We start from the raw sequence: 138,174 nt of genomic DNA, 5'->3' as shown, positions 1-138,174 counted from the left end.
ATGAACAGAGAAGGTCACCCTGGGCTTCAGCCTTCACAAACAGTGGTGGGTGAACCCCTTGGTGGTAGTCTAACAGGAAGTCTGTCTTCTCCTTCAGGATCTCATCTAATGCCTAATGACTGGGTTCATAGAAGGCCTGGGTCTAGCCATCCTCAGTTACCTCATGGTTACCCCACCAATACAGACAGGGTCAGGATGGGTGTTCACCGCAAGAGGTACCTAGCCTATAACACGGCACCCAATCTCAACAACACCCAAACAATGGTTAGAGGTCAAGGAGGGAGCTCAAAGACTAATGACCTGAGGGTGTTGGCTCCTGCTTCTACCTCTGGGTCACAACGTGGGAAGCGACGCATTAGGACGGACGCCGACAAACCGTATGCCTGCCCCACGTGTGGGAAGCGCTTCTCTGAGGCAAACTATGTGAAGCAACACCAGACCGTTCACACCAAGGAGAGGCCCTTCAAGTGTAAGCTATGTTACAAGAGCTTCTCCTTCCTGAGTAACCTTATCAGGCATAGGGGTGTCCACAATGGGGAGGAACCCTTCAGCTGTACACAGTGTCACATGCACTTTGCCCATGCTGGCAACCTGAAGAGGCACCAGAGAGTCCACACAAGGGAGAAATCCTCCAGCTGACCCTATTGTGAGAAGAGATTCTCCAGCCAGCACCAGCTGAAGATGCACCTGAAGGTCCACACGGGAGAGGCTGTTTGCCTGTACACACTGTGGGAAGAGATTCTCAGAGAGGAGCTACCTCAGGATACACCAATAGAAAACCATTGCACTCTATAACATAGAAAGTAACCATACCACTCAAACCCTGAATTAAAGACAAACATGAATTGTCATTTTTGTCAGCAGATGCATTTGGAATAATGAGAGTAACAGTGTTGAATATTCCTAGGTAGAATATTGCATCCAGACATTGTGTGATATTTAAGGCATTTATAAGCCTAGAAAGTCTGTTACATATTGTGTTTGTACTGCGTAGGCTATATGATGTTCACAAATGCCATTCAACTACTTAATTTCTTTCCAAAGACACTTAATGAGAAAATGAATGTAGTTTATCATACAGATTTGTAGTTGAGACAGGTGTATGTTGGTGTATTTAACACTTGTTTATGTTTAATAAACACAAAATGTGACTTTTCATTCTAAGACTTTCATTGAGAATAGTATACATCACATCTGATCTCATCACACCAGTGGAGGTTCCTCAGAGGAGGAAGGGGAGGACTTGAATTTCATTTTTTTTTTTATAGTGAAACATTAGATAAGATAAGACTGCTAAATATATTTACACCACCAAATCATTGATTAAAACACTGTTTTGTAATGGAATACAACGTGGCCGCTATGAAAGTGAACTGTGTTTATGCCCATTCTGTTGAAAAACGTTTCTTAAACGTAAGCAAATGGAACTAAACGGGGACAAACATACCTGAATTTGTCCAATGGAAACTCATTTGCAACTGTTGGACGAATGATTACACATTAGATCAGCTAGATGCAGGCAAGAGTGTGCAAGGCGGTATTGAATGTGTCACTGTTTGTCCATGTGTAACTGTCTTGTCACCTCAAATATTTCTGTCGACCTGTGTGCACCTACTTTGTAAATTTTCATTCATAGGCTAGGTGGTAGCAACCTCATAATTGGTATAGGGAAAATTTGAGTATCACGTAGTAGCCTAAACCTATCAATGTTACATTGAACTGGGTGAATGGAATATGAATGAAAGTCATCCAATATGCTGTAATAGAAATAAGGCCATGCTCATGAAAAAATAAATAAATTCTGAAGCCCACTCCCAACCGTAACCCTATAGTTCATATAGAAAATGCGCTATTGGCTACAGTCAAAGACTGCAGAACGATTTTTTGACAGGGGGTGCAGGGTTTTATTTTTTGTTGCCCTATATAGATATGTTTCAACTTATAACGTCCGACATTTTGGTATGCTATTAATCAACTTGTTTATAATTAGATACATTGTAGCTTCTCTTTTGTCATTATGTTGCCCTAGAAGACTAACTATACCCTAGCTCAGTAGAATAATGTAATAGATCAATAGAATGAATACTTCGATCTAGTTGACATTGGTAAAGACGTTTAGGTACTTGGGAAAAAATACAATAAAGAAAAAATAACTTTTTGTGCACATTTGTGGCCTGCTGGAGGTAATTTTGCAGGGCTCTGGCAGTGCTCCTCCTTGCACAAAGGCGGAGGTAGCGGTCCTGCTGCCGGGTTGTTGCCCTCCTACGGCCTCCTCCACGTCTCCTGATGTACTGGCCTGTCTCCTGGTAGAGCCTCCATGCTCTGGACACTACGCTGACAGACACAGCAAACCTTCTTGCCACAGCTCGCATTGATGTGCCATCCTGGATGAGCTACACTACCTGAGCCACTTGTGTGGGTTCTAGACTCCGTCTCATGCTACCACTAGAGTGAAAGCACCGCCAGCATTCAAAAGTGACCAAAACATCAGCCAGGAAGCATAGGAACTGAGAAGTGGTCTGTGGTCACCACCTGCAGAACCACTCCTTTATTGGGGGTGTCTTGCTAATTGCCTATAATTTCCACCTTTTGTCTATTCCATTTGCACAACAGCATGTGAAATTTATTGTCAATCAGTGTTGCTTCCTAAGTGGACAGTTTGATTTCACAGAAGTGTGATTGACTTGGAGTTACATTGTGTTGTTTAAGTGTTCCCTTTATTTTTTTGAGCAGTGTATATATATAATCACTGTAAAATCTGTTAAATCCCCTTGGATTGATGAGGAATTGAAAAATTGTATGGTTGAGAGGGATGAGGCAAAAGGTATGGCAAATAAGTCTGGCAGCCCAACTGATTGGCAAATGTACTGCAAATTAAGAAATCATGTGACTAAGCTAAATAACAACTAAAATAAACTATACTATGAAACAAAGATAAATTGTATAAAGAATGATAGTAAAAAGCTTTGGATCCCCTTAAATGAAATTTTGGTGAAAAAAGCCAACTCGGCTCCATCATTCATTGAATCAGATGGCTCATTTATCACAAAATCCACTAACATTGCCAACTACTTTAATGACTTTTTCATTGGCAAGATAAACAAACTTAGGGATGACATGCCAGCAACAAACGCTGACACTACACATCCAAGTATCTGACCAAATTATGAAAGACAAGAATTGTACTTTTGAATTCAGTAAAGTCAGTGTGCAAGAGGTTAAAAAATTATTGTTGTCTATCAACAATGACAAGCTGTAAGGCCTGGGTGTCGGAGTGCGAAGTCAAGCGCAGGAAACAGCAGGTGCAATAACAAATGTTCTTTAATGAACACGGAGAAACTAGGCCACCCTACTAACACACTGGGTGTACTCCTCAAACAACCCCAGACACGGGGGAAACGAACACAGTCCAGTAAACACGTAGAACGAAACAAACACCACTCTTACTAACAAACAATCCCGCACAAAGAAACGTGCGGGCCGGCTGACTAATAAGCCCAACTAATTACACCCTAATACAAAACAGGTGAAGCCAATAAACACATAGGAAGGGGGAGAAAAGGATCAGTGGCAGCTAATAGGCCGGTGACGACGACCGCCGAACGCCACCCGAACGGGAAGGAGAGCCTGCCTCGGTCGAAGTCGTGACACAAGCCACCGGGGTCTGACAATCTGGATGGAAAATTACTGAGGATAATAGCGGATGATATTGCCACATCTTAAATTTAAGCCTACTAGAATGTGTGTGCCCCCAGGCTTGGAGGGAAGCGAAAGTCATTCCCTCATTCTAAGAATAGTAAAGCCCCCTTTACTGGCTCAAATAGACGACCAATCAGTCTGTACCAACCATAAGTAAACTTTTGGGAAAATTTGTGTTTGACCAGATACAATGCTATTTTACAGTAAACAAATTTACAAAAGACTTTCAGTATGCTTATAGAGAAGGACATTCAATAAGCACAGCACTTACACAAATGACTGATGATTGGCTGAGAGAAACTGATGACAAAATGATTGTGGGGGCTGTCTTGTTAGACTTCAGTGCGGCTTTTGACATTATCGATCATAGTCTGCAGCTGGAAAACCGTATGTGTTATGGCTTTACACCCACTGCTATAATGTGGATAAAGAGTTACTTGTCTAACAGAACACAGATGCTGTTCTTTAATTGAAGCCTCTCAAACATAATCCAGGTAGAAGCAGGAATTCCCCAGCGTAGCTGTTTAGGCCCCTTGCTTTTTTCAATCTTTACTAACAACATGCCACTGGCTTTGGGTAAGGCCAGTGTGTCTATGTATGTGGATGACTCAACACTATACACGTCAGCTACTACAGCAACTGAAATGACTGCAACACTTAATAAAGAGTTGCAGTTAGTTTCAGAGTGGGTGGCAAGGAATAAGTTAGTCCTAAATATTTCTAAAACTAAAAGCATTGTATTTGGGACAAATCATTCACGAAACCCTAAACCTCAACTAAATCTTGTAATAAATGATATGGAAATTGAGCAAGTTGAGGTGACTAAACTGCTTGGCGTTACCCTGGATTGTAAACTGTCATGGTCAAGACATATTGATACAACAGTAGCTAAGATGGGGAGAAGTATGTCCATAATAAAGCGCTGCTCTGCCTTCTTAATAACACTATCAACAAGGCAGGCCCTACAGGCCCTGGTTTTGTCGCACCTGGACCACTGTACAGTCGTGTGGTCAGGTGCCACAAAGAGGGACTTGGGAAAATTGCAGTTGACTCAGAACAGGGCAGCACGGCTGGCCCTTAAAAGTACATGGAGAGCTAACATTAATGACATGCATGTCAATCTCTCAAGGCTCAAAGTGGAAGAGAGATTGACTTCCTTATTAATTATTTTTGTAAGAGGTGTTGACAAGCTGAAGGTACCGAGCTGTCTGTTTAAAATACTATCACACAGCTCGGACACCCATGCATACCCCACAAGACATACCTCCAGAACAGACTATGGGAGGTGCACAGTACAACAGAGAGCCATGACTACATGGAACTCTATTCCACGTCAGGTAACTGATGCAAGCAGTAGAATCAGATTAAAAAAACAGGTAAAAATAGACCTCATGGAACAGCGGGGACTGTGAAGTAACACAAGCATAGGCACAGACACATGCATACAAACACATGATAACATACGCACTATACACACACATACACATGGATTTTGCGTTGTAGATATGTGGTAGTGGAGTGTGGGCCTGAGGGCACACACTTAGTGTGTTGTGAATTCTGTAATGAATGTATTGTAATGTTTTTAAAATTGTATAACTGCCTTAATTTTGCCAAACCCCAGAAAGAGTAGCTGTTGCCTTGGCAGCAGCTAATGGGATCCATAATAAACACAAATACAAATACAGAGAGTAGTGGGAGACCCCCCTGGTGGTAGTGTGATGGAGATTTTATACATGTGCTTTTCTAATATCTAATTCATGTGTTCTATTCATGTGCTGTTCTAATAACCAATTTCTGTGTTCATGCAAGTGTCTGATTGAACAAATCCTCACCACAGTATCTGCAATTTGGCAGTCCGCCCATACCTTGTTTTGAGAACGAAATATATCTGTTTCAAGGTCTCAGCTTAGAGAGAAGAAGCCTTATGAGGTATTGGTCTGTAGCATGTTATGAACCAGTATTGGTCGGTCACATCAATGAAACAAAACGGTAATGATGAATTAATTATGCAAAATCATACAAATATAACTTTTGTGTATAGCCGTATATAAGACAACTGCTGTGACTGCCCCAACAGAGCTTCTGACAGACGTTCACTATTGTCCATTAAGTTTCTTGGAACCTATCCAGCGCTGACAATAAACAATGATTCATATTAGATTGACTTAGATCGTCCCTGTGTAAGAATTTCCACAACAGTAGTCTTTCAGGAAGTCTGTCTTCTCCATCAGGGTCTCGTCTAATGCCTGGTAACTGGGTTCATAAAAAGCTTGGACCTGGGTCTAGCCTTCCTCAGTTACCTTATAGTTACCCCACCAATACAGACAGGGTCAGGATGGGCGTTTACCACAAAAGATACCTAATAACTAATTAGAAAAGTTCATGCAGGTGACTGACTGATCGTGTATGGAGGAATCCTCATTATCACTGTTCCTCCACTTGCAGTATGCCCAGAATATTACTATGGGATCAACCGAGGTATCTCAGTTTCAAGGTCTCAAAATGGAGAGAGAGAAAGCCTCGTGAGGTATTGGTCAGTCACATGTGCGATCCACCGGTAGCGATTAATTAATTTATGCTAAATCATGCAAATATAACTTGTCTGTGTATAGCTGTTGTCACGCCCTGACCTTAGAGATCCTTTATTCTCTATTTTGGGTTAGGTCGGGGTGTGACTAGGGTGGGCATTCTAGTTTCTTTATTTCTAGGTTGGCCTGGTATGGATCCCAATCAAAGGCAGCTGTCTATCGTTGTCTCTGATTGGGGATCATACTTAGGCAGCTTTTTCCCACCAGTTGGTTGTGGGATCTTGTTTTTGTATTGTTGCCTTTGAGCACAACAAAGCTGCACGTTCGTTTCTTTGCTCTTTATTCTTTTTGTGCCGGTTCTCAAAATAAAAGATGATGAACCCAAACCACGCTGCATTTTGGTCCGATTCTTACAACAACGATCGTGACAGCCGTATATAAGACAACTGCTGGGACCGCACCAACAGAGCTTTTGATAGACCTGTACGGTGTGCAGAGTTTGTTGTGACCTCTCCAGCTTGCTAATAATAGGGCATTGTTGATTTTTTGGGCAGAAAATGGTCAAAGTTTCCCAGGGTAAAATGCAATTATGCCGGAGCTCCGTTAAATATTTGGGTCATGACATTACTTCTGGGGGTCGCGCCCTCTCCAAAGATAGATTAGAAGCAATTAAAGCTTTTCATAAACCTTTTACCAAGCAGCACATGATGTCTTTGTTGGGTGTGGCTGGTTACTGTCGACCATGGTTGAAAGACTATGCAGAGATAGTCCAACCGCTGCAGGATTGTATTTATGGGAGAAAGATGGATGCGAATGAAGTTATGGTCTGGACGGATGAGGCTGAGATGGCATTGGTAAAATTTAAACAAACATTAATGTCTACCCCTTGCTTGGGTTTGCCAGACCATAATAAATAGTGTGATCAGGGGAACGGTTTCCTGTTTGTGATCGGTAGTGGCTGCTACTGAGGCTGTTTAGGCATGTTCTGATATTGTGGCTACGTCTCCCTAACTGTCCATGTGCCCCATGCTGTGCACTCAATTATTACACAGGCAAGAACGGCTCATTTGACACCTGCGAGACTGCTAGGTTATCAGAACATTCTGTTGACAATGTCTCGTGTTACTCTGAAACGATGTACAATTCTTAACCCCTCAACTCTTCTCCCTACAGCAGATGCCGGTGAAGATCATGACCGTGACGTAGCTATTGAAATTGACTGTCACCCCTAGATTGGACTTGAGAGACACCCCGTTAGACAATCCAGACTTTGAGTTTTTTTGTAGATGGGTCTGCCCAGAGAAATTAAAAATGGGGTCAATTAGTTGGTTATGCTGTTGTGACGGTTTTGGAAACTATGGAGAGTGCTCGACTCCCTTCACACATCAGCCCAGGCAGGCGGCAGAACTTTTTGGCCTGACTAGAGCTTGTATTTTGGAAGAGGACAGCTCTGTTAACATTTACACTGATAGCAGGTATGCGTTCGGTGTTCTGCATGATTCTGTAACATTGTGGAAGAATAGAATTTTCCAGACCTCGTCTGGAAAAAAAGATTGCGCACAGTAACCTTGTTTCGTCTCTCTTACAGGCTGTCCAGCTGCCCTCCTCTGTTTCCATAATCAAGTGTCGAGCACATTCTTCCTCTAACAACAACATTCCTCTGGGGAACGCTAAAGCTGACCGTGCAGCTAAATTGGCTGCTTCCTCTTCTGTTTCCCCCTTCCTACAGATGGCAGCAGTTCCAGCTCCCACCAACCCTTTCTCTGTTGATGATGTGGTTGCTTTGCAGGAAACGGCTGATGAGTCAGAGAGACGCAAGTGGGCTGGGTGCTGTTGTAAAGACGCATCGGGTGCATGGCTGGATGAGAGGAGCAGACCAGCCATGCCCTGTTGTACTTTCCATTTCCTTGCAGTTATCACATGGTCAGGATCATGTGTCCAATGCAGGGATGGTGGATCTTGTAAATACATAATGGTGTACAGTAGGTTTTACTGTGTTTGCAGAACATGTTTGATTTGCATGACTAATAATATTGGATGTGGCATTTCAGTATCCCCGCGTCCCATCCAAGGCCTGAAGGACCTTTAGAGCACTTAATGTTGGACTTCATTGAGTTGTTTGGTGATTGTTGACATGTTTTCTAAATGGATTGAAGCTTTCCCTTGCAGGAAAGCCACAGCGGTTGCTGTGGAGAAAGCACTCGTGAGAGAGATCATACCTAGGTGTGGTCTGCCATCAAAGATGTCTTCCGACAATGGTAGAGAGGGCGAAACAATCTCTGAAAATTAAATTGTTTAAATTGATTGGTGAAACAAGCCTGACATGGGTGAAAGTGCTTCCATTGGCACTGATGAGTATGAGAGGCATATTCCATACAGACACTGGTCTCTCTCCACACGAGGTGCTGACTGGCCGTCCTATGCAAATTACGAATACACCTTTCGCCCAGAACAGGCTGTCCCTGCAAGGAATGGAGGAAGACATGGTTGAGTATTGTGTCACCCTTAACAGTGTTCTCAAAACTCTCTTTCCTCGAGTGAAGGCGTCTTTGCTGAACTTGGCAGGTGGAGCTGAGCACTGTTTGAGACCAGGTGATTTCGTGGTGACCACCCCCACTGCGGTGAAGGTTGCTGAGAGAGATACTTGGATCCACGTATTGCACTGCAGACGAGTTCCTGATCCAGGAGAAGATGGTGCTTCGCCAGTTCCGGTGGTGCAGTGTGGCCCTCCTCTGCATTAGCACAGGAGTGCTAATAAGAACAGTAGGTTGTCCTCTTGTTGGAAACCTGACAGAGGGTGAGATAAGTCCAGCGCCAAAGGGCAAATGCCGGTCCAGAGTAGTGGCCCAGAAGTTGATGATCATCGGAGAAGGAGAGCCCTGCTGGGCCCTCATAACCATGAGGAAAATATGTTCCTCTGTAGAGCAGAAATGGTTGCTAATCTTACATCTAGATAAAAAGAGTGTTTGATGTGTGGGTTGGGGCCAGTTAAGGTAGGAGCAGGTTTACCACTTGTGGGAGTTCCCTTAGGGGTAAATCTGACAATACAAATGGACTTACCATTCCTGGAAGAGATGCCACGTGACCCTGACCCCATGACGGTTTCTGCATTATATAAACACATTGGCCCACCATCTTTCACTAGGCCAGATAATACTTTACTCCCACACATCTCAGTAGCTGGAGTGATGACAGGCCCTTGGTGTATTAAAGGAGAAGGAAGCTATCATTTGGGTGAACTAGAATGTAATTGTACAATGTATTACAATGGGTCCAATACCTATAAGTTAACTGTTAACAATGGCGACACTGGGGAACCTGGAAATGTTACTTATGGTATTTGGGCTCCTGAGTGGCGCAGCGGTCTCAGTGCTAGAGGCGTCACTACAGACCCTGGTTCGATTCCAGGCTGTATCACAACCATTCGGGAATAATTGCAATCAATACATATATTTACGCTCAGTGTGTCGTTGTGGTCTCTGTTGGAAAGTTTGTTTCTGTTGGAGAGTTTGTCCGCCCTCTCTCTCTCTCTCTCTCTTTGCCGTGGTTAGAATGGATAGTTCAGAGTAACATTCAGCAATGTTGTTATAGAATAGAGGTTTCGGCGGTTGTCGGTCTTCGCGTTCACTGGTACCGAATTCCTAGCTGCAGACTAGTAATTAGTATTAAAGATTTGTTCTTATTCTGTCGGTTTGATAGTCTCAGAGTTTAACCACGTGGTATGGTTAAGAATTCAGCAATCGTCTGAAACCTTAGCCCTCTCGTGGTTATCGAGGTAAGCTGGTCTCTACTCAAACCTTAGCCATCTCGAAATTGAGAGAAGCATAGTCTGAAGATAAATTCCCAAGGTGGGGGTTATATTCGGGAAGAGCAGAAAGGGGCTGTCCCACGACGCCAGATCAATGTCTGTGCTCATGGGGCGGGCCTATGATTTAGTTAAACTCCAAAGGGAATTGGAGTTTCCTTCATTAAACAGTTTAAAATCACATTACATAATCTCACAAATAGTTTCATCTTTACTCATTCATTTTATACAACAATTAGATGCAAGCCTCACAACTGAGACTCTTGTATAAACAGGGTTATGGTAATGTGGCTGTATTGTCTCATGAGTTTCACAAAATTGTACCAAACGGACCAGTTTGTAGCTGGCTACTTCACCGACCGTTTATACATTCTCCAGAACATGAATATTGTTCAGTTCTCAAGTTCTGTGATGTGGAAGAAGTTCCTTAGTTCATTCTATGAAAACTCACTCTCTCTCTATACTGTCTGGCCATGAGGAAGAATCTCCTCCAGGAATTTATGACCTGCCTAACAGAGCCTGGTGTAGGGGGAAGAGAGAGAGAGGGGGATGGTGCTCGCTGTACCCAAAGAGGGCAACATCATGACAATCGTATAGAAAATTTGTGGGCAGAACTAAAAAAAGCAGTTGCAAGCAAGAAGGCCTACAAACCTGACTCAGTTACACCAGCTCTGTCAGGAGGAATGGGCCAAAATTCACCCAACGTATTGTGGGAAGCTTGTGGAAGGCTACCCTTGAACGTTTGACCCAAGTTAAACAATTTAAAGGCAATGCTACCAAATACTAATTGAGTGTATGTAAACTTCTGACCCACTGGGAATGTGATGAAAGAAATAAAAGCTGAAATAAATCATTCTCTACTATTATTCTGACATTTCGCATTCTTAAAATAAATTGGTGATCCTAACTGACCTAAGACATGGAATTTTTACTAGGATTAAATGTCAGGAATTGTGAAAAACTGAGTTTAAATGTATTTGGCTAAGGTAAACTATGTAAACTTCTGACTTCAACTGTAAGTCGTTTTTTTAGGTATCTGTACTTCACTTTACTATTTATATTTTTGCCTACATTCCTTCAGAAAAGATTGTACTTTTTACTCCATACATTTCCCTTGACAACCAAAAGTACTCGTTACATGTTGAATGCTTAGCAGGACAGGAAAACAGTCAAATTCACGCACTTATCAACAGAACATCCCTAGTCATCTCTACTGCCTCTGATCTGGCGGACTCACTAAACACATATGTTTTGTTTGTAAATTATGTCTGAATGTTGGAGTGTGCCCATAGCTATTCTTAAATTTAAAAAACAAGAAAATGGTGCTGTCTGGTTTAAGTAATATAAGACATTTGAAATGGTTTATACTTTTAATTTTGATTCTTAAGTATATTTTAGCAATTATATTTACTTTTGATTGGTATATTTTAAACCAAATACTTTTAGACTTTTACTCAGTAGTATTTTACTGGGTGACCTTCACTTTTACTTGAGTCATTTTCTATTAAGGTATCTTTACTTTTACTCAAGTATGACAATTAGGTACTTTTTCCATCACTGACAATGACGGCCTACCAACAGGCAAAAGGCCTCCTGTGGGGAAGGGGGCTGGGATTAAAAATAAAATATAGGGCAAAACACACATCACGACAAGAGAGACACCACAACACTACACAAAGAGAGACCTAAAGACAACAACATAGCATGGCAGCAACACATGACAACACAGCATGGTAGCAATACCACATGACAACGACATAGCAGCAGCACATGGTACAAACATTATTGGGCACAGACAACAGCACAAAGGCAAGAAGGTAGAGACAACAATACATCACACAAAGCAGCCACAACTGTCAGTAAGAGTGTCCATGATTGAGTCTGAATGAAGAGATGGAGATAAAACTGTCCAGTTTGAGTGTTTTTTGCAGCTCATTCCAGTCGCTAGCTGCAGGGATGTGTGTGCTTTGGGACCTTTGCTCTAATGAAGAATGTTCCCGGAAAACAATGCACAAAGGATGAATGATACTGGGTTGTGGGATGATTTTTGTAATGTTTTGTTTTTTTCATTAGTATTGTGTGTGGATTAATTACGTTTTTCCCTTATCCGTAATGGAATGTACTTTTTTGTATTTTTTCCCCCATCCAGTTGGTGGCGGCAATATTGCATTAGCTGTGGTATCCCATAAAACTTCAAAGAAGAAGAAGTAAACGGAAGCGCTCTAGGACTTCACGGCCAAATCGTTGCAGGGAATATTGAATGAAGATGTTCCTCCCTCCCAGTCTCCAGAGTCTGTGTAGGGATCTGAGAAGACATTTGAATCCGACTGAAGGAGTACGTTTATTTTGTTGTAAATCCCTGAGAACCACCGAATGTTTTTTTGTTTTTTTCTCCAACTGGTTATCCAATTAATAGTTTTTATTTGTATTTGTATTTTATTTGGGATCCCATTAGCTGCTGCCACTCTTCTGGTCTCATTGCTGCAACTCCCCAACTGGCTCAGGAGAGGCGAAGGTTGAGAAATGCATCCTTCGAAACATGATCCGCCAAGCCATGCTATTTAACCTGGAAGTCAGCAGTACCAATGTGTCGGAGCAAACATTGTTCAACTGACGACCGAAGTCAGCTTGCAGGTGCCTGGCCCGCCACAAGGAGTTGCTAGAGTGCGATGAGCCAAGGAAAACCCACCCGGCCAAACCATCTCCTAACCTGGACGGCACTGGGCCAATTGTGGGTCACCGGATGGGGCTCCCGGTAACGTATCGAACCCCAGGATGTAGTGGCGCCTCAGCTTAGGCCGCTGCGCCACTCAGGAGGACGTTGCAGCTTGCAGAGCAGCTTTGCTAACATCAGGTCGGCTGTTTCCACTCATGAAAACTGACGATGCTAATATGGCTGTAGCCATATATAGATTTAGCATGAACTATCCCTTTAAAGTCTCCCAGTTTTCACCTCACCCAGTAGATGGCGGCAATACATCTTTTGGTGTAGTCTGCCAATACAAACTCAAAGAAGAAGTAAACGGAATTCCCTGTCTCTATTGAATAGTTGTATCATCTGGCAAATGTAATAGGAGTGACCAACTATTGGAGACATTAATATTGCTATGGAAAATCAGGAGACTGGGTGTAGTAGTGTGATTTTGCTGGGTCTCTGCCTACTTTTAAATTTATTTAACCTTTATTTAACCAGGTAGGCCAGTTGAGAACAAGTTCTCATTTACAACGGTGACCTGGCCAAGATAAAGCAAAGCAGTGCGACAAAAAAACAACACAGAGTTACATGTGGGATAAACAAAAGTACAGTCAATAACACAATAGAAAAATCTATATACAGTGTGTGCAAATGGAGTAAGGAGGTAAGGCAAAAAATCATCCATAGCAGCGAAGTAATTACAATTTAGCAAATTAACACTGGCGTGATAGATGTGCAGATGATGATGTGCAAGTATAAATACTGGTGTGAAAAAGAGAAAAAAAAGTTTACAAAAACAATATGGGGATGAGGTAGGTAGTTGGATGGGCTATTTACAGATGGGCTGTGTACAGGTGCAGCGATCAGAAGCTGCTCAGATAGCTGATGCTTAAAATTAGTGAGGGAGACATAAGTCTCCAGCTTCAGCGATTTTTGCAATTCGTTCCAGTCATTGGCAGCAGAGAACTGGAAGGAAAGGCAGCCAAAGGAGGTGTTGGCATTGGGGATGACCAGTGAGATATACCTGCTGGAGCGCGTGCTACGGGTGGGTGTTGCTATGGTGACCAGTGAGCTGAGATAAGGCGGAGCTTACCTAGCAAAGACTTATAGATGACCTGGAGCCAGTGGGTTTGGCGACAAATATATGTAGCGAGGGCCAGCCAACGAGAGCATACAGGTCGCAGTGGTGGGTGGTATATGGGGCTTTGGTGACAAAACGGATGGCACTGTGATAGACTGCATCCAGTTTGCTGAGTAGAGTGTTGGACGCTATTTTGTAAATGACATCGAGGATCGGTAGGATAGTCAGTTTTACGAGGGTATGTTTGACAGCGTGAGTGGAGGAGGCTTTGTTGCGAAATAGGATGCCGATTCTAGATTTCATTTTGGATTGGAGATGCTTAATATGAGTCTGGAAGGAGAGTTTACAGTCTAGCCAGACACCTAGGTATTTGTAGTTGTCCACATATTCTAAGTCAGAACCGTCCAGAGTAGTGATGCTAGTCGGGCGGGTGGGTGCGGGCAGCGATCAGTTGAAGAGCATGCATTTAGCTTTAATAGCATTTAAGAGCAGTTGGAGGCCACAAAAGGAGTGTTGTATGGCATTTGAAGCTCGTTTGGAGGTTTCAGTGTCCAAAGAAGGAACAGATGTATACAGAATGGTGTCGTCTGCGTAGAGGTGGATCAAGGAATCACCGGCAGCAAGAGCGACATCGTTGATATATACAGAGAAAAGAGTCAACCCGAGAATTGAACCCTGTGGTACCCCCATAGACTGCCAGAGGTCCGGACAACAGGCCCTCTGATTTGAAAGACTGAACTCTATCTGAGAAGTAGTTGGTGAACCAAGCGAGGCAGTCATTTGAGAAACCAAGGCTGTTGAGTCTGCTGATAAGAATACGGTGATTGACAGAGTCAAAAGCCTTGGCCAGGTCGATGAAGACGGCTGCACAGTACTTTTATCGATGGCGGTTATGAAATTATTTAGTACCTTGAGCGTGGCTAAGGTGCACCCGTGACCAGCTCGGAAACCGGATTGCACAGTGGAGAAGGTACGGTGGGATTTGAAATGGTCAGTGATCTGTTTGTTAACTTGGCTTTTGAAGACTTTAGAAAGAAAGGGCAGAATGGATATAGGTCTGTAACAGTTTGGATCCAGAGTGTTACCCCCTTTGAAGAGGGGCATGACCGTGGCAGCTTTCCAATCTTTAGGAATCTCGGACGATATGTAAGAGAGGTTAAACCGACTAGTAATAGGGGTTACAACAATTTTGGCGGATAATTTTAGAAAGAGAGGGTCCAGATTGTCTAGCCCAGCTGATTTGTACTAGTCCAGGTTTTGCAGCTCTTTCAGAACATCTGCTATCTGGATTTGGGTGACGGAGAAGGGAGGGGAGGCTTGGGCAAGTAGCTGCGGGGGGTGCAGAGCTGTTGGCTGGGGTAGGGGTAGCCAGGAGGAAAGCATGGCCAGCCGTAGAGAAATGCTTATTGAAATTCTCGATTGTCGTGGATTTATCGGTGGTGACAGTGTTTCCTATCCTCAGTGCAGTGGGTAGCTGGGAGGAGGTGCTCTTATTCTCCATGGACTTTACAGTGTCCCAAAACCTTTTGGAGTTAGAGCTACAGGATGCAAATTTCTGTTTGAAAAAGCTAGCCTTTGCTTTCCTAACTGACTGTGTGTATTGGTTCCTGACTTCCCTGAAAAGTTGCATATCACGGGGACTTTTTAATACTAGTGCAGTATGCCACAGGATGTTTTTGTGCTGGTCGAGGGCAGTCAGGTCTGGAGTGAACCAAGGGCTATAGTTCTACATTTAGTTCTAAATTTTTTGAAAGGGGCATGCTTATTTAAGATGGTGAGGGAATTACTTTTAAAGAACTACCAGGCATCCTCTACTGACGGGATGAGGTCAATATCCTTCCAGGATACCCGGGCTAGGTCGATTAGAAAGGCCTGCTTGCAGAAGTGTTTTAGGGAGCGTTTGACAGTGATGAGGGGTGGTCGTTTGACCGCGGACCCATAACGGATGCAGGCAATGAGGCAGTGATCGCTGAGATCCTGATTGAAAACAGCGGAGGTGTATTTGGAGGGAAAGTTGGTCAGGATAATATCTATGAGGGTGCCCATGTTTACAGATTTAGGGTTGTACCTGGTGGGTTCCTTAATAATTTGTGTGAGATTGAGGGCATCTAGCTTAGAATGTAGGACGGCCGGGGTGTTAAGCATATCCCAGTTTAGGTCACCTAACAGAACGAACTCTGAAGATAGATGGGGGGCAATCAATTCACATATGGTGTCCAGGGCACAGCTGGGAGCTGAGGGGGGTCTATAACAGGCGGCAACAGTAAGAGACTTATTTCTGGAGAGATTCATTTTTAAATTAGAAGATCGAACTGTTTGGGCATAGACCTGGAAAGTATGACAGAACTTTGCAGGCTATCTATGTAGCCAAGTGATCATAGGGTCCAATGAACAGCAATAGATGAAACAGGGAAGTCGTTAGGTAGTCGTTACTACGCTAGGCGAGCGGGAGACACGGCATTCATAAAGTTAGCAGGCCGGGGCTAGCAGAAGCGTCTTCACCGATGTCCGGCTATGGCCGGTTGAGGGCACATCGGACAGAATTACGTCAGCAGACCAGACGTGATGGATTGGTGGGGCTCCGTGTCGACATAGGGTCCAGGCCAACTGGTAAAAGAGGTATTGTAGCTGGAGTAATTTCGTTTGCTAGAGATGCGCTTGGCTCGAGGCTAACTGGTGCTAGCTTCGGGACAAGGGCGTTAGCCACTATAGCCACTCGGTAGCAGCTAGCTAGCTGCGATGATCCGGTGCAAAGGTCCAGAGCTTACGGCAGGAATCCGTTGATATAGTGGCTTCTAGTCGTGTTAGTGAATAGTCCGGGAGGCATCAGCTGTGTAGCCGAGTGATCATAGGGTCCACTGAGCAGTCCGGGAGATGGGCCTGGCTCAAGGCTAGCTTCAGGGTTGGGTCACTCGGTAGCAGCTAGCTAGCTGCGATGATCCGGTGTAATGGTCCAGAGCTTACGGCAGGAATCTGATGATGTAGTGGAGAAAAGCAGTCCGATATGCTCATGGTTGATATTGCGCTGTGAAGACTGACAGGTATTATCCAGGCTAAAAGCGGCTGGTGTCTGAGCTAAAGCTAAAGGCCGCTAGCAGTGGCTAACAATGACTAAATAGCTAGTAGCTAATTAGCTGGTTAGCTTCTGTTGGCTAGCTTCTGATGGAGGTTCTAGCTATAAGGTCTAAAAATAGCGGATCCGTATCACATTGCGTGATGCAGGTTGGCTGAAGGTATATTTAATTTAAAAATGAAAAAAGTGATTGATATATATTGAAATAAATACAAAAAAGACGAAAAGAACATCAAATTTACACGGGACAACAACAAACACGTCCGCACTGCCACGCCATCTTGGAACATACGGGAATGGGCAGGAATGTAATAGTAGACCAGGTAGTCAAAAGAGCTTTAAAACTATATATAATTGATATTCCCACTCCACTGGGTAGAGGTGAATCCGAATGCAGTAGAGGCTGATGGGAGGAGCTATTGGAGATCAGGCTCATTGTAATTGCTGGAGTGGAATAAATGGAACGGAGTCAAACATGTGGTTTCCATATGTTTGATACCCTCAATTCATTACATTCCAGCCATTACAATGAGCCCATCCTCCTATAGCTCCCCACACCAGCCTCCACTGGCCAAATGTAAGATTAGAGGCATTATGATATATGTGTGGCAGCGAGTCCAAGGGCTGACATTTATACACCGTCTAAAGGTGGGTGGACCAAGACTCAAAGATCATGTATGGCTCTTTTTTATTTTCTTAGTAGTACAGGATAAGGTAGGAAGGTTTCGTTTTTTCTTAATGTTTGTTTATGTATTATTATAGTTTGTAAACTGTGATGACTACACACTCCAGTACAGTAGGTGGCGGCATGCACCTCTAACGGTTGTTCGTGGACCGCCATAACACCATAAGCGAAGAAACCGTAGTAAACGAAAGTGTACAGTCACCAAGAGCAATTTCCATGTTAGCTTTTTTAATTGTTGTTAGAACTCAAAATAAGATTAATTTAACCGCACAGCATCACACTTACTCCAGGTATTCTTTAAATTTCATTGGAGACAGGACTTGGATGTGAATTAGGTAGATGTGAACTAGGTAACGTTAACGCTAGCTAGCTGCTAACGTTAGCTAAAAATGGCTAACTGTATGGCTTTTCACACTCAAATGGCATCCATCATGGAGGTGCTAGCGAATGCAGCCGTGGCAGAGATCTGTAAACTCGTAGATGACGATTATGCAGTGTTTCGTTTGGAAATAACTCAAAGCCAGAAAGAAAACAAGGCATTGCGGAGGAAACTACAGCAACTGGAAATTAAGGTGACACGGGACAGAGCAGACAGGACAATGCGAGAGCGCGTCCTCGCCAGTCCCAGTGTCAAGATCCTCGACCGATACAGAGGAAAGGCAAAAGGTACATTTTGGCGGAGGTTGCGCGGGGTGTCTCATTTTATATAGAGCTCAGTGCCTGTCGCCCCGTTCCCCTCTTCATATGTGTTGGGTCTTGGTCAGTTTTTGGATATAATTCACCTGATTAATTGGCTATCTTGCACATAGACACAATATCATATTCTAACCAGATTATTGATTTACTGCATTTCCGGTTATTTACTAAATGAAAACAATGTGATGCATGGAACACAATACAAAGATCTATAAATAGTATATTAAGAGGTTGAGAAGTGTTACCTTACATCCTTGCCAATTCTAGACAGTGTCAATAGTATACAATATACCTAACCACCTCTTTTCCCCCAGTCACTCTCTCAGGTGAAGGACATCACACTGGAGGCCACAGAAACTTTGTGAAGCCAGCGGGACAAAATACATGGAGAGATGACCAACCAATCACTGTTGATGAGGGAATAGGAAACGCAACCCATCATGTTATAGAGGTTAGTATAATAGTGTTACATAAAAAAGTACAGTTACTGTAAATCAAATGTGGACAGTTTATTTCAGAAAGGCTCCTCTCAGTTATTCACTTGCTTACATGTACATCCTTATTTATCTGCCATAAGGGAGCTTGTGAGACTATCCAATTCAACCCATGTACCGGTAATATCCTCCTCTCTTCTTTTGTCAGTCTGCAGAGGCTGCAGGTCCTGGGGTCAAGCAGGAAGAGTCTGAAGGAGAGGTGGACACACGGCACAGTAGAGACATCCAGACTGGAGCGGCTGGAGCGCCCCCTGTTGCCACGGAGAACCCCACCACCGCCCAAGATCAATCAAGGACCCGACGCAGCATCATGGTCAGTGGAACGCTGAATGCCATCCTCAAGTCAGAGACAGACACCAAGACCTTAACGGGGCTGAACCGACTGGGCTGTCCTCCTGCTCCAAGCTCAGAGTATTTACTTTATGGCAACACAAGCCCGAGGACTGTTCTGTCCCATCGGGACTCAGTTGACACTTTACAGACTGTCAATGATCCATCCTGTTCATACACTACAGAGATGATACCTGGTGACATGCCTGTGGTATTAGATGCACAGACTAATCCAATGAAAGTGGACTGGAACCAGTACAGTAGTAGTGGATACTCTGAAGGGTGCCTAGATAAGAAAGGGGAGAGCCTGGTCGTAGATGAGGTGACTGTGAAAGTGGAGGGCGACGCTCCTCTGACATGGAATGCATACGAAACTCACTTAGGAGAAGGACACTCACAAGGCAACACCATTGACTTCTTAGACTACAGGGAAAGCTTAGAGACAAATCTAAATGTCATGACCCACTCCCCTTTACACACGTTTACACACGATCCATTATCCATGTCGATGGGGCCCTCCGATTCACACAGGGAACAAATGGCCAAGGCGCGTGGAGAGGGAGCCATATCAGGCAATGGTAAAGAGAAACGGTTCCTTTGCATGTTCTGTAACAAAGGCTTCAGCTGCCCCCAGAAGGTGGACATCCACCAGAGGGTCCACACAGGGGTGAAACCCTTCAGTTGTACCCAGTGTCACATGCGCTTCGCCCAGGCATGCACCCTGAAGAGGCACCAGAGGGTCCACACAGGGGAGAAACCCTTCAGCTGTACCCAGTGCCACATGCGCTTCGCCCAGGCTGGTGACCTGAAGAGGCACCAGAGAGTCCACACGGGAGAGAGGCCCTTCGCCTGTGCGCACTGTGGAAAGAGGTTCTCAGAGAAGAGCTACCTCAGGTTACACCAGCAGAAAAAACACTCCACTCTAACAAACACTTTTATATCAAAAGACAAAGAATCATTTTAGTTGTCATCAGAAAATATCCACAGATGCATTTGGATATTCCTGGGTAGAATATTATATCCAGATATTGTGTGATATATAAGGCATAGTGTATATACAGTGACTACAGTGCATTTGGAAGGTATTCAGGCCCCTTGACTTTCTCCACATTTTGTTACGTTACAGCCTTATTCTACAATTGATTAAATTGTTGTTTTCCATCAATCTACACACAATACCCCATAATGACAAAGCAAAAACAGGTTTATAAATGTTTGTATTTGTATTAAAAAGAAACTGAAATATCAAATTTACATAAGTATTCAGACCTTTTTACTCAGTACTTTTTTGAACACCTTTGGCAGAAATTACAGCCTCAAGTCTTCTTGGGTATGACTCCACAAACTTGGCACACCTGTATTTGGAGAGTTTCTCAGATTCTTCTCTGCAGATCCGCTCAAGCTCTGTCAGGTTGGATGGGGAGCGTCGCTGCACAGCTATGTTCAGGTCTCCAGAGATGTTCGATCAGGTTCACGTCCGGGCTCTGGCTGGACCACTCAATGACATTCAGAGACTTGTCCAGAAGCAACTCCTGCGTTGTCTTGGCTGTGTGCTTAGGGTCGTTGTACTTTTGGAAGGTGAACCTTCGCCCGCATCTGATGTCCTGAGCGCTCTGGAGCAGGTTTTCATCATCTCTGTACTTTGCTCTTTTCATCTTTCCCCCGATCCTGACTAGTCTCCCAGTTCCTGCTGCTGAAAAATGGTGCAAGGTTTCCTCCAGATGTGAGGCTTGGCATTCAGGACAAAGACAATCTTGGTTTCATCAGACCAGAAAATCTTGTTTCTCATGGTGTGAGAGTCCATTAGATGCTTTTTGGAAACTCCAAGTGGGCTGTCATGTGCCTTTTACTAAGGAGTAGCTTCCTTTTGGCCACTCTACCATAAAAGGCCTGATTGGTGGAGTTCTGCAGAGATGGTTGTCCTTCTGGAAGGTTATCCCATCTCCACAGAGGAACTCTGTCAGAGTGACCATCAGGATCTTGGTCACCTCCCTGATGAAGGACCTCCCCCCCCGATTGTTCAGTTTGGCCGGGCGGCCAGCTCTAGGAAGAGTCTTGGTGGTTCCAAACTTCTTCCATTTAAGAATGATGGAGGCCACTGTGTTCTTGGGGACCTTCAATGCTGCAGACATTTTTTTGGTACCCTTCCCCAGATCTGTGCCTCGACACAATCCTGTCTCGGAGCTCTACGGCCAATTCCTTCGACCTCATGGCTTGGTTTTTGCTCTGCCATGCACTGTCAACTGTGGGACCTTATATAGACAGGCGTGTGCCTTTCCAAATCATGCCCAATCAATTGAATTTACCACAGGTCGACTTCAATCAGGTTGTAGAAACATCTCAAGGATGATCAATGGAAACAGGATGCACCTGAGCTCAATTTCGAGTCTCATAGCAAAGGGTCTGAATACTTATGTAAATAAGGTATTTTCTTTTTAAAAATGTAATACATTTGCAAAATTTAAAAAAAGGTTTTCGCTTCATCATTATGGAGTATTGAGGATTTTCTTTTTTATATAATCCATTTTAGAATAAGGCTGTGACGTAACAATGTGTAAAGTCAAGGAGTCTGAATACTTTCCAAAGGCACTGTAGCTCCTTTGATATTTGTTTTGATCCTGACCAGTGGTGGAAAAAGTACAAGTCATACTTGAATAAAAGTAAAGATACTTTAATAGAAAACGACAAGTAAAATTGAGTCACCCAGTAAAATACTACTTGAGTAAAAGTGTTAATTTCTAATTCACACATTCTTGTTTTTTATTTATTTACAGGGAGCCAGGGGCTTACTACAAACAAAGCATTTGTGTTTAGTGAGTGTGCCAGATCAGAGGCAGTAGGGATGACCAGGGATGTTCTCTTGATAAGTGTGTGAATTGGACCATTTTCCTGTCAAAATGTAACAAGTACTTTTGGGTGTTAGGGAAAATGTATGGAGTAAAAAGTACATTATTTTCTTTACGAATGTAGTAAAAGTTGTCAAATATAAATAGTAAAGTACAGATACCCCCAAAAAACTACTTAAGTAGTACTTTAAAGTATTTTTACTTAAGTACTTTACACCACTGATCCTGACAAACTCCTCAGTCCCTACCGATGACAAGCATACCCATAACATGATGCTGCCACCACTATACTTAAATAGAGAGGGCTTCATTCTGTTGTATTGGATTTGAGACAACCCTTTTTTTTTATATTCAGGCCAAAAATGTAATGTAAGTGCAATGTTGTTGATCTCTTTGTATTTTCAAGTATTGTGATGGCAGCATCATGTTATGGTTATGTCACCGGCAGGGACTAGGGAATTTATGATCAAAATAAATATGAAACGAGCAAAGAAACTCACCTCAGTCTTCTGAAAACCCTGGGATAGGGTTTTATTTTTCTGTGGGACAATTACACAGAGGTGTTGAGAGTTCCTGAGTGATCTAGTCTCAGTAGTGACTTAAATCAGCTTTAAAAAAATCGGAGACAAGGTTTGAATATGGCTGTCCAATGATTCCCAATTTTGACAACAATGGATATAGTGTTGTGCGAAGTCGGTAGAATCTTATTCCAAATTATTCACAGCTGTAATGGCAGCCAAAATGTGCTTCCACTAAGTATTAACTGATGCGGGTGGAGACTTGTTCTATAATGTTCTATAACTTTCTTTTACTTGAAAATTTGGAGATGGTTGTGTAGATCTGCAGGAAAATGTAATTTAATCCCTTTTCATATTTAATTTTGAGGCAGCAAAATGTGAAAAAAAGTTAAAGGTGGTGTAGACTTTCTATATGCACTGTACGCCTAAAAAGTCTGTTACATATTGTGTTTGTACTGTGTAGGCTATAATGATCACAAATGACTTTTTTATTACTTCCATTCAACTACTTGTTTTTTTCCCCCAGGACACCTTTTATTGATAACATTTATGCAGTTTATCATGCAGATTTGTAGTAAAGACATATGTGTGTGTGGTTTTCATATGGTTTGTTTAAAACTTGTTTATGTTTAATAAACACAAAATGGGACTTAATTCAAATACTTTTCTCATTGAGACTCTTTAGTGTACATCACATCTGATCTCATGCTATTCTGCATAAGCATGACAGTTATAACCAATACATATTGAACAAAAATATTAACACAACATGTAAAGTGTTGGTTTCATGAGCTGAAATAAAAGACCCCAGAAATGTAACATATGCACAAAAAGCTTATTTCTCTAAAATGTTGTGCACACATTTCTTTACATCCCTGTTATTGAGCAGGGATGTTTACACAGGTGCACCTTGTGCTGGGACAAAAGGCCACTAAAATGTGTGGTTGTCGCACAACACAATGTCACAGATGTCTCAAGTTGAGGGAGCGTGCAATTGGCATGCTGACTGCAGGAATGTCCTCCAGTGCTGTTGCCAGTGAATTAAATGTTAATTTCTCTACCATAAGCTGTCTCCAATGTCATTTTTAGAGAATTTGGCAGTTCATCCAAACGGTTCACAACCGCAGACCACGTGTATGGCGTCGTGTTGGCGAACGGTTTGCTGATGTCAACGTTGTGAACAGAGTGCACCATGGTGGTGTTGGGGTTATGGTATTGCCAGTCATAAGTTACAAACACAATTGCATTTTATCGATGGCAATTTGAATGCACAGAGATACTTTGACAAGCTCTTGAGTCAAGCTCCTGAGACAAGCTCCATTGTCGTGCCATTCGTCAGCCACCATCATCTCATGTTTCAGCATGATAATGCACTGCCCCATGTCGCAAGGATCTGTACACAATTCCTGGAAGCTGAAAATGTCCCAGTTCTTCCATGGCCTGCATACGCACCAGACACGTCACCCATTGAGCAAGTTTGGGATGCTCTAGATTGATGTGTATGATAGCGTGTTCCAGTTCCAGCCAATATCTAGCAACTTCGCACAGTATTTGAAGAGGAGTGGAACAACCTTCCACAGGCCACAATAAACAGTCTGATCAACTCTATGCGAAGGAGATGTATAAACTGCATGAGGCAAATGGTGGTCACACCAGATACTGACTGGTTTTCTGATCTACACCCTTACCTTTTTTTTCCTTGCCCAATGAGAAGATTCTCCATAGCAGGGTGCTCATATCATATTTCTTGATCCAACATCCTCTCACTCTGTACCTCTTACAGTCAGTAGACTTGGAGGATGGGAAGCCTGATCTGCTGCTAGTCAAAGAGGAGACAACAGACAACGGACCAGAGAGCATTGATCTGCTGAGTGGACTAAAGATGGAGGAGCAAGGTAAGGGAGACATACATATACAGAACATAATAGATATACTTCAATGGGAATAGTGATGCAGCTGGCTATTTTTTTCCATAAAACTCCATATGTAGACTTTTCTCTGCCATGCTTATAAAGTCTATTTTGGAATCTCTTCCTGCAGGTGGTTGGCTAACAGAGGACACTGGGTGGCCATCTTGGATTCCAAGACAGGTTTAGCCAAGATCCCAGGGGACAACATTACTGAGCAGGCCAGGATCAGAGGCTAAATAGTAGAGGTCAGTGGATGGGACAGCGTCCTCACTTCTGGGCTGGGGAACAACACTGTTAACCACAAAACAACAACTGAACTTGGTTTCCATGACAACAGACTGGCTGTTTACCAGGGCAAGGCGAAGATTTGGTCTGCGGGGACGGGGATATGTCCGTATGCGGCTGGAGAGAACAGACACAGACTCGGCTAGCGATGCTTTGTTCTGCTCCTATAGCTGTGATTCAGAGAGACTGATGGCACCTCAGGTTAACCCCCTAACAGGTGCTGCCTTCAGCCTGCCTTCTATAGGATCTATCAACTGAAACATGGACCCTGCGACAACACAGACACTCCCTGGTCGTTGTCCTCCTCACAGTCTCCTAATGTTAAACCAGACCTCAGACAATGCCAGTGCCTCAACTCTAAATGGCTACACAAGACCATTGACAAATGTCAATAGTTGTAACGCTATCAGCAGATTCGGTGGTAAAGAGAAGCGCTTCCCATGTTCATTCTGTGGGGAAGCCTTCAGCTGCCCCCTAAAGGTGGAGATCCACCAGAGGATCCACACATGGGAGATACCCTTCATCTTTACCCAGTGTCACTTGTGCTTCGCCCAGGCTGGCCAACTGAAGAGGTACCAAATGGTCCACATAGGGGAGAAATCCTAAAGCTGTCCCCAGTGTGAGGATAGGTTCTCCCACCAGCTAAATATACACCTGAAGGTCCACACTGGAGAGAGGCCGTTCGTATGTATGCACTGCAGAAAAAGGTTCTGAGAGAGGAGCTACCTCAGGATACACCAGAAGAAAATGCACATGGCCCATGTATAGTGACATTTAATGCAGTACTAGTGTGTTTGTAGTTCATTCTGTTGGTTATGGATATATAGAGCCCCACAGTGGAGGTGTCATAATATCCATAAAACCTAGCGGTCAAACAGGGAAATGGTTGCAATCATTTTTCCACCATTCATTTTTCCCATAGAGGATTTTAGAAACACTTAAAATAAGGCCTGTGTTTCGTGTATGTCACGCTCTGACCTTATATATCTATGTTTACTTTATATTTTGGTTAGGTCAGGGTGTGACGAGGGTGGGTATGCTAGTTTTTGTATTGTCTAGGGGTTTTGTATTGTCTAGGGTTTTTGTAAGTCTAGGGTATGTAGGTCTAGGTGATGTGTAGGTTTATGGTGGCCTGATATGGTTCCCAATCAGAGGCAGCTGTTTATCGTTGTCTCTGATTGGGGATCATATTTAGGTAGCCATTTTCCCTTTTGTGTTCGTGGGTTCTTGTCTACGTGTAGTTGCCTGTCAGCACTCATTTGTATAGCTTCATGTTTTGTTGTTTTGTTCAGTGTTCATTCTTTTAATAAAGAAGAATGTACGCATACCACGCTGCGCCTTGGTCTGCTCCTTATGACGGCTGTGACAGTGTAGGCTTACCGTGGGGTGACGTTTTGATAACCATGTAAATCTCTCTCGGACAAGGTGAATTTTATCAATATATTCAGCTCTATTTACTCTCAGATTCTAAAATGCTAATTAGCATCAAAGTAGACATCATGCAAGACTACAAATCCCTGCAAAGCCATCTCTAGCTGACACCTTTGCTAATTGGTTTGTGTCCCTTTAAAACTTGCAGAAGACAGTGCACAGAATTGTACATTTAAAGAAATATAGCCAATTTATTCATGACAAAATTTAGCTAACATTAGATAGTTAATCAAGAGATTCTTACCTTTGCCTCAATTCAGCAGTCTCGTCCAGATCATCATGGCATTTGTAGTTCTTTATGATAGCCACATTAGCAGTAAATTAGCATTTTATTTTGGGGGGTTAAATACAGGCAAATATATTGATAAAAGTCACCTTGTCCTAGAGAGATTTACAGTTATCAAAACGTCACGTCAGGGTAAGCCTACACGAAACACAGCCCTTATTTGTAGTGGTTCTTAAATCCCCTATGGGGAAAATGAATGGTGGAAAAACTGGAAAAATGTACTTGTTTGACCGCTAGGTTATATGGGTATTATGACTCATACTGTGGTACTCTATAGGGAACTGGATGAGGTGAACTGAAGAAAGAATGAGTATGATGAGGCAGAGTAGATGATATGGTGATGGATGGTGTCTGTAAAAATGTTTCACTGATGAAAAGTGACAACCTTGTCCTGTTGTTTGATGCTGGTGTTTTATAATGAGGAAATGATAGTGCCTTAATTCATGTTTACTTGATATGAAGTACTGAAGATGTATGTCATGTTAAACCTTCTCCAAAGTATTCAAAAATAAATTTTATCAAAGTGAGGGTACCAGATTTACAGAAAATGTAGTGTTACCATAGTGACCTCTGGCCTGCTCGCCTCCCTACCTCTGAGGAAGTACAGTTCCCGCTCAGCCCAGTCAAAACTGTTCGCTGCTCTGGCACCCCAATGGTGGAACAAACTCCCTCACGACGCCAGGTCAGCGGAGTCAATCACCACCTTCCGGAGACACCTGAAACCCCACCTCTTTAAGGAATACCTAGGATAGGATAAAGTAATCCTTCTAACCCCCCCCTCCCCCTTAAAAGAGTTAGATGCACTACTGTAAAGTGGTTGTTCCACTGGATATCATAAGGTGAATGCACCAATTTGTAAGTCGCTCTGGATAAGAGCGTCTGCTAAATGACTTAAATGTAAATGTGAGAAAAGTTATTCTACTTGTCACAGGTATAGTTTTGTGCAGTAAAAGTACATTGTTGAAATTAAATACAAAATGTATTCTGTGCTGACTGACTTGGTTATTTTTGTGTCATTGCAGTGACTGAGTTCTGTATATCAGTTGAACCAAAACATTATACTTAATTCTTGAATCAACACATATGGATTTGTCCGGTTTTGCTGGCGGGAGAGCCCGGACCTCTGACATGGCTGGTCACAAACCCAGGATCAGGAGCCTTCGCGCTTCTGTCCCGAGTCGGAACCAAGATCTCATGTTAAATTCTGTTGCAGTAATATGGCTACAGGTTCATCTGCCTCACCTAAAGCCCATTCTGGTGGGAAGCTGCTATAGACCACCAAGTGCTAACAGCCAGTATCTGGATAACATGTGTGAAATGCATGTGGTAAACAGAGAGGTATATTTTCTGGGTGATTTAAATATTGACTGGCTTTCATCAAGCTGCCCACTCAAGAAAAAGCTTCAAACCGTAACCAGTGCCTGCAACCTGGTTCAGGTTATCAGTCAACTTACCGGTGTAGTTACAAACAGCACAGGAATTAAATCATCAACATGTATTGATCACATCTTTACAAATGCTGCAGAAATTTGCTTGAAAGCAGTATCCAGATCCATCGGATGTAGTGATCACAATATAGTAGCCATATCTAGGAAAACCAAAGTTCCAAAGGCTGGGCCTAATATAATGTATAAGGTCATACAAGAAGTTTTGTAGTGATTCCTATGTTACTGATGTAAAGAATATCTGTTGGTCCGTGGTGTGTAATGAGGAGCAAACAGACACTGCACTTGACACATTTATGGAATTGCTTATTCCAGTTGTTAATATGCATGTACCTATTAAGAAAATGACAACAAACTTAAATCCCCGTGGATTGATGAGGAATTGAAAAATGGTATGGTTGAGAGGGAGGAGGAAAAAGGAATGGCAAATAAGTCTGGCTCCACAACTGATTGGCAAACTTATTGCAAATTGACAAATCATGTGACTAAACTGAATAAAAGGAGTAACTACACTATGAAACAAAGATAAATTAAATAAAGAATGATAGGTAAAACCTTTGGAGCACCTTAAATGACATTTTTGGGAAAAAAGGCAAAGTCAACTCCATCATTCACTGAATCATTCATCACAAAACCAACTGATATTGCCAACTACTTTAATGATTTTTTTCATTGGCAAGATTAGCAAACTTAGGCATGATATGCCAGCAATAAATGCTGACACTACACATCCAAGTATATCTTACCAAATTATGAAAGATAAGCACCGTAATTTAAAATTCCGTAAAGTTAGTGTGGAAGAGGTACATTTTTTTATTGTTGTCTATCAACAATGACAAGCCACCGGGGTCTGACAACTTGGATGGAAAATTACTGAGGATAATAGCGGACGATATTGCCACTCCTATTTGCCATATTTTAAATTTAAGCCTACTAGAATGTGTGTACCCCCAGGCTTGGAGGGAAGCTAAAGTCATTCCCTCATTCTAAGAATAGTAAAGCCCCCTTTACTGGCTCAAATAGCCAACCAATCAGCCTGTTGCCAACCCTTAGTAAACTTTAGGGAAAAATGGTGTTTGACCAGATACAATGCTATTTTCTAGTAAACAAATTTACAACAGACTTTCAGCACACATATAGGGAAGAACACTCAACAAGCACGGCACTTACACAAATGACTGATGATTGGCGAGAGAAATTGATGATAAAAATATTGTGGGGGCTGTTTTGTTAGACTTCACTTCGGCTTTTGACATTATCGATCATAGTCTGCTGCTGGAAAAACTTGTGTTATGGTTTTACACCCCCTGCTATATTGTGAATAAAGAGTTACTTGTCTAACAGAACACAGAGGGTGCTCTTAAATGGAAGCCTCTTCAACATATTTCAGGTAGAATCAGGAATTCCCCAAGGCAGCTGTCTAGGCCCATTACCTTTTTCAATCTTTACTAATGAATTGCCACTGGCTTTGAGGAAAGCCAGAGTGTCTATGTATGCGGATGACTCAACACTATACACGTCAGCTCATACAGCGACTGATATTACTGCAACACTTAATAAAGAGTTGCAGTTAGTTTCAGAGTGGGTGGCAAGGAATAAGCTAGTCCTAAATATTTCTAAAACTAAAAGCATTGTATTTGGGACAAATCATTCACTTAACCCTAAACCTCAACTAAATCATGTGGAAATTGAGCAAGTTGAGGTGACTAAACTGCTTGGAGTTACCCTGGATTGTAAACTGTCATGGTCAAACATATTGATACAACAGTAGCTAAGATGGGGAGAAGTATGTCCATAATAAAGCGCTGCTCTACCTTCTTAACAGCACTATCAACAAGGAAGATCCTACAGGCCATAGTTGTAGCACCTGGACGGCTGTTCAGTCGTGCCACAAAAAAGGACTTAGGAAAATTGCAATTGGTTCAGGACAGGGCAGCACAGCTGGCCCTTGGATGTACACAGAGAGCTAATATTAGTAATATGGATGTCAATCTCTCCTGGCTCAAAGTGGAGGAAAGATATAGTTCATCACTACTTGCATTTATGAGAGGTATTGACATGTTGAATGCACCGCGCTGTCTGTTTGAACTACTGGCGCACAGCTCGGACATCCATGCATATGCCACAAAAGGTCTCTTCACAATCCCCATGTCCAGAACAGACTTTGGAAGGAGCACAGTACAACATAGAGCCATGACTACATGGAACTCTATTCCACATCAAGTAAATGATGCAAGCAGTAAAATTAGATTTAAAAAACAGATAAAAAATAAATAAATCACCTCATGGAACAGCGGGGACTGTGAAGCAACAAACATAGGCATAGACACATGCATACACACACATGATAATGTACGCACACATACACATGGATTTTGTACTGTAGCTATGTGGTAGTTGTGGAGTATGGGCCTGAGGGCACACAGTGTGTTGTCTGTAAATGTATTGTAATGTTTTTAAAATTGTATAAACCGCCTTAATTTTGCTGGACTCCAACTAATGGGGATCCATAATAAATAAAAATACAAACCATGAGGGATAAAGACTCCATCACCACCACACAGAACAATGGACAGGTGTACTGAACAACCTCAGTCCTGGTGGTCATCAGAGACAGAGGCTCCAGTCAGCGATCCAGTCTGCAGCCCAGACCCTTCTCTTCACAGTCTCAGTGCAAGGATGAAGCAGGGCCTGATAGAGATAGACCCTCCTGTTCCTATGATACAAACACCACAGTATCCATGATGAACAGAGCAGGTCACCCTGGGCTTCAGACTTCACAGAGAGTGGTGGGAGACCCTCTGGTGGTAGTCTTTCAGGAAGTGCCTAGTGTCTCAGTTCATAGAAAGCCTGGGCTTGGACCTGGGTCTAGCTTTCCTCAGCTACCTCATGGCTACCGCACCGATACAGACAGGGTCAGGATGGGTGTTCACCACGAGAGGTACCTAGCCTATAACACAACACACAATCCCAACAACATCCAAACAATGGCAAGAGGTCAAGGAGGGAGCTGAAAGATTAACCACCTGAGGGTGGTGACTCCTGCTTCTACCTCTGGTGTAATTGGGTCTCAACGTTGGAGTCGAGCATTAGGACGGACGCAGACAAGCCGTACAGCTGCCCCACGTGTGGGAAGAGCTTTACTTAGGCAACCTATGTGAAGAAGCAACAGACCGTTCACACCAAGGACATTCCCTTCAAGTGCAAACTATGTTACAAGAGCTTCTCCTTCCTGACTAAGCTTACCAGACATAAGTGTCCACAATGGGGAGAAATCGTAGCATTGTGGATTTAGCTGACATATTATAGTCATCATGTGAAGTGTTTTAGAGAGAGAGTTTTTTTTGGGATGACTAAATCCCTCAGTTGAGCATCTGGGCATGCTGTCTTTCTCACATTATACATACTTGTTGTTTGGTGTGCTGGCATAGCCAAAACACTGTCATTGAAGTGTAACACTATATTTCCCCTCTAAATCTGGTTTTGCCTATGTTCTATTCATAGCAAATATAATGTCCCTCTTTTTAAAATAATTTTTAGGTCATTTATGGTAATCTTTCTAAACAACTCTGCTCTGAGTTTAAAAGATACCAGAGAGGACGAGGCTAAATCTGTTCACGAAAATAAGCCCACAAAGTGAGACCTTTTTGTATGGAGGTAAATTATTTTTTCCCCTCTTGTTACTATTTTATTTTTAAACTCAGCATCGTTGGGAAGGGATCATAAGCAAGCATTTCACAGTAAAGTATACACCAGTTGTATTCGGCGAATGCCACAAATAAAATGTTATTTTTAGATTTTGATGGGTGTTGAATTCGGTCAACAAAAATGTAATTGCTAATTTGCTACATGAGGCTTATTTGACTGAATATCAGTTTCGTAATTATTAGGTTACAAATGCACTGATGGGTGGACCCACGTGGCATTTCGTCAACTTACCCAAAAACTATGTTAAATTAGAGTTGTGCCTGTTGTCAGAGATAGAGGACTCATCATGGATATAATCCGTTTTAGCATGGACATTGCCATTGAAGGCTTCCACCATTTTTAAAGAAGTCAACTGGGTAGGGATTCCTATGAGTTGGGAGCAATTAGCCAATTAAGAAGAAAATTTACTACTTTAAAATGGAGATAGCCTCAATGGCGCTGCCATAGACTAAAAACATACGCTATAATAGCACAGATACCAAGATGACGCCACGTTCAAAACAACTGGGAACTCGAAAATCTCAGACTGTACACTTCAGAGCGTTCAAGAAGACTGAGAACTCAGAATAAAATGAGCTCAGACTGGGAAAAATCGTTTTGAGCAGTCATCCAACTTGGAATTCCAAGTCTGGGAACTCGGGCCTCTTCTAGTGCTCTGACTTTTCAACCTTTAGATCACTAACGTCATGATTTGACAGTTTTTCCCCCAGTTATCTTGAAAGCACCATCAATCCTCTATTTTGTTTTTTATTCTATTATTTGTGTACTTGTTTGACATTTTACTGCATTGTTAGGAACTAATAACATAAGCATTTCGCTGTGCTCGCTATATCATTTGCTAAATTGTGGACACAAACCAATAAACTTTGATCTCTCTCTATGGCCTGTTGTTCGCACTTGCATCTGCCGTCACATTAGCTATAATGTTCCCACCTGATCTCGCCTCCTCCCTTCCATCTAAGGACAAGTCTTTCCATTTTTAGAAAGACTATCTTGAATAGCTTGTCAATATAATACACAATCGTTGAAGAGGTTGGATGTGTAATGTAATAAGCAGTACCCCATTTCCAGTGGTGTAAAACAGTTATTAAAATACTATAAAGTACTACTTGAGTAGTTTTTGGGGGTCTGTACTTTACAATTTATATTTGACAACTTTTACTCCACTACATTACTAAAGAAAATATGTACTTTTTACTCCCATACATTTTTCATGACGTCAAAAAGTACTCCTTAAATTTAGAATGCTCAGACAGGACAGCAATATCGTCCAATTCTTGCACCTATCAATACAAGGCGTTGTCATCCCTACTGCCTCTGATCTGGCAGAATCACTAAACACAAATACTGCATTTGTAAATTATATCTGAGTGTTGGAGTGTGCCCGTCTGCCCATAAATAAAAATAAGAAAGTCGTGCTGTCTGGTTTGCTTAATATAAGGAATTTGATGTATAGCATTTACTTTTACGAAAGTATGGCAATTGAGTACTTTTTCCATCACTGCATATTTTGAAGAACAGCGCAAATTCCGTTTTTATTTTGTCACACCCTTTGACCTATGACGCCTACCAATAACAATTTATATTCCGTGTAAACGGAAGTAAACAATGACCAAGAACAATTTCCACGTTAGCGTTTGTATTTAGACGTTTATGAACAGAATGGAAGTCAAAATATGACTCATTTAACTGCACATTTACCCCAGGTAGTGTTTAATTCGCACTGGAGACTGGACTTAGTTGATAGGTGTTATCTAGGTAGGGCTAGCTAGCTAGCTGCTATGGTTTTTCACACTCAAATAGCCTCCATCATGGAGGTGCTAGCGAATGCAGCCGTGGCAGAGGTCTGTAAACTCGTCGACGACGACTATGCAGTGTTTCGTTTGGAAATAACTCAAAGCCAGAAAGAAAACAGGGCATTGCGGAGGAAACTACAGCTACTGGAAATGAAGGTGGTACGGGAGCGCGTTCTCGTCAGCCGTCCCAGTAGTGTCAAGATCCTCGACCGATACAGAGGAATGGCAAGAGGTACATTTTGTAGAAGGTCGAGGCTGCGGGGCCTGTCGCCCCGTTCCCCTCTGCGCATGTGTGACTTTAGATGCATTAACCGAGCGAGGAAGAGGCGAAGTGATAATTTTTCTCAACCCAAAATCTGTCCACGAAAATAAGTCCAGGAAGGCTTATTTTTGTATGGAGGTAAATGAGTGTCGAATTTGGTCAACAAAAAATTTAATGGCTAATTTGCTACGTGAGGCATATTTGATCAATATAAGTTTCATAATGGTTAGGTTGTTACCAAAGCACTGATATAAGTGGTATTTCTGCAAATTTGGGGAAAAAACACCTTTATATCAGAGTTTTGCCTGTTGTCATTGAGATAGAGGACTCCTCATGGATATAACCTGTTTTTAGCATGGACATTGCCATTGAGGGCTTCCACCATTTTAAAGTAGTCAACAGGGTGGGGATTCCTATGAGTTGGGAGCAATCAGCTAAAGAGGGAGAAAAAAAATGGCCTACTTTCAAATAAATGGAAAGGAAAGGGGGATACCTAGTCAGTTGTACAACTGAATGCCTTCAACTGAAATGTGTCTCCGTATATAACTCAACCCCTCTGAATCAGAGATAGCCTCAATGGCCCTGCCCATGCTGTCACAGACTCTATAATGGCACAGATACAAAGATGAGTCGTCTATATATCTCTATTGACTAGAATGGTCCCACCTGATCTCGCCTCCTCCCGCCTGTCTTCCATCTTTGAGGACATTTATATTATCAGAGCTGTCACTCTAATATCTTGTCAACATAATAGACAATCTTTGATTAACCACATACAGTATGGTTGGGTCTTGGTCAGTTTTTGGATTGTATGCAATAATTCCCCTGATTACTTAGCTATCTTGCACAAAGACACAATATCATATTCTAACCAGATTCTTGATTTACTGCATTTCCTAGTATTTAATAATTGAAAACAATAAGATGCATGGAACATAATCAATCTATGAATAGTACACTGCTCAAAAAAATAAAGGGAACACTTAAACAACACAATGTAACTCCAAGTCAATCACACTTCTGTGAAATCAAACTGTCCACTTAGGAAGCAACACTGATTGACAATAAATTTCACATGCTGTTGTGCAAATGGAATAGACAACAGGTGGAAATTATAGGCAATTAGCAAGACACCCCCAATAAAGGAGTGGTTCTGCAGGTGGTGACCACAGACCACTTCTCAGTTCCTATGCTTCCTGGCTGATGTTTTGGTCACTTTTGAATGCTGGCGGTGCTTTCACTCTAGTGGTAGCATGAGACGGAGTCTACAACCCACACAAGTGGCTCAGGTAGTGCAGCTCATCCAGGATGGCACATCAATGCGAGCTGTGGCAAGAAGGTTTGCTGTGTCTGTCAGCGTCGTGTCCAGAGCATGGAGGCGCTACCAGGAGACAGGCCAGTACATCAGGAGACGTGGAGGAGGCCGTAGGAGGGCAACAACCCAGCAGCAGGACCGCTACCTCCGCCTTTGTGCAAGGAGGAGCACTGCCAGAGCCCTGCAAAATGACCTCCAGCAGGCCACAAATGTGCATGTGTCTGCTCAAACGGTCAGAAACAGACTCCATGAGGGCCCGACGTCCACAGGTGGGGGTTGTGCTTACAGCCCAACACCGTGCAGGACGTTTGGCATTTGCCAGAGAACACCAAGATTGGCAAATTCGCCACTGGCGCCCTGTGCTCTTCACAGATGAAAGCAGGTTCACACTGAGCACATGTGACAGACGTGACAGAGTCTGGAGACGCCGTGGAGAACGTTCTGCTGCCTGCAACATCCTCCAGCATGACCGGTTTGGCGGTGGGTCAGTCATGGTGTGGGGTGGCATTTCTTTGGGGGCCGCACAGCCCTCCATGTGCTCGCCAGAGGTAGCCTGACTGCCATTAGGTACCGAGATGAGATCCTCAGACCCCTTGTGAGACCATATGCTGGTGCGGTTGGCCCTGGGTTCCTCCTAATGCAAGACAATGCTAGACCTCATGTGGCTGGAGTGTGTCAGCAGTTCCTGCAAGATGAAGGCATTGATGCTATGGACTGGCCCGCCCGTTCCCCAGACCTGAATCCAATTGAGCACATCTGGGACATCATGTCTCGCTCCATCCACCAACGCCACAGACTGTCCAGGAGTTGGCGGATGCTTTAGGCCAGGTCTGGGAGGAGATCCCTCAGGAGACCATCCGCCACCTCATCAGGAGCATGTCCAGGCGTTATAGGGAGGTCATACAGGCACGTGGAGGCCACACACACTACTGAGCCTCATTTTGACTTGTTTTAAGGACATTACATCAAAGTTGGATCAGCCTGTAGTGTGGTTTTCCACTTTAATTTTGAGTGTGACTCCAAATCCAGACCTCCATGGGTTGATACATTTGATTTCCATTGATAATTTCTGTGTGATTTTGTTGTCAGCACATTCAACTATGTAAAGAGAAAACTATTTAATAAGAATATTTCATTCATTCAGATCTAGGATGTGTTATTTTAGTGTTCCCTTTATTTTTTTGAGCAGTGTATATCAGGCAGTTATGCGAAGTGTTACCTTATCTAGAATTCTAAAACTGTCAACAGTGTGTAGCGTTGGGCATTGACAGTAGCTAACCTAACCACCTCTTTTCCCCCAATCACTCTCTCAGGTGAAGGACATCTCACTGGAGGCCACAGGAGCTTTGTGAAGCCAGCGGGACACAATACATGGAGAGATGACCAACCAATCAGTTTTGATGAGGGGAGTGGAACCTCAACCCAGCACGTTATCGTGATAGAGGTTAGTGTAATAGTATTACATCAAATTTACAGTACATAAAATGTGGCCAGATTATTTCAGAAAGGCTCTGCCATTGGGGAGCTTGCAAGACTTCCCTATGACATTGTTATCCAATTCAACCCATGTACCAGTAATAACCTCTTCGCTTCTTGTGTCAGTCTGCAGATACAGAGGCTGCAGGTCCTGGTGTCAAGCAGGAGAAGTCTGAAGGAGAGGAGGACTCGCTGCACAGCAGAGACATCCAGACTGAAGTGGCTGGAGTGCCCCTTGTAGCCACGGAGGTCCCCACTGCCGCCCAAGCGCCGCCCAGGACCCGAGGTAACATCACGGAGGTCAGTGGAACGCCGAACGCCGTCCTCAAGCCAGAGACAGACACCGAGACTTTAACTGTAACACACAGGCTCTTACACACAGGATCTGACCACAGATCAGACCCAGAGAGACTGGGGCTGGGGAGACTTAGCTGTCTTCCTGCTCCCGGCTCAGAGTATTTACCAGTATTTCACCAGAGCCAGAGGATGGTTCATTCCCGTGGAGAAAGTGATGGTGACGCGTTAAACACTGGTGGTGAGGATCCGTCTTGTTCTTACGCTACAGAGATGGATCTTGGCAACATATCCTTGGGTTTAGAGACACAGACTGATCTGTCTAGAGGGGACTGGAACCGGTACAGTAGTAGGGTACCTGAAGGGTGCCTAGATAAGAAAGGGGAGGTTATAGTCATAGATGAGGTGACTGTGAAAGTGGAGGGCGACTCTCCTCCCACATGGAATGCAGATAACCACCTAGGAGACGGACACTCACAGGGCAGAGATTTCTTAGATAACAGGGAAAGCTTAGAGACAAATCTAAATGTCACAACCCAGTCCCCTTTACACGCGTTCAGGGAAAGCGACTTAGTGTCAACATCGATGGGGCCTTCTAATTCACACGGCCGCGTCCTTTTCGATCAGGTATTGAACTCAAACGACAGGGCTAGAGCCCAGGCTCGGGGAGAAGGAGCCACATCAGGCAATAGTAAAGAGAAGCGGTTCCTCTGCATGTTCTGTAACAAAAGCTTCAGCTGCTCCCAGAATGTGGAGATACACCAGAGGATCCACACAGGGGAGAAACCCTTCAGCTGTACCCAGTGTCATATGCGCTTTGCCCAGGCTGGTCACCTGAAGAGGCACCAAATGGTCCACACAGGGGAGAAACCCTACAGTTGTCCCCAGTGTGAGAAGAGGTTCTCCCGGCAGGACCAGCTGAAGAGCCACCTGAATGTCCACACGGGAGAACGGCTGTTTGCATACAAACGCATTGCGGGAGGAGGTTCTCAGAGAGGCTCTACCTCAGGATACACCAGCAGAAAAACCAATCCACTATATAACATAGAAAGTAACCATTCCACTCAATAGCTTCTGACCTTTAGATCAAACCCTGCATTAACAACAAAGAGGAATTTTCTGCAGAAAAAGATCCACAGATGCATTTGGAATAACAAGAGTAACAGATTTCAGTGTTGGATATTCCTGGGTAGAATATTGTGTGATATACAGTGGGGTCAGAAATTATTGACACACTTGAGAAAGATGAGCAATAGTGACTTTGTAAAATAAAAAATTCAAATACTGAGCTATATTGTATGCAATTTAAAAAAATTGAAATATAATTTATATATTATTTTATACTAATAAAATTGCTCAGAAAAGTATTTTGTTTAACAAGTAAGACTTTTATTTCAAAAAGGTAGGGTTCAAAATGATTATCACAGCTAAAGATTCTTATAGATAAAGTAGTCAAAAGTTTGATATTTGGTCCCATATTCCTAACACTCAATGTCTAAATCAAACTTGTGACTTTACGAACTTGTGGGATGCATTTGCAGTTTTGGTTGTGTTTCAGATTATATTGTGCCCACTAGAAATGAAAGGTAAATAACCTTTTATTGCAGTGGGCTAAATCAGGGTCACACAGAGTGTTTGTAGGTAGTCTTAAACAAATCTACTTTGAAACAAAAGTATACTCCTCACACACATGGTTATGGGCTTTAAAAAAAGAAGACACTTGTACCATGTCTGATATAGAGTTGAAATGTATAAATGTTTGGCTTTGCATCACAATATTACACTTTATATACATCAAACAAGACTGAAATATAACAAAACTGTTTGAAATAGAAACTCCGGATTTTACTTTTTTTTTTAAAGAATGTCTATTAATAACATTCCACCCATGAGGTCACTAGAGGGCGATTTGGTCAGTTGACTGCAGAAATTAAGTATTTTGTCCCATATTCATAGCATGTCGTGACTACATCAAGCTTGTGACTCTACAAATTTGTTGGATGCATTCGCTGTTTGCTTTGGTTGTGTTTCAGATTATTTTGTGCCCAATAGAAATTAATAGTAAATCATGTAGTGTGTCATTTTGGAGTCACTTTTATTGTAAATCACAATAGAATATGTTTCTAAACACTTATACATTCATCTGCATGCTACCATGATTACGGATATTCCTAAATGAATTGTGATTGATGATGAGTGAGAAAGATACAGAGGGTCAAAGATCATACCCCCAAGACATGCTCACCTCCTGTATTATTGTATTATTGGTAATGGTAAGAGGTTAGCATGAATGGGGGTATGATCTTTGACCCTCTGTATCATTCTCACTCATCATCATTCACAATTCATTTAGGATTATCCGTAATCATGGTAGCATCCACATTAATGTTGAAGTGTTTCGAAACATTCTATTGTTATTTACAATATAAGTGAATCCAAAATGACACAATACATTATTTACCATTCATTTCTATTGGGCACAAACAAAATGTTTTCCCCAAGACACTTTTAATGAGAAAATTAATGCAGTTTATTAAATTCATGCAGATTTTTAGTTGAGACGTGTATGTGGTTTTCATATGGTGTGTTGAGATTTTTTTAAAATGTTTAATAAACACAAAATGGGACTTTTCATTCTAAGATTTTAATTGAGACTCTCTTTTAATATACATCACATCTGGACCCCTATCCACAAAGCATCTCAGAGTAGAAAATTGGTCATAAGTGCTGAGAATAGAGACATTTTACTCCTACTCTAATGGGTAAAAATAAAAGCTATGCATGAAGCACTTTTAGTTATTAGAGTCCCACCTAGTCGATAGATATTTAGATAACCTGATTGTCCTAATCAGTTAACAGCAGGTGTCTTGATAATAGAAAAAGGTAAAGAATCCGTGGTTTCTTTGGCGTGGTTAAAATAATGTTTTGATATTTCTATATGATCAATTCATAAATATTCTAGACCTACAGTACCATTCAAAAGTTTGGACACACCTACTCATTCAAGGGTTTTTCTTTATTTGTACTATTTTCTACATTGTAGAATAATAATGAAGACAAACTATGAAATAACACATTTGTAGTAACCAAAAAAGTGTTACCTGGAATGCTTGAAGGAGTTCCCACATGCTGAACACTTGTTGGCTGACTTTCCTTCACTCTGCGGTCTAACTCATCCCAAACCATCTCAATTGGGTTGAGGTCTGGTGATTGTGGAGGTCAGGTCATCTGATGCAGCACTTCATCACTCTACTTCTTGGTCACACAGCTTGGAGGTGTGTTTTGGGTCATTGTCCTGTTGAAAAACTAATGATAGTCCCACAAGCGCAAACCAGATGGGATGGCGTATCACTGCAGAATGTTTTGATAGCCATGCTGGTTAAGTGTGCCTTGAATTCTAAATAAGTCACCATCACACCTCCTCCTCCATGCTTCATGGTGGGAACCACACATGCGGAGATCATCCTTCCACCTACTCTGCGTCTCACAAAGACACGGCGGTTGGAACCAAAAATCTGAAATTTGGACATCAGACCGGGCTGACGGCTTTGCTGTACCACAGCCGAAACCTGCCAGCAACCTACGTAAGAGAGGTTGTACCTACCTACCAAATGTTGCACAGTGTCCATTACAATGTAGAAAAACGCATATCAGCCATTGTTCAGTAGTTATCCATTAAACTGGAGCTTCATCTTATTCTTTAATTATTTATATGCGGATTCGTGGCCGCAATTGATGGAATCTTTGGAGATAACAATAGATAGTCCACTGGTTTCCATCTGTGTTGAAGGCTTCCCTAAATTAATGCTTATGACAAATCCATCTCCAGAACCAGCCATAGGCCCATCTTTTGAATACGGTGTTTTTTTGTGTTTTTTTTAACACACAGCAACAGATAATAATAGCTAGCTAGATAAGGTTAGCAATATACAGTGCCCTACTTAATTATTTGGACAGTGAAGCATTTTTTCATCTTTTGGCTCTATACTCCAAAAGTTTGGATTTGAAATCAAACAATGACTATGAGGTTGAAGTGCAGACTGTCAGCTATAATTTTAGGGTATTTTCATCCATATCGGTTTAACCGTTTAGAAATTACAGCACTTTATTTACATAGCCCCCTTTATTTTAGAGGACCAAAAGTATTGGGACAAATTTACTTATGTGTATTATAGTAGTAAAAAGTTAAGTATTTGGTTCCATATTCATAGCACGCCATGACTAGATCAAGCTTGTGACTCAAACATTTGTTGGAACTCAAACATTTGTTGGATGCATTCGCTGTTTGTTTAGGTTGTGTTTCAGATTATTTAGTGTCCAATAGAAATTAATGGTAAATAATGTATTGTGCCATTTTGGAATCACTTATATTGTAAATATGAATAGAATATGTTTCTAAACACTTCTACATTAATGTGATTACTACCATGATTATTGATTATCCTGAATAAATAGTGAATAATGATGAGTGAGAAAGTTAGATACACAAATATCATACCCCCAAGTTGGGCTGTGGCGGTTATGACATTTTGTCATGCAAAAGACTACCGGTCTTACGGTAATTGACCGTTAATCACATAAACACGTTTAGCATCTCCAGGCCTCCATACACACAAGCCGCATACAAGGCACTGATGGGTAAAAAATGCTTCACTGTCCCAATAATTACAAACGGCACTGTAGCTAGCTTGCTAAGGTTAGCATGCTAGCTAGCTACACTGACAGCTGTGTCCTATTTGTTGATGTTTATCAACCACGTGGAAATCCCCACACCCAATTCGTGAATATGTATAAATAGCCTTTATCATTCTTTGGAGGTGAAACCTATACATGCATTTCCTCTCCTCCGGAGGGGGGGGGTCCTTTGATGTACAGTCACATTCACCGTAACCTCTTCCCCAGGCTAATGCGCACAGCACATATGAGGAAGTGTCTGGGGACGAGATTACATCACGGTAGTTGTCTGAGTCAGAGAGGAAGAGGTGACATGAGAGGATTTACTCCACCTACACGTTTTGGGTTTGAACTGGTTCAGGGAACAGAACCGAAAACCGGAAAATGACAACATTTTTTGAGGAACAGAATAAGCATACACCCGACAGTGCTTTATAACCAATATACACTTTCTTAATAAATATACCTACACACTAATAAACATCTACTGTACACGTCAAAATAGTTTAGTCAGGCTTGTCTGATGATGACTTTTGACTTATAGCTGATTTATTTGTACCCACAACAACATGATGGGTTTAACAACAATGAAGTCATTCTGTAACTACAGTGTAGAACTTAAACATAGTGGGGATGGGTCAACACTCCATGTTTAAAGTCTGTTTATTGTCTGTGTGTACTTACCTGAGGGAGTGTATGTCTGTGTAATCTGTATCACATCTCTCTTCCAGGAGGAGGGTCCAGAAGTGCTGCTGGTGAAGGAGGAGGGGTGTGAGGAGGGTCTGGGGAACCCTGAGGGGACCATGGACATGGAGGACAACCAAACTACTCCTACTCCTGGACCGACAGAGGATTCAGCTGAGCAGCACAGGACCACACACAGTCTCACTGAGGTGAGCCCACTGTGAACTAGTGTCTGTATCCACAAAGTGTCTTAGTGAAGGAGTACTGATCTAGGATCAGTTTGGCCTTTTAGATCATAATGAACATTTTGAAAGTTCCTAGATCAACACTCCTTCTCTGAGACTCTTTGTGGATACGGGCCCAGGTCTTGATTAATTTTGTCTTAAGTGTGGGACCATGCCTTTGAATTTTGGCAATGAAGACTGAAACACTCCCATTCTTTGCGCTAAGCTAGTTAGCATTACTGGACACAGATACATAATAATGATATCCACGAGTTCATCGGACTCTGGGGAAGTATAAGAGTGTCTGCTAGATGACTAAAATGTAAATGTAGATAAAGGGCTTCATTGCCAAAATCCTGAACTATCCCTTTAAAGAGTGTCAAGTAATCAAATCAACTAACACTTTTGCGTAGTATGAAATCAACATGTTTGCATTGTACTCAAAGCAATGCCTCATTGCCCAATCAGAAGATGCTCCATAGCAGGGTGCTGATATCAGATTTCTTGATCCAACATCCTCTCACTCTGCATCTCTCACAGTCAGTAGACATGGAGGATGGGAAGCCTGATCTGCTGCTGGTCAAACAAGAGACAATAGAAGACGGACCAGAGAGCATTGATCTGCTGAGTGGACTACAGATGGGGGAGCAAGGTAAGGGAGACATGCATATACAGAACATAATATAGAGAGATGGCATTGACAGAGATGGTCGCCTCGCTTCACATTCTTAGGAAACTATGCAGTATTTAGTTTTTTTAATGTATTATTTCTTACATTGTTACCCTAGGAAATCTTAAGTCTTATTACATACAGCCGGGAAGAACTATTGGTATAAGAGCAACATCAACTTACCAACATTACGACCAGGAATACGACTTTCCCGAAGCGGATCCTCTGTTTGGACCACCACCCAGGACAATGGATTTAATCCCAGTAGCCGAACCAAAACAATGGTGCCGCAGAAGGGGCAGACGGAGCGGCCTCCTGGTCAGGCTCCGTAGATGTGCACATCGCTCACCGCTCCCGAGTATACTACTTGCCAATGTCCAGTCTCTTGACAACAAGGTAGACGAAATTTGAGCAAGGGTTGCCTTCCAGAGAGACATTAGAAATTGTAACAGTCTCTGTTTCACGGAAACGTGGCTCACTCGGGATATGTTATCAGAGTCGGTACAGCCATTCGGTTTCTTCACGCATCGCACCGACAGAAACAAACATCTCTCTGGTAAGAAGAAAGGCGGGGGTGTATGCCTTATGATTAACGATTTGTGGTGTAATCATAACATACAGGAACTCAAGTCCTTTTGTTCACCTGACCTAGAATTCCTTACAATCAAATGCCGACCGCATTATCTACCAAGAGAATTCTCTTCTATTATAATCACAGCCGTGTATATCCCCCCCTCAAGCAGACACCTCGACGGCCCTGAAAGAACTTCACTGGACTCTATGTAAACTGGAAACCATATATCCTGAGGCTGCATTTATTGTAGCTGGGGATTTTAACAAAGCTAATCTGAAAACAAGGCTCCCTAAATTTTATCAGCATATCGATTGCGCAACTTGAGCTGGCTGCATTCTGGATCATTGCTACTCTAACTTCCGCGACGCATACAAAGCCCTCCCCTGCCCTCCTTTCGGCAAATCTGACCACAACTCCATTTTGTTGCTCCCTGCCTATAGACAGAAACTAAAACAGGAAACGCACGTGCTCAGGTCTGTTCAACGCTGGTCCGACCAATCTGATTCCACCCTTCAAGATTGCTTCGATCACGTGGACGGGGATATTTTCCGGATAGCCTCAGACAACAACATTGATGTATACGCTGACTCGGTGAGCGAGTTTATTAGCAAGTGCATCTGTGATGTTGTACCCACTGTGACAATTAAAACCTTCCCTAACCAGAAACCGTGGATTGATGGCAGCATTCGCGCAAAACTGAAAGCGCGAACCACTGCTTTTAATCATGGCAAGGCGACCAGAAACATGACCGAATACAAACAGTGTAGCTATTCCCTCCGCAAGGCAGGCTGGTTGGTGTGTTTACGGACATATTCAATCAATCCCTATCCCAGTCTGCTGTGCCCACATGTTTCAAGAGGGCCACCATTGTTCCTGTTCCCAAGAAAGCTAAGGTAACTGACCTAAATGACTATTGCCTCGTAGCACTCACTTCTGTCATCATGAAAAGCTTTGAGAGGCTAGTCAAGGATCATATCACCTCCACCCTACCTGATACCCTAGACCCACTCCAATTTGCTCACCGCCCCAATAGGTCCACAGACGACGCAATCGCAATCACACTGCCATAACCCATCTGAACAAGATGAATACCTATGTAAGAATGCATTTAACCATAGTACCCTCCAAACTCGTCATTAAGCTCGACACCCTGGGTCTCGACCCCGCCCTGTGCAACTGCATCCTGGACTTTCTGACGGGCCGCCTCCAGGTGATGAGGGTAGGAAACAACATCTCCACCCCGCTGATCCTCAACACTGCGGCCCCACAAGGGTGCGTCCTCAGCCCTCTCCTGTACTCCCTGTTCACCCATGACTGCCTGGCCATGCACGCCTCCAACTCAATCATCAAGTTTGCAGACGACACTACAGTGGTAGGCTTGATTACCAACAACGACGAGACGGCCTACAGGGAGGAGGGGAGGGCCCTCGGAGTGTGGTGTCAGGAAAATAACCTCACACTCAACGTCAACAAAACAAAGGAGATGATCGTGGACTTCAGGAAACAGCAGAGGGAGCACTCCCCTATCCACATTGACGGGACAGTAGTGGAGAAGGTGGAAAGTTTTATGTTCCTCGGCGTGCACATCACGGACAAACTGAAATGGTCCACCCACACAGACAGTGTGGTGAAGAAGGCACAATAGCGCCTCTTCAACCTTAGGAGGCTGAAGAAATTTGGCTTGTCACCGAAAGCACTCACAAACTTTTACAGATGCACAATCGAGAGCATCCTGTCGGGCTGTATCACAGCCAGGTACGGCAACTGCACCGCCCACAACCGTAAGCCTCTCCAGAGGGTAGTGCGGTCTGCACAATGCATCACCGGGGGCTAACTACCTGCCCAATAATAAAGGTATATTCTTAAAAAAGTATGTATATCTATATAGGTATGTGTATGTATATGGATATGGATATATATATATATTTACCCCAAAAATATATGGGGGATTGGAAATGAGCAGACAATTACATTGATGGAAGCAGCAATCTTTCCGCAATATTAAGCTGATCCACCCCTTAAAAAGTCGCTAGAGCGCGCTGAGCCAATTGTGCGCTGCCTTGTGCGCCACCTACTGACCCGGGATTGAACCCGGGTCTGTAGTGATGCCACAAGCACTGCGATGCAATGCCTTACACCGCTGCACCACTAGGGAGGCCCCCGTTTTGCCCATTCTAACGTTCAGTCAAACAGTAACTGAATGCATCTATGCATGTCTGCCTGCTTAATATAGCAAGCCACGTCCATGTAAATCACTGTCTGTAGGAGCAAACCATTTTCGTGGGGGGGTGTACCTAATAAACACACATTATAATGTATGACCGTGACCAGGTAATTGACAAAAAAAAAGATAAGTAATAAAGTTCTCTCTGCCATGTTTGTAAAATCTATTTTGTAACCTCTTCCTGCAGGTGGTTGGCTGGAGGCTAACAAAGGAGACTGGGCGGCCATCTTGGATTCCCAGACCCAGACGGGTGCAGCCAAGGGCCCAGGGTACGACATCACCGAGCAGGCCAGGACCAGAGGCGACATAGTGAAGGTCAATGGATGGGACAGCGTCCTCAACTATGGGCTGGGGAACAACACTGTTAACCACAACCAGAAACAGAGAGTGGAACACAAAATAACATCCGAACTTAGTCTCCATAAAAGACTGGCTGAGACCAGGGCGAGATGTAGATTTGGTCTGCAGGGACAGGGCGGTGTCCATATGCAGCTGGAGAGAACAGACATAGACTCGGCTAGCGATGCTCCCTCCTGCTCCTATAGTTGTGATTCAGAGAGACGGATGGCACCTCAGGTTGACCCCCTAACAGATGCTGCCTTTAGCCTGCCTTCTATAGGATCTATCAACTGGAAGATGGACCCTGTGACAACACAAACACTCCCATGCCTTCATCCTCCTCACACTCTCCTAATGTTAAACCAGACCTCAGACAATGCCAGTGCATCAACCCTAAATGGCAACACAAGCCCATTGCCAAATGACAGTAGTAGTAACGCTATCAGCAGATCTGGTGGCAAAGAGAAGCGCATCCCATGTTCGTTTTGTGGGAAAGTCTTCCGTTTGCCGAAACAGGTGGAGATCCACCAGAGGATGCACACCGGGGAAAAACCGTTTGGCTGCCACCTGTGCCGGGCCAAATTCTCACACTCGTCCAGCCTGAAGAGGCACCAGAGGGTCCACACAGGGGTGAAACCCTTCAGCTGTACCCAGTGTCAGACGCGCTTTGCTCAGGCTGGTCACCTGAAGAGGCACCAGAGGGTCCACACGGGAGAGAGGCCGTTCACCTGTACGCACTGCGGGAAGAGGTTCTCAGAGAAGAGCTACCTCAGGATACACCAGCAGAAAATGCACAGGGCCCATGTATAGAGTATTGTGACATGTAGTTAGTTTGTTTGTAGTTAATTCTGTTGGTTTTGGATGTAGTAGGGAACTGGATGAGGTGAACTGAGGAAAGAATGAGTATGATTAAATAGATGATATGTCACGCCTGCTCCCGCTTCTCCTCTCTGGCGTTTGAGGGTGCCAGGCTGCCCATCATTACGCATACCTGTCACCATCATTACGCACATCAGCACTCGCTGGACTCTGTTACCTTGTTGATTCCCCCTCCTATATCTGTCTGTTCCTCTGTTAGATCCCTGTGTCAGCATTATTGTCGTTTTTGTTTTCCCCTGTCCAGACGCTGTCCGTATTCTGTTCCTGTCCGTGTTTCATTAAATGTTCACTCCTTGTACTTGCTTCTCATCTCCAGTGTCTGTCCTCACGATATGGTGATGGTTGGTGTGATGGTGTCTGTAAAAATGCTTCACTGATGAAGAGTGACAATCTTGTCCCTTTAGGTTGATACGGGTGTTTTATAGTGAGATACAGATGGTGCCTTAATTCATGTTTACTTAACATGAAGTAGTGAAGATGTGTGTAATGTAATGTTGAACCTTTTCCAAAGTATTTTTAAATAGATTTTATCAAAGCAGGGGTACAAGATTTACAGAAAATGTAAAGTGTTACCATAGTGAGAAAAGTTGTTATACATGTCACGTATCGTTTTGTGCAATAAAAGTACTGTACTTAAAAGTTATGAGTACATGACCATTTTGTTGAAATTAAATACAAAATTGACTCTGTGCTGACTGACCCGGTTATTTTTGTTTTAGAAGTTTTGTAGAGTATGCCCAGTATTACCATTACAAGGTTCCATCATACTTCTCTTTTTTGCTGTGAAGCCCTTTTTTATGAAAAAAAAAACAGAATCTATGGCATTATTTAGGATAGAAGCTTATACTCAACAAAGCTTATACTCAACAAAAAGAAGAAGAAACTGTATTCTGAAGCCAAGATCAATGATATAAAGAGTGATGGATTTGTAACATTTGTATGTTAACCAAAATGGCTTAAGTTTAAAGAATTGAGCCTTGGAAAGGTTGTGCCTTGGATTCTCAGACAGAAATCTTCTATGAAGATTTGCCATAGTGTCCGTTAAGGCTCTCTTACGGAATATCTGGCCCTTTTTCTGAATGTCTCCGGATTACCCATTTATTACAGTGGAGACTTCATCTGATGAAGGAAGCGGCAAACAAGTTTGCGCATTAGTCTTCTCTGGCTGTTATTGGGTAATGTTCTCTGATGACCTATCTTTGTAGTTTTATTCTGGACCTCTCTGCATTCCATGTTGACAATTACCTGCTTCCTCTTGGCCATCATCTCAAGTCTTTTCAGTCTTTTCTTTAGGTTGACCATCTCTTTGGTGCTCTCCAGCAACTTCTCTTCTGTGTAGCGCAACTTTGACCTCAATTTTGATAGTGTTTTCTTTCTTCTGTTCCTCTTTTGGGGTGATTCCTTTGGGGTAGATGTCTTCATTGGTCCTGGTGTCTGTAGAGATGTCGCTCTTCTTTTAGGAGTTGAGTTGATGGCAGGGACATTTACCTGCTGAGGTGAGAATGGCTGTTCTGCTGGGGAGGCTGCGTCTTCTTGACGATTTTGAATAACTTCTTCATTTTGCTTCTTGAACATGTTGAAGTGTATCGTCTTCCTGGCTTGCTGTTATGTCCAATACGGCTTTTAGCTGTTTCTTTCTTCTGTAATACCTTTTTGAGTTTTCCCGACACAGTTTTTTCTTCTTTTCATATTGCTTCTTTGTCAGATTGTCACGTTCCTGACCTTATTTCCTTTATTTTGTCTTTGTTTAGTATGGTCAGGACGTGAGCTGGGTGGGCATTCTATGTTATGTGTTTCTATGTTGGGTTCTTTTCAATTAGCCTGATATGGTTCTCAATCAGGGGCAGGTGTTTTACGTTTCCTCTGATTGAGAACCATATTAAGGTAGGCTGTTCACACTGTTTGTTTGTGGGTGATTGTTCCTGTGTCAGTGTTTGTGCCACACGGGACTGTTTCGTTTGTGAGTTTGTTCCTGTTCGTGCTTTCTTTGTTGTCTGTAAGTTCTCATGTTCAGGTCTGTTTACATCGGTTGTTATTTTGTAGTTGTTCAAGTGTGCTTTGTCTTTCTTTATTAAACGGATTATGTATTCAACCCACGCTGCATTTTGGTGCGATCCTTGTTCCTCCTCAGACGAGGAGGAAAACGAACGTTACACAGATCTTACAATTTTGCTTTTGTTTTTGATATCTGGAAATGGAAAGGAAGCATGCCATGAAATGAGCATGTCTCAAAACATGGGGAAAATCTTACTGTTATGGACACGTCATCCTATAGTAGAGACTGAATGGCTTACTGAGTGTGTGTGTGTGTGCGTGCTATAGAAGGGACTGAATGGCTTACAGACTGTGTGTGGACATCCTATAGTATAAACTAAATGTCTTACTGATTGTGTGTGTGTGGTGGATGTGTAGACTTCCTAACACTGTTGGGTATTGACTTCCTCTAGACACTGTATGAGGGCATAGGCTTCCTATAGACTATATATATATATATGCTAATTACTCTTGCTGTAACCTCTCCAACCCCTAACCTCTCTCTCTCCTTCCTTCTGTACACTTCAGGCAGTTCTGGGTTGGTGTAAAACTTTTCTCAGAATTTTTTCAGCCTTCGCTAAAGCTTTCTTTTTGTCACTTGCTGACTGTCTGCAATTAAACAGGACATAAAGCCAAATATCAACAGTTAGTAAATCATATTTAAATTAATAGTTCATTATATATATTTAAAAATATAGTCTGTATGATTCAATTCTAATTACCAAAACAGAAGTTATTTTATTTTATTTAACTAGGCAAGTCAGTTAAGAACAAATTCTTATTAACAATGACGGCCTACCAAAAGGCAAAAGACCTCTGCGGGGACGGGGGCTGGGATTAAAAATAAAAAAGAACAAAAATAAATAACATATAAATATAGGACAATTAAACAGGACATAAAGCCAAATATCAACAGTTAGTAAATCATATTTAAATTAATAGTTCATTATATATATTTAAAAATATAGTCTGTATGATTCAATTCTAATTACCAAAACAGAAGTTATTTTATTTTATTTAACTAGGCAAGTCAGTTAAGAACAAATTCTTATTAACAATGACGGCCTACCAAAAGGCAAAAGACCTCTGCGGGGACGGGGGCTGGGATTAAAAATAAAAAAGAACAAAAATAAATAACATATAAATATAGGACAAAACACACATCACGACAAGAGAGACAACACAACACTACATAAAGACAGACCTAAGACAACATAGCAAGGCAGCAACACATGACAACACAGCATGGTAGCAACACAACATGACAACATGGTAGCAACACAACATGGTAGAAGCACAAAACATGGTACAAACATTATTGGGCACAGACAACAGCACAACGGGCAAGAAGGTAGAGACAACAATACATCATGCAAAGCAGCCACAACTGTCAGTAAGAGTGTACATGATTGAGTCTTTGAATGAAGAGATTGAGATAAAACTGTCCAGTTTGAGTGTTTGTTGCAGCTCGTTCCAGTCGCTAGCTGCAGCGAACTGAAAAGATGAGCAACCCAGGGATGTGTGTGCTTTGGGGACCTTTAACAGTATGTGACTGACAAACGGGTGTTGTATGTGGAGGATGAGGGCTGCAGTAGATATCTCAGATAGGGGGGAGTGAGGCCTAAGAGGGTTTTATAAATAAGCATCAACCAGTGGGTCTTGCGACGGGTATACAGAGATGACCAGTTTACAGAGGAGTATAGAGTGCAGTGATGTGTCAGTGAGACAGCAGATGTTCTGACTTTATACACTGCACTCTTTGAGAGAGGTAGTTAGCAAACCAGGCCAAAGACCTCTGAGACACCAACACTCCTTAGCCGGCCCACAAGAATGGAATGGTCTACCATATCAAAAGCTTTGGCCAAGTCAATAAAAATAGCAGCACAACATTGCTTAGAATCAAGGGCAATGGTGACATCATTGAGGACCTTTAAGGTTGCAGTGACACATCCATAACCAGAGCGGAAACCAGATTCCATACTAGAGTGAACACTATAGACATCAAGAAAGCCAATCAAATTTTTTCAACACTTTTGATCAACAGGGCAAAATAGAAATTGGCCTATGACAGTTAGGATCAGATTGATCTTCCCCTTTAAATAAAGGACAAATCGTGGCTGCCTTCCAAGCAACTGGAACCTCGCCAGAGAGCAGAGACAGGTTAAAAAGGTCAGAGATAGGCTTGGCGATGATAGGGGCAGCAACCTTAAAGAAGAAAGGGTCTAGAGCAGGCCTGAGAAAAGGCCGTTCCGGGGACCGTATACGGCCGGCGACCTGATTCAATACGGCCCGCGGAATCATGCTCAGATTACACAAAGAATTTGCAATTGTAACGTTTTGAAAAACGTATTGTTATTCAAATTAAGAGCCCAGTGAATACTCGCCTTTGTGTAATGATTTAACTCCCACCGCTTGTGGGACATATATTTTGAAGGCACGTATAAATAACAATTTGCACTAGGACAGACAGTGACTGACAGGCTGACACACACGTCACAGTTACAAATAGTAGCTAGCTCGAAGTTGCGCAAAAATGCATCAAAAGAGTTGCTTTCTCAGTTGCAAAAGCAGCAAGGACTTTTCGCAAAACTGCATTCAGCAAATGACGGAATTGCAAGAGCTAGCTATGTACTGTCCCACAAAATTGCTAAACAATTTCGAGGGTGAATTCATTAAAGAATGTTTAATTGACTCTGCAGCAATACTTTGCACCAACAAGAAAGAGCTGTTTGTGAATGTTGACCTGTTTAAAGGTCTTACTCACGTCGGCTGCGGAGAGCCTGATCACACAGTCTTCCGGAACAGCTGGTCCTCTCATGCATGTTTCAGTGTTATTTGCCTCGAAGCGAGCATAGAAGTAGTTTAGCTCGTCTGGTAGGCTCGTGTCACTGGGCAGCTCTCGGCTGTGCTTCCCTTTGTAGTCTGTAATGGTTTACAAGCCCTACCACATCCAACGAGCGTCAGAGCCAGTGTAGTACGATTCGATCTTAGTCCTGTATTGACGCTTTGCCTGTTTGATGGTTCGTCGGAGGGCATAGCGGGATTTCTTATAAGCTTCCGGGTTAGAGTCCCGCTCCTTGAAAGTGGCAGCTCTAGCCTTTAGCTCAGTGCGGATGTTGCCTGTAATCCATGGTTTTTGGTTGGGGTATGTACGTACGGTCACTGTGGGGACGACGACATCGATGCACTTATTGACGAAGCCAATGACTGATGTGGTGTACTCCTCAATGCCGTCGGAGGAATCCCAGAACATATTCCGGTCTGTGCTAGCAAAAGAGTCCTGTAGCTTAGCATCTGCTTCACCTGACCACTTTTTTATTGGTTGAGTCACGAGTGCTTCCTGTTTTAATTTTTGCTTGTAAGCAGGAACAGGAGGATAGAAATATGGTCAGATTTGCCAAATGGAGGGCGAGGGAGAGCTTTGTATGCGTCTCTGTCTGTGGAGTAAAGGTGATTCAGAGTTTTTTTCCCTCTGTTTGCACATTTAACACGCTGATAAAAATTTGGTAAGATGGATTTAAGTTTCCATGCATTAAAGTCCTCGGCTAGTAGGAGCGCCGCCTCTGGGTGATCGTTTTCCTGTTTGCTTATGGCGGAATACAGCTCATTCAGTGCGGTCTTAGTGCCAGCATCAGTCTGTGGTGGTATGTAGACAGCTACGAAAAATACAGATGAAAACTCTCTAGGTAGATAGTGTGGTCTACAGCTTATCATGAGATGAGATCATGAGATAGCCTCCCTACACTGGCTCCCTGTTAAGGCAAGGGCTGATTTCAAGGTTTAACTGCTAACCTACAAAGCATTACATGGGCTTGCTCTTACACATCTTTCCGATTTGGTCCTGCCGTACATACCTACACGTACACTACGGTCACAAGACGCAGGCCTCCTAATTGTGCCTAGAATTTCTAAGCAAACAGCTAGAGGCAGGGCTTTCTCCTATAGAGCTCCATTTTTATGAAATGGTCTGCCTACCCATGTGAGAAACGCAGACTCGGTCTCAACCTTTAAGTCTTTACTGAAGACTCATCTCTTCAGTAGGTCATATGATTGAGTGTAGTCAGGCCCAGGAGTGTGAAGGTGAACGGAAAGGCTCTGGAGCAACGAACCGCCCTTGCTGTCTCTGCCTGGCCGGTTCCCCTCTCTCCACTGGGATTCTCTGCCTCTAACCCTATTACAGGGGCTGAGTCACTGGCTTACTGGTGCTCTTCCATGCCGTCCCTAGGAGGGGTGCGTCACTTGAATGGGTTGAGTCACTGACGTGGTTTTCCTGTCTGGGTTGGCGCCCCCCCCCCCCCCTCTCCTTTGGGTTGTGCCGTGGCGGAGATCTTTGTGGGCTATACTCGGCATTGTCTCAGGATGGTATGTTGGTGGTTGAAGATATTCCTCTAGTGGTGTGGGGGCTGTGCTTTGGCAAAGTGGGTGGGGTTATATCCTGCCTGTTTGGCCCTGTCTGGGGGTATCATCGGATGGGGCCACAGTGTCTCCTGACCCCTCCTGTCTCAGCCTCCAGTATTTATGCTGCAGTAGTTTATGTGTCGGGGAGCTAGGGTCAGTCTGTTATATCTGAAGTATTTCTCCTGTCTTATTTGGTGTCCTGTGTGAATTTAAGTATGCTCTCTCTAATTCTCTCTTTCTTTCTTTCTCTCTGAGGACCTGAGCCCTAGGACCATGCCTCAGGACTACCTGGCATGATGACTCCTTGCTGTCCCCAGTCCACTTGGCCGTGCTGCTGCTCCAGTTTCAACTGTTCTGCCTGCGGCTATGGAACCCTGACCTGTTCACCGGACGTGCTAACTGTCCCAGACCTGCTGTTTTCAACTCTCTAGAGACAGCAGGAGCGGTAGAGATACTCTCAATGATCGGCTATGAAAAGCCAACTGACATTTACTCCTGAGGTGCTGACCTGTTGCACCCTCGACAACTACTGTGATTATTATTATTTGACCATGCTGGTCATTTATGAACATTTGAACATCTTGGCCATGTTCTGTTATAACCTCCACCTGGCACAGCCAGAAGAGGACTGGCCACCTCTCATAGCCTGGTCCCTCTCTAGGTTTCTTCCTAGGTTTTGGCCTTTCTAGGGAGTTTTTCCTAGCCACCGTGCTTCTACACCTGCATTGCTTGCTGTTTGGGGTTTTAGGCTGGGTTTCTGTACAGCACTTTGATATATCAGCTGATGTAAGAAGGGCTTTATAAATAAATTTGATTTGATTTAATGGTTTTGCTCGCCTGAGGTAGAGTAAAACCTCGAGACTTGCAGTGATGCACGTGACACGGCGCAGTTGTTGATATTCTTACGAGGCATAACCCCAGCCTTTGAAATAACAGAGCTTTCTTTAGTGCAGTCAATGAAGAGCACAACCACAGGGAAATTTTTATTGGATGTTAATAAGTTTGTGGAGTTTTTAAAAGTTATCCAGTGTGACCACTGATGGGTGCCCAAACTTGACAGGAAAACATGTTGGCCTTTTGAAAAAGATACAAGATCAGGTAGCTACGCTGAACCCAGATCAACATTTTTTTTTCCTGCATTGCATTACTCATCAGGAGGTGCTCTGTAAATGTGTTCTGAAAATGAGCCATGTTGCGGATACAGTCACTAAAGTGGTAAACTTCATAAGAGCAAAATCTTTCTTAAATTTTCACCTAAAATGACATACCCAAATCTAACTGCCTGTAGCAAGGATATGCATATTCTTGGTACCATTTGAAAGGAAACACTTTGAAGTTTGTGGAAATGTGAAAGGAATGTAGGAGAATATAACACATTAGATCTGGTAACAGAATACTAAAAATAAATTACTAAAAAATTGAGTTTGGGGAAGGTGCTTAAAAGGGTGTGGGACCTGAATTCGGAGATTGCTGAGTTTTTGCAAATGAAAGGAAAATATGTGGATTTCCCTCAACTGCAAGATAAAGAATGGTTGGCTGATTTTGCCTTCACCGTGGGCATCATGGCCCTCATGAATTAACTGAATTCCAGACTACAAGGGAAGGGCCTTTTTGCACAACAGATGTACAGCCTTGTCAAAGCCTTTAAGGGAAAATGACTCCTCCTGACCCAACAAGTAGAAGCTAACAATCTCACCCACCTTCCGACACTAATAGTCTGTTCCCTATCAGATGACCAGTGGGGGAAGTATACATCGCTACTGCGTGCTTTGAACGGTGCGTTTTCTTGTTGTTTTGAGGATTTCAAAGTGTTGGAAAATGACATGCTGTTGGTTTCCTCTCCTTTCACCTTCAATGTGGATAACGCTCTCACTGACCTGCCACTTGAGCTTATCGATCTTCAGTCTGATGCAGTGATTGGAGAACTATTCAAAACAATGTCACTGACGAGGTTCTATGGATCTCTCGATGAACAAAACTTTCCAAAGATTGGGAGTCATGCTCAGAAGATGTTTGTACTGTTTGGGTCAACCTATGTATGTGAACAGACATTTTCAGTTATGAAATATAACAAGTCAAGGCACAGATAATCTCTTACTGACTCTCATTTCTCAGCAATCCTGCACATAGCGACGTCAGAAACTATACCTGACTTCACTGCTCTAGTCAATGCCCATCAGAGGCTTCACTCCTCACACTGATTGAGTAGTTTAAATGTAATGTTGACCTCTCTCTTTCTTGTGTTTTGTGCATACCCATTAACAAGAGTTCTGTCCGTGGTGCTGAATGCACAGTGTACTTTTCCCTCTGTGTAGTTCATTCCATACTTAATAATGAAAACACCTACCAAAAGGAAAACATGGATGTGGTTGATTTTTGTGCATTAAAAAAAAGTAAAATATGTAGCATATCTGGACGTGATTTACAGTAGATATCTGTCAACACAGTCATACACATGATGTATAATCCTGTAATATGATTCTGGCCCGCGATTGCAAAAAAAAAAAAAAAAAATCTAACTAGGTAGGTTTTCTGTGGGTCTCAGCTCATGTTGGGGTGGGGGGAAATGAGGCAGTGGATAAGGTAGCTCTGAAGAGGGAGGAGGTAGATATGGTGGACTCGTTAGAGGGGATGGAATGTAGGAGCATCATAGCAGAGGGGTAGACCCAGGAGGAAGATCAGTAAGTATCTGGGGAGTGAAAGGAGGGATGGGGTGCTGTTGACAAGGCTGAGATTGGATCATTATGGATTGGGAAGTGGGTTATTGTTAGTGGTGAAACACCCAGATGGGAAGTATAAGGAATGTGGGGAGGTAGAGACTGTAATGCATGTCCTGTTATATTGCAAGTGCTATTCTAAGGGTAGCAGGATATTTTTCTGTGAGCTGGCTGAATTGGGTGTAACCACATTTTTGCTTGTAACTACACTACATGACTAAAAGTATGTGGACGCCTGCTCGTCGAACATCTCATTCCAAAATCATGGACATAATATTAGTTTTGGTCCCCCCTATAACAGCCTCTTCTCTTCTGGGAAGACTTTCCACTAGATGTTGGCACATTGTTGCAGGGACTTGCTTCCATTCAGCCACAAGAGCATTAGTCAGGTTGGGCACTGATGTTGGGCGATTATGCCTGGCTTGCAGTCGGCGTTCCAAATCATCCCAAAGGTGTTCGATGGGGTTGAGTTCAGGGCTCAGTGCAAGCCAGTCAAGTTCTTCCACACCGATCTCGACAAACCATTTCTGTATGGACCTCGCTTTATGCACAGGGGGCATTGTCATGCTGAAACTGTTGCAACAAAGTTGGAAGCTCTGAATCATTTTGAATGTCATTCTATGCTGTAGCGTTAAGATTTCCCTTCACCGGAACTAAGGGACCTAGCCTGAACCTTGAAAAACAGCCCCAGACCATTATTCCTCTTCCACCAAACTTTACAGTTGGCACTACGCATTGGGGCAGGTAGCGTTCTCCTGGCATCCACCAAACCCAGATTTGTCCATCAGACTGCAAGATGGTGAAGCGTGATTCATCACTCCAGCTACGCGCTTCAGCACTCCAGCTACGCGCTTCAGCACTCGGCGGTCCCGTTCTGTGAGCTTGTGTGGCCTACTACTTCGCGGCTGAGCCGCTGTTGCTCCTAGATGTTTCCATTTCACAATAAAAGCACTTACAGTTGACTTGGGCAGCTCTAGTAGGGCAGAAATTTGATGAACTGACTTGTTGGAAAGGTAGAATCCCAGGATGGTGCCACATTGAAAGTTACTGAGCTCTTCAGTAAGGGCATTCTACTGCCAATGTTTGTCTATGGAGATTGCATGGCATTGTGCTCGATTTTATACACCTGTCAGCAATGGGTGTGGCTGAAATAGCAGAATCCACTCATTTGAAGGCGTGTCCACATACTTTTGTATATATTGGATTATCTAGTCCACCGGGCCTGCACCAATGGGTGTGAGGCTATTAGATATTTAACTGTGTGTTTCACACTCCAGCCAGAGAATGGCAATAATACGCAGTACAGCGTGTAGTCTGAAGGAAACGGACAAGAAGTAAACGGAAGAGAATCATGACGAAGAACAACTTCCACGTTAGCGTTTTTATTTAGACGTTTTAACGTCCTGGAACTCAAAATATGATTAATTTAACTGCACATCACCATCCCATGTTGTGTTTAGTTCGAGTTGGAGACAGGATTTGTTTGATAGCTAACTAGCTAGCTGCTAAAGTTAGCCAACAATGGCTAACTGTATGATTTTTCGCACTCAAATAGCCTCCATCATGGAGGTTCTAGCGAATGCAGCCGTGTCAGAGATCTGTAAACTCGTAGACGACGACTATGCAGTGTTTCGTTTGGAAATAACTCAAAGCCAGAAAGAAAACAGGGCATTGCGGAGAAAACTACTGGAATCGAAGGTGGTACGGGAGCGCGCAGAAAGGACAGCGCGAGAGCGCGTCCTCGCCAGTCGCCCCAGTAGTGTCAAGATCCTCGACCGATACAAAGGAATGGCAAGAGGTACATTTAGACGAAGGACGAGGATGCACGGCCTTTAGCCGTTCATAGCGTAACGTCAGTGCCTGTCAACCCTTTCACCAATGCACATATGTTCAGATGTGTTACCCAGAATTAGGTCTGTATATAGCGCTTTTAATTACAAGTAGAATCGCACAGTCGCTTTAAAAACAAAAAACAATTGAACAAAACAAATGTAGGGATCTGGCAGTTCTTGGGCGATGGTCTTCCACAGCTTTGAGTAGTGAAAACTGTTTTTTCATATTTTTTGCTAATGTGTAAAAATGAAACAGATACCTTATTTACATAAGTATTCAGACCCTTTGCTATGAGACTCGACATTGAGCTCAGGTGTTCCCTGTTTCCAATGGTCATCCTTGAGATGTTTCTACAATTTGATTGGAGTCTACCTGTGGTAAATTCAATGGATTTGGAAAGGCACACACTTGTATATAAGGTACCACATTTGACAGTGCATGTCAGAGCAAAAACCAAGCCATGAGGTTGAAGGAATTGTCCGTAGAGCCCCAAGACAGGATTGTGTCAAGACACAGATCTGAGGAAGGGTGCCCAAAAGAATTATGCAGCGTTGAAGGTCCCAGGAACACAGTGGCCTCCATCATTCTTAAATGGAAGAAGTTTGGAACCACCAAGACTCTTCCTAGAGCTCACCACCCGGCCAAACTGAGCAATCGGGGGAGAAAGGCCTTGGTCAGGGAGGTGAACAAGAACCCAATAGTCACTCTGACAAAGCTCCACAGTTCCTCTGTGGAGATGGGAGAACCTCCCAGAAGGACAACCATCTCTGCAGCACTCCACCAATCAGGCCTTTATGGTTACTGAGTGGCCAAATGGAAGCCACTCAGTAAAAGGCACATGACAGCCTGCTTGGCGTTTTCTAAAAGGCACCTAAAGTCTCTCAGATCATGAGAAACAAGATTCTCTGGTCTGATGAAACCAAGATTGAACTCTTTGGCCTGAATGCCAAGCGTCACTTCTGGAGGAAACCTGGCACCCTCCCTACGGTGAAGCATGGTGGTGGCAGCATCATGCAGTGGGGATGTTTTTCAGCGGCAGGCACTGGGAGACTCGTCAGGATCGAGGGAAAGATGGACGGAGTAAAGTACAGAGAGATCCTTGATGAAAACCTGCTCCAAAGCGTTCAGGACCTCAGACTGGGGGCGAAGGTTCACCTTCCAACAGGACAACGACCCTAAACACTCAGCCAAGACAACGCAGGAGTTGCTTCGGGACAAGTCTGAATGTCCTTGAGTGGCCCAGCCAGAGCCCGGACTTAAACCCGATCGAACAACTCTGGAGAGACCTGAAAATAGCTGTGCAGGGATGCTCCCCATCCAACCTGACAGATCTTGAGGATCTGCGGAGAAGAATGGGAGAAACTCCGCAAATACAGGTGTGCCAAGGTTGTAGTGTCATACCCAAGAAGACTCAAGGCTCTAATCACTGCCAAAGGTGCTTCAAAGTACTGAGTAAAGGGTCTGAATACTTATGTTGTAATATTTCAGTTATTTTTAATATATTTGCTAAAATTTCCCTAAACCTATTTTTGCTCTGTCATTATGGGGTATTGTGTGTAGATTGATGAGGAAAATACTATTCTAGAATGTCTGTAAAGTAACAAAATGTGGAAAAAGTCAAGGGGTCTGAATACTTTCCGGATTTACTGTACTGTAGGTAGTACAGCCAGGCTGGGCAGCGAGGTAGACATTGACAGACAGGCCACGGAGCTCTTCATCTGGCACCTCGTCTTCAATTGTCACAGCTCCTCCTTAGTAGGTAGGCTGGATCATCCACCACTGAAATGTAGCACCCACCTGGGTGATGGTTCGGTGACTGTAAAAGCGCCAGTAAGACCACCACACCCTCTACAAAAGGGAGCCTCTGCATCCCCTCACACGGAATTGGGGCAGGGGGCCAAAAAGCGATGCTGTTGATCTGGTGTTGCTGCATCATTCAAATCATATCAACGAGCTAGCAAGCCAAGACAAATATAAACTGACTTGCCAAATATAAACTGACTTGCCATAATCAGTTCTGCAATTCTGTGGGTTACCACCAGATATTTCAGTTCATTTATCAACACATTATCAAAACCAAAAGTTGATAAGAAATGCAATAAAAAAAAAAACACTTAAACAATACTATATTTAGAGAGATCTCTGCCTAGGATGGTCTCAGTTGGAATGGTTACCTACAGTGCCTTCAAAAAGTATTCAAACCCTTTGACTTATTCCACAATTTGTTGTGTTACAGGCTGGATTCAACATTGATTTTAATTACTCTCAACCATCTACACACAATACCCAGTAATGATAAAGTGAAAACATGTTCTTTGAAATGTTTTGCTAATTTATTGATAATGAAATAGACATTTCTAATTTACATAAGTATTCACACCTCTGAGTCACCTTTGGTCGCGATTACAGCTGTTGGTCTTTCTAGGTACACTACAGTTCAAAAGTTTGGGGTCACTTAGAAATGTCCTTGTTTTTGAAAGAAAAGCACATTTTTTGTCCATTAAAATAACATCAAATTGATCAGAAATACAGTGTAGACATTGTTAATGTTGTAAATGACTATTGTAGCTGGAAACGGCAGATTTTTTAAATGGAATATCTACATAGGCGTACAGAGGCCCATTATCAGCAACCATCACTCCTGTGTTCCAATGGCACGTTGTGTTAGCTAATCGAAGTTTATCATTTCAAAAGGCTAATTGATCAGTAGAAAACCCTTTAGCTATTATGTTAGCACAGCTGACAACTGTTGTTCTGATTAAAGAAGCAATACAACTGGCCTTCTTTAGACTAGTTGAGGATCTGGAGCATCAGCATTTGTGGGTTCGATTACAGGCTCAAAATGTCCAGAAACAAATAATTTTATTCTGAAACTTGTCAGTCTATTCTTGTTCTGAGAAATGAAGGCTATTCCATGTGAGAAATTGCCAAGAAACTGAAGATCTTGTAAAACGCTGTGTACTATTCCCTTCACAGAATAGCGCAAACTGGCTGTAACCAGAATAGAAAGAGGAGTGGGAGGCCCCGGTGCACAACTGAGCAAGAGATATTCAATGTCTGCTTTTTAAATGTTTTACCTATCTACCAATAGGTGCTCTTAGCGAGGCAATGGAAAACCCCTGGTCTTTGTGGTTGAATCTGTGTTTGAAATTCACTGTTCGACTGAGGGACCTTACAGATAATTTTATGGGTACAAAGATGAGGTAGTCATTCAAATATCATGTTAAATACTATTATGGCACACAAAGTGAGTCCTTGCAACTCATTGTGACTTGTTAAGCAAATATTTACTCCTGAACTTATTTAGGCTTGCCATAAAAGGGGTTGAATACATTGACTCAAGACATTTCAGCTTTTAATTTGAATTTAAAAACATAATTCCAATTTAACATTATGGGACACTGTGTGTAGGCTAGTGACCAAAAAAACTACATTTTATCAATTTTAAATACAGGTTGTAACAATGTGAAAAAAGTCAAGGGATGTGAATGCTTGCTTAAGGCACTTGTAGGTTACCCCATTGACTCACAGCAAAAATCTGACCTTTTTCAAACACAATTTTCTTGTCTGCTGTTTTAGTAAATTACATTTACATTTAAGTCATTTAGCAGACGCTCTTATCCAGAGCGACTTACAAGTTGGCAATAATCCTAGATCTGTGCCTAAGGGCCACTTTGACCCTGAGCTGCTGAAGAGGTGAAAGGTCAAGGGGTAAGACACTTACTCCCGAGCAAAAGACCTGGTGACAGGCGAGCGGACGGGCGCCGATGACTCCTCCCACTCAGGTAGGGGCTTGATCTCCAAAGGGGCGGGCTTGGCTGTAGAGGGGAGGGGCAAACTACAAAACTACATTAAAGAAAAGTGCATTTAAAAAAAATCATTTTCAGCATTGCCTGCTTCAGAGGGTTCTCACTACGTAATGTTGTAGGGATTCCCTCATGCCCCTTTTCATGGCGGCGCTTGCAGCCACGTGAGTGGAGTGAGTGCTAGCTAGTTACCGACCGGAACATTAAGCTAGCCAAGACCAACAACACAAAACAATGTACTATAAGGGATTTGCGTCAATTCAATCTGGTATCAGGACAAAATGTGATTCAGAGTCACTGAATATACTTTAAATATTTTTATTAAACTCAAGCGATAAATGGTAAATGGAATTTTCGTATATACGGGTTCACTGTAACACCTCGCAGGGTAGAACAGGGAACTGGCAGGATGTAAGTAAACAGCTGTTCTTATACGGTGATAACGTAGTTCCAACCCGTCTGTTGGCCTATCACAGTAGAGGCTGAGCGTGGTTTAAACTTTGCTCAGCCTATCGCCGGCGCTCAGACTGGTCCCAGCCTCTTGGCGCTCCTTGGTGTCCGGCGCTGTTGCTGTGTAGATTACGCTCCCACACCCTAGAGACTGAGGTCAGATAGCTCTGTAACATTGTTTGAGCCACTTGCACCTGCATAGAAAGCACACTGTTCTCGCTCAAGGCTAACCACAGCTTCCCAGCACACTTATCTGGGGCTAACTGTTACTTCCAGCACACACACCCAGACCATCAGTTGCTAATATTCAATCACGTGATGTAGTATTGGGTTATAGTGCAATAAACACAAATCCTAACAGTACTATACAGCTACAAGTAGTGAGTGAAGTTACAAATGGACTATACTAAACAAGTTAAATGCCTTACATGAGATGAAATGTTTTCCACACACATAGCTACTACGTGTAACCTACTTGAACACCGGGTCTCCACATTTCCGTAGGTCAGGATTTTTGACCTGTTTACATGTGCATTGAACAATACAGCAGCTTTTCGGCATGTTTTGTTATTTCTGTATAACAAAAAATCGACTACGAAGTTGTCTCTTTTACAGTAAAGGTGAATGGGAAAGAATGCTTGTTTTCTCAGATTTGTGGGCATGGTCGAGGGGAATTCCTTATTACGTGAATATCGACTTTGAGTATACCTCACAGCGCCATGGCAACCACGGAGCAGTATGCGTATGCAGTAACTCCCCTGATTAGATTATTCACTTAGCTAGCTAGCTATCTTGCAGCCTGGTTGCTGTCTCTGTTCAGCTACTTAATTCCACTCCTTGTGCTCCATAGATGTGACAAGGAGTGTAATGTTAGCTAAAACAACTGGTACGCAGACTAACTCTCTTGCACAAAGAAACAATATCATATTCTAACCAGATTCTTGATTTACTGCATTTTCTGTTATTTACTAAATGAAAACAATATGATACATGGAACATAATACAGAAATCAATAAATAGTATATCAAGAAGTTATGAGAAGTGTTACCTTACATCCTTGCTAATTGTAGACAGTGTCAATAGTGTACAATATACCGTTGACAGTGCTTGACTTAAATAGGTCCAGTACTCATTTTGGGTGCAGGTACTGTTTATATATATATATGTGTGTGTGTGTGTACAGGATTTCCACAACACTTTTGAGCTAATATTCTATAAGAGGAACAGGAGTTCAAGCAGTAGAACATTTGATGTGCCGGTTCTCAGCTCCAGTCAAGCACTGATGTTGAGCATTGACAGTAGCTAACCTAACCACCGCTTTCCCCCCAATCACTCTGTCAGGTGAAGGACATCTCACTGGAGGCTACAGGACCTTTGTGAAGCCAGCGGGACACAATGAATGGAGAGATGACCAACCAATCACTGTTGATGAGGGGAGTGGAACCTCAACCCAGCACGTTATCATGATAGAGGTTAGTGTAATAGTGTTGCATAAAAAATATGTTACCTTGTAAATCAAATGTGGCCCGTTTATTTCAGAACGCTCCCCTCACTTGCTTACATGTACAGTATATCCTAATTTATCTGCCATAGGTGAGCTTTGTGAGACTTCACATTGTTATCCAATTCAACTAATGTACCGGTAATAACCTCCTCTCTTCTTGTGTCAGTCTGCAGAGGCTGAAGGTCCTGCTGTCAAGCTAGAGAGGTCTGAAGGAGAGGACCCACGGCACAGCAGAGACATCCAGACTGGAACGGCTGACACGCCCTCTGTAGCCAGAGAGGACCCCACCACCGCCCAAGCACAGCCAAGGACCCGTCACAGCATCACGGAGGTCAGTGGAATGCCGAACACCATCCTCAAGTCAGAGACAAACACCAAGACTTTAACTGTAACACACAGTCTCTTACAAACAGGATCTGACCACAGATCAGACCCAAAGAGACTGGGGCCGGGGAGACTGGGCTGTCTTCCTGCTCCCGGCTCAGAGTACTTACCAGTATTTCACCAGAGCCAGAGAACAGTTAATTCCCGTGGGGATGGTGATGGTAACGCTTTAGACACTGGCGGTGATGATTCATCTTGTTCTTACGCTACAGAGATGGACCCTGGCTACATATCCTTGGGTTTCGAGACACAAACTGATCTGTCTAGAGGGGACTGGAACCAGTACAGTAGTGGTAGTGTATACTCTGAAGGGTGCCTAGATAAGAAAGGGGAGAGTCTGGTCGTAGATGAAGTGACTGTGAAAGTGGAGGGCGACGTTCCTCCCACATGGAATGGAAATAGTCACCTAGGAGACGGAAACTCACAGAGCAGAGATGTCTTAGATTACAGGGAAAGCTTAGAGACAAATCTAAATGTCACGAGCCACTCCCCTTTACACACGTTCAGGGATTGTGACCCAGTGTCCACATTGATGGGGCCTTCCGATTTACACAGCCGTGTCCTTTTCGATCAGGTATTGAACTCAAACGACAGGGCTAGAGCCCAGACTCAGGGAGGGGGAGCCACATCAGGCAATGGTAAAGAGAAACGGTTCCTCTGCATGTTCTGTAACAAAGGCTTCAGCTGCCTCCAGAATGTGGAGGTCCACCAAAGGATCCACACAGGGGTGAAACCCTTCAGCTGTACCCAGTGTCACATGCGCTTTGCCCAGGCTGGCACTCTGAAGAGGCACCAGAGCGTTCACACAGGGGTGAAACCCTTCAGCTGTACCCAGTGTCACATGCTCTTCGCCCAAGCTGGTGACCTGAAGAGGCACCATAGGGTCCACACGGGTGAGAAACCCTACAGTTGCCCCCAGTGTGAGAAGAAATTCACCCGCCAGCACCAGCTGAAGATGCACATGAAGGTCCACACGGGAGAGAGGCCATTTGCCTGTACGCACTGTGGGAAGAGATTCTCAGAGAGGAGCTACCTCAGGATACACCAGCAGAAAAAACATTCCATTCAATAGCTTCAGATGTTTAGATGTATTAAATATAAAGATTCATTGTCATTGTTGTCACCAGAAAAAGACTCACAGATGCATTTGGAATAATGAGAGTAACAGATTTCAGTGTTGAATATTTATGGGTAGAATACTGCATCCAGACATGAGTACACCCCTCCCATTTTTGTAAATATTTGAGTATATCTTTTCATGTGACAACACTGAAGAAATGACACTTTGCTACAATGTAAAGTAGTGAGTGTACAGCTTGTATAACAGTGTAAATTTGCTGTCCCCTCAAAATAACTCAACACAGCCATTAATGTCTAAACCGCTGGCAACAGAAGTGAGTACACCCCTAAGTGAAAATGTCCAAATTGGGCCCAGGGATAGCAAATTTACACTGTGATGTTTGGGCCCAGGGATAGCAAATTTACACTGTTATACAAGCTGTACACTCACTACTTTACATTGTAGCAAAGTGTCATGTCTTCAGTGTTGTCACATGAAAAGATATACTCAAATATTTACAAAAATGTGAGGGGTGTACTCACTTTTGTGATATACTGTATATATATATATAAGGCGTGTTTGTGCCTAAAAAGTTTGTTATATATTGTGTTTGTACTGTGCAGGCCAGGGATGGACAACTTTGATGGGGGTGGGGGCCCCAAAATATCAGAACTCAGTCAGAGCTGGCTCTAGTCTTTTGGGGGCCCTAAACTACATTTAGCAAGTAAAGCATTTTAGCAGCCCTCTTCTTGACAGCAAAGATACGTTTTTTTTAAGTTTAGAGTTAATTTCCTGCAGTTCTACACATTTTGCCATGGGTTGAAGAGAATTTTTTTCTCTACGGGGTTAATTCACAGACAAAAGGGGTGCTGTCAGTTGCCCATCCCTGGTGTAGGCTATATGTGGCGCGCTCTATCATAATCAGTCGGTAGTCGCAATGACTAATTTGCGTTTTTGTCAAAATGTAGATTTTTTGCTATTTGGGGGTTTCATCTGGTTTTAACAAAACAATGTCTTTGCTTTCATTATCTGTATGTATTATTGCCAAATTCAGTATATATATAGTTTTAATCTTATAAATGTAGGATGAAATGTAGCACTTCCCCACCCGTTTGGTGGATGCTAGCTTGTAACACACCAGGCTTTCGCGGCACTAGCTTATCTGCACTATCAAAACCCTCTATTCCGAAATCATGAATGAATTACAAGGTAGTTAGCTATATATTTTGAATCAACTACAATAGGCTATTCAATCGAATGATTTTCCTGTTTTCCCAATCAAAGCTAATGTATTGTATCATCCTCGGGAAAATAAAGTGTACCTCAGGCTACACTCTCTTGCACTTCAAAACCCATCATACATAGTTACACTGTCACTACTGCCTACACCTTAGCTAGCTAGCGTAGCTTTCTACTGCGTTGATGGATTCCCGGGAGAGAGAAATCGCTAGATTAATTTAAAAAAAAATAGTAACGATGTGCTGGGAGCTGGTTCAGACGATCCGTGGCATTAATTTATTGCCGACTACTTTTTGACCCTGCGCCACAGAGCAACGTCATAAGCGACTCTGACAAGCTCACTGAAGTCGAGGTCGAGCACCTTGAGGAGGCAACTGATTAATGGTGGATCCGTCAATTACGGTGCTTCAGTCGGTTGAGGGGAAATATGGTGCTGGGCAAGAGTTTGAAAAGGCTTGCGAGTTCAATAAAGGGAAGCCGTGATGTTTTATTTTTACCCCCGAGGAGATGGTCAAGAGACGTGACCAGATGAATTGGCTAACTCAACAATGGTAAGTGCTTGCCATTCAACTATTAGTCAAGTTTATATGATTGTGAGTGTGTAATGTGTGCGTGTTTTCTGTGTCTGTCTATTTGTCTGTGTCTGGGTGTGACGAGGCACACGTAGACTGACTAGCTAACTGTTGGTGTATAAAATCCAACTGTGTGAGTGAATGTGTGGCTTGGAAGGGAAAGCTGGAGTGGGGGATGTCTAGATAGTAATTTATGGGACCTGTGTGTGGTGTAGACGAGAGAGAGAATGTGTAACCCATAAAACATTTTCAGTAACTTATGGGACCTGTGTGTGGTGTTGTTATTTGTCCTAAAGACAGGTTACATAAATGCATGAAATGGCCATCTATAAAGTTATGACATTTCTTTATATCAAACCTGACCCATTTACACTACTAGTAAAGTGTGTGTGTGTGATTCACGCATGCATTTCAAGCTGTGCAGGTTGCGTAGTTTGTGTGTTTTATTGAACGTGTTTATATTACTTTAAAATGTATTGGCTAGAATAGATGACGACGATGACTGAATGTTAAAGAATTATATATTGTTGTCTTATTTTTCAGATGAAAAACCTCTAGTGCTCATTGGCGAGATCTTTGGTTCCGTGAACCTCTGCAAGGAAACGGTCACCTCGAACAGGAACTAACCAAAAGGAAACACCAGAGGACATATTTCTTTGATAGCCAGCAAATCAGCAGAGAAAACTTCAAGTTCCAACACGTAAGTTTCATTAGAGTAATACAACCTAATGTTTTCTGTTCTTATTGGGGCTGCAACAATATTAAGTTCCATGAGGTATTTAAGAAAAAAATTGTGGTAGGCTATATCATGAATAGAAATAAAACAGCGGAGAATACATTGTGCCTTTCAGCACATAAAGGCATGTTTAAAAATAATTTATTTTCTGATTTCAGAATTTCTACAAAAAGCTGACTGCAGTGATAACGTTCTACAAGGAACATGGTGAGGCTCCAAGGAAGAAGAGGTGTGGTGGTCGTCTCGCCAGAAAACAGGTGCTGTCCTACGAGGACACTCAGTGAATCGTCCACTATGTCAACAACTTCGCCGATGTCCATGTGATGCCGCTCCCAGGACAGAACCCTGGATTTAAGAGGGCAGACATCCTGGTGCTTCTCACATTTGAGACCAAGTCCTGTGTGTGTTGCTAGTACAAAAACGTTAATGTGTGTTCATGGTGAGTGTTTTCCTAAATCTTGATACTTATGTTTGTACCAAACGTTTGTCAGCTCAAGCCAGCGGCAAAGACTCTAACCAAAGCCCACATGAACCGGATCCAAAGAGACTGTCAGACCTTACTCTCTGGTGACGCGTGTATGTTGTCAGATTTTCTTTAACATTTCTCATTTTAGTTGCTTAGAGACCAGAGCTTACTTTGACCAATTTTAGCTCATTCTGTTGCTTGTATACTACATGAACAAAAGTATGTGGACACCTGCTTGTCGAACATCTCATTCCAAAACCATGGGCATTAATATGGATTTGGTCCTCCCCTTTTGCTGCTATAACTACATCCACTCTTCTGGGAAGGCTTTCCACTACATCAGTGGTCGCCAACCGGTCGATCTTCAAGGCATTCCTAGTCGATCACCATATATTTTTGTTGAAAAGCCAACGAACGATAAAGGCTTGCACTCCTTTAAAAAAAATCGTGTTGAGCTGTTGCCGGTAGGTGCACTTGATTCAAAAGTCCTGCGCACCGGGTAACAAAGTGTTCCCACGAGACAAACTCCGCCTACCCGGCTGACCAGCAAATCTGTGACTAAATCGGGTGCACCTACTGCGCTGCTCAATCGGATAGCTCAAATCACCGTGGCTACAGAGGTTCCATGACCCTGGCCACAGCCAAGTGTAATAGGCTCCTAGTCTGCGTAAGATTGAATGACTTTTAAAACCATGACCACAGAGAGACTGTCAACGAATACAGCAAAGAGCTGCTGTTTTTATGAGTGAGTTTAAGTTTATATTCAGCACTGGCACTGTTTTTATTCAACACTATTACAAAACGTGCTTCTCCGTACTTCCGCTCGGGCTGCAGCTGCAATGAATGTGTAGCCAAGTATCGATAGCCCTGCATTTTATTATTATTAGCAGCTCGTGTCGATTTTAGTATTAAGGAATATTTCACTTTCTCTGGTCATAGGAACAACATGAATTTGTGCATGAGGCAGATGCGGTTCAACTCCAGTTTCGCCATCAGGTGGAAGACGGTGTCCCCTCTCTCTGGTCATCAGTCTCACCGGAGGAAAGGAAGGAGAGAGCAGGGACCGTGAGAGGCGGTTGGGAAAAATCGTTGAACAGTCATTCAACTCGGAATTCCAAGTCGGAAACTCGGGCATCTTTCTAGAGCTCCCGACTTTTAGACCTGAAGATCCCTGACGTCGTGATTTGACCTCGTTGACCATCAGATGCAGGTACCATCAGTCCAGTAAAATAAAAAAACTAATTATTTCAGTTCATGCTCCACAGTGCCTCACAAGTGCTAAACCAACTGATCTATTTTGAAATATAATATGGTCTGATTAACAATATTGGCAGGCCAATCATATAGCCAATATTTTTATTGGCTATATGATTTATTATAATCATATAGCCAACAGTTTGTGTGAGGTTAATGTAAAAAAAAATCTGAGCAGTAGATCTCAGCTTGCTTTTTGACTGCGAAAGTGATCTTGACTCAAAGGTTGGTGACCACTGCACTAGATGTTGGAACATTGCTGTGGGGACTTGCTTCCATTCAGCCACAAGCATTAGTGAGGTCAGGCACCGATGTTAAACTATTAGGCCTGGCTCGCAGTTGGCGTTTTAATTCATCCCAAAGGTGTTTTAATGGGGTTGAGGTCAGGGCTCTGTGCAAGCCAGTCAAGTTCTTCCACACCAATCTCAAAAAAACATTTCTGTATGAACCTCGCTTTGTGCACGGGGGCATTGTCATGCTGAAACAGGAAAGGTTCTTCCCCGAACTGTTGCCACAAAGTTGGAAGCACAGAATCATCTAGAATGTCATTGTATGCTCCAGCGTTAAGATTTCCCTTCACTGGAACTAAGGGGCCTAGCCCGAACCATGAAATACAGCCCCAGACCATTATTCCTCCTCCACCAAACTTTACAGTTGGCACTATGTATTGGGGCAGGTAGCATTCTCCTGGCGTCCGCCAAACCTAGATTCGTCCGTCGGACTGCCAGATGGTGAAGTGTTTCACTGCTCCAGAGCCCAATGGCGCCGCGCTTTACACCACTCCAGACGACGTTTGGTGTTGTGCATGGTGATCTTAGGTTTGTGTGCGGCTGCTCGGCCATGGAAACCCATTTCATGAAGCTCCCAACGAACAGTTATTCTGCTGATGTTTTTTCCAGAGGCAATTTGGAACTTAGTAGTGAGTTCTGCAACTAAGGACAGACGATTTGAGCTTCTCGTTCTTTGAGCTTGTGTGGCCTACCGCTTTGCGGGTGAGCCGCTGTTGCTCCTCTACGTTTCCACTTCACAATAACAGCATTTACAGTTGACCCAGGCAGCTCTAGCAGGGCAGAAATTTGACGAACTGACTTGTTGGAAGTGTGACATCCTATGACTGTGCCGTATTAAAAGTCACTGAGCTCTTCAGTAAGGCCATTCTACTGCCAACGTTTGTCTATGGAGATTGCATGGCTGTGCTCTTTTATACACCTGTCAGTAACGGGTGTGGCTGAAATAGCCAAATCCATTCATTTGAAGGGGTGTTCACATACTTTTGTATATAAAGTTTGTGTACAATTGTATGTGCACGTGTATCCATACACGGGCACGACGACAACAATGTAGACAGACACTATATCTGTATAGTTGGAGCAAGATGTAATTTAAATGGTGTGTGTGAGCATAAGAGAAAAAGAACATGGGCACTCATGTCAATGGATTTCATGTATTGTTTGTATTAAGTAAATAGTTATTCATTATTTTAATAAATGTCTTTTAAAAGTAACAGCAAACTTTGACTGTGTCTCTCAACATGACTTGGTGATTCTCTGCATGTAATGGCACGTCATTTTCTTGCAATTTGGAGTAGAGTTGGTCATGATGGTCTCATTAGAAAGCTAACATTCTCCCTTTTCCAGCACTGTATAACACTCCAAATGTGTTTTGGGGTCATAGGACTGATTATGATAAAGCAAGTCACATATCATGTTCACAAATGCCTACTTCATTATTTCCGTTCAACTACTTAATTATTTTCCCAAAACACTTAATGAGAGAATTAATGCGGTTCATGACGATATATATTTTTTTCATATGGTGTATTTGTTTTAATAAAACAATTGGACGTTTCATTCTAAGACTTTCATTGAGACTCTCTTTAGTATACATGGCATCTGATCTCACCCTGTTCTACATACACCCAACAGCGCTTTATAACTAATATACACTTCCTAAATATACCCACACACCTACTGTACACGTCAAAATAGTTTAGTCAGGTTTGTCGGATGATGACTTGACTTATCATAGCTGACATATTTACCCACAACAACATATTTATGTCCACCATGATGGGTTTAACAACAATGAAGTCATTATGTAACTACAGTACAGGAGTCATGTAGTAGGGATGGGTAAACACTTCATGTTGAAAGTGTGTTAATCTGTGTGTATGTACCTGAGGGAGTGTATGTCTGTGTAATCTGTATCACTTGTCTCTTCCAGGAGGAGGGTCTGGAGGTGCTGCTGGTGAAGGAGGAGGGTCTGGGGAACCCTGAGGGGATCATGGTCATGGAGGACAACCAGACCACCTCCTCCTGAACCTACAGAGGAACCAGCTGAGCAGCACAGGACCACACACAGTCTCACTGAGGTGAGCCCATGGTATTAGGTCTCCCGAGTGGCGCGATGGTCCAAGACTGCATCTCAGTACAAGAGGCTTCACTGCAGTTCCGGGTTTGAATCCAGGCTGCATCACATCCGGCTGTGATTGGGAGTCCCATAAGGTGGCGCACAATTGGCCCAGCGTCGTCCGGGTTTGGCAGGGGTAGACCGTCATTGTAAATAAGAATTTGTTCTTAACTGACTTGTCTAGTTAAATAAAGGTTAAAAAATAATAATAATAATGTCAGAGCCTATATCCACAAAGTATCTTAGAGTAGGAGTGCTGATCAGTTTTGCCTTTTAAAGACTATGTAGGCTGGTGGGGACCTGATCCTAGATCAGCACTCTTACTATGTGGATACAGGCCCAGGTATTGATTCATTTTGTTTTAAGTGTCGGACCATGCCTTTTGAATGATCAAACCAATAAAGTGTGTCAAGTAATTAAATCGACTAACACGTTTGCATAATACTCATAGCAATCCCTCATTACCGAATCACAAGATGCTCCATAGGTGGGTGCTCATATCAGATGTCTTGATTCAACATCCTCTCACTCTGTATTTCTTACAGTCAGTAGACATGGAGAAAGGGAAGCCTGATCTGCTGTTAGTCAAAGAGGAGACAATAGAGGACAGACCAGAGAGCATTGATCTGCTGAGTGGACTAAAGATGGGGGAGCAACGTAAGGGATACATACATATAGCCTACATACAGTAATAGATCTTCAATGGGAATAGTGATACGCCTGGCTATTATTTTCCCATTAAACTCCATATGTAGATTTCTCTGACGTGTAACCTCTTCCCGCAGGTGGTTGGCTGGAGGCTAACAAAGGACACTGGGCGGCCATCTTGGATTCCAAGACTGGTGCAGCCAAGATCCCAGGGGACAACATCACTGAGCAGGCCAGAGACAACATAGTGGAGGTCAGTGGATGGAACAGCGTCCTCAACTCTGGGCTTGCGAACAACACTGTTAACCACAACCAGAAACAGACAGTGGAACACAAAACAACATCCGAATTTAGTCTCCGTGACAACAGACTGGCTGAGACCAGGGCGAAGTTTAGATTTGGTCTGCAGGGAGATGTCTGTATTCAGCTGGAGAGAACAGACAAAGACTCGGCTAGCGATGCTCCTTCCTGCTCCTATAGTTGTGATTCAGAGAGACTGCTGGTGCGTCAGGTTAACCCCCTAACAGGTGCTGCCTTCAGCCTGCCTTCTATAGGATCTATCAACTGGAACATGGACCCTGCGACAACACAGACACTCCCTGACCTTCATCCTTCTCACACTCTCCTCCTGTTAAACCAGACCTCAGACAATGCTTGTGCACTAAATGTCTACACAAGCCCATTGACAAATGACAGTAGTAGTAACGCTATCAGCAGATCTGATTGCAAAGAGAAACGCTTCCCGTGTTCGTTCTGTGGGAAAGCCTTCAGTTTCCCCAAACAGGTGGAGGTCCACCAGAGAATGCACACTGGGGAGAAACCATTCAGCTGCCATCTTTGCCGGGCCAGTTTCTCCCACTCATCCAGCCTGAAGAGGCACCAGATGGTCCACACAGGGCTGAAACCCTTCAGCTGTACCCAGTGTCACATGCGCTTTGCCCAGGCTGGTGACCTGAAGAGGCACCAGAGGGTCCACACAGGGGAGAAACCCTTCAGCTGCCCCCAGTGTGAGAAGAGGTTCACCCGTCAGAACCAGCTGAAGATGCACCTGAAGGTCCACACGGGAGAGAGGCCACTTACCAAAACGCACTGCAGGAAGAGGTTCTCAGAAAGGAGCTATCTCAGGATACACCAGCAGAAAAACCATTCCACTGGATAGCTTCTGATGTTTAGATCAAACCGTGCAATAAAGACAAATATACATTTTCATTGTCAGCAGAAAAGACCCACAGATGCATTTGGAATAACGACAGTAACAGATTTCATTGTTGAATATTGCATTCAGACATAAAACATCTGTTACATATTGTGTTTGTGATGTGAAGGCTGTATTATTTTCATTACATCCATTCAACTATCCGCCCCACCCAATACACTTTTAATGAGAAAGTGAATGCAGTTTCTCAAGTTCATGCAGAGTTTAGCTGAGACGTGTGATTTTCATATGGTGTATTTAAAACTTATGTTTAATAATGCAAAATGGGACTTTTCAGTCTGACTTTCATTGAGACTCCCTTAATAGACAGTGTACAAAACATTAGGAACATCTCTTTCCATGACAGACTGACCATAAGATATGATCCCTTATTGATTTCACCTGTTAAATCCACTTCAATCTGTACAGATGGAGAAGAGACAGATTAAAGAGAATTTTTAAGCCTTGAAATTCTTTGGACATGGATTGTGTATGTGTGCCATTCAGAGGGTGAATGTGCAAGACAAAAGATTTAAGTGTGTTTGAATGGGGTATGGTAGTAGATAGTGATGGGGAAACAGGTTTTTGAAGCACTGAGTATTTCCAGCCAATTATGTTCATTACTTGAGGCTTTGATCAACACAGTGTACACTAGTGGCACCTGCTGATCAAAAGAAATTGGAACAGCCAAATTATTATAGATGAAGTCACACACGCCGTAGCATAGGATAGCCTTTTTGTCTTCTACAGAAGCCAATACCAAACCAATCAGGTGGCTAATCGACAAAACAAAGTTTCGGAAGTCATTGATCATGTGCTTCTGAAAAAATTATACAAGCATCGGCACACTGCTTTGAAGTAAACTTAGAGATTTCAACGCATGCCTCGGAGCTCTGGTATCAGACGTAGCATCACTAGTAGTAGGTGCCTTCCAACCAACCTGACAACTGTTTGGAAGCATTGGAGCCAACATCCCTGTGGGACACTTCTGAGGCCTTGTAGAGTCCATGTCCCGATGAATTGAGGCTGTCCTGAGGGCAAAAGGGTGTGCAAACTCAATATTCATAATGTTTTGTACATTGTACATCACATCTTTCACCCTATTCTGCATACACACAACAGCGCTTTATAACCAATATACACTTACTAAATATACCTACACATACCCACACTAACAAACAACTACTCTATGTCAAGGGAGTCAGTATGCTGCTAACAGCTTAGCCTCCTCCACTGTTTGACTGCCCCATACTGGGCTTGAACCAGTGATCCTCTGAAACACTCATGACTGCCCTCCTTGACAACATGCAAATCTACTTCACCATACAACAGGTACCTCTTGAATGGCTTCATCTGCAACATTTCAAGGTAGCTGTGGAGTGAGCTTACGGTATGTTCTTAACTTGGTTACATGTACACTTCAAAATAGTTTAGTCAGGTTTGTCTGATGATGACTTGACTTATCATAGCTGACTCATATTTACCCACAACATATTTATGTCCACCATGATGGGTTTAACAACAATTAAGTCATTCTGTAACTACAGTATAGGACTCAAATGTAGTGGGGATGATTTAGAAACAACTAAATTCTTTGTTCATATAACTGCACTGTCCAATTTACAGTAGCTATTACTGTGAAAAAATGCCATGCTATTGTTTGAGAGCTCCTAACAAAACACTTTTTTCACCGCGATAGGTTTGATAAATTCACCTCTGAAGGCAAAATGTGTACTTACATTCTGAAATCTTGCTCTGATTTATCATCCAAAGGATCCCAGAGATAACATGAAGTGTCGTTTTGTTAGATAAAATCCTTTTTCATATCCTAAAAAGGTCCATATAGCATGCACGATCGATTTTGTATTTCCACTTGTTCAATTTGCAAAGAAAGGAATCTGTGAAAATCTAACCCTAAATGTTGTTTCAACCGGTCAAATCACGTTCGTATGTATTCCTCAGAGATCCTAGAACGTAACCAGACTTCACTATATCATTAGGGGTATAGTATATTCTATAGGACACCAAATTTGGTCAGAGGGCGACGCCTTCATGGCACGCCAATGACGCGGACGGTCTTCATTTGATTGACTGTATCTTTGTCAAATAAGCACTAATCGGGGTCAAACAAAGCTAGCTAAATAGCCAATGAGCTGGGCTTTACGGGAGTATCCGGAAACCCTGTATGTCGCAAAATGTAGGTGCTAACCTTTTGCGACAGCATGCCTTTTCCTTTCGGACAAAAATTATAAGAATAGTCAGAGTTATGAAGTTATGAAAACTGGTTGTTTTGCAAATGTTGGAAAAGCTAAATCAAAGTCCAAGTATACAGATTTGATGATATTCTTGCATAAAAAATGTAATATGAATGCAAATGTCTCCTTTACGATTTGCCCAAATGTACCTGGGTGACTTCACACTAAATGTCATGTAGTTAACTCATACTTCAAGTTATCCGTTTGCACATACACTGCTGCCATCTTGTGGACACCATCGGAATTACAACTAGAGTGATAGCATTTCAAAGATGGTGTTAGAAAAAAAAAACATTTGTTTTTTTTATTTGTATTTTCTTCTACCAGATCTATTATGTTATATTCTCCTACATTCAATTCACATTTCCACAAACTTCAAAGTGTTTCCTTTCAAATGGTACCAAGAATATGCATATCCTTGTTTCTTCAGGGCCTGAGCTACAGGCAGTTATTAAAACATTTATAAAAGGGATATCCCTAAGAAGTTCATGTTTACTTGACATGCAGTAGTGATGCTGTGTGTAATTTAATTTTGAACTTTTCCAGTGTATTTCTAACATTCATTTTATCAAAGTGAGTGTACCAGATTTACAAAAGATAGTGTTACCGTAGTGAGAAAATGTATACTTCTTGTCACATATCATTTTGTGAAATAAAGTACCGCACTTCAAGTCCCTTATGTTAGAGTATGACCATTTTGTTGAAATTAAATACAAAATTGTTTCTGTGCTGTTAATAAATAAAATAAAATAAATAAAAATAAAAATCTGAGGGACTGAGTTTCCCTTATCTCATGCAAACCAAAACATTATACTTCATTCATGAATCAACACATAAGGACATTTTTTATAATAAACTACAATGGCTCCATATTGTTAGGTACTTGAATCACAGTGTTAGCGATGGGCTTGACTGTGGTTAACATTTTATAATGTCATGTTTCTGTTTGTACAGCTGAGTTTCTTATATAAACCTTTATGCTTTTCTGTTCAATGTGTGTTTACAGTGTGCAGTCCATGAGGACCTGCTGATATCCGGTGTTGCTGGCGGGAGAGACTGGACCTCTGAGGTGGCTGATCGCAAACCCTTGCCCCAGATCAGGAGCCGTCACTCTTCCTTCCCGAGTCGGAACCAGGACCGAACCACGAGGGACAGAGACTCCACCACCACACAGAACACAACCAGTGCACAGGTGGACTGAACAACCTCAGTCCTGGTGGTCATCAGAGAGACAGAAACTCCAATCAGGGATCCAGTCTGCAGCCCAGACCCTTCTCTTCACAGTCTCAGTGCAGGGATGAAGCAGGGCATGGGGCTGATAGAGATAGACCCTCTTGTTCCTATGATACAAACACCACAGTATCCATGATGAACAGAGCAGGTCACCCTGGGCTTCAGCCTTCAGAGTGTGGTGGGAAACCCCCCTGGTGGTAGTCTTTCAGGTAGTCTGTCTTCTCCTTCAGGGTCTTGTCTAATGCCTGATGACTGGGTTCATAGAAAGCCTGGACCTGGGTCTAGCCTTTCTCAGCTACCTCAAAGTTACCCCACCAATACAGACAGGGTCAGGATGGGTGTCCACCACAAGATGTACCTAGCCTATAACACAGCACACAATCCCAACAACACCCAAACAATGGCTAGAGGTCAAGGAAGGAGCTCAAATACTACACCTGAGGGTGGTGGCTCCTGCTTCTACCTCCTCACGTAATCACTGGATCACAACGTGTGAGGCCGAGCATTAGGACGGAGACAAGCTGCTTCACTAGAGCAAACTATTTGAAAGAGCACCCAACCGTTCACCCCAAGGAGAGGCCCTTCTCGTGCCAACTATGTTACAAGAGCTTCTCCTTCCTGACTAACCTTACCAGACATAGTAGCGTCCACAGCGGTGAGAAATGATAGCAGTGTGGCTTGAGATGTACGCAGGGGATGTCTGGGCACTATTCATTAGCTGACATATTATAGTTATCATTTGAAGTTTCTTAAGGTAATAAGGTAATTAACCACATACCCCACATTAACCCTTTATTAACTTGTCATTTGAAACAGGATTGTGTAAATTACTTTTTAGAGAGACAGTAAATCTAGGCTAGAACAAGGACAGTTGAATATTTACTTTATTGAGGTGATGTAGATGGAATAAATTCATTCTAATATGTTATACTCTATTCTTGCTAACACACTGTTCTTTCTAAACAATTATGCTCTCAGCTTGAAAGATAGCAATCATAGGAGATTTTGTGTAAAAACACTCTGAATTTGGCATTCCAGATTGTGTTCGTAAATTCAATCTATTGTTTATATTTTAAATCCCCTTAAAAACCAAGTTAGGAATAGGCTATATCATTTCAAAATAGGCCTTCACTGTCAACCATGTATGATAATTGGTCACGTTATACCAAACGTCCAAACAGCATCTCCATGACAATAATTTAATTAATCTCAATCAGTTTAATGGGAATATGCATTTGCACTGAACAAAAATATAAACGCAACATGTAAAGTGTTGGTCCCATGTTTCATGAGTTGAAAAATATCCCAGAAATGTTCAATACGCACAAAAAGCTTATTTCTTTTAAATGTTTTGCACAAATTTGTTTACATCCCTGTTAGTGAGCATGTCTACTTAGCCAAGATAATCCACCCACCTGTCCAGTGTGGCATATCAAGAAGCTGATTAAACAGCATGATCATCACATATGTGATGAGTGGCCATACATGAGTTGCCGGTTGGATGTACAGCCAAATTCTCTAAAACAACGTTGGAGGCAGCTTATGGTAGAGAAATTAACATTCAATTCCCTGGCAGACATTCCTACAGTCAGCATGCCTATTGCACGCTCCCTCAATTTGGGGCATCTGTGGCATTGTGTTGTGTGACAAAACTGCACATTTTAGAGTGCCATTTTATTGTCTCCACAGACCATTTAAAATGGCACTCTAAAATGTGCAGTTTTGTCACACAACACAATGCCACATATGCCTCCAGTTAAGGGAGTTGTGTGGGCGGTTTGCTGATGTCAACGTTGTGAACAGAGTGCCCCATGGTGGCAGTTGGGGTTATGGTATGGGCAGGCATACCTATGGACAAGGAACACAATTGCATTTTATTGTGATTTGAATGCACAGAGATACCGTAGGATCTGTACACAATTCCTGGAAGCTGAAAATGTCCCAGTTCTTCCATCGCCTGCATATTCACCAGACATGTCACCCATTGAGCATGCTCTGGATCGACATGTATGACAGCGTGTTCCAGTTCCCGCCAATATCCAGAAACTTCGCACAGCCATTGAAGAGTGGGACAACATTCCATAGGCCCCAATCAACATTCTGATCAACTCTATGCAAAGGAGATGTCGTGCTGCAGTAGGCAAATGGTAGTCACACCAGATACCGACTGGTTTTCTGATCCACGCCCCTACCTATTTTTAATGTGACCAACAGATCTGTATTCCGAGTCATGTGAAATCCATAGATTAGGGCCTAATGAATTAATTTCAATTGACTGATGTCCTTATATGAACTGTATCATTAAAATCTTTGAAATTGTTTCATGTTGCGTTTATATTTTTGTTCAGTATATAAAGCAGTACCGTGTTTCAAAGAACGGTGCGCGCACCCTTTTCATTTAACCACACCCTTTGAGCCATGACACCAACCAATAAGAATTTAATTTCAAGTGTAAACGGAAGTGAACAGTGACCAAGAACAATTTCCCTGTTGGCGTTTTTATTTCGACGTTTATTAACACGCTGAACTCAAAATATGACAAATGTAACTGCACAGCATCAAACTTACCACAGGTAGTGTGTAATTCGCGTTGGAGACAGGACTTTGTTCATATGTTATCTTCGTAACGCTAGTTTGCTAGTTGCTGACGTTAACAATGGCAAACTGTGACGGTGTGGTTTTTCACACTCAAATAGCCTCCATTATGGAGGTGCTAGCGAATGCAGCCGTTGCAGAGATCTGTAAACTCGTAGACGACGAATATGCAGTGTTTCGTTTGGAAATAACTCAAAGCCAGAATGATAACAGGGCATTGCGGAGGAAACTACAGCTACTTGAACTAAAGGTGGCACGGGAGCGCGCAGAGAGGACAATTCGAGAGCGCGTCCTCGCCAGTCCCAGTAGTGTCAAGATCCTCGACCGATACAGAGGAATGGCAAGAGGTATATTTGCAATGCCTGTCGCCCCCTTCCTCTGCACGCATGTTCAGATGTGTTACCCTAGAATTGGGTCTTAGTTAGCCCATTCAAATAGACGATAAAGGTTATTTAAGCAATAAGGCCCGAAGAGGTGTGATATATGGCCAATATACAACGGAGTGCCAGGATACAGCCCTTAGCCGTGGTATATTGGCCATATATATCACAAACTCCCGAGGAGCCTTATTGCTATTATAAACTGGTTACCAACGTAATTAGAGCAGTAAAACGAAATATTTCATATAAGCAATACATTATTTTTCAAATATAGAATGTACACTTGCACAGTTGCACCCGGATGTATTTTGAGAAACACAGGAAATGTGGAATGGAATGGTCCAATGGAAATGCTAGCGCAAGGTGAGAGGATGTGTCGTAGCCGAGGCAGTGTTTGAAAACAGCAAGGTGCAACTTGCTAAACTGCACAGTAAGTGTATATTTTTTATTTGAAATATTATTTCTCGCTTATATGAAGGTTACGTTAAAGGTTTCCAAAACTATAGCAAGTGAGGCGCATTTGCGTTTAGAGAGTGTCTGGATTAAACAGCGTCGAGATTGTAGTTAACGAGGGAGCAAGCTGGGATCAGTACCATCAACTGAAAACCCGTAGGCAATAATTCACCTGATTAACTTACTTAGCTAACTTGCGCATATAGGTCGGGCTCTACTAAGCACCTCTTTTCCCACAATAACTCTCAGGTGAAGGAAATCTCCCTGGAGGCCACAGGAGCTTTGTGAAGCGAGCGGGACACAATACATGGAGAGATGACCAACCAATCACTGTTGATGAGGGGAGTGGAACTTCAACCCAGCACGTTATCTTGATAGAGGTTAGTGTGCCAGTTTATTTCAGAAAGGCTACCCTCAGCTAGAGATGGGCATGGTTATTTGAATATCCAAAACGGATGTTAGTATTCGATTACTAGGGAGAGTATTCATTTAAGATTTTTTTAAGGCAGTGTCTATAATTAAATAATGATCTATGTGACACTGCTACATAGCCTGCAAGGATAGATCATTACATTCAACGTTTTAATAAAACTGTTATGACAGAGTGCCTCATAAAAAAAGACTGCACCGTTAGCTTACACACGTTTCACACTGGTGTACATATTCTTCATCCCTTTACACTTGTGTGTATAAGGTAGTTGTTGTGAAATTGTTCGGTTAGATTACTCGTTGGTTATTACTGCATTGTCGGAACTAGAAGCACAAGCATTTCGCTACACTTGCATTAACATCTGCTAACCATGTGTATGTGACAAATAAAATTTGATTTGATTTGTAGCTTGTTATTGTATGTCAATCAAGAGGAACCATGTGTAGCAAGTGAAGTGGGAGCTTTCTACTCAATGCAAAAGGAAATTAAAGTTACGGAATTAAGCTGGCTAAATGAGGAGTAGGCTACAATGATCAACCAACAGATGCTGTTTCATATGAATGGAGTTGTAAACAAGGATGGGAAGCACAGTGAAATAGCCTCAATTAGCCTTGCTACTTTAGCTAGCTGGCTGGCTAATTTAGCTGGCTACTGTAGCTAGCTAGCTTTTTTACAACGATGCAGTCATTACATGCACTACAGGATGGCATGACAGATAAACTCTGGCAGCAACAAGTTTGTCTAACTAGCCCGAGTTGGTTTGGCTACTTTCTCTTTCTCCCTCAGTGCTACACACACCGGCCCCTGCTCCTCTCTCAACCCTCCCCCACCCTTAGCATAGCGCACCTTCTCTCAAATCTCCATTGAAGTAAACCAATAAAAATACATTCTTTAAAACGCATGAATCCGGATATCCTAAAAATATAATATTATTAAAATAGTGAAATCATTTCAAATGCCCATCACTACCCTAAGCTATTCACTTAAAAATATATATATTTAACCTTTATTTAACTAGGCAAGTTAGTTAAGAACAAATTCTTATTTACAATGACGGCCTACCAAAAGGCCTCCTGCGGGGATGGGGGCTGGGATATAAAATAAATATAGGACAAAATACACATCACGACAAGAGACAACACTACATAAAGAGAGACCTAAGATGACAACATAGCATGGCAGCAACACAACATGACAACAACATGGTAGCAACACAACATGGCAGCAGCACAAAACATGGTACAAACATTATTGGGCACAGACAACAGCACAGAAGGTACAGAAAACAATACATCACGCAAAGCAGCCACAACTGTCAGAGTGTCCATGATGGTGTCTTTGAATGAAGAATTGAGTTAAAACTGTCTAGTTTGAATATTTGTTGCAGCTCGTTCCAGTCAGTAGCTGCAGCGAACTGAAATGTACATCCACATTTATCTGCCATAGCCTCCAGAGATCCATAAAGTGTGGATGTAAAAAATAAAAATAAAATGCATTTGGGGTGCAAAAACAAAGAAAAAAGTTATATTAATATTTTTTTATTGTATGTGATCTGTAGTGGCCATTTATGACTCAATTGATAGTAAATATGAACAGACAACATTTATTAACAAGCTCTTATTTAGATCTTATTTCATGTGAAAATTATTCCACTGCTCTGAAAACTCACACTGTTCCTGAGATATTTACCTGTTTACCAATTTAAATATCATACTCAAAAATTATAATTACACACAAGAAAGAATTATGAAGGTGGCACCGCTACACGTGATATAATTGAAAATCCCAAAATGTCCTCTCATAGGTACAACAGGACCTAACACAGTGGCATGTATGGCCTTAGCGATACGATCAAAAACTAATGTCCATTAAAGAACATAAAAATTAATTGCTGGGTCTCAGGAGGATATGGGAGCTTGTGAGACTTTCCTACGACGTTGTTATCCAATTAGACTCCTGTACCACCTCTCTTCTTGTCAGTCTGTAGATGCAGAGGCTGGAGGATCGTCTCTGGTCAAGCAGGAGAAGACTGAAAGAGAGGACCCACCACACAGCAGAGAGACCCAGACTAGAGCGGCCCCTGTAGCCACGGAGGACCCAGCACTGCCCAGGATCCGATGCAGCATCGGGTCAGTGGAACACCGAACACCGTCAGAGATCAACACTGAGACTTTAACTGAAACACACAGGCTCTTACACACAGGATATGACCACAGATCAGACCCAGAGAGACTGGGCTGTCCTCCTGCTCCCGGCTCAGAGTACTTACCGGTATTTCACCAGAGCCAGAGGACAGTTTATTCCCATGGAGATGTTGGTGACGCGCTAGACACTGGCGGTGATGATCTGTCTTGTTCTTACACTACAGAGACGGACGCTAGCAACATATCCTTGGGCTTAGAGACACAGACTGATCTGTCTAGAGGGGACTGGAACCGGTACAGTAGTAGTGTATACTCTGAAGGGTGCCAGGACAAGAAAGTGGAGGTTATGGTGGTAGATGAGGTGACTGTGAAAGTGGAGGGCGACATTCCTCCCACATGGAATGCAGATAGTCACCTAGGAGACGGACAGTCCCAGGGTAGAGATTTCTTAGATTACAGGGAAAGCTTAGAGACCAATCCAAATGTCGCGATCCAATCCCCTTTACATTCGCTCAGGGATTGCGACCCAGTGTCCACTTCGATGGGACCTTCCGATTCACAAGGCCGCGTCCTTTTCGATCAGGTATTGAACTCAAACGACAGGGCTAGAGCCCAGGCTCAGGGAGGGGGAGCCACATCAGGCAATGGTAAAGAGAAACGGTTCCTCTGCATGTTCTGTAATAAAGGATTCAGCTGCCTCCAGAAGGTGGAGATCCACCAGAGGGTCCACACAGGGGTAAAACCCTACAGCTGTACCCAGTGTCATATGCGCTTCGCCCAGGCTCGTGACCTCAAGAGGCACCAGAGGGTCCACACAGGGGAGAAACCTTACAGCTGCCCCCAGTGTGAGAAGAGGTTCTCCCGCCAGGATAATCTGAAGATACATCTGAAGGTCCACACAGGAGAGAGGCAGTTCGCCTGTACGCAATGCGGGAAGAAGTTCACAGAGAGGAGCTACCTCAGGATACACCAGCAGAAAAACCATCCCACTCTATTAACATAGAAAGTAATCATTCCACTTGATAGCTTCTGAAGTTTAGATCAAAACCTGCATTAAAGGGTAGGTAGCATAAACATAACTGAATGTAACATGGATTTGCATTAGTATACGCTTCAAAAGTCCCAATGCAAAGTTACCTCACTTTTCAATTTTTCAAGTTATTACATAAAACCCATAAAAATGCCGAAGTCATCCTGGAAGATGTTTTCGCGGGGTGTGACGTAATATGTAAGCCCCAGGAAAGCCAGCCTATTCCCCATGAATGTAAACTCCAACAGAAATAACTTTATATTAAACAATATTGTTTACACTCATTACTACTGGTTTCAATTACATTTACTTTATGAATGTATTGTTACAAATCAGCTTGCAGGATTGCTAGCCTGCTAACGTCAGTGGTGTAAAGTACTACTTAGGTAGTTTTTGGGGTATCTGTACTTTACATTTTGGACAACTTATAATGTACGTTTTACTCCAAACATTTTCACTGACACCAAAAAGTATTTGTTACATTTTGAATGCTTAGCAGGAGAGGAAAATGGTCTAATTCACACACTTATCAAGAGAACATCCCTGGTCATCCCTACTGCCTCTGATCTGGTGGACTCACTAAACACCGAATGTTTTGTTTGTGAATTATGTCTTATGAAGAGTTCCCCTGGCTATCCGTAAGATTTTTTTTTATTTTTATATCCCGTCTGGTTTGCTTAATACTTTGATACTTAAGTATATTTCAGCAATTACATTTACTTTTGATACTTACGTATATTTAATACCAAATTCTTTAAAACTTTTACTCAGTAATATTTTACTGGGTGACTTACTTGAGTCATTTTCTATTAAGGTATCTTTACTTTTACTCAAATGTGACAATTGGTTACTTATTCCACTACTGGCTAATGTTAGCACTGCATGAGTCAGCCAGTTGCTATCAACACCTAACTTCCAGCTACATTAATGTAGACCAACGTTTTGGGAAAGCATAACACCATCTAACCAGTTATCAAATAATGTTACCAGTTTATGCAACAGTGGAGGCTCGTTTGAGGAGGAAGTGGAGGACCATCCTCAATGAAATTTCATAAAAATCCAAATTGTGAAACAATAAGTTATTTTTTTAGATAAAACTATACTAAATATATTGAATTAACTTGCACTAACTGGACAAAAATAAAGTTCTAAAACCAATAAAACTATTTGTAAATCTACCTCCTCCTCCTGTAATTTGAAGGTCAGCATCCCAGAGTCGCCTCTTCACTGTTGACGTTGAAACTGATGTTTTGCGGGTACTATTTAATGAAGCTGCCAGTTGAAGACTTGTGAGGCTTCTGTTGCTCGACACTCTAATGTACTTGTCCTCTTGCTCAGTTGTGCCCCGGGGCCTCCAACTCCTCTTTCTATTCTATTTAAAGCCAGTTTGTGCTGTTCTGTGAAGGGAGTAGTACACAGCGCTGTACGAGATCTTCCGTTTCTTGGCAATTTCTCGCATGGAATAGCCTTAATTTCTCAGAACAAGAATAGACTGATGAGTTTCAGAAGAAAGTTATTTGTTTCTGGCCCTTTTGAGCCTGTATTCGAACCCACAAATGCTGATGCTCCAGATACTCAACTAGTCTAAAGAAGGCCAGTTTTATTGCTTCTTTAATCAGAACAGTTTTCAGCTGTGCTAACATAATTGCAAAAGGGTTTTCTAATGATCAATTGCCTTTTAAAATGATAAACTTGGATTAGCTAACACAACGTGCCATTGGAACACAATGGGCCTGATAATGGGCCTCTGTACACCTATGTAGATATTCCATTAAAAATCATCTGTTTCCAGCAACAAAAGTCATTTACAACATTAACAGTGTCTACACTGTATTTCTGATCAATTTGATGTTATTTTAATGGACAAAAATGAGCTTTTCTTTCAAAAACAAGGACATTTCTAAGTGACCCCAAAATGGAACAGTAGTGTACTTTCTTCCTCCTACCCCCATAATGTCAAGCTTGATTAACAACCCCTCCTTCCACATATCATACGCTTTCTCCACATCAAAAAAGACAGCTACTACAGTCTCCTTGTTCACCTGAGCCTTCCTTACCTCTGCTTCTAAGCAGAGCACTGGGTCCATAGTTCCCCTTCCCTTCCTGAACCCACTCTGATGTGGCAATAGTAGCCCCCTGCTCTCCCGGAAGTAAGTTAGCCTCTCTGTAATCATACGTTCCATAATCTTACATACATGTGATGTTAAAGCTATTGGCCGATAGCTTGTTGTGTCCTTCCCTGGCTTCCGGATTGGTACCACTACTGCCTCCTTCCAACTGCCTGGTAGTTTCCCCTTCTCCCACACTGTGGAGAAGGCACGACAAAACCTATTCCCCCTCAGGAGACTGAAAAGATTTGGCATGGGTCCTCAGATCCTCAAAAGGTTTTACAGCTGCACCATCGAGAGCATCCTGACGGGTTGCATCACTGCCTGGTATGGCAACTGCTTAGCCTCCGACCACAAGGCACTACAGAGGTACTGGGCTGTACGCGCTACCATCACCGGGGCCAAGCTTCCGGCCAACCAGGACCTCTATACCAGGCGGTGTCAGATGAAGTCCCTAAAAATTGTCAGACTCCAGCCAACCTAGTCATACTGTCTCTGCTACCGCACGGCAAGCGGTACCGGAGCGTCAAGTCTATGTCCAAGAGGCTCCTCAATAGCTTCTACCCCCAAGCCATAAGACTCATGAACAGCTAATCAAATGGCTACCCAGACTATTGGCATTGCCCCCCCCCCCCCTGGAACGCTGCTCCTACTCTGTTATTCTCTATGCATAGTCACTTTAATAACTCTACCTACATGTACATGTTACCTCGACACATTGACTCTGTACCGGTACCCTCTGTATATAGCCCCGCTATTGTTATTTACTGCTGCTCTTTAATCATTTGTTATTCTCTTTTTGGGGGTTATTTTCTTAACTGCATTGTTGGTTAAGGGCTTGTAAGGTCTACACCTGTTGTATTCAGCGCATGTGACAAATAAAATTAGATTTTGTTGTACAACACCAAAACCTTACCCAGTGCCTCATCACTAAGATGGGACAACATAACATAGCACACCTCATCTTTCCCAGGTGAAGTTAACCCAGCCTTACCTATTGTTCTTTTCATCTCTGCCATGGTAAATGGTGCATTCAATGCATCCTTTACATCCTCCCTCATATCCAGCACTCCAGGATATTCCTCTCTTGTTCTCTCTCTCCCCCTCTGCCCATCCTCTGACAAATTTGCCAAGCTAAATGGAAACTCCTTTGGAAAGTTTATTAGGCTACAGATTAAATAAATTATTAACTTCACATGGTGGTGAATGTGCAAGATACTCCCTTCCAATAAATATCGAGGGTCTTATTCTGGTGACACGATTGATGATTGGCTGCCGTTTGACAAATAATATCGCTCTTATCCATAATAATCTCATAATGTAGATAGCCAACCTCCACTCTATGTGCGAGCTGTTAGCTAGAGCCCATGTGCCAAGACCAGAGTAGGCACATTTGTTATTTAACGCAACAGTTGTGACAAAACCATCAGTAGCGTTGAAAATGTGATGGAAACACATTTAACTTGTATTTATTTTTATTCGGTACATGGGAATTTAACAGCAAAAGTAATTTTTTATCTGCAAAAAGTCTGATGGAAACATATCGCCGGTGGGAAAATGCGCATATTGTTTTATGCAGATTTTATATTCGTAATGAAAATCTGTCTCAAATTGAATGGAAACCTACCTAATGTCTAGGAGTGCAGTGATGCGTAACATATTTTGGAATGCTGTTCCTTTCATTCAAGGTTTAAAAATGCTATCATCTAATTTCCCCATCAATCTTCCTATGCCGATCCACTATTTAAACTTACAGGCTGCAAGTAAATGAAGGACTTTCTGGTCTCATTGAAGCTGGTTCGGGAATGTCTTCCTGCCTAGCTGATAGACTGGCAGAAGTCTTAAAGCGATGTCACCTTGTGTATCTGGAGAGAAGAATGTTTAGTGAATAACTTGATTGTTTCAGGCAAAAAAAAATGAATGAGCATCTGACGCACCACCAGCTGGGTATTTTCAAACTAGACTTGCACTTCGAAGAGAAGATCTTGGGCCTGCTTGAAATAGCCTCAATTAGCCTTGCTACTTTAGCTAGCTAACTTAGGTGTGTACTGTAGCTAGATAGCTAGCTTATTTACAACGATGTAGTCAAGACATGCACTACAGGATGCCAAATCTTTCCTGCGGATGAGTTTTAGTTAGGTAAGATTTAATGTCAATTTTTTTTTTGCTGCTATGGTTATTAATTATACTGCACTGATGGAGCGTAAATCCCAGAAAACAGATTTGATAGTGGCAGCAGCAGAGATATTTTTGAGTGCAAGAGATTTTAGAGCATTAGATCTAAAGGGGGTTTTAAAAGAAGGGGTCTGTCCAGTTGGCCTGGAGTAAGATCTGGGAGGACTAGAGTACTGAGATAGGGGTGGTGAGTTTTTTGGGATATAGTGGTGTATAAAATGTGTGGGTTAGATGGTGCAATTTATTTTCTCCATTTCCCCTTATTTTTTTGTGACAAAATGTGCAATTCACACTCCGACCTGTGAAAGGAAACCATAACCAACACAGCGTCCAGTCTACCGGAAACTCACACGAAGTAAACAGAAAGTGAACAGTGACTAAGAACAATTTCCACTTTAGCATTCATTGTTATTTAGACGTTTATTAACACCCTGGAACTCAATATATGACTAATTCAACTGGACAGCATCACATACTTGCAGCGTGTAGTGTTTAATAAGCGCTGGAGACAGGACTTGATTGATAGACGTGATCTCGATAACGCTAGTGAACAATGGCTAACTGTATTGTTTTTCACACTCAAATAGCCTCCATCATGGAGGTGCTAGCGAATGCAGCTGTAGCTGAGATCTGTAAACTCGTAGACGACGACTATGCAGTGTTTCGTTTGGAAATAACGCAAAGCCAGAAAGAAAACAGGAGATTGCGAAGGAAACTACTGGAACTGAAGGTGGCAAGGGAGCGCGTCCTCGCCAGTCGTGTCAAGATCCCCGACCGAAACAGAGAAATGTCAAGAGGTACTGTTTGCATACCAGTGTGTGGTGCACAACAATAGTGGAATCGGCGGATCGCATTCAAATCAAAGTAACCCATTGAAACTGATTCAAACGGATAAAAATAGTGGAATCATGCCACAATAGATAATGCTATACCAGGTTGTAATGTTATGATAATTTGACAAAGTACAAATCTGTTGAAATCGCACTGTGGATGTATAGACTACAGAATTAAATTGGGGCGTTATTATATTGCAGTGTACATACAGCCTTACTTCTGGGTCCATGAAATGGGGTATCAGCCTACTCTGTGACTCCCACAGATTACAATTCTGAAGAGTTTGCAGAAATATTAGAGTTGTAGATCTTATTGTGGAACTGTGGAAAATCACCTCACTATTCAGCCTCTCCCAGAAGGTGGTGCACAATTGGCCCAGCGTCGTCCGGGTTAGGGTTTGGCTGTCATTGTTAATAAGAATTTGTTCTTAACTGACTTGCTTAGTTAAATAAATAAATATTGTGCATATTTAACATTAATATTGCAATGTACAATCAAATTTTCAATAATTTATTTATAAAGACCATACATCAGCTGATGTCAAAGTGCTGTACAGAAACCCAGCCTAAAACCCCAAACAGCAAGCAATGCAGGTGTAGAAGCACGGTGGTTAGGAAAAAGTCCCTAGAAAGGCCGGAACCCCGGAAGAAACATAGAGAGGAACCAGGCTATGTACACCCTTACCTCTGGATCTTGAGTCCATAAAATGGGGTATTAGCCTACTCAGTGACACACACAGAACACAACTGTAAATAGTTTAAACAAATATTAGCACTATAGCTCATATTGTGGAACTTTAACTGTGGGAAATCACCTCATTAAACAGCCTAGTCCTTCCCAAGATCATAGGCATAAGGGTGTACATTGCAAAATGAATGTTCAATACAATAGGCTGAATAGTGAGGTGATTTTCCACAGTTAAAGTAACACAATAAGAGCTACGCCGCTAATATGTGTAAACTCTTCAGAATTGTAATCTGTGGGTGTCACTGAATAGGCTGATAGTCCATTTCATGGACCCAAGATCCATAGGTAAGGCTGTACAGTGCATATAATTATGCCTCCAATGCAATTCTGAAGTCTACATCCCTGTGCGATTAACAGTTTTTTTTTTGTTGCTTTAAACTACATTTTTGTCTTTTGTTGAATTTGTATAACAACATTCCAACCTTGTTTAGAATTATCTTGTCCAATTGTGGCATGATTCCACAATTTTTATCCATTTGCATCAATGGGGGACTTTTAGTTTGAAGGCAAACCATTCAGCTATTGTTGTTCATGACACACACATATTTTACAGAAGGCTGAGCAGCCTGTCATATATAGCAGCACTGCCTCTCCCCTGTTCCCTTCTGCATGTGTTCAGATGTGTTACCTAGAATTGGGTCTTGCTGGTCACGTTTTGGATAGTATGCAATAATTCCCCTGATTACTTATCTGTCTTGCACAAGGACACAATATCATATTCTAACCAGATTGTTCATGTTCTGCATTTCCTATTATTTACTCAATGAAAACAATGTGATGCATGGAACATAATACATTGATCAATAAATAGTATATCAGGAAGTTATGAAAAGTGTTACCTTACATCCCTGCCAATTCTAGACAGTATCAATAGTGTACAAAATACCGTTGACAGTACCTAACCACTTCTTTTCCCCCAGTCACTGTCTCAGGTGAAGAACATCTCACTGGAGGCCACAGGAGCTTTGTGAAGCCAGCGAGACACAATACATGGAGAGATGATCAACCAATCACTGTTGAGGGGAGTGGAACCTCAACCCAGCACGTTATCGTAATAGAGGTTAGTGTAATAGTGTTGCATAAAAATTACAATCACTTTGTAAATCAAATGTGGCCCTTTACTCCCGGAAGGCTCCCCTCAGCTATTCACTTGCTTACATCCTTATTTATCTGCCATAGGGGAGCTTGTGAGACTTCCCTATGACATTGTTATTCAACTCATGTACCGGTAATAACCTCCTCTCTTCTTGTGTCAGTCTGCAGATGCAGAGGCTGCAGGTCCTGGGGTCAAGCAGCAGAGGTCTGAAGGAGAGAAGGACCCACAGCACAGCAGAGACATCCATACTGGAGCGCCCCCTGTAAGCATAGAGGACCCCACCACCGCCTCAACGCCTCCCAGGAACCAACCCAGCATCAGGGAGGTCAGTGGAACGCAGAACGCCGTCCTCAAGTCAGAGACCGACACCAAGACTTTAACTTTAACACACAGGCTCTTACACACAGGTTCTGACCATAGATCAGACCCATGGAGACTGGGCTGTCCTCCTACTCCCGGTTCAGAGTACTTACCGGTATTTCACCAGAGCCAGAGGATGGTTCATTGCCGTGGAGATGATGACGCGATAGACACTAGTGGTGATGATCCGTCTTGTTCTTACGCTACAGAGATGGACCCTGGTAACATGACCTTAGGTTTAGAGAGACAGACTGATCTGTCTAGAGGGGACTGGAACCGGTACAGTAGTAGTGTATACTCTGAAGGGTGCCTAGATAAGAAAGGGAAGGTTATAGTGATAGATGAGGTGACTGTGAAAGTGGAGGGTGTTGTTCCTCCCACATGGAATGCAGATAGTCACCTAGGAAACAGACACTCACAAGGCAGAGATTTCTTAGATTACAGGGAAAGCTTAGAGACAAATCCAAATGTTGAGACCCACTCCCCTACACACACATTCAGGGAATGCGACTCAGTGTCCACGTCGATGGGGCCATCCGATTCACACGGCCGTGTCCTTTTCGATCAGGTATTGAACTCAAAGGACCAAAGGGCCAAGGCTCGGGGAGCAACATCAGGCAATAGTAAAGAGAAACGGTTCCTCTGTATGTTCTGTAACAAAGGCTTCAGCTGCTCCCAGAATGTGGAGATCCACCAGAGGATCCACACAGGAGAGAAACCCTACAGCTGCCCCCAGTGTCACATGTGCTTCGCTCAGTCTGGCAGCCTGAAGAGGCACCAAAGGATCCACACAGGGGAGAAACCATACAGCTGCCCACAGTGCGAGAAGAGGTTTTCCCGCCAACACCTGCTAAAGACGCACCTGAAGATCCACACAGGAGAGAGTCCATAACGCCTTTACGCACTGCGGGAAGAGATTCTCAGAGAGGAGCTACCTCAGGATACACCAGCAGAAAAAACATTCCACTCTATAACATAGAAAGTTTGTTTAGATCAAACCCTGCAATAAAGGTAGACTCAGGGAGATGACTTAGATGCACAAAGTGAACAGCAGTAGTGGGTCAATTTCTACAACAACTAAGAGCGTTGAAGCACGAGGCTAAACTTCTGATGTTTTGGTCCTGCGGCTACCACGTTGTAGCAGCGTGAAGCGAACTCATGTACATGCGCAGATACTGTGTGACTGTGTGAGAGCAAAGTCTAGCATCACGCTCATCACAATATCTGGGGTTCTGCTCGTGGCAACCTCATAACGCTGAGTCTTCCTTTAAAGACAAAGATTGATTTTCATTGTTGTCAGAATAACATTTCAGTGTTGAATATTCCTGGGTAGAATATTGCATTTAGGCATTGTGTGATACACATAATTACAGTGCCTTCAGAAAGTATTCACACCAGCTGACGTTTTCCTCATGTTGTTGTGTTCCTGGCCTACACACAATATCCCATGATGTCAAAGTGGAATTATGTTTATAGACATTTTTACAAATTAATAAAAAATAAAAAGCGGGAATGTCTTGAGTCAATAAGTATTCAACCCCTTTGTTATGGCAAGCCTAAATAAGTTCAGGAGTACAAATGTCACTTAAGTTGCATAGTGTTTAACATGATTTTTGAATGATTACCTCATCTCTGTACCCCACACATACAGATAATTGTGAGGTCCCTCAGTCGAGCAGTGAATTTCAAACACAGATTCAAGACCAGGTAGGTTTTCCAATGCCTCTGAATGAAGGGCACCTATTGGTAGATGGGTCAAATAAAATAAAAAAGCAGGCATTGAATATCCCTTTGAGCATCAATCAAGTTTATTTTATATAGCCCTTCGTACATCAGCTAATATCTCGAAGTGCTGTACAGAAACCCAGCCTAAAACCCCAAACAGCTAGTAATGCAGGTGTAGAAGCACGGTGGCTAGGAAAAACTCCCTAGAAAGGCCAAAACCTAGGAAGAAACCTAGAGAGGAACCAGGCTATGAGGGGTGGCCAGTTCTCTTCTGGCTGTGCCGGGTGGAGATTATAACAGAACTATGCCAAGATGTTCAAAAATGTTCATAAGTGACAAGCATGGTCAAATAATAATCATTAATAATTTTCAGTTGGCTTTTCATAGCCGATCATCAAGAGTTGAAAAACAACAGGTCTGGGACAGGTGGCGGTTCCATAACCGCAGGTGAAGTTGGTGAAGTTATTAATTACACATTGGATGGTATATCAATACACCCAGTTACTACAAAGATACAGATGCCCTTCCTAACTCTGTTGCCGGAAAGGAAGGAAACCACTCAGGGATTTCACCATGAGGCCAATGGTGACTTTAAAACAGTTACAGAGTTTAATGGCTGTGATAGGAGAAAACTCAGGATGGATCAAGAACTTTGTAGTTACTCTACAACACTAACCTAATTGACAGAGTGAAAAGAAGGAAGCCTGTACAGAAGAAAAATATTCAAAAACATGCATCCTGTTTGCAAAAAGGCACTAAAGTAAAACTGCAAAAAATCTAGCAAAGAAATGAACTATGTCCTAAATACAAAGTGTTGTTTGGGGCAAAAACAACACATCAGTGAGTACCACTCTTCATATTTTCAAGCATGGTGGTGGCTGAATCAAGTTATGGGTGTGCTTGTCATCGGCAAGGACTAGGGAGTTTTTTTTTTTATCATAAAAATAAACGGAAGAGCTAAGCACAGGCAAAATCTAAGGAAAACCTGGGTCAGTCTGCTTTCCAATAGACACTGGGAGATGAATTCACCTTTCAGCAGGACAATTACCTAAAACACAAGGTCAAATATACACTGGCGTTGCATACCAAGACGACATTGAATGTTCCTGAGTTTCTTGGTATCAGTTTAGCCTTTTTTTTTAATGTAAGAATAATGTGCAAATATTGTATAATCCAGGTGTGCAAATCTCTTAAGGATTTACCCAGAAAGACTCACAGCTGTAAAAAAATAAATAAAAAAAATAAAGTATTATTTATTTTATTTTTACAAATGTAGAATGTTTCTTCCACTTTGACAGAGTATTTTGTGTAGATCGTTGACCAAAAAAATTACAATTAAATCAATTTTAATCCCACTTTGTAACACAACAAAATGTGGAAAAAGTAAAGGGGTGTGAGGGCCGCACTTAATTTTTATATTGTGCTTGCACTGTGTAGACTGATGTCAAATGCCATTGAAATACCCCAAAAATTACTGAGACACTTTTAATGAGAAAATTAATGCAGATTTGTTGTTGAGACGTGTGGTTTTCATATGGTGACCTAAGTAGCCCCTCTTTTTAGGTACGAGCTCCGTGTATCCATGCTCTGTGTCACGTTTACTCTCCTCCATGTTTGTGTTGCAAATTTCCTTCCACGCGCAAAGCGTCGTCCAATTGACGTAAAATATTGCCGTAAAAAGTGATTTGCGACACAACAAAATAAACAATAGACGTTTTTCTATTGTTTCATATTGCTCTATCGCCCAGCCCTATGGTGATGGTTGGAGTGATGGTGTCTGTAAAAATGCTTTACTTATGAAGAGTCTCCCGGGTGGCGCAGTGGTCTAGGGCACTGCATCGCAGTGCTAGCTGCGCCACCAGAGTCTCTGGGTTCACGCCCAGGCTGGGCTGGGTTCGCGCCCAGGCTCTGTCGCAGCCGGCCGCAACCGGGAGATCCGTGGGGCGACGCACAATTGGCATAGCGTCGTCCGGGTTAGGGAGGGTTTGGCCGGTAGGGAGGGTTTGGCCGGTAGGGATATCCTTGTCTCAGTATGTAAAAAATGTAATAAAATGTATGCACTCTACTGTAAGTCGCTCTGGATAAGAGCGTCTGCTAAATGACTAAAATGTAAATGTAAATGTAAGAGTGAAACTGGAGTTTTATAGTGAGGAAATGATAGTGCCTTAATTCATGTTTACTTACATTTTTGTCATTTAGAAGACACTCTTAACCCTAATTGCTCCTGTAAGTCGCTGAAATAACGCTAGGCTACCTGCCGCCAGCTACTTGACATAAAGTAGTGAAGATTTGTGTAATGTAATGTTGAACCTTTTCCAAAGTATTCTAAAATTCATTTTAATCAAAGCTAGGGTACCAGATTTACAGAAAAGATAGTGTTACCATAGTGAGAAAAGTTATTCCACTTGTCACGTATCTTTTTGTGCATTTAAAGTACTGTGCTTTAAAGCTATGCGAGTATGACAATTTTGTTGAAATTAAATACAAAATTGACTCTGTGCTGACTGACTTGGTTATTTTTGTATCATTGCAGGGATTGAGTTTCCCTTATCTCAGTGAACCAAAACATTATACTTCATTCTTGAATCAACACAGATTTTTTTTAAATATTAAACTTCAATGGCTCCATATTGTTAGGTACTTGAATCACGTTGTTAGAGATGGGCTTCACTGTGGTTAACATTTGATAGTAATCTTTCTATACAGCAAAGAGTTTTGAACATACGTACCCCAACCAAAAAACGTGTATAGATGGCATCATTTGCACAAAACTGGAAGCTCGAACCACCACATCTGGCAGGGACTTCAGACAATTACGGATTATAAAGGGACCAGCTACGTAGCGGACACTGGCGCCTCAACTTCCAGACAGGCTAAACAACTTTTTTGCCCGCTGTTCCCACATGCTTCAAGATCTCCCCCATTGTTCCTGTACCCAAGCATGCTAAGGTAACTACTGAATGACTATCGCCCCATAGCACTCACTTCTGTCATCATGAAGTGGTTTGAGAGGCTAGTAATGGACCATATCACCTCCACCTTACCTGACTCCCTGGATCCCACTCTAATTTGCATACCGCCCCAACAGATCCATGGACGACGCAATCGCCATCGCAGTACACACAGCCCTATCTCACTTGGACGAGAGGAATACCTATGTGAATACCTCTGTTCATCGACTACAGTATGCACCAATTTGTAAGTCGCTCTGGATAAGAGCGTCTGCTAAATGACTTAAATGTAAATGTAAATAGTGCCTTCCAAGCATATCACTAAGCTCAGGGCCCTGGGTCTGAACTCATCCCTGCTTCTACACCTGCATTGCTTGCTGTTTTGGGGTTTTAGGCTGGGTTTCTGTACAGCACTTTGAGATATCAGCTGATGTAAGAAGGGCTTTATAAATACATTTGATTTGATCCCTGTACAACAGGTTGCTGGACTTCCTGATGGGCTGACCCCGGGTAGTGACCCGGGTAGTGAGAATAGGCAACAACAACACCACCACAATGACCCTTAACACAGGGGGTGGGGGAGCAGGGGTGTGTGCTCAGCCCCTTCCTGTACTCCCTGTTCACCCACGACTGTGTGGCCACGCACAACTCCTACTTAATCATTAATTTTGCTAACGACCCGACAGCGATAGGCCGATTACAAACAATGATAACACAGCCTACAGAGAGGAAGTTGGAGCCCTGGCGGAGTGGTGCCAGGACAATAACCTCTCTCTCAACGCCAACCAAACCAAGGAGCTGATTGTGCACTACGGGAGAGGGTCAAAAGGTAACTGCACCGCCCTAAACCAGGCTCTTCAGAGGTTGGTGCGGTCAGCCCAATGCACCATCGGGAGCACGCTGCCTGCCCTCCAGGTCATTTATACCACTCTGTGTCGATGGAAGACCAAGAAGATCATTAGGGTCCTTAGCCAACCGAGCCACGGACTGTTCACTCTACTACCGTCTGGCAGACAATACAGGAGCATCAGAGTCGGAACCAACAGCCTCCGTGATGGCTTCTAACACCAGACCATCAGACTGTTGAACAGCCATCACTAGCTGTCTGCCTGTCCTGAACCTTAGATACTTTTTCGGCACACATTATCCCACTGAATCACACAAAAACACACACCCATACTTACAAATACAAACACACACACACACACAGTCAACTCTGCTGTCCCATGTACAGTATATGGAGACACTGGACACTTCCTGTTTTTTATACTGTTTATACACACTATTTACATGGTGTAATCTTGACACAGCTCACTCTAATACATCTGCTGCTGTACATATCATTCTTAGCATATCCTCTGGGTGCATTCATCCTGTGTATATAAGCACAGATTGCTATTTGGATTATTGATATAGTATTCAAAAAGAAAGGAGGACCAAGGCACTCTTCATATAATTAATTAAAATGCCTTTATTAGTATGAACATGCCATACTAATAAAGGCATTTTAATTAATTATATGAAGAGTGCCTTGGTCCTCCTTTCTTTTTGATGACCAATTTACCCCTTTTACCAAAGACCACCTATCTACCAAAATGTACTATTGTGTACCTTAGTAGCGCTTCCCTTCCTCCTCTTTCTACTAATTATTGATATAGTATTATTTGGATTGTAAATTGGATTCGTACTGTTATTTCTTGGTTTACATTTTTGATGATTTAATGATTTGTTTGACATCTATAATGTTAGTAACACAAGCATTTCACTGCACCCACTAAGACACTAGGCAGAGTTGCAAAGAAAAAGCCATATCTCAGACTGGCAAACGAAAAGAAAAGATTAAGATGGGCAAACAAACACAGACACTGGACAGAGGAGTTCTGCCTAGAAGGCCAGCATCCCGTTATCGCCTCTTCACTGTTGAAGTTGAGGAATTGTGAGGTGTCTGTTTCTCAAACTAGACACTCTAATGTACTTGTCTTCTTTCTAGTTTGTGCATCGGGGCCTCCCACTCCTCATTCTATTTAGAGCCAGTTTGCATTGTTCTGTGAAGGGAGTAGTACAGTCGTGGCCAAAAGTTTTGAGAATGACACAAATATACATTTTCACAAAGTTTGCTGCTTCAGTGTCTTTCGATATTTTTGTCAGATGTTACTATGGAATACTGAAGTATAATTACAAGCATTTCATAAGTGTCAAAGGCTTTTATTGACACTTACATGAAGTTGATGCAAAGAGTCAATATTTGCAGTGTTGACCCTTCTATTTCAAGACCTCTGCAATCCGCCCTGGCATGGTGTCAATTAACTTCTGGGCCTCATCCTGACTGATGGCAGCCCATTCTTGCATAATCAATGCTTGGAGTTTGTCAGAATTTGTGGGGTTTTGTTTGTCCACCCGCCTCTTGAGGATTGACCACAAGTTCTCAATGGGATTAAGGTCTGGGAAGTTTCCTGGCCATGGACACAAAATATCGATGTTTTGTTCCCCGAGCAACTTAGTTATCACTTTTGCCTTATGGCAAGGTGCTCCATCATGCTGGAAAAGGCATTGTTCGTCACCAAACTGTTCCTGGATGGTTGAGAGAAGTTGCTCTCTGAGGATGTGTTGGTACCATTCTTTATTCATGGCTGTGTTCTTAGTCAAAATTGTGAGTGAGCCCACTCCCTTGGCTGAGAAGCAATCCCACACATGAATGGTCTCCGGATGCTTTTACTGTTGGCATGACACAGGACTGATGTTAGCTCTCACCTTGTCTTCTCCGGACAAGCTTTTTTCCGGATGCCCCAAACAATCGGAAAGGGGATTCATCAGAGAAAATGACTTTACCCCAGTCCTCAGCAGTCCAATCCCTGTACCTTTTGAAGACTATCAGTCTGTCCCTGATGTTTTTCTTGGAGAGAAGTGGCTTCTTTGCTGCCTGCTGCCATTCCTGAGCAAGCTCTGTACTGGTGGTGCCCCGATCCCGCAGCTGAATCAACTTTAGGAGACGGTCCTGGCGTTTGCTGGACTTTCTTGGGCGCCCTGAAGCCTTCTTCACAACAACTGAACCGCTCTCCTTGAAGTTCTTGATGATCTGATCGATGGTTGATTTAGGTGCAATCTTACTGGCAGAAATATCCTTGTCTGTGAAGACCTTTTTGTGCAAAGCAATGATGACGGCACGTGTTTCCTTGCAGGTAACCATGATTGACAGAGGAAGAACAATGATTCCAAGCACCACCCTCCTTTTGAAGCTTCCAGTCTGTTATTCGAACTCAATCAGCATGACAGAGTGATCTCTAGCCATGTCCTCGTCCACACTCACACCTGTGTTAACGAGAGAATCACTGACATGTCAGCTGGTCCGTTTGTGGCAGGGCTGAAATGCAGTGGAAATGTTTTTGGGGGATTCAGTTCATTTGCATGGCAAAGAGGGACTTTGCAATTAATTGCAATTCATCTGATCACTCTTCATAACATTCTAGAGTATATGCAAATTGCCATCATACAAACTGAGGCAGCAGACTTTGTGAAAATGAATATTTGTGTCATTCTCAAAACTTTTGGCGACAATTGTACACAGCGTTGTACGAGATCTTCAGTTTCTTGGCAATTTCTCACATGGAATTGCCTTCATTTCTCAGAACAAGAATAGACTGATGAGTTTCAGAAGAAAGTGCTTTGTTTCTGGCCATTTTGAGCCTGTAATCGAACCCACAAATGCTGAAGCTCCAGATACTCAACTAGTCTAAAGAAGGCTTCTTTAATCAGCACAACAGATTTCAGCTGTGCTAACATAATTGCAAAAGGGTTTTGTAATGATCAATTAGCCTTTTAAATGATAAACTTGGATTAGCTAACACAACGTGCCACTGGAACACAGGAGTGATGGTAGCTGATAATGGGCCTCTGTCCACCTATGTAGATATTATTATCCATAAAATATCTGCCGTTTCCAGCTACAATAGTCATTTACAACATTAACACTGTCTACACTGTATTTCTGATCAATTTGATGTTATTTTAAATGTATTTTTTTGTTGTTGTTGCTTTTCTTTCAAAAACAAGGACATTTCTAAGGGACACAAAACTTTTGAACGGTAGTGTAGTATATAGGGCAGCAGACTCTAATGTGCTAGTGATGGCTGCAGTCTGATGGCCTTGAGATAGAAGCTGTTTTCTGAAGTCCACGATCAGCTCCTTTGTTTTGTTGATCCTGGCACCACACTCCCAGGGCCCTCACCTCCTCCCTGTAGGCTGTCTCGTCATTGTTGGTAATCAGGCCTATTACTGTTGTGTCGTCTGCAAACTTGATGATTGAGATGGAGGCGTGTGTGGCCACGCAGTCATGGGTGAACAGGGAGCACAGGAGGGGGCTGAGCACGCATCCTTGTGGGGCCCCAGTGTTGAGTATCAGCGAAGTGGAGGTGTTGTTTCCTACCTTCACCACCAGGATGCGGCCCATCACAAAGTCCAGGACTCAGTTGCACAGGGCAGGGTTCAGACCCAGGGCCTCAAACTTAATGATGAGCTTGGAGGGTACTATTGTGTTGAATGCTGAGTTAGAGTCAATGAACAGCATTCTTACATAGGTATTTCTCTTGTCCAGATGGTATAGAGCAGAATGCAGTGCGATGGCGATTGCATCGTCTGTGGATCTATTGGGGCGGTAAGCAAATTGAAGTGGGTCTAGGGTGTCAGGTAAGGTAGAGGTGATATGATCCTTGAATAGTCTCTCAAAGCACTTCATGATGACAGAAGTGAGTGCTACGGGCGATAGTAATTTAGTTCAGTTACCTTAGCTTGCTTGGGTACAGGAACAATGGTGGACATCTTGAACCATGTGGGGACAGCAGACTGGGCTAGGGAGAGATTGAATATGTCCGTAAACACACCAGCCAGCTCATGCTCTGAGGACGCGGCTAGGGATGCCGTCTGGGCCGGCAGCCCTTGCGAGGGTTAATACGCTTAAATGTCTTACGTCGGCCACGGAGAAGGAGAGCCCACAGTCCTTGGTAGCAAGGAAATGTCGGTGGCACTGTGTTATCCTCAAAGTGGGCGAAGGTGTTTAGCTTGTCCGGAAGCAAACGTTGTTGGTTTTCCCTTTGTAGTCCGTGATTGTCTGTAGACCCTGCCACATACGTCTCGTGTCTGAGCCATTGAATTGTGACTCCACTCTTTCTCTATACTGACCTTTTGCCTGTTTGCTTTACGGAGGGAATAACTACACTGTTCGTATTCGACCATATTCCCTGTCACCTTGCCATGGCTAAATGCAATGGTACGCGCTTTCAGTTTTACTCAAATGCTGCCATCTATCCACGGTTTCTGGTTAGAGTAGGTTTTAATAGTCACAGTGGGTACAACATCTCCCATACACTTCCTGATAGACGAATACACTGATATGGTGACTGAGTTTATGTTGTTCTCAGAGGCTACCCGGAACATATCCCAGTCCACGTGATCAAAACAATCTTGAAGCGTGGATTCCGATTGGTCAGACCAGCATCGAATAGTCCTTAGCACGGGTACTTCCTGTTTGAGTTTCTGCCTATAGGAAGGGAGGAGCAACATTGAGTCGTGATCAGATTTGCCGAAGGGATGGTGGGGGAGGGCCTTGTAGGCATCCCGGAAGTTGGAGTAGCAGTGGTCGAGTGTTTTAGCAGCGTGAGTACTACAGTCATTGTGTTGATAGAACTTCAGTAATGTTTTTCTCAAATGTACTTTGATAAAATCCCCAGCTACAATAAATGCAGCCTCGGGATTTGTGGTTTCCAGTTTGCATAAAGTCCGGTGAAGTTCTTTGAGGGCCGTTGTGGTATCGGCTTGAGGGGGAATATACACAGCTGTGACTATAACCGAAGATAGTTCTCTTGGGAGGTAATACGGTAGGCATTTGATTGTGAGGTATTGTAGGTCAGGTGAACAAAAGGACTTGAGATCCTATATGTTATCACAATCACACCATGAGTCGTTAATCATGAAACATACACCCCCGCCCTTCTTCCTAGAGAGATATTTATTCCTGTCTGCGCGATGAACTGAGAACCCAACTGGCTGTACGGACTCAGACAGAATATCCTGAGAGAGCCATGTTTCCGTGAAACAGAGTATGTTACAGTCCTTGATGTCTCTCTGGAAGGAAATCCGCACCCTGAGCTCGTCAACTTTATTATCCACAGACTGAACATTAGCGAGTAACATACTAGGAAGCGGCGGGTGTGTGTGCGCTTCCTGAGTTGGACTAGAAGTCCACTCAGAGTTCCTCTTTTCCGCCGGTGGTGTTTTGGATCAGCCACTGGAATCAGCTCAACCGCCCTGGGAGGTACGAACAAAGGATCCGATTCGGGAAAGTCATATTCCTGGTCGTAATGCTGGTAATGCTTTTGAGTTACCGCCGCTCTGATATCCAAAAGTTCTTCCCGGCTGTATGTAATAACATCAAACATTTCCTGGGCTAATAATGTAAGAAATATGACAAAAAAACTAAATACTTCAACGTTTCATAAGAGCTAGAAACACGGCAGCCATATCCGTCAGCTCCATTTTCATGTCACGCCCCTCAGGGATCGACCCGTGTCGTGCTTTGCTCTCCAGAGCAAGGCACCGTTCACAGGAGTGATCAATGGGGTAGCATTGAGTGTAGAAGTGGATCAAATTTAAATATATTCCTGGTGTTTGTGACACCCTCCGTTTGGTGAGACGCAGACCTGGTGGCAATGGCAAGACTGAGAATACCCGGTCTGTCTTGTTGAGATTTGAGACCGTTTCTACCAGGTTAGGTCATATGTGACTCACCACCTTGATTTGGTCTTATGTAGCAAAATTTGAAATTGTGTGTTTTTTTTTTATATTGGATCAAAGTAGAGACTCAGCTACAAAATGGTAATCATACACTGCATTTTTGAGGAACAATGGGAAAGTAATGCTGCTTTGAAAGTTGCTAAACTTTTGAGAAAATGGCCTTTGAATGTTTTGGTATCTAGTGAAGAGCTTTTCTTTGTCTACACCCATTCAGCATTGTTTATACCCCCTTAAGCTTTAGTCCCACCCATCTCGTTTCGCTCTCAGCGCTTTCAGAGCCCACACTTGACACTCTGGCCGATGATTTGTTTACCTCTGGATAACATGGAAAACAGCCTAACCAGCTTTGCTGGCAACAATTTCATTACGCTTTTTTGCCGGCGTTTACTCACACCGGCAATATTCAACAGGTGTTGTACACTTTAGCTTAAGACATGTATAGTGTTTCATTCTGGAAATGGTCCTCTACAAGCCAGAATGTTGAATACAATTATATTTTAATTTACTCTGCCAATTTTCCGTGGTGTTGGTCTTTCAGACTAAATATTCACAGGAAAGTATTGTTTACCTGACTTGTTAGAGAACCGGTACTGAAGTATAAATGTATGTCACCTTCGCAAAACTTTGTAAACTCTGTATGGATCGTCATCTGGAGAAGGAGAGGAGGACCAAGGTGCAGTGTGGTAAGTGTTCATTATTTTAATTAAAATATGAAACACTTGACAAAACAATAAAAACGATAAACGAACATTCCTGTAAGGTGAACCCACAAAACAGAAAACAACCACCCACAAACACAGGTGGGAACAGGCTACCTAAGTATGATTCTCAATCAGAGACAACGATAGACAGCTGCCTCTGATTGAGAACCATACTAGGCGAAACACACAGAAATACAAAACAAGGACAACATAGAACACCAGACATAGAATGGCCACCCAAACTCACGCCCTGACCAACCAAAATAGAGACATAAAAAGGATCTCTACGGTCAGGGCGTGACAGTACCCCCCCCCCCCCCCCGCAAAACCTGTACCTATAGGGGAGGGTCTGGGTGGGCATTTCACCGTGGTGGCGGCTCTGGTGCGGGATGTGGACCCCGCTCCACCTTAGTCTTGGCCCACTTAGGTGGCGCCTCTGGAGACCCTTACCGCCGACCCCGGACCGAGGACCCTCGCAGCGGGCCCCGGACAGGAGGGAGACTCTGGCTGCTCCGGACAGGAGGGAGACTCTGGCTGCTCCGGACAGGAGGGAGACTCTGGCTGCTCCGGACAGGAGGGAGACTCTGGCTGCTCCGGACAGGAGGGAGACTCTGGCTGCTCCTGATTGAAGCCCGTCGCTGGAGGCTCCGGAGTAGAGGGCGTCGCTGGAGGCTCCGGACTGACGTCCTTCGTTGGGGACCTCGTGCCATAACTCCTCACTGGAGGTTTCGTGCCATTGATCCTCACTGGAGGCTTCGTGCCATGGATCATCACTGGAGGCTTCGTGCCATGGATCATCACTGGAGGCTTCGTGCCATGGATCATCACTGGAGGCTTCGTGCCATGGATCATCACAGGAGGCTTCGTGCCATGGATCATCACTGGAGGCTTCGTGCCATGGATCATCACAGGAGGCTTCGTGCCATGGATCATCACTGGAGGCTTCTTGCCATGGATCATCACAGGAGGCTTCGCTCTGAGAGAAGGCACAGGACTCACCAGGCTGGGGAGACATGCAGGAGGGTTAGAGCTTAGCACATGCACAGAACTCACCAGGCTGGGGAGACATGCAGGAGGCCTTGTCCTTGGCCGAGGCACCGGATGCACTGGACCATGGAGGCGCACTGGCGGTCTCGAGCGCAGAGCTAGCACCACTCGTCCTGGCTGGATCCCCCCTGTAGCCCAGCAAGTGCGGGGAGTTGGAACAGGCCGCACTGGGCTGTGCTGGCATACTGGGGACACCGTGCGTAGGGCTGGTGCAGTATACCCCGGGCCGAGGAGATGCACTGGAGACCAGATGCGCTGAGCCGGCATCATTCCTCCTGGCTCAATGCCCACTCTAGCCCGGCCGATTCGAGGAGCTGCGATGTAGCGCACCGGGCTATGCGTGCGCACTGGGAACACCTTGCGCTTCCCCGCATAACACGGTGCCTGCCCAGTCACTCTCTCGCCACGGTAAGCACGGGGAGTTGGCTCAGGTCTCCTACCTGAGCCCGCCAATCGCCCCGTGTGCCTCCCCCCAAAATTCTGTGGCTGCCTCTCGTGCACTTTTCCTCGAGCCAACTCCTCATAGCGTCGCCGCTCCGCCTTAGCTGCCTCCATCTCCTTTTTCGGACGGCGATACTCTCCCGGCTGTGCCCATGGTCCTTTGCCGTCCAAGATTTCCTCCCATGTCCAGGAGTCCATTCCACCATGCTGTTTGGTCCCTTGTTGGTGGGTGGTTCTGTATGGATCGTCTTCTGGAGAAGGAGAGGAGGACCAAGGTGCAGCGTTGTAAGTGTTCATTATTTTAATTAAAATATGAAACACTTGACAAAACAACAAAAACAATAAACGAACAGTCCTGTAAGGTGAACACACAAAACAGAAAACAACCACCCACAAACACAGGTGGGAACAGGCTACCTAAGTATGATTCTCAATCAGAGACAACGATAGACAGCTGCCTCTGATTGAGAACCATACTAGGCCAAACACACAGAAATACAAAACAAGGACAACATAGAACACCAGACATAGAATGCCCACCCAAACTCACGCCCTGACCAACCAAAATAGAGACATAAAAAGGATCTCTACGGTCAGGGCGTGACAGTACCCCCCCCCCCCCCCCGCAAAACCTGTACCTATAGGGGAGGGTCTGGGTGGGCATTTCACCGTGGTGGCTGCTCTGGTGCGGGATGTGGACCCCGCTCCACCTTAGTCTTGGCCCACTTAGGTGGCGCCTCTGGAGACCCTTACCGCCGACCCCGGACCGAGGACCCTCGCAGCGGGCCCCGGACAGGAGGGAGACTCTGGCTGCTCCGGACAGGAGGGAGACTCTGGCTGCTCCGGACAGGAGGGAGACTCTGGCTGCTCCGGACAGGAGGGAGACTCTGGCTGCTCCGGACAGGAGGGAGACTCTGGCTGCTCCTGATTGAAGCCCGTCGCTGGAGGCTCCGGAGTAGAGGGCGTCGCTGGAGGCTCCGGACTGACGTCCTTCGTTGGGGACCTCGTGCCATAACTCCTCACTGGAGGTTTCGTGCCATTGATCCTCACTGGAGGCTTCGTGCCATGGATCATCACTGGAGGCTTCGTGCCATGGATCATCACTGGAGGCTTCGTGCCATGGATCATCACTGGAGGCTTCGTGCCATGGATCATCACAGGAGGCTTCGTGCCATGGATCATCACTGGAGGCTTCGTGCCATGGATCATCACTGGAGGCTTCGTGCCATGGATCATCACTGGAGGCTTCTTGCCATGGATCATCACAGGAGGCTTCGCTCTGAGAGAAGGCACAGGACTCACCAGGCTGGGGAGACATGCAGGAGGGTTAGAGCTTAGCACATGCACAGAACTCACCAGGCTGGGGAGACATGCAGGAGGCCTTGTCCTTGGCCGAGGCACCGGATGCACTGGACCATGGAGGCGCACTGGCGGTCTCGAGCGCAGAGCTAGCACCACTCGTCCTGGCTGGATCCCCCCTGTAGCCCAGCAAGTGCGGGGAGTTGGAACAGGCCGCACTGGGCTGTGCTGGCATACTGGGGACACCGTGCGTAGGGCTGGTGCAGTATACCCCGGGCCGAGGAGATGCACTGGAGACCAGATGCGCTGAGCCGGCATCATTCCTCCTGGCTCAATGCCCACTCTAGCCCGGCCGATTCGAGGAGCTGCGATGTAGCGCACCGGGCTATGCGTGCGCACTGGGAACACCTTGCGCTTCCCCGCATAACACGGTGCCTGCCCAGTCACTCTCTCGCCACGGTAAGCACGGGGAGTTGGCTCAGGTCTCCTACCTGAGCCCGCCAATCGCCCCGTGTGCCTCCCCCCAAAATTCTGTGGCTGCCTCTCGTGCACTTTTCCTCGAGCCAACTCCTCATAGCGTCGCCGCTCCGCCTTAGCTGCCTCCATCTCCTTTTTCGGACGGCGATACTCTCCCGGCTGTGCCCATGGTCCTTTGCCGTCCAAGATTTCCTCCCATGTCCAGGAGTCCATTCCACCATGCTGTTTGGTCCCTTGTTGGTGGGTGGTTCTGTATGGATCGTCTTCTGGAGAAGGAGAGGAGGACCAAGGTGCAGCGTTGTAAGTGTTCATTATTTTAATTAAAATATGAAACACTTGACAAAACAACAAAAACAATAAACGAACAGTCCTGTAAGGTGAACACACAAAACAGAAAACAACCACCCACAAACACAGGTGGGAACAGGCTACCTAAGTATGATTCTCAATCAGAGACAACGATAGACAGCTGCCTCTGATTGAGAACCATACTAGGCCAAACACACAGAAATACAAAACAAGGACAACATAGAACACCAGACATAGAATGCCCACCCAAACTCACGCCCTGACCAACCAAAATAGAGACATAAAAAGGATCTCTACGGTCAGGGCGTGACAGTACCCCCCCCCCCCCCCCCCCCAAAGATGCAGACTCCGGCCGCAAAACCTGAACCTATAGGGGAGGGTCTGACAAACTCCTGCAAGACTTCAGTTAGTATGCATGGTTCTGGTGCGTGTACTTCCATCTTGTGCACCTGCTTTCGGTCATGAGCAAAACATATTGATTGCCACACACATAGACCCGCGTTTTGAAGTTGGTTTAATAATAGTTCATTGTGGACAATTGGCAGAGTAAGTTTAAATATAATTTTATTCAACATTCCTTGTCTACATAATTTACTGACAAGGATAGAGAAAGCACTGAGAAAGAACTGTGTGTCAACTGTTGGCGCCGAAGATGTACAATTAAGTCTAAATTGATTCTCAATTGCGGCGCGGTTCTATAAACAAAGCCCTTTACTTTAATACCACATCAAAATAATTTCACAAATGTAAAATATACACGTACTGTTTAAACTGGCTTTATCACAGTTGCAGCCAACAGTATTTTTCAGTTACATGTTTCTGGCAGCCTTCTTCCATTACACACAGGTGTTCAGAGCACGCTATATAGCTAATTAGCATAGGAGGTCCCTCTGTCTTCTATAAACACGTACTGTAACATAGATATATGGACGTGTGGGAACACACATCCTAATCCTATAAAGGCCTGTAGTAATTTAACCTTGTTTTTTGCGGGGACTGATATGAAACTTACGTTCCTTATTTTTCCAAAACCTTACCGCAAGCGATACTTGTTAACATTGAGAGCAAACATCGGTTCTATCATCAATAGGTGATAAAGGTAGTTAGCGTCTATGAATGGGGTAGGGGCACCCATGCAACTGGGGATACGAAGTGCTCTTTGAGAGGGAGACGAGTTTGAGTGGGGCAGAAAGTTTACTATGCTTAGGCAGTGAAGAGAGCAGAGGATTGGCCAAGGTTAAGTGTTCGACCGGGAGCCCCCCAGTGAGTAGGCCTGAAGAGAGCAATCCATAGAGGATGAGTATTAGTAAGGCAGGATTTATTGCTATGGTTATTAATTGTCTGCACTGATGGAGCATAAATCCCAGAAAATAGATGTGGTAGTGGCAGCAGCTGTTGGCCTGCAGTAGGATCTGTTAGGGCTAAAGTATTGGTATATGTGTAGGGTTAGAAATTGGTGCGATTTATTTTTCACCCTTCTTTTCTGTGACATAATGTGCAATTCACAATCTAACCTGTAAAAGACAGCAACACAGCGTCAAGTCTAGCTGCCGGAAACTCACAGGAAGGAGTAAACCTATGCTAGGACAGTTTAATATTTACCTTACTGAGTCTTTGGAATAAAGTTGTATTATTTTCTATTCTATTCTAACACACTGTTCTTTGTAAACAAGTCTGCTTTGAGCTTGAAAGATACTGATCATACGTGTAATGTAATAAGTGTGTAATGTAATGATGTGTAATGTAATAAGCAGTACCGTAATTAAAAGAACAGCGCGCATACATTTTTCATTTAACCACACCCTTTAACCTTTCACGAGCCTCTACCCCGGGTCCGGGATCACCCCCCACCCCCCCCACACACTGATTAGCATAGCTAGCATAGCTTCACAAGTAGATAGTAGCATCTAAATATCATTAAATCACAAGTCCAAGACACCAGATGAAAGATACAGATCTTGTGAATAAAGCCACCATTTCAGATTTTTCAAATGTTTTACAGGGAAGACACAATATGTAAATCTATTAGCTAAACACGTTAGCAAAATACACCACTTTTCTAACTCCATCAGTTTCTTACTCCTTCAGGTGCTATCACCAATTCGGCTAAACTAAGATATTGATAGCCAATAACCTATAAAAAACCTCTTCAGATGACAGTCTGATAACATATTTATGGTATAGGATAGGTGTTGTTAGAAAAAAGTGCATATTTCAGGTAGAAATCACAGTTTACAATTGCACCGACCATCACAAATCGACTAGAATTACTAGATAGAGCAACGTGTATGACCAATTTACTCATCATAAAACATTTCATAAAAATAGACAAAGCATAGCAATGGAAAGACCCAGTTCTTGTGATTTCAGACCATATTTCAGATTTTCTAAGCGTTTTTCAGCGAAAACACAATAAATCGATAAGTTAGCATACCACATGTGCAAACGTTACCAGAGCATCGATTCCAGCCAAAGAGCGCTATAACGTAATCACCGCCAAAATATATTAATTTTTTCACTAACCTTCTCAGAATTCTTCAGATGACACTCCTGTAACATCATTTTACAACATACATATACAGTTTGTTCGAAAAGGTGCATATTTAGCCATACAAAACCGTGGTTACACAATAAAAATACTAGGAAATCAAGCCTCAATATGTCTGACGTCATCTATCAGAGTGATCTAGTTTAATTGAAAGCTAATCATATACTTGACTAAAAAATACAGGGTTGACAGGAATCGAAAGACAAATTAGTTCTTAATGCAACCGCTGACTTACATTTTTAAAATTATCCTTACTTTTCAATACAGGGTTCGCCAAGTGACGCGATAACAAACAAAATGGCGAAATATGCGTTTAAAATATTTCGACAGAACAACAATTTATCATATTAAATATTGCTTACTTTGAGCTGTTCTTCCATCATATTCTTGGGCAATGTATCCTTTCTATGTTATAAACGTCTTTTGGTCGATAGATGTCCTCTGTCCTTCGAAATGTCCACCACCAACGACCGACACCCCGAAACGTTTCCAAAGCTAAAAAGGGCACGACAAAGAAATTCCTCAAAATCGCACTAAACGGATATAAATTGCTATAAAACGGTTCAAATTAACTACATTATGATGTTTTTAACAACTATAACGACTGAAAACATGACCGGAGAAATCTAACTAGTTAAACAACGATTTGGAATGAGGCAGGTCCGATGCCTATCTTGCTTGTGGCGCGCGGAGAGAGAGAAAGGTAGTCCCACGTTTTGTGGTTTTATATGGGCTGGGATTGTGCAATAGACTCCATTCAAAACGTGATGACGTACAGACACCCAGAGGAAGACGTAGGCAGTGTCGGTTTCTTCATAGCATTCACTGTCGCCTTAAAAACAGACTCCAGATCAGGGGTAAAAAATTCTGAAATCTGACACCTGTCATGAAAAGTGCTGTAGATATTGTTCTGTACCACTCAGAGACAAAATTCCAACTTCTATAGAAACTAGAAGGTGTTTTCTATCCAATAATAACAATAATATGCATATTGTACGATCAAGAATTTAGCACGAGGCAGTTTAATTTGGAGACCCAAATATGCTAATGCAGAACAGCACCCCCTATAGTTGCAAGAAGTTAAGCTATGACGCCAACAAATAAAATCCTTTCTCTTCTGTGTAAACGGAAGTGAACAGGTGACCAAGAACCATTTCCACATTAACGTTTATATTGTTGTTATTTGGACGTTTATTAACTCACTGGAGCCTTACAATATGACCCATTTAACTGCACAGCTTTACCTCGTGTAGTCTTTAATTCGCATTGGAGACAGGACTTGATAAATGTTATCTAGGTAATGCTAGCTAGCTGCAAAAGTTAGCAAACAATGGCCAACTGTATGGTTTTTCACACTCAAATAGCCTCCATCATGGAGGTGCTAGCGAATGCAGCCGTGGCAGAGATCTGTAAACTCGTAGACGACGACTATGCAGTGTTTCGTGTGGAAATTTCTCAAAGCCAGAAAGAAAACAGGGGATTGCGGAGGAAACTACAGCTATTGGAACTGAAGGTGGCACGGGAGCGCGCAGAGAGGACAATTCGAGAGCGCGTCCTCGCCAGTCGTCCCAGTAGTGTCAAGATCCTCGACAGATACAGGGGAATGGCAAGAGGTACATTTTGCAGAAGGCTGCAGGGCCTGTCGCCCCGTTCCCCTCTCCACATGTGTTCAGATGTGTTATCCAGAATTGGGTCTTGGTCAGTTTTTGGATAGTATGCAACTTCCCCAGATTACTTGGATATTTTTATTTTACCTGGCAGATCAATTAAGAACAAATTCTTCTTGCACAAAGACAATATCATATTCTAGCAAAATTCTTGAATTTCCTGTTATACTCAATATTTTTTTTGATGCATGTAATATAATCACTCAATAAATACTATATTAAAAAGTTATGAATAGTGTTATCTTACATCCTTGCCAATTGTAGACAGTGTCAATAGTGTACAATATAGCATTGACAGTACCTAACTTAACCACTCCTTTTCCCCACAATCACTCTCAGGTGAAGGACATCTCACTGGAGGCCACAGGAGCTTTGTGAAGCCAGCGGGACACAATACATGGATAGATGACCAACCCATATCTATAGATGAGGGGAGTGGAACCTCAACCCAGCATGTTATCGTAATAGAGGTTAGTGTGCATAAAACGTTATATGTAAATTACTGTACATCAAATGTCGCCCGTTTATTTCAAAAAGGCTCCCCTCAGCTATTGACTTGCTTACATGTACATCCTTATTTATCTGCCATAGGGGCACTTGTGAGACTTCCCTACGACATTATTATCCAATTCAGCTCATGTACCTGTAATAACCTCCTCTCTTCATGTCAGTCTGCAGATGCAGAGGCTGCAGGTCCTGGAGGATCGTCTCTGGTCAAGCAAGAGAGGACTGAAGGAGATGACCCACGACACAGCAGAGACATCCAGACTGGCGCAGTGGCTGGAGTGGCACCCCTTTTAGCCACGGAGGACCCCACCGCCCCGCCCCAGCCCAGGAACCGACGCAGCATCACGGAGGTCAGTGGAATGCTGAACGCCGTCCTCAAGTCAGAGACAGACAGCGAGAATTTAACTGTAACACACAGGCTCTTACACACAGGACCAGACCAAATGTCAGACCCAGAGAGACTGGGGCTGGGACCACTGGGCTGTCGTCCTGCTCCTGGCTCAGAGTATTTGCTTTACGGTATACCAAGCCCAAGGATGGTTCATTCCCATCGGGACTCAGGTGACACGTTGGAGACTGGCAATGATCTGTCTTGTTCTTACACTACAGAGATGGACCCTGGCAACATGCCCTTGGGCTTAGAGAGACAAACTGATCTGTCTAGAGGGGACTGGAACCAGTACAGTAGTAGTGTATACACTGAAGGGTGCCTAGATAAGAAAGGGGACGATATAGTGGTAGATGATGTGAAAGTGGAGGGCGACGCGCCTCTGACGTGGAATGTAGACAAGACTCACTTAGGAGAAGGACATTCAAAAGGCAGAGATTTTTTAGATTACAGGGAGAGCTTGGAGACAAATCCAAATGTCGCAACCCACTCCCATTTGCACGTGCTCAGGGATCGTGAGCCTGTGTCCACGTCGATGGGGCCTTCCAATTCACATGGCTGCGTCCTTTTCGATAAGGTATTGAACTCAGAGGACCAAAGGGCCAAGGAGCAGGGAGGGAGACCAACATCTGGCAATAGCAAAGAGAAACGGTTCCTCTGCACGTTCTGTAACAAAGGCTTCAGCTGCCCCCAGAAGGTGGAGATCCACCAGAGGGTCCACACAGGAATAAAACCCTTCAGCTGTACCCAGTGTCACATGCGCTTTGCTGAGGCTGGCAACCTGAAGAGGCACCAGAGGGTCCACACAGGGGAGAAACCCTTCAACTGTACCCAGTGTCAGATGCGCTTCACCCAGGCTTGCCACCTGAAGAGGCATCAGAGGGTCCACACAGGGGAGAAACCCTACAGCTGCCCCCGGTGCGATATGCGCTTCGCCCAGGCTGGCAACCTGAAGATGCACCTGAAGGTCCACACGGAAGAGAGGCCGTTTGCCTGTACGCACTGCGGGAAGAGGTTCTCAGAGAGGAGCTATCTCAAGATACACCAGCAGAAAAACCATTCCACACGATAGCTTCTGATTTTCATTGTTGTCAGCAGAAAAGATCCACAGATGCATTTGGAATAACGAGAGTAACACATTTCAGTGTTGAATATTCCTGGTAGAATATTGCATTCAGACATTGTGTGATATATAAGCCTAAAAAGTCTTACATATTGTGTTTGTACTGTGTAGGCTATATGATGTTCAAAATTGCATGTTTCATTACCTGCATTCAACTACTTCATTTTTTCCCCAATACTATTTCTATGAGAAAATGTATGCGGTTTATCAACTTCATGGTGATTTTTTTGTTGAGACATTACATTTACATTTTAGTAATTTAGCAGATGCTCTTATCCAGAGCGACTTATATCACAGTTATAGTAAGTACAGTTTCCCTCAAAGTAGTTATCAGTAATATCTGTGCAAGTAGGAAAATACTATTTGTATTTATTTATTTTAATGATTCGGGGGGCTTTCGGATTCATTTAAGATTCTATTTGAAGAGGTAGGGTTTCTGAAGATTGTCAGTGAATCTGCTTCCTTGCTTCAGGGGGAAGCTGGTTCCACCAATCAGGTGCCAGGATAGAGAAGAACATTGCCTGGGCTGGCCGTGGGACGACCAAGAGACCATAGGTGGCAGAACGGAGTGCTTGGGTTGGGGTGTAGGGTTTGATTATAGCCGGAAGGTAGGGAGGGGCAGTTCCCCTTGCTGCTCTGTAAGCAAGCACCATGGTCTGTTAGTGGATGCAAGCTTCAACTGGAAGCCAGTGGAGTGTGCTGAGGTGTGGGGTGACATGGGAGAACTTGGGAAGGTTGAACACCCGGCGGACTGCGGAGTTCTGGATAAGTTGCAGGGGTTTGATGGCACAAGCAGGAAATCCAGGTAACAGAGTTGTAGTAGTCTAGACAGGAGGTGACAAGCGCAGGGATTAGGACATGCATCGCTTCCTGTGTGAGGAAGGGTCGTATTCTATAGATGTTATAGAGCATGTGTCAAACTCATCACCCATGGTGTAGAGCATGAACCTGCAGGAGCGAGTCACTGCTTCGATGTTCTTTGCACTCTGGGAGGGGGACACCATGGAGGCGCAGCTTCGTCTTGTTGAGCTTGAGGTGGTGGGTCGACATCCAAGCTGAGATGTCTGCCAGGCATGCAGAGACGTGTATGTGTGGTTTTCATGTGGTGTATTTTAACACTTAAATGTTTAATAAACACAAAATGGGACTTTTCATTCTAAGACTTTCATTGAGACCCTTTAGTATACATCACATTTGATCTCACCCTATTCTGCATACACTCGACAGCGCTTTATAACTGTAGTGGGGATGGGTAAACACACTTCATGCTGAAAGTGTGTTTATTACAGGGCCGGCATTATGGGCGGGTCTTAGGGGGGCCCGCCGTACTGTATCTCCATAATCGTCCAAACAAAATATTTTAATATTTATCATTTATTTGACCCAGACGCGCGCCGACAGAAAGACCCATCACTGTCAGATAAAGTATCCGAGCAGTCAAAACAGCACCCCTCTGTCTCAGTATGTGTAGCCCATGTATCTGCTGCTGTCTGGACTAAAAGAGTATGGCATGGCATTCTCTTTTTTGACCGCATCAGATAAAGGGGTTACATATAGTAACACAGAAAGGCGCTGTTTCAGTCGTTCCAATGCTATTTTGGACTAACGTGTGAAGGTAACGTACTTTTACAGTGATTTGTTTTACAATCAGATGACAACATCATGACGTGTTGTGTTCATGTCACATTAAACTACATGCATTACTATACAACCCACAATAGAAGCGCAAAAGCAGTCATTTGGACTGCTCATGAATACAAAAAAAAATGCATTAGGCTACTCTGCTAATTTTAAAGTCATGCCCTCCTCCGTCCTAGACTTTTCCTAAATAAGTCTATAATACACATGGTCAGAATCTTAATATCACAAACAGAATTGGTGTAATAGACAGTTTTAGGAGACCCCTTCTCCCCACAATATGGCCTGCTCCCCACCTTCTCCCGATTAGTTGAAGATGCCATGCCCAGTTGATAATCACGCCGATAATTGTCTCGAAGCTGAACCTAAACTATACCGGAACTAAATTCAAACGCATAAGAGATTAAATAAATTAAGTAGGCTAAAGTATGATGGGGGAGAATGGATGGGTTGATGAGGAAGGGGAAGCGAACAATGCATAATTATGTAATCACCAATTGTTAATGAAGGACATGGCGGTCCATTCTATTGTATTGATCTATTTTAATTCTAATCCAAACATGGTATGTACTCTATCAGTGTATTCTGGACCTTTTGAAGTACACCGTGAGAGCGTGTGTAATTTACAATGGCAAGAAGGCCAAGATGAATGAATGCACTCGTTAGCGTTGCTACAAAATCTGAATAAAAACGACTCAGATGGTGTGGAAGAATGAATCATGAGCACATCTCTGATGAGTCTTCTTCTGATTCTGAGCCTCAACCTGAACCTATTGCTCCGAATCCTAAGCGCAAAACATACATAATTGTGCGCACTGAGCAGGTGGTAGGGCCACCACCAAATGAAATGGTGAGACAGGAAAGAGGACGGCACTATTCGGAATAGAACAAGCCGGTGAGAATTCTACGGGCCATTATCAGCACAAAATGTCTTCACTGAGAGAGCAGGCCCTACATCTCTAGCAAGAAACCAATTCAGCAACGCACTCCACAGCTTTCGTTGTTTAGGCTGTGTGACATGGACATGCTCCAACTGATAATTGACTTTCTGACTGTCATATCAACACTTACAATTTACTGAACACGTGAAAATTATATATATATATTTGTACATATATCCACATAGGTCCCGAAAAAAACGTGCCCCCCCCTATGAAAAAATCAAATGCCCATCCAACGGATTCGTTCTGGCGCCCACCCTGGTTTATTATCTGTGTGTGCATGTTTACATTATGTATCTGATGGAGTGTATGTCTATTTAATCTGTAACACCTGTCTCTTCCAGGAGGAGGAGGGTCCAGAGGTGCTGCTGGTGAAGGAGGAGGGCTGTGAGGAGGGTCTGGGGAACCCTGAGGGGAACATGGTCATGGAGGACAACCAGACTACACCTCCTTCTGAACCCACAGAGGAACCAGCTGAGCAGCACAGGACCACACACAGTCTCACTGAGGTGAGCCCACTGTAAACTACTGTCTGAATGGTATTAGGTCAGGGCCTGTATCCACAAAGCCTCTCAGAGTAGGAGTGCTAATCTAGGATCAGTTTTGTCTTTTAGATCATAATGAATAAGACTATGTAGACAGGTGAGGACGATCAGCACTCTTACTCTGAGATGCTTTGTGGATTTTATTTTGTCTAAACTGTGGGACCATGCCTTTTAATGATCGAACCATTAGTGTAAAGTAATCAAATTAATTAACATGTTTTTTTATTTAACCTTTATTTCATCAGGGAGTCATACTGAGACCAAGGTCTCTTTTACAGATGAGCCCTGAATTACAGAAATTAGAGAAAATACACACAACAAAATATAAATCCAAAATGTAACCAGAAAGAAAAGTCATAAAAAACAAACACATTAATCAGTAACAAGGTCCTCAATCAGCCTTCTGAATTGCCCTAGAGGCACCAAAGTATAAATGTAAGAACATTTGGAAGATTGTTCCACATATACGATGCAAGACAACTAAAAGCTGATTAACCTAACTTAGAGACCAAAGGAATTCCCGGAGTTAGCCAACCCTGGCACCGGGTGTAGTAACTCATAAGTCTAAAGTTTAGCAATAATGTTAGGTACAGTGGGAGTTTTTGTAAAAGGGCTTTATAAATGAAAATGTATCAACCTATGTGACATCAGAGGGCCAACCAACTTTCTGATAGAGATTGCTTTGATGAGTACTAAATCTGACGCCCGTATTAAAGCACTATGATAACAGCATCTAACAGCTTTAATGAAGTGGCAGCTGCGTTCATGTAGATGATGTCGCCATAGACTGAATAATTTGCTGTCTACTATTTAGCGAGAGGCATAATCTATTTCTTTAGAAGAAGCCTATTTTTATTCTCAACTTCTCCATATTATTTTTAAAAGACAGCTTTTCAGCTATCCAGATGTCCAGACATTTGTAGGCAGGGACACAATCAATATGGACACCGTCCAAAGTACATTAGTTATTTTTATGCGCTCTAGAGAACAACATATGCTTAGTTTTACCTGCATTCAATACTAATTTCAGGTCAATAAAGTTTTTTGGTAATACAATAAAGACCGACTGCAGTTCAGATAAAGCCTGGTCAATCGTGGGGGCAATAGCATACACAACAGTATACATTTTCTGTAACCTGCAACAATATTGTTAATGTAAACAGTAAAAAGTATAGGACCCAGAATAGACCCCTGCGGGTCTATTTGTCAAGTAATTTTTAAACCAGTTATACTGAACAAAAATATAAATGCAACATGTAAAGTGTAGGTCCCATTTTTCATGAGCTGAAATAAAAGATCCCAGAAATGTTCCATATGCACAAAAAGCTTATTTCTCTCAAATGTTGTGCACAAATTTGTTTACATCCCTGTTAGTGATAATTTCTCCTTTGCCAAGATAATCCATCCACCTGACAGGTGTGGCATATCAAGAAGCTGATTAAACAGGATGATCATTACACAGGTGCAACTTGTGTTGGGGACTATAAAAGGACACTCTAAAATGTGCAGTTTTGTCACAAAACACAATGCCACAAGTTGAGGGAGTGTACAATTGGCATGCTGACTGCAGGACTGTCCAACAGAGCTGTTGCCAGAGAATGTAATGCTAATTTCACGACCATAAGCCTCCTCCAATGTAGTTTAAGAATTTGTCAGTATTCAGTTCTCCGACTAGAAGTGGTAGGCCACAAAAGCTCACAGAACAGGACCGCAGAGTGCTGAAGCGCGTAACGCGTAAAAATTCTCTGTCCTCGGTTGCACTACCGACGTCCAAACTGCCTCTGGGGCAACGTCATCACAATAACTGTTCGTCGGGAGCTTCATGAAATGGGTTTCCATGGCCGAGCAGCCGCACACAAGCCTAAGATCACCATGCGCAATGCCAAGCGTCGGCTGGAGTGGTGTAAAGCTCGCCGCCATTGTACTTTGAAGCAGTGGAAATGCGTTCTCTGGCGTAATTACGCTTCACCATCTGGCAGTCTGACGGACGAATCTGGGTTTTTACGATGCCAGGAGAACACTACCTGCCCCAATGCATAGTGCCAACTGTAAAGTTGGGCGGAAGAGGAATAATGGTTTAGGCTCTTTAGTTCCAGGGAAGGGAAATCTTAATGCTACAGCATACAAAGACATTCAACGATTCTGTGCTTCCAACTATGTAGCAACAGTTTGGGGAAAGCCCTTTTCTGTTTCAGCATGACAATGCCCCGTGCACAAAGCGAGGTTCATACAGAAAGGGTTTATTGAGATCGGTGTGGAAGATCTTGACTGGCCTGCACAGAGCCCTGACCTGAACCCCATCAAACACCTTTGGGATGAATTGGAATGCCGACTGCAAGCCAGGACTAGTCGCACCACATCAGTGCCCAACGTCACTAATGCTCTTGTTTCTTAATGGAAGCAAGTCCCCGCAGCAATGTTCCAACATCTAGTGGAAAGCCTTCCCAGAAGAGTGGAGGCTGTTATAGCAGCAAAGGGGGACCAATTCCATATTAATGCCCATGATTTTGGAATGCAATGTTCGACGAGCAGGTGTCCACTTTTGGTCATGTAGTGTACAGTCGTGGCCAAAAGTTTTGAGAATGACACAAATATTAATTTTCACAAAGTCTGCTACCTCAGTTTGTATGATGGCAATTTGCATATACTCTACAATGTTATGAAGAGTGATCAGATGAACTGCAATTAATTGCAAAGTCCCTCTTTGCCATGCAAATGAACTGAATCCCCAAAAAACATTTCCACTGCATTTCAGCCCTGGCACAAAAGGACCAGCTGACATCATGTCAGTGATTCTCTTAACACAGGTGTGAGTGTAGATGAGGACAAGGCTGGAGACCACTCTGTCATGCTGATTGAGTTCGAATAACAGACTGGAAGCTTCAAAAGGAGGGTGGTGCTTGGAATCATTGTTCTTCCTCTGTCAATCATGGTTACCTGCAAGGAAACATATACCGTCAACATTGCTTTGCACAAAAAGGTCTTCACAGGCAAGGATATTGCTGCCAGTAAGATTTTACCTACATCAACCATCGATCAGATCATCAAGAACTTCAAGGAGACCGGTTCAATTGTTGTGAAGAAGGCTTCAGGGCGCCCAAGAAAGTCCAGCAAATGCCAGGACCATCTCCTAAAGTTGATTCAGCTGCGGGATCGGGGCACCCCCAGTACAGAGCTTGCTCAGGAATGGCAGCAGGCAGGTGTGAGTGCATCTGCACGCACAGTGAGGCGAAGACTTTTGGAGGATGGCCTGGTGTCAAGAATTGCAGCAAAGAAGCCACTTCTCTCCAGGAAAAACATCAGGGACAGACTGATATTCTGCAAAAGGTACAGGGATTGGACTGCTGAGGACTGGGGTAAAGTCATTTTCTCTGATGAATCCCCTTTCCGATTGTTTGGGGCATCCGGAAAAAAGCTTGTCCGGAGAAGACAAGGTGAGCGCTACCATCAGTCCTGTGTCATGCCAACAGTAAAACATCCTGAGACCATTCATGTGTGGTGTTGCTTCTCAGCCAAGGGAGTGGGCTCACTCACAATTTTGACTAAGAACACAGCCATGAATAAAGAATGGTACCAACACATCCTCCGAGAGCAACTTCTCCCAACCATCCAGGAACAGTTTGGTGACGAACAATGCCTTTTTCCAGCATGATGGAGCACCTTGCCATACGGCAAAAGTGATAACTAAGTGGCTCGGGGAACAAAACATCGATATTTTGTGTCCATGGCCAGGAAACTCCCCAGACCTTAATCCCATTGAGAACTTGTGGTCAATCCTCAAGAGGCGGGTGGACAAACAAAACCCCACAAATTCTGACAAACTCCAAGCATTGATTATGCAAGAATGGGCTGTCATCAGTCAGGATGTGGCACAGAAGTTAATTGACAGCATGCCAGGGTGGATTGCAGAGGTCTTGAAAAAGAAGGGTCAACACTGCAAATATTGACTCTTTGTATCAACTTCATGTAATTGTCAATAAAAGCCTTTGACACTTATGAAATGCTTGTAATTATACTTCAGTATTCCATAGTAACATCTGACAAAAATATCTAAAGACACTGAAGCAGCAAACTTTGTGGAAATTAATATTTGTGTCATTCTCAAAACTTTTGGCCACGACTGTATGTTGATGGTGGTGCTGGAGATGATGAATATAAAGTTGACAATTTTTTAAATGTCCCTTTAAGCAAGGCATCTAGCACATAACAGGTAGTAAATTGGTGAAATGAAAACAAAAAGATTCACTAGAAGTTGACTGGTTAACCGTCGAGTTAGCTAGAGTCCGGCAGAGGGGAGAACAGTCGATTGACTGACCAGTGTCAATTAAACCACAGTTTATCTCAAATAATAAGTCTGCCAAGGTAAAATTATGTTTAAAAGCATCACTTATCTCATTCTTATCAGTTAGCCAGAGTCAGACAGAACTTGCTTAGGCAGGGAAGAGGAATTTCTACACTTCAATGCATTTACTGTTACTGTTCAAAATCACCAGCAGAGTCAGAGAGAGTGCATCTGTTTCTCACCGTTCACTACAGAGTCAGTTTTCCTTGCTTTGGACCGGGCCTGATTTCTCGTCTGAAGGAGCTCAGATAGCTCCGAAGATCTAACCCTTGGTTTTCTATCTTTGACTCTGAATTGTTTAAAAGGGGCGTGTTTATTTGCCAGAGGAATAAATATGGAGGATACATTTTCTAGAGCCAACTCAGGGTCAGGAATACAGGAGACAGTGGCTAAATCAGAGTAGAACATGTCATGTAAAAACCCTTAAGGAGGAAACTTTTTTTAAATACATATTTTTTATTAAATGAGGATTAGTATTTTGCTGTTTGGTATCTCAAATACATACATACTATGGGACAATGATCACTGAGATCATATGCAAATACTCCACTAGACAAATATTTATGGGGGTTATTAGTAAGACATTTACCTGTGTGGGTTTTGAGATCAATTGAGACAGATTAAAATCAATGCATACAGTGCATTCGTAAAGTATTTAGACACCTTGACTTTTTCCAAATTTTGTTACATTAAAGCCTTATTCAAAAATTGATGAAATCGTTTTTTTCCCTCAATCTACACACAACACCCCATAGTGACAAAGCAATAACTGGTTTTTAGACATTTTCGCAAATCTATTACAAATAAAAAACTATCACATTTACATACGTATTCAGACCCTTTAGTTATTACTTTGTTGAAGCACCTTTGGCAGCGATACAGCCTCGAGTCTTCTTGGGTATGACCCTACAAGCTTGGCACACCTGTATTTGGGGAGTTTCTCCCATTCTTCTATGCAGATCCTCTCAAGCTCTGTCAGGTTGGATGGGAAGCGTTGTTGCAGTTATTTTCAGGTCTCTCCAGCGATGTTCGATGGGGTTGAAGTCCGGGCTCTGGCTGGGCCACTCAAGGACATTCAGAGACTTGTCCCGAAGCCACTTGTGCATTGTCTTGGCTGTGTGCTTAGAGTCATTGTCCTGTTGGAAGGTGAACCTTCGCCCCAGCCTGAGGTCCTGAGCGCTCTGGAGAAGGTTTTAATCAAGGATCTCTCTGTACTTTGCTCCGTTCATCTTTCCCTCGATCCTGACTAGTCTCCCAGTCCCTGCCTCTGAAAAACATCCCCCACAGCATGATGCTGCCACCACCATGCTTCACGAGCAGGCTGTCATGTGTCTTTTACTGAGGAGTGTTTCTGTCTGGTCACTCTCCCCTAAAGGCCTGATTGGTGGAGTGCTGCAGAGATGGTTGTCCTTCTGGAAGGTTCACGTATCCACAAAGGAACTCTAGAGCTCTGTCAGAGTGACCGTCGGGTTCTTGGTCACCTCCCTGACCAAGGCCCTTCTCCCCCGATTGCTAAGTTTGGCCAAGAGGCCAGCTTTAGGAAGAGTCTTGGTGGTTCCAAACTTCTTCCATTTAATCATGATGGAGGCCACTGTGTTCTTGGGGACATTCAATGCTGAAGACATTTTTTGGTACCCTTCCTCAGATCTGTGCCTCGACACAATCTTGTCTCGGAGCTCTACGGACAATTCCTTCGACCTCATGGCTTGGTTTGTGCTCTGACATACACTGTCAACTGTGGGACCTTAAATAGACAAGTGTGTGCCTTTCCCAATCATATTCAATCAATTGAATTTACCACCGGTGGACTCCAATCAAGTTGTAGAAACATCGCAAGGATGATCAATGTAAACAGGATGCACCTGAGCTATATTTCAAGTCTCATAGCAAAGGGTCTGAATACTTAGGTACAGTTGAAGTCGGACGTTTACATACACCTTAGCCAAATACATTTAAACTCAGTTTTCACAATTCCTGATATTTAATCCGAGTAAAAATTACCTGTCAGGTCAGTTAGGATCACCACTTTATTTTAACATGGTGAAATGTCAGAATAATAGTAGAGAGAATGATTTATTTCAGCTTTTATTTCTTTCATCACATTCCCAGTGGGTCAGAAGTTTACATACACTCAATTAGTATTTGGTAGCATTGCCTTTAAATTGTTTAACTTGGGTCAAACGTTCAAGGGTAGCCTTCCACAAGCTTCCCACAATAAGTTGGGTGAATTTTGGCCCATTCCTTCTGACAGAGCTGGTGTAACCGAGTCAGGTTTGTAGGCCTCCTTGCTCGCATACGCTTTTTCAGTTCTGCCCACAAATTTTCTATAGGATTGAGGTCAGAGCTTTGTGATGGCCACTCCAATACCTTGACTTTGTTGTCCTTAAGCCATTTTGCCACAACTTTGGAAGTATTCTTGGGGTCATTGTCCATTTGGAAAATCGATTTGCGACCAAGCTTTAACTTCCTGACTGATGACTTGAGATGTTGCTTCAATATATCCACATAATTTCCCCCCCCCTCATGATGCCATCTATTTTGTGAAGTGCACCAGTCCCTCCTGCAGCAAAGCACCCCCACAACATGCTGCCACCCCCGTGCTTCACGGTTGGGATGGTGTTCTTCGGCTTGCAAGCCTCCCCCTTTTTCCTCCAAACATAACGATGGTCATTATGGCCAAAAAGTCATATTTTTGTTTCATCAGACCAGAGGACATTTCTCCAAAAAGTACGATCTTTGTCTCCATTTGCTGTTGCAAACCGTAGTCTGGCTTTTTTATGGTGGGTATGGAGCAGTGACTTCTTCCTTGCTGAGCGGCCTTTCAGGTTATGTCGATATAGGACTCGTTTTACTGTGGACATAGATACTTTTGTACCCGTTTCCTCCAACATCTTCACAAGGTCCTTTGCTGTTGTTCTGGGATTGATTTGCACTTTTCACACCAAAGTACGTTCATCTCTAGGAGGCAGAATGCGTCTCCTTCCTGAGCGGTATAACGGCTGCGTGGTCCCATGGTGTTTATACTTGCGTACTATTGTTTGTACAGATCAACGTGGTACCTTCAGTCGTTTGGAAATTGCTCCCAAGGATGAACCAGACTTGTGGAGGTCTACCATTTTTTTTCCCTGAGGACTTGGCTGATTTTCCCATGATGTCAAGCAAAGAGGCACTGAGTTTGAAGGTAGGCCTTGAAATACATCCACAAGTACACCTCCAATTGACTCAAATTATGTCAATTAGCCTATCAGAAGCTTCTAAAGCCATGACGTCATTTTCTGAAATTTCCCAAGCTGTTTAAAGGCACAGTCAATTTAGTGTATGTAAACTTCTGACCCACTGGAATTGTGATAGTGAATTAATCTGTCTGTAAACAATTGTTGGAAAAATTACTTGTGTCATGCACAAAGAAGATGTCCTAACCGACCTGCCAAAACTATAGTTTGTTAGCAAGAAATTTGTGAAGTGGTTGAAAAACGAGTTTTAATGACTCCAACCTAAGTGTATGTAAACTTCCGACTTAAACTGTAAATAAGGTATGTTTTGTATTTTTTTATACATTTGCAAAAATTTCAAATAATCTTTTTTTGATTTGTCATTATGGGGTTTTGTGTGTAGATTGCTGAAATCCATTTTAGACAAAGGCTTTAACAAAGCAAAATGTGGAAAAAGTCAAGGGGTCTGAATACTTTCCGAAGGCACTGTATTCTTTAATTGATCTGAGGCCGGGGGAAAAGGGTCAACACTCAGATATAGCACCAATAGCATCCGCCATGGCAGCAAGGGGTAAATCACAGCAACAAATACATGTGTATTCTGGGTTATGGACACAATTACAACCAGGAGCTTACATTTCTTGGGAATAGAAATATATTTTTTAAATGGGACGCCATGAAATTATATTTTACATACAGTGCCTTCAGAAAGTATTCACACCCCTTGACTTGTTCCATATTTTGTTGAGTTACAGCATGAATTTAAAATGGATTACATTTAGATTTTTTGGTCACTGGCCTACCCCATGTCAGTGGAATTATGCTTTTCGAAATGTTTACTAATTCATTAAAAGCTGAAATGTCTTGAGTAAATAAATATTCAACCCCTTTTTTTATGGCAAGCCTAAATAAGTTCAGAAGTAAAAATGTGCTTAACAAGTAACATAATAAGTTGCATGATTTTTTGAATGACTACCTCATCTCTGTATCCCACACATACAATTATCTGTAAGGTCCCTCGGTCACGTTGTGAATTTCAAACACAAAGACCAGGGAGGTTTTAACTCTTTTTCGGAAAGATGGGCACCTATAGGTAGATGGGTAAAAACAGAAGCAGGTATTGAATATCCCTTTGAGCATGGTGAAGTTATTCATTACACTTTGGATGGTGTATCAATGCACCCAGTCACAACAAAGGTACGTGCGTCCTTCCTAACTCAGTTGCCTGAGAGAAAGGAAACCCCTCAGGGATTTCACCATGAGGCCAATGGTGACTTTAAAACAGTTACAGAGTTTAATGTCTGTGTTAGGAGAAAACACAGGATGGATCAACATTGTAGTTACTCCACAATACTAACATAATTGACAGAGGGAGAATAAAGAGTCCTGTACCTAATAAAAGTGGTCCAAAACATGCATCCTGTTTGCAAAAAGGCACAAAAGTAAAACTGTTAAAAAAATGTGGCAAAGCAATTCACTTTTTGTCCTGAATACAAAGTGTTATGTTTGGGATAAATCCAATACAACACATTACTGAGTACCACTCTCATATTTTCAAGCATAGTGGTGGCTGCATCATGTTATGGGTATGTTTGTAATTGGCAAGGACTGGGGATTTTTTCAGGATAAAATAAAATGGAATGAAGCTAAGCCCAGGCAAAATCCGAGAGGAAAACCTGGTTCAGTCTGCTTTCCACTAGACACTGGGAGATGAATTCACCTTTCAGCAGGACAATAACCTGAAACACAAGGCCATATGTACACTGGAGTTGCTTAACAAGAAGACAGTGAATGTTCCTGAGTGGCCAAGTTACAGTTTTGACTAATCTACTTAAATATATGCCAAGACCTGAAATTGATTGTCTAGCAATGTACAACAACCAATTTGACAGAGCTTGTAGAATTTTGAAAAGAATAATGGGCAAATGTTGCACAATCCAGGTGTGGAAAGCTCTATGAGACTTACCCAGAAAGATTCAGAGCTGTGCTCGATGGTGCTTCTACAAAATGTTGACTCGGTGTGAATACTTATGTAAAGTAGATATTTCTGTATTTCATTTTCAATAAATCTGCAAAAATTTCAAAAAACATGTTTTCACTTTGTCATTATGGGGTATTGTGTGTGTGTGTATATGGGTGAAAGAAACTCTATTTACTCCATTTTGAATGCAGGCTGAAACACAGTAAAATGTGGAATAAGAGTACTTTCTGAAGCCACTCCCCCCCTTTCTGTAATCCGTCACATTTGAAGAAAATTATTATAATGTATTTAATCTCTTTTTCAGAGACAGAACCATTTAACCATGTTTCCGAGAGAACCAGAATGTTAGGACACTAGTTCTGTATACAAATGTCAATTGTGCCCATAGTTTTGTATACAAATGTCAATTGTGCCCATAGTTTTGTATACAAATGTCAATTGTGCCCATTTTTTAAATCATACTACGCACATTTAGGTGCATTACCCCCCTACGAGATTTAGAGGGGGTATTCAGTTCATTTACATAAGGGCTAACTGGCATAGGATCATCTGCAGCTATTTGATGAGTGACCTGAGACTTTGCCAGGTCCTAGGCCATCCACATGAGATCAGAGCAGACTGCGCATTCGACAGATCTCCTTCAATTTGCTGGATGCAATGGCTTAAGCGGGAACTGGGTGAGCAGTGTTGGCAGAGCTCAGTCCACCCAGATGAAGCTCTCATAGTATCAAATGAACTAACATGTTTGCATAGTACTCATAGCAATCCTTCACTGACCCATCAGAATATGCTCCATAGCAGGGTGCTCATATGAGATTTTTTCATCCAACATCATCTCACGCTGTATGTCTTACAGGCAGTAGACATGGAGGATGTGAAGCTTGATCTGCTGCTTGTCAAAGAAGAGACAATAAAGGACGGTCCAGAGAGCATTGATCTGCTGAGTGGACTAAAGATGGGGGAGCAAGGTAAGGGAGAAATACATATAACCTACATACAGTAATACATCTTCAATGGGAGTAGTGATGCACCTGGCTATTATTCTTTCTTAATTTTTTTCATTGATAAAATGAAATCAATACAACTTATGTTTACATACTAAAACACACATTATAATGTATGAACTTGATCAGGTAATTGACTCAAAGAACTCCATTGGTATATGAGTTCTCTGCCATGTTTGTAAAGTCTATTTTGTAACGTCTTCCTGCAGGTGGTTGGCTGGAGGCAAACAGAGGAGACTCTGCGGCCATCTTGGATTCCCAGACCAAGACGGGTACAGCCAAGGGCCCAGGGGACAACATCACTGAGCAGGCCAGGACCAGAGGCGACATATTGGAGGTCAGTGGATAGGATAGCATCCTCAACTCTGGGCTGGGGAACAACATTGTTAACCACAACCAGAAACAGACAGTCGAACACAAAACAGCAACCAAGCTTAGTCTCCATGACAACATACTGGCTGAGACCAGGGTGAGGCGTAGATTTGGTCTGCGGGGACGGGGAGGTGTCTGTATGAGAACAGACACAGACTCGCCTAGCAATGCGACATCCTGCTCCTATAGTTGTGATTCAGACAGACTGATGGCGCCTCAGGTTAACCCCCTAACAGGTGCTGCCTTCAGCCTGCCTTCTATAGGATCTATCAACTGGAACAGGGACCCTGTGACAACAGACACTCCCTGGCCTTTGTCCTCCTCACACTCTCCTAATGTTTAACCAGACCTCAGATAATGCCAGTGCCTCAACACTAAATGGCTACACAAGCCCATTCACAAATGACAGTAGTAGTAATGCTATCAGCAGATCCGGTGGCAAAGAGAAGCTCTTACAGTGTTCATTCTGTGGGAAAGCTTTCAGTTTCCCCAAACAGGTGGAGATCCACCAGATGATGCACACGGTGAGAAATTGTAGGGCTGCCGCCTGTGCTGGGCCTGTTTTTTCGACTCGTCCTGCCTGAAGAGACACCAGAGTGTCCACACGGTAGAAACCCTACAGCTGCCCCCAGTATGAGAAGAGGTTCTCCCACCAGTTGAAGATGCACCTGATGATCCACATGGGAGAGAGGCCGTTCACCTGTACACACTGCTAGAAGAGGTTCTCAGAGAGGACCTACCTCAGGATACACCACCAGAAAATGCACACAGCCCATGTATAGTTTAATGTAACATAGTACTAGTTAGTTGGTTTGTAGTTAATTCTGTTGGTTTTGGATGTAGTAGAGAACTGGATGAGAACTGAGGAAGGAATGAGTAAGATGAGGCAGAGTAGATGATAGTGTGATGGTGTCTGTAAAAATGCTTCATTATTGAAAAGCATTTTCATGTAATGTTGAACTTTTTCCAAAGTCTCCCCAAACCCTACCCGGTCATATCCCCTATACTCCCCCAACCTGGTTATATCCCCCATACCTCCATTGACTGTGGTTAATATTTTAGAATATCTTGTCATATTTGTATGTACAGCAAAAAGTTTCTTATATAAACTTTTATGATTTTCTCTTCCATTTGTGTTTACAGTCTGCAGTCCACGAGGACTTGTTAATATCCAGTGTTGCTGGTGGGAGAGACTGGACCTCTGAGGTGGCTGGTCACAAACTCTGGCCCCGGATCAGGATCATGGATCAGGAGCCGTCGCTCTTTCTTCCTGAGTCGGATCCAGGAACCAACCGTGAGGGACAGAGACTCCTCCACCAGCACCACACAGAACACAACCAGCGGACAGGTGGACTGAACAACCTCAGACATGGTGGTCATCAGAGAGGCTCCAGTCTGCAGCCCAGACCCTTCTCTTCACAGTCTCAGTGCAGGGATGGAGCAGGGCATGGGGCTGATAGAGATAGACCCTCCTGTTCCTATGATACAAACTCCACAGTATCCATGATGAACAGAGCAAGACACCCTGGGCTTCAGCCTTCCGAGAGAGTGGAGGGAGACTCCCCTGACGGGAATCTAACAGGACGTTTGTCTTCTCTTTCAGGGTCTCGTCTAATATCTAGTGACTGGGTTCATAAAAGGCCTGGGCCTGGGTCTAGCCTTCCTCAGCTACTTCATGGTTACCCTACCAACACAGCACAAAATCCCATCAACACCCAAACAATGGCTAGAGGGGGGAGCTCAAAGACTAACCACCTGAGGGTGGTGGCTCCTGCTTCTACCTTGCCTGGTGTCATTGGGTCACAACGTGGGAGGCGGAGCATTAGGGGGGATGCCGACAAGCCATACGCCTGCCCCACATGTGGGAAGCGCTTTGCTCAGTCGAATTATGTGAAGATGCATCAGACCGTTCACACCAAGGAGAAGCCCTTCAAGTGCAAACTATGTTACAAGAGCTTCTCCTTCCTGACTAACCTTACCAGACATAGGAGTGTCCACAATGGGGAGAAATTGTAGCACTGTGGCTTGAGTATTATACAGGGGATATCTGGGAACCATTCTTTAGCTGACATTATATTTATCATGTGAAGTGTCTTGGGTTACTAAGTCCCTCAGTTGAGCATCTGTGTACACTCACATTCTCAGATATGCAGACTTGGTGTTTTGGGTGCTAGCATAGCCAAAACACTGTCATGTTATTGAAGAGCAACATTATATTCCCCCTCTCAATTTGGTTTTGCCTATGTTCTATTCATAACAAATATAATGTCCCTCGCAACATTATTTGGCATAATCAGGTGGTACCTGTTCCTTTATGTACTATAATTAAGTGATCAAATCTGTTAATAAATTAGAATAAATCTTGTTGATTTTGTATTTGCTTGTTGACCGTTTAGATTTAAAATTGGCCTTAGTTTCCTTGGCTTATAGTGCTCTGAGCTTGAAAGATACTGATTGTGAAAAGGACATTTGATGTGTAATGTAATAAGCAGTACTGTACTTTAAAGCCCCCAAATAGCAGTCTCTTTAATTGTATTTTTAAATCATGCCTAATAAATCACTGTTTGTTTATTTCATGAAAATAACTAAATATATTTATCATTTATTTCCCTGAACCTCTCTTTGCCATTGAAATGCTCATGGGTAAATACATTTTTATTAAATTACTGTTGCTGCATCCCTGTTGATTTAAATAAAACTTTCCATACATGTTTGCCCATGGAAGAAGAGGACAGAAAGTGACTTTTTTGAGCTGAATGACAAGAAATTGTTCATGTACAATCACTGCAGAACAAACTGGATGAGCTTCGTTCGAGACTATCCTATCAACGGGACCTGGAGAACTGTAATATCCTATGTTTCTCTGAAACTTGGCTGAACAAGGACATGGATAATATGCATCTGGCTGCTTTTCTTATGCATCAGCAGGACAGAAAGGCAGTATTGAGTAAGCTCAAGGGGGGTGGTGTGTCTCTTTGTTAACAACAGCTGGTACGTAATCTTTAATATTAATGAAGCTTCAAAGGTTCTGCTTGCCTGAGTTAGAATACCTCATAAACTGTAGACCATACTATTTACCATGCTGGCATTAAGACCGGACTCAATGACCTGTGTAGGGCCATAAGCTAAGAAGGAAATACTCATCCAGAGGCAGCACTCCTCGTGGCCAGTGTTTTTAATGCAGGAAAACTGAAATCCGTTTCACCTAATTTCTACCAGCATGTCACCTGTGCAACTAGAGGCGAAAACACTAGATCGCTTTTACTCCACAACACAGGCACGCATCCAAAGATCTCCCTCGTCCTCCATTTGGCAAATCTGACCATAACTCTATTCTCCTGATTCCTGCTTACAAGCAAAAACTCAAACAGGAAGTACCAATGACACGCTCAATACGAGTCACTGGTACTTCCTGTGGATGGTAAACTACAGGATTGTTTTGCTAGTACAGACTGGAATATGTTCTGGGACTCATCTTATGGCTTTGAGGAGTTAACCACATCAATCATAAGTGCATTGATGACATTGTGACCATACGTACATATCCCAACCAGAAGCCATGGATTTCAGGCAAAATCCGCACGGATGTGGCAGGGCTTGCAAACTATCACGGATTACAAAGGGAAACCCAGCCACAAACTATCCAGTGAGTCGAGCCTTCCAGACGAGCTAAATGCCTTCTTTGCTCGCTTCGAGGAAAGCAACAGTGAACCATGCGTGAGCACCAGCTATTCCAGATGACTGTGTGATCAAGCTCTCTGTAGCTGATGTGAGTAAGACCTTTAAACAGGTTAACATTCACATGGCCGCAGGGCCATACGGATTACCAGGACGCGTAGTCAGAGCATACGCTGACCAGCTGGCAAGTGTCTAACATATTCAACCTCTTCCTGACCCACTCTGTAATACCAACATGTTTCAAGCAGGCCACTTTAGTTCCTGTGCCCAAGAACGCCAAGATAACTTGTCTAAATGACTAGCACAAATCTGTAGCTGTGAAATGCTTTGAAAGGTTGGTCATGGCTCACATCAACACCATCATCGCAGACACCCTGGACCCACTCCAATTCGCATACAGCCCCAACAGATGACGCAATCTCTATTGCACTCCACACTGCCTTTTCCTACTTAGACAATAGGAACACCTATGTGAGAATGCTGTCCATTAACTACAGCTCAGCATTCAACACCAGTGTCCTCCAAGCTCATCACTAAGCTAAGGACCCTAGGACTGAACACTTCCCTCTGCAACTGGATCCTGGACTTCCTGACAGGACGCCCCCAGGTGATGAGGGTAGGCAACAACACTTCCACCATGCTGACCCACAACATGGGGGCCCCTCAGGCATGATTGCCAGGTCTAGCAAACATTTCAAGCCCAATGACCACTCAAAAACCAGCCAAAGGGCCTGAAAATGTGCCAATTTTTATTTCCCACAGCAAGAGTTGCCACATTTACACGATAAACAATTTTTCCATTATGTTTTCAAGCTAATTTAGAAGGAATAGACGTAACTTGTAACTACGTTAGAAGCAAAATTAGTTTTTCATCAAAATAATAAGTGAACTATCACATGACAAACTAATTTAACATGCCAGATCATTTTCCATCAATGGATGTCGATTTAACTCGTTTGACTGCTATGATTAAGCAATAAAGCATGAGAGGGTATGGTATATGGCCAATGTACCACAGCTAAGGGCTGTTCTTAAGCATGACAACGCGGAGTGCCTGCATACAACAATTAGCCGTGGTATATTGATAACAAACCCCCAGGGTGCCTAATTGTTAATATAAACTGGTTACCACAGACGTTACCAATCACACTGCCCTATCCCATTTGGACAAGAGGAATACCTATGTAAGAATGCTGACTACAGCTCAGCATTCAACACCATAGGACCCTCCAAACTCATCATTAAGCTTGAGACTCTGGGTCTCGACCCAGCCTTGTGCAACTGGGTCCTGGACTTCCTGACGGCTGCCCCCAGTTGGTGAAGGTAGGAAACAACATCTCCACTCCGCTGATCCTCAACACTGGGGCCCCACAATGGTGCGTTCTCAGCCCCCTCCTGTACTCGCTGTTCACCCACGACTGCGTGGCCATGAACTCAATCATCAAGTTTGCAGACGACACAACAGTGGTAGGCTTGATTACCAACAACGACGAGACAGCCTACAGGGAGGAGGTGAGGGCCCTCGGAGTGTGGTGTCAGGAAAATAACCTCTCACTCAATGTCAGCAAAACAAAAGAGATGATCGTGGACTTCAGGAAACAGCAAAGGGAGCACCCCCCTATCCACATCAACGGGACAGCAGTGGAGAAGGTGGAAAGTTTTAAGTTCCTCGGTGTACATATCACAGAGAAACTGAAATGGTCCATGCACACAGACAGTGTGGTGAAGAAGGCGCAACAGCGCCTCTTCAACCTCAGGAGGCAGAAGAAAATTGGGCTTGTCACCGAAAACCCTCACAAACTTTTACAGGTGCACAATTGAGAGCATCCTGTCGGGCTGTATCACCGCCTGGTATGGGAACTGCACCGCCCACAACCGCAGTGCTCTCCAGAGGGTGGTGCGGTCTGCACGACGCATCACCGGGGGCAAACTACCTGCCCTCGAGGACACCAGCAACACCCGATGTCACAGGAAGGCAAAAAGATCATCAAGGACAAATACCACCCGAGCCAATGCCTGTTCACCCCGCTTTCATCCAGAAGGCGAGGTCAGTACAGGTGCATCAAAGCTGGGACAGAGAGATAGAAGCTGTTTTTCAATCTCAAGGCCATCAGATTGTTAAACAGCCTCCACTAGCACAGAGAGGCGGCTACCTACCTATGGACTTCATATATCAATGGCCACTTTAATAAATGGAACACTCGTCACTTTAATAATGCCACTTTAAGAATGTTTACATATCTAACATTACTCATCTCATATGTATATACTGTATCCTTCACTATCCATTCTTTATCCATTGCATCTTAGCCACTCTGTCACTGCTCATCCATATATTTTATACTTACAGTTGAAGTCGGAAGTTTACATACACCTTAGCCAAATACATTTAAACAAAGTTTCACAATTCCTGACATTTAATCCTAGTAAAAATTCCCTGTCTTCGGTCAGTTAGGATCACCCCTTTATTTTAAATATGTGAAATGTCAGAATAATAGTAGAGAGAAAGTTTATTTCTTTCATCACATTCCCAGTGGGTCATGTATATCCACATAATTTCCCCCCCCCCCCTCATGATGCCATCTATTTTGTGATGTGCACCAGTACCTCCTGCAGCAAAGCACCCCCACAACATGATGCTGCCCGTGATTCACGGTTGGGATGGTGTTCTTCGGCTTGCAAGCCTCCCACTTTTCCCTCCAAACATAACAATGGTCATTATGGCCAAACAATTCTATTTTTGTTTCATCCGACCAGAGGACATTTCTCCAAAAATTACGATCTTTGTCCCCATGTGCAGTTGCAAACCGTAGTCTGGCTTTTTTATGGCGATTTTGGAGCAGTGGCTTCTTCCTTGCTGAGCGGCCTTTCAGGTTATGTTGATATAGGACTCATTTTACTGTGGACATAGATACTTTTGTACCCGTTTCCTCCAGCATCTTCACAAGGCCCTTTGCTGTTGTTCTGGGATTGATTTGCACTTTTCGCACCAAAGTGCGTTCATCTATAGGAGACAGAACGCGTCTCCTTCCTGAGCGGTATGACGGCTGCGTCATCCCATGGTGTTTATACTTGCGTACTATTGTTTGTACAGATGAACGTGGTACCTTCAGGCATTTGGAAATTGCTCCCAAGGATGAACCAGACTTGTGGAGGTCTATATTTCTTTTTCTGAGGTCTTGGCTGATTTCTTTTGATTTTCCCATGATGTCAAGCAAAGAGGCACTGAGTTTGAAGGTAGGCCTTGAAATACATCCACAGGTACACCTCCAATTGACTCAAATTATGTCAATTAGCCTATCAGAAGCTTCTAAAGCATTGACGTCATTTTCTGAAATTTCCCAAGCTGTTTAAAGGCACAGTCAATTTAGTATATGTAAACTTCTGACCCTCTGGAATTGTGACACAGTGAATTATAAGTGAAATAATCTGTCTGTAAACAATTGTTGAAAAAATTACTTGTGTCATGCACAAAGAAGATGTCATAACCGACCTGCCAAAACTATAGTTTGTTAGCAAGAAATTTGTGAAGTGGTTGAAAAACGAGTTTTAATGACTCCAACCTAAGTGTATGTAAACTTCCGACTTCCTGTATATATTGTTATCTCATTCCTTTACTAGATTGTGTGTATTAGATTTTGTTGTGGAATTTGTTAGATATTAGGTTTTGTTGTGGAATTGTTAGATATGACCTGTTAGATACTGCTGCACTGTCGGATCTAGAAGCATAAGCATTTCGCCCCACTAACCATGTGTATGTGACCACAAGATTTTTATTTGAAGTCATTTTTTGTCATACCCATGGTACACGGTGTGAAGTTTTATATTTTTATATTTTTTCCTCACCTTTATTTAACCAAATAGGCCAGTTGAGAACAAGTTCTCATTTACAATTGCGACCTGGCCAAGATAACGCAAAGCAGTGCGACAAAAACAACAACAGAGTTACACAAACAATTCGTACAGTCAATAACACAATAGAAAATCTATGTACAGTGTGTGCAAATGTAGAAGAGTAGGGAGGTAAGGCAATAAATAGGCCATAGGGGCAAAATAATTACAGGGGCGAAATAATTATTGTGCTATTTATTGTGCTATTTACAGATTGGCTGTGTACAGGTACAGTGATAGGTAAGCTGCTCTGACAGCTGATGCTTAAAGTTAGAGAGGGAGATATAAGACTCCAGCTTCAGTGATTTTTGAAATTCGTTCCAGTCGTTGGCAGCAGAGAACTGGAAGGAAAGGCGGCCAAAGGAAGTGTTGACGTTGGGGATGATCAGTGAAATACACCTGCTGGAGCGCGTGCTACGGGTGGGTGTTGCTATGGTGATCAGTGAGCTGAGATAAGGTGGGGCTTTACCTAGCAAAGACTTATAGATAACCTGGAGCCAGTGGGTTTGGCGACAAATATATGTAGTGAGGGCCAGCCAACGAGAGCATACAGGTCGCAGTGGTGGGTAGTATATGGGGCTTTGGTGACAAAACGGATGGCACTGTGATAAACTGCATCCAATTTGCTGAGTAGAGTGTTGGAGGCTATTTTGTAAATGACATCGCCGAAGTCAAGGATCGGTAGGATAGTCAGTTTTACGAGGGTATGTTTGGCAGCATGAGGGAAGGAGGCTTTGTTGCGAAATAGGAAGCCGATTCTAGATTTAATTTTGGATTGGAGATGCTTAATGTGAGTCTGGAAAGAGAGTTTACAGTCTAACCAGACACCTAAGTATTTGTAGTTGTCCACATATTCTAAGTCAGAACCTTCCAGAGTAGTGATGCTAGTCGGGCAAGAGGGTGCAGGCAGCAATCGGTTGAAGAGCATGCACTTAGTTTTACTAGCATTTAAAAGCAGTTGGAGGCCACGGAAGGAGTGTTGTATGGCGTTGAAGCTCGTTTGGAGCTTTGTTAGCACAGTGTCCAAAGAAGGGCCAGATGTATACAGAATGGTGTCGTCTGCGTAGAGGTGGATCAGAAAATCACCAGCAGCAAGAGCGACATCATTGATGTATAGAGAGAAAAGAGTCGGCCCGAGAATTGAACCCTGTGGCACCCCCATAGAGACTGCCAGAGGTCCGGACAACAAGCCCTCCGATTTGACACACTGAACTCTATCTGAGAAGTAGTTGGTGAACCAGGCGAGGCAGTCATTTGAGAAGCCAAGGCTATTGTGTCTGCCGATAGGCATGCAGTGATTGACAGAGTCGAAAGCCTTGGCCAGGTCGATGAAGATGGCTGCACAGTACTGTCTTTTATCAATGGCGGTTATGATATTGTTTAGGACCTTCAGCGTGGCTGAGATGCACCCATGACCAGCTCGGAAACCAGATTGCATAGTGGAGAAGGTATGGTGGGATTCGAAATGGTCTGTGATCTGTTTGTTAACTTGGCTTTCGAAGATTTTAGAAAGGCAGGGCAGGATGGATATAGGTCTATAACAGTTTGGGTCTGGAGTGTCTCCCCCTTAGAAGAGAGGGATGACCGTGGCAGCTTTCCAATCTTTGGGGATCTCAGACGATACGAAAGGGGTTAAACAGGCTAGTAACAGGGGTTGCAACAGTTTCGTCAGATAATTTTAGAAAGAGAGGTTCCAGATTGTCTAGCCCAGCTGATTTGTAGGGATCCAGATTTTGCAGCTCTTTCAGAACATCAGCTATCTGGATTTGGGTGAATGGGAAGCGGGGGGGGGGGGGGGCTTGGGCAAGTTGCTGCGGGGGGTGCTGAGATGTTGGCCGGGGTAGGGGTAGCCAGGTGGAAAGCTTGGCCAGCCGTAGAAAAATGCTTATTAAAATGATTGATTATCGTAGATTTATCGGTGGTGACAGTATTTCCTATCCTCAGTGCAGTGGGCAGCTGGGAGGAGGTGCTCTTATTCTCCATGGACTTTCCAGTGTCCCAGAACTTTTTGTAATTAGTGCTACAGGATGCAAATTTCTGTTTGAAAGAGCTAGCCTTAGCTTTCCTAACTGACTGAGTATATTGGTTCCTGACTTCCCTGAAAAGTTGCATATCGCTGGGGCTATTCGATGCTAATGCAGAACGTCACAGGATGTTTTTGTTCTGGTCAAGGGCAATCAAGTCTGGGGTGAACCAAGGGCTATATCTGTTCTTAGTTTTACATTTTTTGAATGGGGCATGCTTATTTAAGATGGTGAGGAAAGTACTTTTGAAGAGCAAGCAGGCATCCTCTACTGACGGGATGAGGTCAATATCCTTCCAGGATACCCGGGCCAGGTCGATTAGAAAGGCCTGCTCGCTGAAGTGTTTTAGGGAGCGTTTGACAGTGATGAGGGGTGGTCGTTTGACCGCGGACCCATTACGCACGCAGGCAATGAGGCAGTGATTTCTGAGATCCTGGTTGAAGACAGCAGAGGTGTATTTAGAGGGCAAGTTGGTCAGAATGATATCTATGAGGTTGCCCATGGTTATTGATTTAGGATTGTACCTGGTAGGTTCCTTGATCATTTGTGTGAGATTGAGGGCATCTAGCTTAGATTGTTGGACGGCTGGGGTGTTAAGCATAAAAATAGAAAAAAAATGTAGGAATGTATAAAATAAATGTAATAAAAAATAATTTAGCCACACCCTTTGAGTTATGACACCTGCCAATAACAGAAGTGATTACTGCGGTAGCAGTAAATGTTGATCAACTCAAGGGGAAGATTCCCGGTGTTTGTGATGCTCGTCGTTTGTTGCGACGCAGACAGGGTGGCGAGAGTGGGGAAACAGAAGAGTTTGATGAGTCTTTTCCCATCAAAGATGTTTGGGTAAAGAAGTTATCCTGTATGAGCTTTTGTGCCAAATACATTACGTTGTTACAGGTGTCAAGCTTATGGGCATGTGGCAGCAATGTTTAGGAGGGAGATTCCTAGTTGTGAGAAGTGTGCAGAAGGGCATGAGACAAAGGAATGTGTAGCATTGGGGAAAGTAGTGGTATGTGTTAATTGTAGGGGTGCCCATGGGACTGGGGATCAGAAATGTCCCGTGTGAGAGAGGCAGATTGAGGTTTCCAGGGTTAGAGTAGTGC

At 43.2% G+C, this 138,174-nt stretch overlaps 5 protein-coding genes and 1 long non-coding RNA gene across 12 annotated transcripts; 5 read left to right on the top strand and 1 right to left on the bottom strand.

Annotated features, from left to right (window-relative positions):
• Positions 1–17,716: 17,716 nt before the first annotated feature.
• LOC139577683 (uncharacterized) lies at positions 17,717–23,112 on the top strand. The gene is made up of 3 exons (XM_071404854.1): positions 17,717–18,232; positions 18,577–18,713; positions 18,905–23,112. Exons 1-3 carry the CDS (start codon positions 17,956–17,958, stop codon positions 20,048–20,050), a joined length of 1,560 nt encoding a protein of 519 aa, XP_071260955.1. The 5' UTR covers positions 17,717–17,955; the 3' UTR covers positions 20,051–23,112.
• A 9,988-nt stretch (positions 23,113–33,100) lies between these two features.
• On the top strand, positions 33,101–47,615 carry LOC139577675 (uncharacterized). The gene is made up of 6 exons (XM_071404838.1): positions 33,101–33,543; positions 36,202–36,332; positions 36,491–36,664; positions 42,064–42,225; positions 42,781–42,892; positions 45,896–47,615. The coding sequence occupies exons 1-6, from the start codon at positions 33,297–33,299 to the stop codon at positions 46,855–46,857; spliced, it is 1,788 nt and encodes a 595-aa protein (XP_071260939.1). The 5' UTR covers positions 33,101–33,296; the 3' UTR covers positions 46,858–47,615.
• A 9,744-nt stretch (positions 47,616–57,359) lies between these two features.
• On the top strand, positions 57,360–71,720 carry LOC139577681 (uncharacterized). Of its 3 annotated transcripts, XM_071404851.1 has the most exons (4): positions 57,360–57,873; positions 63,506–63,636; positions 63,835–63,999; positions 71,603–71,720. In XM_071404851.1, the coding sequence occupies exons 1-4, from the start codon at positions 57,597–57,599 to the stop codon at positions 71,696–71,698; spliced, it is 669 nt and encodes a 222-aa protein (XP_071260952.1). In that variant the 5' UTR covers positions 57,360–57,596; the 3' UTR covers positions 71,699–71,720. The 3 variants fall into 3 exon arrangements, with proteins under 3 accessions (XP_071260952.1, XP_071260950.1, XP_071260951.1); XM_071404849.1 differs by lacking the exon at positions 71,603–71,720 and having other exon boundaries at positions 63,835–66,443; XM_071404850.1 differs by lacking the exons at positions 57,360–57,873; positions 71,603–71,720 and adding an exon at positions 57,880–57,988 and having other exon boundaries at positions 63,835–66,443.
• LOC139577690 (uncharacterized) lies at positions 71,622–73,747 on the top strand. 3 transcript variants are annotated; one of them, XM_071404867.1, is made up of 3 exons: positions 71,622–71,750; positions 72,334–72,445; positions 72,574–73,747. In XM_071404867.1, the coding sequence occupies exons 2-3, from the start codon at positions 72,343–72,345 to the stop codon at positions 73,593–73,595; spliced, it is 1,125 nt and encodes a 374-aa protein (XP_071260968.1). In that variant the 5' UTR covers positions 71,622–71,750; positions 72,334–72,342; the 3' UTR covers positions 73,596–73,747. The 3 variants fall into 3 exon arrangements, with proteins under 3 accessions (XP_071260968.1, XP_071260969.1, XP_071260967.1); XM_071404868.1 differs by lacking the exon at positions 71,622–71,750 and adding an exon at positions 71,812–71,937; XM_071404866.1 differs by lacking the exon at positions 71,622–71,750 and having other exon boundaries at positions 72,265–72,445.
• Positions 73,674–79,820, bottom strand: LOC139577695 (uncharacterized). The gene is made up of 2 exons (XR_011675359.1): positions 79,688–79,820; positions 73,674–74,662 (listed from the first exon to the last, which is right to left on the bottom strand). It is a non-coding gene; the product is annotated as an uncharacterized lncRNA (long non-coding RNA).
• Positions 79,776–130,060, top strand: LOC139577670 (uncharacterized). Of its 3 annotated transcripts, XM_071404830.1 has the most exons (7): positions 79,776–80,061; positions 111,762–111,892; positions 112,094–112,279; positions 116,364–116,528; positions 126,956–127,067; positions 127,313–127,440; positions 128,619–130,060. In XM_071404830.1, the coding sequence occupies exons 1-7, from the start codon at positions 79,776–79,778 to the stop codon at positions 129,489–129,491; spliced, it is 1,881 nt and encodes a 626-aa protein (XP_071260931.1). In that variant the 3' UTR covers positions 129,492–130,060. The 3 variants fall into 3 exon arrangements, 1 of the variants encoding a protein (XP_071260931.1); XR_011675357.1 differs by lacking the exons at positions 111,762–111,892; positions 112,094–112,279; positions 116,364–116,528; ... (1 more) ...; positions 127,313–127,440; positions 128,619–130,060 and adding exons at positions 80,797–80,927; positions 82,958–89,231; positions 90,936–91,075; positions 91,272–91,436; positions 91,519–95,694; XR_011675356.1 differs by lacking the exons at positions 111,762–111,892; positions 112,094–112,279; positions 116,364–116,528; ... (1 more) ...; positions 127,313–127,440; positions 128,619–130,060 and adding exons at positions 80,797–80,927; positions 82,958–89,231; positions 90,936–91,075; positions 91,272–95,694.
• The last annotated feature ends 8,114 nt before the right edge of the window (positions 130,061–138,174 follow it).

This window comes from Salvelinus alpinus, chromosome 6, assembly GCF_045679555.1.
Source record: "Salvelinus alpinus chromosome 6, SLU_Salpinus.1, whole genome shotgun sequence".
NCBI classification, from domain to species: Eukaryota; Metazoa; Chordata; class Actinopteri; order Salmoniformes; family Salmonidae; genus Salvelinus; species Salvelinus alpinus.
This window is presented reverse-complemented; position numbering and strand designations above follow the sequence as displayed.

What these genes read in the sequence shown, in the direction of transcription:
- LOC139577690 (XM_071404866.1), top strand. Translation starts at nt 72,265, where the DNA reads ATGCTCCATAGGTGGGTGCTCATATCAGATGTCTTGATTCAACATCCT. An exon ending in ACTAAAGATGGGGGAGCAAC is followed by an intron (nt 72,446 to 72,573) that starts GTAAGGGATACA and finishes CTCTTCCCGCAG; the next exon opens with GTGGTTGGCTGGAGGCTAAC.
- LOC139577670 (XM_071404830.1), top strand. Translation starts at nt 79,776, where the DNA reads ATGGCAAACTGTGACGGTGTGGTTTTTCACACTCAAATAGCCTCCATT. An exon ending in AGCATGTTATCGTAATAGAG is followed by an intron (nt 111,893 to 112,093) that starts GTTAGTGTGCAT and finishes TCTTCATGTCAG; the next exon opens with TCTGCAGATGCAGAGGCTGC. An exon ending in CCAGAGGCGACATATTGGAG is followed by an intron (nt 127,441 to 128,618) that starts GTCAGTGGATAG and finishes TTGTGTTTACAG; the next exon opens with TCTGCAGTCCACGAGGACTT.
- LOC139577675 (XM_071404838.1), top strand. Translation starts at nt 33,297, where the DNA reads ATGGTTTTTCACACTCAAATAGCCTCCATCATGGAGGTGCTAGCGAAT. An exon ending in AGCACGTTATCGTGATAGAG is followed by an intron (nt 36,333 to 36,490) that starts GTTAGTGTAATA and finishes TTCTTGTGTCAG; the next exon opens with TCTGCAGATACAGAGGCTGC. An exon ending in ACTACAGATGGGGGAGCAAG is followed by an intron (nt 42,893 to 45,895) that starts GTAAGGGAGACA and finishes CTCTTCCTGCAG; the next exon opens with GTGGTTGGCTGGAGGCTAAC.
- LOC139577683 (XM_071404854.1), top strand. Translation starts at nt 17,956, where the DNA reads ATGGCTAACTGTATGGCTTTTCACACTCAAATGGCATCCATCATGGAG. An exon ending in ATACAGAGGAAAGGCAAAAG is followed by an intron (nt 18,233 to 18,576) that starts GTACATTTTGGC and finishes CTTTTCCCCCAG; the next exon opens with TCACTCTCTCAGGTGAAGGA. An exon ending in CAACCCATCATGTTATAGAG is followed by an intron (nt 18,714 to 18,904) that starts GTTAGTATAATA and finishes TTCTTTTGTCAG; the next exon opens with TCTGCAGAGGCTGCAGGTCC.
- LOC139577681 (XM_071404849.1), top strand. Translation starts at nt 57,597, where the DNA reads ATGGCTAACTGTATGATTTTTCGCACTCAAATAGCCTCCATCATGGAG. An exon ending in ATACAAAGGAATGGCAAGAG is followed by an intron (nt 57,874 to 63,505) that starts GTACATTTAGAC and finishes TCACTCTGTCAG; the next exon opens with GTGAAGGACATCTCACTGGA. An exon ending in AGCACGTTATCATGATAGAG is followed by an intron (nt 63,637 to 63,834) that starts GTTAGTGTAATA and finishes TTCTTGTGTCAG; the next exon opens with TCTGCAGAGGCTGAAGGTCC.